At 39.6% G+C, this 118,705-nt stretch overlaps 4 protein-coding genes across 6 annotated transcripts; 2 read left to right on the top strand and 2 right to left on the bottom strand.

Annotated features, from left to right (window-relative positions):
* The first annotated feature begins 5,092 nt into the window (after window positions 1-5,092).
* Window positions 5,093-31,814, top strand: zfr (zinc finger RNA binding protein). Of its 2 annotated transcripts, XM_028456561.1 has the most exons (20): window positions 5,093-5,258; window positions 5,409-5,490; window positions 8,089-8,371; window positions 9,858-9,999; window positions 12,194-12,409; window positions 15,204-15,439; window positions 15,767-15,973; window positions 16,987-17,275; window positions 17,937-18,127; window positions 18,212-18,331; window positions 20,144-20,289; window positions 20,659-20,821; window positions 20,913-21,112; window positions 21,191-21,341; window positions 22,678-22,819; window positions 27,512-27,609; window positions 29,563-29,658; window positions 29,877-29,988; window positions 31,009-31,106; window positions 31,189-31,814. In XM_028456561.1, exons 1-20 carry the CDS (start codon window positions 5,222-5,224, stop codon window positions 31,369-31,371), a joined length of 3,192 nt encoding a protein of 1,063 aa, XP_028312362.1. In that variant the 5' UTR covers window positions 5,093-5,221; the 3' UTR covers window positions 31,372-31,814. The 2 variants fall into 2 exon arrangements, 1 of the variants encoding a protein (XP_028312362.1); XR_003674742.1 differs by lacking the exons at window positions 27,512-27,609; window positions 31,009-31,106; window positions 31,189-31,814 and having other exon boundaries at window positions 29,877-29,897.
* Window positions 31,815-32,192: 378 nt separating this feature from the next.
* Window positions 32,193-43,307, bottom strand: ppm1f (protein phosphatase, Mg2+/Mn2+ dependent, 1F). 2 transcript variants are annotated; one of them, XM_028456567.1, is made up of 8 exons: window positions 43,171-43,307; window positions 37,806-37,949; window positions 36,565-36,737; window positions 36,040-36,158; window positions 35,224-35,615; window positions 34,467-34,610; window positions 34,315-34,408; window positions 32,193-33,349 (listed from the first exon to the last, which is right to left on the bottom strand). In XM_028456567.1, the coding sequence occupies exons 3-8, from the start codon at window positions 36,723-36,725 to the stop codon at window positions 32,991-32,993; spliced, it is 1,269 nt and encodes a 422-aa protein (XP_028312368.1). In that variant the 5' UTR covers window positions 36,726-36,737; window positions 37,806-37,949; window positions 43,171-43,307; the 3' UTR covers window positions 32,193-32,990. The 2 variants fall into 2 exon arrangements, with proteins under 2 accessions (XP_028312368.1, XP_028312367.1); XM_028456566.1 differs by lacking the exon at window positions 37,806-37,949.
* Window positions 43,308-48,043: 4,736 nt separating this feature from the next.
* LOC114470097 (nuclear RNA export factor 1-like) lies at window positions 48,044-61,026 on the top strand. Its single transcript, XM_028458111.1, has 20 exons — window positions 48,044-48,275; window positions 50,019-50,214; window positions 51,466-51,625; window positions 51,708-51,776; window positions 52,105-52,185; window positions 52,720-52,789; window positions 53,184-53,272; window positions 53,390-53,497; window positions 53,595-53,704; window positions 55,548-55,584; window positions 56,882-56,950; window positions 57,101-57,156; window positions 57,269-57,376; window positions 57,520-57,578; window positions 58,051-58,166; window positions 58,249-58,291; window positions 58,377-58,455; window positions 60,579-60,761; window positions 60,843-60,903; window positions 60,979-61,026. Exons 1-20 carry the CDS (start codon window positions 48,260-48,262, stop codon window positions 61,024-61,026), a joined length of 1,758 nt encoding a protein of 585 aa, XP_028313912.1. The 5' UTR covers window positions 48,044-48,259.
* Window positions 61,027-64,011: 2,985 nt separating this feature from the next.
* On the bottom strand, window positions 64,012-97,907 carry top3b (DNA topoisomerase III beta). The gene is made up of 18 exons (XM_028456562.1): window positions 97,640-97,907; window positions 87,928-88,059; window positions 87,754-87,860; window positions 81,654-81,728; window positions 81,373-81,569; window positions 76,303-76,459; window positions 76,119-76,232; window positions 74,523-74,613; window positions 74,291-74,445; window positions 74,119-74,224; window positions 73,468-73,614; window positions 72,399-72,572; window positions 71,916-72,044; window positions 70,158-70,307; window positions 69,845-69,945; window positions 66,993-67,194; window positions 64,537-64,724; window positions 64,012-64,284 (listed from the first exon to the last, which is right to left on the bottom strand). The coding sequence occupies exons 1-18, from the start codon at window positions 97,707-97,709 to the stop codon at window positions 64,012-64,014; spliced, it is 2,568 nt and encodes an 855-aa protein (XP_028312363.1). The 5' UTR covers window positions 97,710-97,907.
* Window positions 97,908-118,705: the final 20,798 nt, after the last annotated feature.

The raw sequence follows: 118,705 nt of genomic DNA on the forward strand, positions 1-118,705 counted from the left end.
CAAAACTCAAATATCAATATTTTTTTTCAAAATGTCGATATACAATATGAACTTTGATATTTTTAACTCCATAAAGTCTCACCAGAAAGACAATTCTGGGTTAAATTTGCTGATGAAAAATACCACACAGGCACATTTAATAACAAACAGCTCCATCAAATGTGCCACTTTAGTCTTTTTCCTCTTGTCTAGTCTCTTTCCACTTGTTTAGGAGAAGCTGTTTTGAGAAGTGGTGAAAGCAGTGACTCGGAAAATGAGTATTTTAATACAAAATAAGATATAAAAAATATAAATATATTGTTATAGGTGATGTAATTTTCTGTACCACCAAAATAAAAAAACCTAAATCTCAATATATTACCCAGCTCTATTCATCACACAAATGTGTGTTGTCACAGCAGAAAAAACAAAAGAAAACACTTCACACAATGGGAATTAATTAAACATGAGTGATAAGGGTAGAATAATAAATTAAAACTGCAAGCATTGATAACGGGCCCTCACACCTGCCGTGCCCGTTGAGGCACAAGGCGATTCCTTCCTAAAGGCCACGTTCAAAGTCAAACTTCATTTCGTACGGCACAAGGTCTGGTTGCGGAGTGGGGAATCTGTCTCCCGTAAACATCTGTGTGGTGTCGGTGAAACATGATTGTTTCATAAAATGTTTATATTCTAGAACAGGGGTTTTCAAAGATTGGGTCATGCCTCCGCTGGGGGGTGCCAGAGTTCTTCAGGGGAGGTGCGGCATGCGTGAAAAACAATCGGCACCAAGAGAGTCCCCATACAAAGGTATCAATCAAATCACTATAAGGAGCAATTATCATGAGCCATGACAGCAGTGTAAGCCCAGAAGCAGTGGCAGAAGGTAGCCGTGCATGGAATGCTGGGTTGGCAGAAGGAGAACCACACAGCTCAGATCTCACTAGTGCTGGTGACGGGGGTGCCGAACACACACACACACCAGCTCGACAATGCAGCCCAGATTCTCAATACAAACCGACAATGCAGCTTAGATCCCGGTCACACCACACATCAGTGGGGAACCAACGCCGCTCTGAGTCTCACAGGCACAGATGTGGACATAAATAATACCAACTGACAATTCTGTAAGGCAGGAAAAGAAAGTGATGCAAACAGGGCAGGCCATGCTCATTTATAGCCGGCAACCCAGTAATTGATAGCGACACTGCCTCCTAATGGAAAGGAGTACACTCCTTACCTTGTCACATTTTCTCCCCGAATTTTGTGTCGTCACCCCAACAATGAAACAAGTAGAAGCTAGCACCAGGGTCTAAAGATAGCTGTCTGGAGATTAGACAAAGGCTGCGCAGAACTCCCAGACTGGCCTGCAGACGCTAGAAGATGGTGGACATTAGAGTAATGTCCAGCTGTAGCACAGGTTGTACGACGCAAACCCGGCTGACTGGTACCATGTTCCCCTCCCACTTTTGAAAGCCAACTGGAGTCTGGCTTGGTGCTCAATGAGCCAATCTTGTACTTTCCCTCCTAAACGGACCTGTACTCGCCCTGAGAGAAAGTCTACGGGAAGGCGAGGCTCTCGTCCAAACATGAGGTCTAAAGGCGACTCCCCTGTTCCCTGATGAGGAGTAGCATTGTATAAAAACAATACCTGAGGTAAACAAGCGACCCAGTCTGGTTTGCTCGAGACTGGCAAGGTACGTAGGAGGCTGTGGAGGGTTCTATTGGAGTAAGTAAGTAAACTTTATTTATAGAGTGCTTTTCACAGGTAAAAACCACAAAGTGCTGCACAAACATTTCAGTATCTTCCCGTTCAAAGGAAACATGAAAAGACAGTCATGAGAGAAAAGAATGGGAAAACTCACATTGTCAATTACCTGTTGGGTGGTACGGGATAGTGCGGGATTCAGCAACATTGTACAAGCTGCAGAGCTGGTGAAGCAGAGTATTCTCAAAGCTTCTACCCTGATTTGAATGCAGACGACTTGGAACGCCATATCTGCCAGAATATTAGAACCTCTCGTAAAAAAGGATCAGACTCTTGTAAGACAGAGATGTTAAATTCAAACGGTGTAGTTTGAAGTGATATTGTATTGTAATGTTTGTTTTATTTATTTATTTTATTTTATTTTATTGTATATGGTATCCTGATGCTGCCCCACATACTGTGAATGGAATGTACTGACCACCGTGTGTGTTGTATGTATGTGACTGCTCTGCTGCTCTGAGAATTACTGCAAATTAATTGCCCTATGGGATCAATAAAGTTTTATGAATCTAAATCTGAATCTAGATGTCAGCAGCGGTGAGCGATGGCACAGCCGACACCAAGCCTTGTGTTGCAACCACTCTCCAGTCTGGACCTGCTTTCTGTTTAAGCACTTCCGGAACTGGAGTGCCTGCAACAACACCCTCTGCCAAGTGAGAATCAGACAGATATTGCCGTGAAAGGGAATCAGCATTCCAATTACTGCGGCCAGAGTAATATTTGTTATCAAAATCGAACCCAGAGAGCTGGCAAACCCCAGGAATTAGGGCAGCTCTGAAACATGCTGGGGTCGCTTCCATTTGGACACTGCTTCAATTTTGTCAGGGTCAGTTGACACCACCTTCCCTGAAATAACATGGCCCAAGAACTTCACTTCCTTCTGAACGAAAATACATTTTTCCAGTTTTGCTCTTGGCCCTTCTTTTTGGAGGCGACCCAGAACCACTTTCAAATGCTGCAGATGTTGATACACCGATGAGGAGAAGATAACAATGTCAACTATATAGAGAAGGAGGGACTGTCCCTACTGATCTCCAAACAACCTCTGCATTAGTTGTTGGAACGTGCCTGGGACATTACATAGCCCAAAGGGCATCCTGTGGAACTCAAACAGCCCAAAAGGGGTGCAGAAAGCAATTTTGGGTTGGTCTGGTTCTGAAACTGGCACCTGATGGTTTCCACTAGCAAGATTGATTGTTGAGAACCAGCAAGCACCACAAAGTGAATCCAAACTCTCCTCTATACGAGGAAGTGGAAAGGCGTCCTTTCTTGTCACACCATCATGGACTCGCAGAAACATTATGGGTACATTTTGATGAGAACTGTTTCCTTTTCTTTCTCTCAAAGCAAGAGAATATTTGATTTTCAATGAGCTGCAACGATTGGTCTGTACAAATTTTGTTAGAAATGTATGTTTTTTTTTTTTATAAAGGGTCATCTTCTTTCTTAATGCACCAACATTGCAGTTATGGGCAAAAACTGCCTTAACATCGAGTAACTGAGTGGGCCCGAGCACGGGAGGGTACACGCTCCCCTTCACAATCACAAGCAAAGTGTCCTGGATGTTGACAGCAATGGCAAATCACAGAAGTAGTGCGTAGCGTCCAACCTTGGGGGCAGAGAGCCTGTAAGGAAGCCACTGTGTGGGTAAGTATGTCAAGCTGCTCCTGCTGGCGCTTAATGAGGTCCACCAGTTCTGTTAAGCTCGGCTCGAGAGGAGTTGCTCTCTGGGCTGGACTTGGGAAACCACGCATACTTTGCTGAAGATCATGGGCAGATGGAAGTGAGTACCTGCGCCCACAAGACCCCCCAAGAAAACCCTCTCGCTCCCATTTAATAGCCTCGTTATGCACCTCTAGCATTGAAGCATTGGGCTGACACCTGATCATCTGCTCTAGGTCCCGGCACAGAGAGCTATTGAGGACATGCTCTACAAACTGATCACGCAGCAATACTCTAAAATTTGGCATGCCAATCAGGTGCACACTGTTGGATGTCCTGCATCAAGCCAGCAAAGCTAAAGAAAACTCTTGCAATGTCTCCCCTTCCTGTTGCTGCCTGGCGAAATAAGCTTGTTGAAGGGTGACATATGAGTGAGCATGACCATAAAGCTCACCCAAGATAGTGAAGATCCAGCTGGATCCTCTCACTCCCGCCTCGGTCCAAACCTCAGCTCATCTGTGGACCCTAGGAATTACCACTAGCTGCTCTGTCACCACAGCAGGAGCATCACCAGCTGGACCAGAATATCCAGACACTGCTCCACCAGAACCTGGATGTGACACAGCACACTCTCGAGAAAGACGCTCATTGTCAACTTTCAGCTGCAGCACAAGCTTTCTGAGCTGCTGCACTTCTTCCTCCATACCAGCAGCAGGACAACCACCCCTAAGCCTCAAATAGGAAAAAATAGGGGGGGAAACCATCAGAAAATTATTACTTTAACTTCGGAGATGATACTGCTGCCTTGGCTCGAGATAAAAAAATAAAATACAATAATACAACTTCACAGCTACAACCAAACCTACAAGATAAAATTTTAACACCATGCCTCTGCCTGCTAAATGTGGACAATATACAACATTTACTGATACTAATACACATGCATACATACATTTGTAATATAAATATGTCAGTAATGACCACAGGCGTTTTACTTCATTTATTTAACAACAGAAGCGTATGTACAATTAAAACCTTGTACGCTCAATGGAGCAGTGCGCCCCCTGTGGTCAAATATGAAATTAACCATAACGTTGTATTGTACTCGATATTCTTAGATGATCTTTCTTATACAGTATTTAGAAAACTGCCACAGGCACACCGGCAGAGATGTGAAGATGTTCTAATGCTGTAACCGGTGCGGTAACGAGGCTGTGAGGAGTGTCACTACCTAATATTTTCACGGAGTGGATCCTTTCAGATCCTTTCAACGCATGCGCGAAACGCGTCTACATCCGGTCGGCCTATTTTACGGCAGTTCGCGTACTATTTAAAAGGTTGAAACCCTGCTATTTAAAAAAGAATTACAAGTTTATGTTTTGAGTGAATTCTGATTTATTGAAATTTTTGTAATTTGATTTTCAGTTTGGTTTTTGATTGCCATTGTTGTGTATTGTGTTTTTAATCGTTTTTTTTTTTTAATTAACAATTAAAAACACCACAAAACATTCACATATTTACATGCGTACAATTAAAATATTTAACAAACGTCGTATTGTCGGTTTACATTGAAATATCACGTCCCAGCAGCTCTGTCGTGAGGATTGCGAGTGAAGGGAGTGACGTAGTCTACGCGCATGCGTTGAAATTTTCTGAAAGGATCCGCTCCGTGAAAGGATTAGGTAGTGACAAGCTCAGCACTGCAGTCTGACCGCACCCTCCGCGCATGCTCAGTCTCGGCCGTAAAGTCCGTGAACGACATGTAATAGAGACAGGCTGCTGCTGAGCTCCACCGTTACTCCGATCAAACCAATGATTCCCATCTGTCCAGTGGTCTCCTTCACCTATGGTGAGTATCCGAGCAAACACCGGGCTCCTCTGCCGGTAGAAGCCCGTTTACAGAGCTCAGGACGGATGTTTGAGGGCAGAGAGTCCTCGGTAATCCTTGGTCGTCCTCGGCTAGCTCGGCTGTTAGTAACCATCCGTCCTTCCTCCGCAGTGCCCAGCCGGCTTGGTGAAGATGCCAAAATGGCTACCGGCAACTACTTCGGATTTACCCACGGAGCTGCCGCCCAGTACAGGTGAGAGAGCTGCGGGGTGCCCAGGCTCCGTCTGCCAGGGAGGGGGCCGCTCATCCCGGGCCGGACGACAGTCGAGTCCGAGGCTGGAGGCCGCAACAGGCCGCTGTACGAGCTGAAAGATCCGGGAGCTAAACACATTAAAATACGTTATACCATATATTTAAATTGAACAACCGTATGTAAACATGTAAAAAATAATAGTAGAGAAATTAAAGGGGAATAAACTATAAATTGCAAAATTGAGAGACAAAACTCAGGAAAACATGAAGCAAGTCTGATGAAAAATAGTGACGAAAATAAAATAAAACTTACGTGGGAAATAGGATAAAATTCAGCCAGCTGTTACATTCATTACTAAAATGACACTTCATCTTGTGATCATCTCTGTTAACTGAAGATAAATAAAACCTACAGTAAAAAAAAATCTAAATTTTAAAAACAATGAAAGATAAAAGAATAAAGCAACACACAACAATCACACCTTAAATCTGAAATATGATGATTTCCATTAACCTCAGTAGTTAACAATAAACTACTAAAATGTATAAACCATTAACATCATGCGGTAAAATTGCAAAATAAAGACGAAACTACACATTTGAGACAAAAAAGTAAATAGGTAACCAAAAAACTCAATAATTGATGGAAAGACCTTTGAATAAATAAAATGCATAAATCAAATTATTTAGTTAAAAAATGAAATTTGCAGAAAAAGAAGTTCATAAAAACAAAAAAAAAAAATCTCATGGAAAAATGACATAAATTGTGCAATATTACTCTACTATCAAAGAAATTATGGTTGCTAATTTTCTAAATTAAAAATAAATGAATTAAAATTGCAATTAAAGAATAAAACTTGTGGAAACTACTTAACTACTACTACCTACCTAACATTAAAAATCATCAAGTCATAAAGTGATGAAATAATTAAAAAAAGCAAACAATCATATGTAATAAATAGAAATTGCAGTTAAAAAACACACACAAAAAACCCTGAATCAAATAACAGAGAAACAAATTACTCTAAAGTAAAAAGCCTCAACATCAGGTGATTAAAATATGAAACATGAGGAGAAAATAATATAATAAATTAAATGTAATGGTTAGAATATACAGTAAAGTGTAAGAAATCGAAAATCGAGATTGCAAACCTCTACGAATGCCAGATCTCCTTTTTACAAGATATTCAGTCATGTAGATCAATGATTCTGATCATGGTGCTATGATCATTCACACTTTAATGGTGCTGTAGAACGAGCTCAAAGAGCTGAACAAAGAGAATCATTGATTTTTTATTTTTTTTTTAACTGATCCACAATCAGTATAATGATTCAGATCATCCTTAAAGTCCAATCACTCATTCCTAATCACATTTCAGAATATGTCCTGAAAATTTCATCCTCCTTGGTGGAAGTAAAAACAATAATTCCAGACCATTGTTGATTGTATAACTGCAAAAATAATTTTTGACATCCAGTTATTTAAAAAAAACAACAACCACAAACTGAATAAAAGATGGGACAAAAATGACCAAAAAGAGAAAATTAAATCTGTAAATTAAGGAGATGTGATAAATATCACAGTAAATTTAAAACATGGAATCCTTCCCGTAGTGATGAAACAGATGTTATAATCTAGATCAGAGTTTCTGAAATTGGGGTACATGTACCCTGAGTGGTACGCGATGGCAGTACAAGGGGTGTACAAGTACTTTTTTTAATCAGCAGAGGGCGCTATCCATAAGTGTTGGCGGCGGGTGGAATCTGCTAATACTTTCTTTCTGGTCGCCTTCTACTTTTAAACATGTTCATAAATGATTCCTTACCACTTTAGCACCGAAAAATTATCTGTAATATTACGTGAATATTTGTAAAAGTCACGTTTTTTTTATTAACTCTGTCTGCTAGCATAGCATCTCTTCTTCACTGCAAGATATCTGCATGCCAACCGACCACTGGGTTACCATCGCCCTCTGCTGGTCCAAACAAATATCTGACCTAAATACAGCAAAATTACTGTTTTTTTTTTTTTTAAGTCCAATTGTTAAGGCACTAAAATCATTTTCAGTTGCACTTTTAAAAACAACTATTATGCAATTTTGCATTGTTTACTATAGAACCAGAATTTAAATTAATAGGCTTTTTTTCCATTTGTATTATTCCTTTATTTATTTCATTCAAGATTTATTTTTAGTTAAATTGCATTGTTTTGAACAGTTTATCAAGGGATTCTTTTGACAATGAAAAATAAAACGAAAACAGTACAGTTTTTTTAGTTTTTTTCCCTCAAAAAATAAAGGAATTTTTTTCAGTCATCATTTGTCTACATTCCCATTTTGTAAAAGAAATCGTGAGAGAATCGTATCGTGAACCCAGTATCATGAACCGAATCGTATCAGGAGTTGAGTGAATCGTTACATCCCAATGATGCTCTATAGTTGTTTTTTAAGCTAAATGTTGCAGTCAGACAAAGGTGGTACTTGGATTCAGGCATAAGAGAAAGGGGTACTTGGGCCAAAAAAAGTTCGAGAACCACTGATCTAGATGTTGTAATATAGATATTATAATCTAAAGATGTTTGTTGTGTGTGCTCCTTCAGCCAGCAGCCTGCTGCAGGCGTAGCGTACACTCACCCTACCACCGTGGCCAGCTACACTGTCCACCAGGCTCCCGTGGCAGCGCACACTGTGGCGGCGGCCTACGCCCCAACCGCCGCTACAGTTGCCGTGGCTCGCCCAGCCCCGGTCGCTGTGGCGGCGGCGGCCACAGCGGCGGCTTACGGAGGGTACCAGCCGGCCCACGCGGCCACTGACTACGGATACGCCCAGCGCCAACCAGAAGTCCCGCCTCCACCGCCTCCAGTCACCTCGCAGAACTACCAGGTAGGGCAGATGGCAGTGAACACACTCGGTGTGTTTGCTCACCTAACTGCTTTGGATGATTTTGTGTTTGTGTTTCTGTTTATTTTGTTGTTTCTTCATTTCAGACAGTTTTTCCTGATCCTTTTCACACTTGTAAATTCCGAGGTTTAAGTGCTTGTGTATCAAATCAATGGTCTATTTCTGCTGTTGTAATTCATCTTGTTTTGTCTTTTAAACTCTTGTTGTGTTATCCTTTTACATGTTCGAAATAAAGACATCAATTAATCAATCCTAACCTGTTGCCTTCCGTCTAATCCTATGTGGCCCCAAAAGTAAGCACACAAAGTGACAAAACTGACAATAATGCAAAAATACACACAAAGTGACTCTGAAAACATTACACATAATTCTCAAAACAACAACAAAAGTATACAAAATGACTCATAACACACGAAACGGCAACACATATGCACAGAATGGCAGACAAATGTACAAATTGACTCCAAAAACTAATGAAGCAACAACAAAAATATACAAAAAGAGAGGAAAATATTAGGGATGCACCAAAATAAAAATTATTGGCTGAAAACCAAAACAGAAGTAAATTATTATGCCTAATATTAGTTCTATTGTATTTCTGGATGTGTACTAACCTCACTAAACATTGCAACATTGTAAATTAATATTAATGTTTCAAAAAATAAATAAATTAAAAATACGAAAATATTTATTTACCACTGACATTCCAACAATGCACAATGTAAAATGTTTAACTTGCCCCTTTCATACATTAAATAATAATGTGCAGGCCAATAACTGACTGGGCTGCTGGAAGAGAGTCACATTAAATATGTTCTCATGTTAAAACACAAAGTGCATTTAAGATCTCGATGAACATCAGTTTCTCTTTATTTATTATCCAAGCATGTTGTTGGAGACGCAATCAGAGTTCTGTGTGCTCTGATTGCAGATTGAAATGTGCGCTAACAGACTCTGAAACCAGATTCAAGCTTCTGATGTGCAGCCGTGCATCAGGTTGCTGTGTGGTCTGTTAACGGAGGGCTTCACATAATTACAGTGTCTAAGTGACACAGAAACATAAATCACACTAACTGCTCCATCTCAAACTCTGCTCAGACGACTCTTTAGTGGTCAGTTGTATCTAAATACAGTCGCTCTGTGAGTACACGGACTAGTTGGCCTGTTTCTCGTGGTGTTTCCTCGCATCATCACAAACATCCTGTTTCGGTCGGTTTGTTTCTGAGAAAAGTGAAAGCGAAAATTTTCGGCCGACAACCAAAAAGTGCATTTTCAGTTTTCTGCTAAATATTGACCGGAATTTTGGTGCGTCACTAGAAAATACAGAAAATTACAACAAAAACTCACAAACTCTTTGTCTCCTGTTCATGCTCTGATACGGTGTGTTAGAATGTGTTTTCTCTTTGTTCTCCACGTCAGTGTCTCTCACCCATAACTGCCGCTTGGTTCTCTTGTGTTTTGTTTGCAGGATTCGTACTCCTATGTGCGCTCTACGGCTCCTGCCGTGGCCTATGATAGTAAGCAGTACTACCAGCAGCCCACGGCCACAGCAGCCGTCGCTGCTGCAGCTCAGCCTCAGCCCAGCGTGGCCGACTCCTACTACCAGACAGGTAGGAGAGGAGAGGACGGCATGTTTTCAACCATAGACTGTGGAGGGTGTCTCAGTCAGTAAATACTAGGGCTGGGATTTTAACGCGATTGATTTATTAATTACAGAAAAATAAGGCACTAAAAACTGGATGGAAAACAGAAGCCCAGTTGTGTGCAAATTAGGGGTGGGCAATATGGAAAAAAAAAATCATGATTTTTTTTTTTTCTTTGTAAAATAACGATCACGATTTTTTTTTTTTCTTCATTCAAATCATTTAGACAATTTTAAAGTAATTTACCAATAAAAACAAACCAATTCAATTCTACTTAAAATCATCACCCTAAATGGAAAAAATGAATAAAAGATAATTTAGGACAAGGTAATTTTCAAATAATTTTAAAAATTGTATGAAAGCAATTTATCAAACTGGTTCCAAGTACAATTAACATCAAACAAATGGACTGACGTGGTCTTATAGTCAGTTTTTTTTACTTTAACTAAAGTGGTGTAGCATTAGCAACACTTGCTACATAACAAGGCAGCATTTCAGTCTAGTGATTTCTATTTTTTATTGAGGTAACACACTCCTATTAATAAAATCCTACTTTAAGCAGGGTTTGAACGCCTCATTTCACACAGTTTGGACAATCATGTCCTTTACGAGATAAAACGTTACTGTTTTGGTTACATTAGGCCTGGGTGATATGGACCAATATTCATATCTCTATATTTTTCCTCAAAATGGCAAGAGGTGATAAAAGCAATTAATATATTATCAATAGTTTTACAAGAAGTAAAAGTCAGTGGAGCCACAAAGACCCTTTTATTAATCACTAGCAACACAATAGCACTTGACTTTTTCCTTCATTACTGAAATGTTTGATTAAATTCTGTAGTGTTGCTTCTTTCAGGGCAGCTCTGAGTTGCTGAAAGTAGTTTTTCACATTTGGGATACAGTGTTAGGTGCTACACGTTCCAAGCAGGCAGTGTCTGCAATCCACACTAGACAAGATGACAGGGTTCAGAGCCAAAATCAACAAGTCCATGTGCTACAGATAGCATCCTCTGACCCTATACTATTTCAAACTAAATTCATCAGTTGCAGTTTATTTCAGCTATTTTGCACTGTTCAGTTTCAACTTCTCTGGAATTTTGCTGTAGTTTTTTATTTGAATACACAAAAACACATTTGTTTTAGAACGAAGGCAAAAAATCCAGAAAATCATAAATATAGCTTACTTATATTTAAGTTTATGCTTTGTGGACAGTGCAATCATAATATTCTTTATTCATATTGCCCATTATGTTAGTACTCAGTGATGGAAATAATAAACACTATTTTATTGTTTAAGCTCATTTATTGTTTTCATTGATTCAGCCATAAACTAAAATCCATTTAAACTGGAAAAATGTTGCCACTCGTGTCAAATATTGTTATACAATTAATCAATTACAAAGTTTCTAATTACTTTGTTCTACGGATGGTTGGGGCCCACTGCCGTGCTCCAACACATCCAGTGACAGATATCTGGAACTTTATTTTACCATGACCTCCATGGTATAAGACTGTTTTCTATTTTAAAATTGAGTCAGCAATTTTTTATGCTGATTTGTAGACAGGCACTGTCATTTAAAGAGTGAATTGTTAATTGTTGTAACTTATAAACGGTGTGAGTGTGAGAGTGTCGGTGATGTCAGTGTGTGCTGTGATAATAACTGTAGCACTCAGCGAGGCTCTGAAAGACTGAGTTTGTGTTGGAAAAATAAATGCGTCCAACAGTGACGGAGTGAAACAGACACAGGAACAGTCAACAGTAGCCGATTGTAACTGACAGACATGATGAATCCAAACCACCACACTAACGTTTAAGCACGCCACTTAAAGGCAGTTGGTAGTTTTTGTTGGTTTTCCCACAAAAATCCCACATTTAAAATAACTAAAAAAAGCTCGATCTATACTCCATTGTGACATCTATGATGTAAAATAGAGGAAAAGGAGCGCGAACGGACAAAAAACATACAATAAACGATGTAAAAATGAGCAGATTTATACTAAAAACGGACCTAAAACATTAGCATTAGTCGAGTTATTCTCCAGTGTGACACATTCTTTGAATCCCAGTGTGTTCTGATTGACCCAATAATGATTGTTCTTCTTAAGCTTTGGTAAGACTGTTAAACTGAACTTTTGTCTCTTTCTGTCCACCCTGAAGCTCCAAAAACAGGATACAGCCAGGGAGTGACGTCCTACACGCAGAGTCAGCAGACTCGCCAGGTGACCGTGATAAAGCCAGCCGCTCCGAGCCCCGCCTCCTCCACCTTCTCCATCTACCCGGTGACATCCACAGTCCAGCCTGTGGCGGCCGCCTCCGTGGTCCCGACCTACTCCCAGAGCCCCACGTACAGCACCAACGCCGTCACCTACTCCGGTGAGCCACTTAAATACACAGCTATCCTTATTAGGGATGCACACGTAAGCATGTCATAGACACTTCTAAAATGTGATGCTACAACATAAATATTTTGTTTTGATATGGAAAATAGTTTCATAAAGAAAAGAAAAATATTTAGTTGCATTTAATTTGAAACTTGTCTGTTGCAATAACAACAATCACCTCTGCTGAAATACAGAAATAAATACATTCACAATAAAATCTTAACATTTCATACCGTTACCTTCCGAAAAAACTACATTTTGTTTTTTATTTCATAGAGCACTGGTTCTCAACTCGTAGATCACGTACCTAATGTCAGTGGGACGCAGGCCTTTCATTTGGCAAGAAGAGACAATGATGTTGTGCTTTTATTTTTGAAGGATGTCCGTGTGTAAGCGTTTACACGTGTACACGTCCACAGCATTTTAGTTTACTGCCCAAACACTGGTCATTTATTTGTTTGTTTTTGAGTGACGTAATGATGTATCAGCAGCATGTTTTTATATAAATGTAAGTGTGATAAATATAAAGCAACATGTGAAAAACACACCCACAAGAAGAATATTTTTAAATGATCAATTTTCGGGTTAGAAATGCACAAAGTGTGGCGCACTTAAACCTGCCGTGCTTTGGTGCACGCTCACATGCACGTGCCTGCATAAAGCTGCTGTGACGTGAGACAATGACGGCTGTAAAAAAAAATAAATAAATAAATCTTGCGCCGTCTGGAAACACTTTCTGTCCGAAGGTTTCAGTTTCAGGTCATATTTTAACAGGGCAGAACCTCAAACAGCAGCTGAACATTTGCACACATGCTAACCACTGTTAGCTGCTCATGAAGGTGATGGGACCTTTGGCAGGATTGGACATATTTTTTCCTTTGTCATCCTTTCTAGTAGGGGTGCACCAATTGCAATTTTCTGACCAAGCACTGATTTTTTTTCTTTTTTTGTTTCTTTTTTTAAAGCCTGACCGGCCGATACCAATTTTGGCCGATCGCGATTTTTTTTCCATAACTGACATCATACAACTTGAGTGTTTTAATCTTATTTTATTGTAAATATAAATTAAAGGTTTAGAACATTGCTGTCCAAAATACTAAATTATATCAGTTCCTTTAGTCTTTCATTTATCACATTTTAAAAACTAAATAAACATGTCCAAAGGTTCCACTGCTGACCTGTGTGGGTTTTCTAAAAATAACTTGCAACAGCTGTCAGGACAAAAGCTAAAAGTCAAACCTTCTACAGAAATAATATAGTGTATCATGTGTAACATTTTCATAAGTCAGCGGGTAATGACAGAATGAACATGGCAATGGTTAGTTTTTCTCTATCTTAATACAGTCACTTATACAGTAGTGGAAGGTTTTTCTTCATATCCAAAGTTATGAACTCCATCATTTTCCTCGTGGTAGCTTTGCTCTTTTCTCTGATACGCGTTTTCACCAGACCCCTGGCTCTGTTTACCGCTAGCCATAGCTTTAGCATTAACTTGATTACTGTTGCTTCAAATGCTGCATACTGAGCGATGTGGTGGCTTCTTAAATGGTGAATGAGGTAGCGTTTTGTGTGCAGCTCCACCAAGGCTTATTTCCACATTACAGGAATTTGCAATTTGTGATCCTTTGCTCTATTTTTTTGTGTACAACTACTGACATGCTCAGCTAACTGTGCTGTTGTTATCCTGTGTAGCAGAGGCATGCACAGCACACACGCATACATGAGCTGGTGGGTGAGGCTGTTAGTCAGCTCATAGCAGAACGGGACAGTGGCTGACTTTATGACCAACTTTAAGATGTTTGCGGAGGTAGAAAAGATTGGTTTCATATGCAAGGATTGGCCAATCGCCGATCCCCCAAAATCAGGGATTTAGGCGGCGATCGATCGGTGCATCCTTACTTTCTAGATCTTCAGTCACCCGTTTTCTCTTGAAAAATAGTGTTAATGTGTGGCGTCCCAAAACACGCATGTGAGGCACCCCTGTGTCATGTCGGGGTTTACATTTTTAATAAAGATAAAGAGAGAAAAAGAAAAGTCAGATTGATTTTCCTATGTCAGTTTTCCTCGATCACAGTTAATCAGAGGCCCTAATATTTAACTTTGCTCTGCTTTAATATTTATCATCTGGAGATCAAACTTAAATATGTTTATCACATTCTGGAGACTTAAAACGCTTTCCTTGATTTTGGTGAAAGCTGCTTCTAAAGGGCAAATAAAGGGTCTTATTACCTCCGCCAAGCGCAGGGCGGAATGTTATGTTTTACCCTGCGTTTGTCTATCTGTCTGTTCGAAAGATAACTTAAAAAGTTATGAATGGATTTGGATGATGTATTTAGGAAATGTTGATAATGGGACAAGGAATAGGTGATTACATTTTGGTGATGTTCTGACTACCAAAAGAAAATACCAAAAAATAGGAAAATAGGAGCCTGCTCCTTTACGCGCAGTGGCTTGTGGGTAATGTAGTAGAGATAGGGAAGTACATTGTGTGTATGTCCTGCTCGGTACTCATGCTGTACTTGGCGAAGGTCTGCGCGTTCTGAGTGCTTTAGTTTCCACTGTGATAGCCTTTTTCTCATGTTACATAAAAGCATTAAGTTCGTTTATTTCTTTTGTATCCATTATGTTGTAGATTGTCAATTTTGATGCATCATTTGTTTTATTGTAAATCACTTTGACCTGCGTTGTGTTCAAACGTGCCACGATGATCAAACTTCACGGAAGAAGAGTCTCCTTCCATCTGTTCCTGCAGATAGATGTTCATCCTCTGTCGTCCTCTGATCCAGGAACCTCGTACTCTGGCTATGAAGCGGCCGTGTACTCTGCCGCCTCCAGCTACTACCAGCAGCAGCAGCAGCAGAAGCAGGCCGTTGCTGCTGTGGCGGCGACGGCGGCCTGGACAGGGAATACGTTCACCAAGAAGCCGCCGTTCCAGAGCAAACAGCTCCGACCCAAACAGCCGCCAAAGCCGCCGCAGATCCACTACTGCGACGTGTGCAAGATCAGCTGTGCTGGGCCTCAGGTGAGCCAGAACTCGGGGTTCGCAACTGGTGGGTCAGGACTTAGAAATGCGTCACGGATCTTTGGGCATTGCCCTGCAATGCCCTTCCCTTTGGGCATTGCTGCACCATTGATTTTGTGCTTTTATTTTGAAGAGCATTCTACCATCTGGTTTTACTTCCAGCTGCAGGTGTCAGTTCTTTCACACCAATTCACATTTTCCTCCTTCGTTTTAACTCCTGGATTTAAAATATTATTCAAAACTGATTTTATGTCTTTAATCCTGTCAGAAAATATAGTTTTGTGTTCATATTAATTTACGCTGTTTTTGTTTTATGTCTCGTGACAGACGTACAAGGAACACTTGGAGGGTCAGAAGCATAAGAAGAAGGAGGCGGCGCTGAAAGTCTCCCAGAGCAGCAGCACCAGCAGCTCCAGCAGTGGCAGCTTGTTGGCCCGGAATGCTCAGAACCAGCTTAGGTGCGAGCTCTGTGACGTTTCGTGCACCGGCGCCGACGCCTACGCTGCTCACATCCGAGGAGCCAAACACCAAAAGGTCAGAGTCTCATCGAGCAGAGAAGTCACTAATAATTTTGAACATTAATTGTTGATCAATGATGGAGGAGAAGTCGTTGCTGTGCTTCGTGGGCGTTTGTTTAAATACAAACACTGGATGGAAAACAAAAGCCCAGTTGTGTACAAATTGTGCAAGAACGAGTTTGCTGATCACCAGCGTTTTGCAGTGTCCGCTACCACCTCAATGCTAAACATGGAGCACGGACACTTGGACCGTGCTAGCTGCAACATGCTCTGAGCAGGCAGTGTCTCAATCCATACTGGACAAAATGACAGGGTTCAGAGCCAAAATGAATAAGTCTGAGTGACAAATGAACAAAGTCAGTGGATAAATGATTGTAGTGGACAGTCGACCACTCTCGGTGGTAGAGGATGTGGGCGGGGCTAGAAGCGCTGCAACAGATAGCATCGTCTGACCCAACTTAAGAACTGCTATGTAGAAAAACTATTTCAAACTAAATTCATCAGCTTCATCAGTTGCTCTGTTGATTTCATGTCACAGATAGTGTAACTATTTTGCACTGTTCAATTTCCACTTCTCTGGAGTGTTCTGGAAGTGTTGTTTTTTTATTTTAATACACAAAAACACTTTGTTTTCTAATGTTTACAGAAAATCGTGATAAGCATCAATATAGCTTGGTTCAATTTAACTTTGTGCTTTGTGAACAATGCAATCATATTCTTTATTCATATTGTACATTACGTTAGCGTTCAGTGTTTGAAATAATAATCACTATTTTGTTGTTTATGCTCATTTATTGTTGTCATTGATTCAGTCACAAACCAAAATCCATTTGAATAGGAAAACTTTGCTTCTCGAGTCAAATAGTTTTCGGTCAATAATTAAGATTAATTGATATTAATTAACGACCAAGGCTCTAATTAATTAGATATTGTTTTAGTCCTACCACTGAAAGCAACAGAAGAACATGAATGAATGATGTTTGTGTGACTGGTGTTTTTCCAGTGTAACCAATGGGATCCTCTCTGCAGGTGGTGAAGCTTCACACTAAACTGGGGAAGCCCATTCCCTCCACCGAGCCCAGTGTGGCCACTCAGACCTCCTCCTCCTCCACCACCAGCGCTCCCAGTAAGACCACAGCAGCCATGCTGAGCGCCTCTAGCAGCGCAGCTTCTCTTAGCTCTGCCTCTGGCACCTCCTACCTTAAAGCGGTTGGCATGGTTAGCACTAACAGCGGGCTGACGGCCGCGAAGAACCCGCTAAGCAACAGCTTCACGAGCGCTGGGAAGAAGGTCGCCGCCCCCAAGATCAACTTTGTAGGTTCGTACACATTATTTAACTTTTTATTCCCTGATTCACAAGATTCAGAAAACTAGAAATAAAAATGAATACAAAAACATTCAGAAGTAAATATTGATATATTTACTAAAGAATGGTTTCCTTGTTTTTGGCTTTTACTCCATGTTTATTTAAATCCTTCTGACTCTTTCTCCATTCTTAAAAAGATGCCTTGATTATGGGAGGGGCTCCTGGAGCAGTTAAGACATGCACAGTTTATACTATAAAATCTCCAATGAACTATATGCATTGCTAACTAGCTACTCAATATACCTCTGTTTTCACTATTCTCTCAATTCAACCTACTCACCACAGATTGTAGAGCCCACAGGTGCTAGTTTTTATAAAAGGGGTGGGGCTAACTGTTTGTCGGTGACGGAAGATGGTCCCAAAACATCACATGATCTTGTTCTCAGCCAATAGCAAAAATCAATTGTAATAGCAGAGTTTCAACCCATAGAGGGCAGTCACTCTGACATTTTACAACAAAATTTGCAAAATTAAAATGACAAAAATGTTGAGGGTTGGACCAGGATCAATCAACAGCACTACGTATTACCCAAATACATTTGTGTTCAGCAGAAAAAAGTGGGTTTGGGGTTTAGTTACTTTTTAACTGTTGGGGTTCTTCTCGCTAATGCAGGAGGGAACAAACTTCAGACCACGGCCAAGCCTGAAGAAAGAGCTGACGCTAAAGCCGAGTCCTCCAAAACAACGGCGCCCTCTTCAGCTTCTCAGGAAACCAAAGTTGAAGTCTCTGACTCACTGAGCGCATCGACCCTCGCCGCGCTGCAGAATGATGTCCAACCCGTTGGCCACGACTACGTTGAAGAAGTACGTCGGCTAAACTCAGCAGTGAGAGATTAAAAGCGTTTGATCTTATTTAACTTCACCAATGTGGCTGTTTGTATTCTCCAGGTTCGAAATGATGAAGGTAAAGTCATCCGTTTCCACTGCAAGCTGTGTGAGTGCAGCTTCAATGACCCCAACGCTAAAGAAATGCACCTGAAGGGTCGACGACATCGCCTGCAGTACAAAGTAAGAGACCTAAGAACTTTTTCTACACACTGCAGGAGAACGTAGAACTTTAGAAGCTTTGCTTCTCCGGAAGAATTACAATGTAGTCGATTTGGTCTGTGACAATTAAAACTACTTGAGAAGTGATGTAACAACAGCTTTACAATGCGAAAACAGTCATAAGGTAACACGCTCACGATTCCACCTGGAACACTAACCGTGATGTGATGTATTTACATTTTTTCAGTCTTTGATATGAAACTTTACAAAGTATGAAAGTGGAAATATTTAAAAAAAAAAAACAAAACCAGTCACTGTATGAAAGCACTTATAAACAACTAAAATAAGGGTAAGTAGAACTAATGACAAACAGAACTCGGGGTGTGATGAAATAGTCCAGTCACAATACGACATGAAATACGATATCGCTTACGATACAAAATACTCACTAAAAATTCCTATTAAAGAACAACAAAGCGTTGTTGATGAAAAACAATTTGTCTGTAAAAGTGTGAGGTAGTTTTTATTAACACATTTCTGTAAGATAAAAGTTTGTAAATCTTTAGTCTGAGAGCCTTTATACTTTGGACATTCCATTCATTAACTCATCTTTCAGAACTACAACAATGTTTGGGCCTTTGTGTGATTCAAATATGTCTCGTGTTTGGAGTACGTAGCATTTAATTTCCCAATCATTGTCTCAATGCTGTGGGCTTTAACTGTCCTGTAGCTTTGAGTAGCACGTGTGTAGTTATCTCTACTCTCTCAGCCTTCTTCATCCACTCTTTTACTTGAATGGACCAAGTAGAGTGTTAATGAAGGTCAGAGGATCTCTGGGAAATGTTTTGCTGTGTAGGAAACCATGTGTGGACACAGGGCTGCATGTCCACGTCAAACAAACAGAGATCACACTGAGAGTGAACACATCACTGTTTTCACTCCATGCTCTGTCTCAACCTCTGCTTAGAAGAGGCTTTAGTGCTCAGATTTGTTAAAATACGGCCGCTCCCCGATGGTTCGTTTCCAGACAAGCGTGTGCTGAATGCAGTGTTTGCTCGCACGCTGTTTCACCCGGGTTGTTTTTTCGGTGCATCGCTACAAACAACTGACATATAAGTCGACGGAGCTTCCACTATCTCCACGCTGTCTTCCATCTTGTAAATACTGCAGCATGTAAGCTGCTACGGGAAGCTAGAGTGTCAAATGTCATCGCGCCCCTTCATGTTCTTGAAACATTTTTTACTGGATTTTATTTCGTATTTTGTGTAACCTTTGAATTTTTTTTTTTTTTTTTTTTTTTTTTTTTTTTTTAAGGATTTTTTTTGGCTCTAGTGGCCTTTATATGACAGTTGCTTGACAGGAAAGGGGTCAGAGAGAGTAGGGAATGACACGCAGGAAAGGGTCCCAGGCCGGGAATCGAACCTGGACCCGCTGCGGGTGAGGAACTATAGCCTCTGTACATGGGGCGGGCGCTCAACCCGCTGAGCTAAACACCGCCCCACCTTTGAATTTTATATTGTCGTTTTTTCTTTGCATTCCTAGACAAAACTATGCTGCAACGATAAGGCATCGTCATCTGATCTTTTAAGTTCATTCCCTGGATTTGTGTGTGCAGTAACACTTTACAAGTTTGCTACATTTGGAATTTGATAATATTTGTTATATTTATTTATATTTAATGTACGTTTTCCTTTTTGTCTAGTAACAATTTACCTGAAGTTAGTCTGAACTTCACATGAATATTTTCTAGCCATTTCTAAAAACCAGATTTGCTCACTAATGATCGTTAAATAATCTGGGCTTTTACATATGTATGTTCTTTGCGCTGTGCAGAAAAAGGTAAACCCGGATCTGCAGGTGGAAGTGAAGCCCAGCATCCGAGCTCGGAAGATTCAGGAAGAGAAGATGAGGAAGCAGATGCAGAAGGAGGAGTACTGGAGGAGGAGGGAGGAGGAGGAGCGCTGGAGGATGGAGATGAGGTGGGCGATGAAGTGTTTTGATGCTTTCAAAGCAGACCTGTCATTCATTGTTCTGCTTCTTGAGTGCATGAATGTACATTTAGTCCTGACAGGGATTGTGTCGGTGGAAAACGTTATGTCTCTTATTTGTGAATCAGACTAAAAACATCATTAAGAAACCGGGATTAAAAAGTAATTTAAGCATATTATGTAATTAAAATATATTTTGAAGCTCAAAGTCTAATGTAGTCACTTCTATTCATCCTTTCTTTAAATTTTCATTAAAAACATTTTTTAAGATTAATTTAAATCCCATGTAAGCATAGTTTCAATGATGTTGCTTAAGGAAATATTTTCATTAAGATCCTTGAGCACATGTCTCTCCTGCAGGCATTATGAGGAGGACATGTATTGGAGACGTATGGAGGAGGATCACCTTTGGGACAATCGGCGCCGGATGCCTGATGGAGGTTATACTCAGGGGCCTCCGGGTCCTCCGGGCCTGCTGGGAGTCCGACCAGGAATGCCTGGTCTGCAGCCTCAGGGACCCATGGTAGGAAACACCTGCAGTATAGAACGAAATGTGATGAAATGCCAACATAGAAATGCACATCAGGAACTTATCTTAAAGTTATTGCTCACAGCCGCCGCGTCGGCCCGACTCCTCCGACGACCGCTACGTCATGACCAAACACGCCACCATCTACCCATCTGAGGATGAGCTGCAGTCCATCCAGAAGATCGTCTCCATCACAGAGCGCGCCCTCAAGCTGGTCTCTGACATCATCGACCAGGAGAAGCCCAAAGAGGAGGACAAAGAAAAGAAGGAGGCGGCCAAGGACAGGTTAGGCTCAGAGTGGCTGTGAACTTTCACTTTTCAACTTTGATGTGTGAAACTGAGATGTGCTTTGTTCCTGAGCAGATCTCTGAAGGGTGTGATGAGGGTTGGAGTGCTAGCTAAAGGTTTGCTTCTTCGAGGAGACAAAAATGTGAACCTGGTGCTGCTGTGCTCCGAGAAACCCACCAAGACCCTCCTGAGCCTCATCATGGAGCATTTGCCCAAGCAGCTGACGGTAAACAGACACACACACTGGGATAGCCGTGGAAACACAAACGCATCATTTTCTGTGCGAAGAAGAATATATTTACTTTGGAAATCTAACGACACAATGACTATATTAAAGCACACACACTAAGAGTTCATGGTTACATGTTTCTCCATGTGGATCCACTCTGACTCGCTTCATCTGACTCATAGATCAATAAATCAAAGAGGATTTGAAAAAAGGTATAAAAGGTTGAAGTTAGTGCTCGAAGTTTGCGTTGTTCTCCGGTGTAAACACACTCTTATTGACATTGTTGAAAATGTTTGGTGCATTGCATTGGGGGATGTAGAGTCCTGTTGACGGATGCATCAATGTGATTACTTACTAAACAGTAAGACATGTTTAGTTAGCTTAGCATGTAGCAACCAGTCCCATATGTTTATTATCCCCCGCTACAGAATGTGGAAGAGGGAAATGGGTTTGAGCTTCATTCGTCTGTCCGAGTTAAATGGAACAGCTTTTCTCAGAAACTGTTTAAGGTAGATTGTCGATGTGTGGCTTCAGGGTTCTTGATGGAGTTCGAAAATGAATAGCTCGCAATTATTTTTTCCGGAGTTATTGCCCCTTTTTTTTTTGGATGGGGATGTTGATGACTGTCTTCTTTAACTTAACATGTAGCAACCCGTCCCACATGTTTAGTGAGCTTAGCATGTAGCAACCAGTCCCACATGTTTAGTTAGCTTAGCATGTAGCGACCAGTCCCATATGTTTAGTTAGCTTAGCATGTAGCGACCAGTCCCATATATTTAGTAAACTTAGCATGTAGTGACCAGTCCCATATATTTAGTAAACTTGGCATGTCGTGACCAGTCCCATATGTTTAGTAAACTTAGCATGTAGCGACCAGTCCCATATGTTTAGTGAGCTTAGCATGTAGCAACCAGTCCCACATGTTTAGTTAGCTTAGCATGTAGTGACCAGTCCCATATATTTAGTGAACTTAGCATGTAGTGACCAGTCCCATATGTTTAGTAAACTTAGCATGTAGCGACCAGTCCCACATGTTTAGTTAGCTTAGTATGTAGCGACCAGTCCCATATATTTAGTAAACTTAGTATGTAGTGACCAGTCCCATATGTTTATTAAACTTAGCATGTAGACCAGTCTCATATGTTTAGTTAGCTTAGCATGTAAAAACCAGTCCCATATGTTTAACACGTAGCAGCACTGACTTAGCAGGCACAAAGGGTGACAGGGTCAAAGGTTATGGTACATCCCTACATGAGCACAGCCACTGGTGACGGTGCTCTTTTTTTGTGGTTGTGATGTGCTGATGTCCTCCCTGGGTGTGTCCTCTTCTCAGCTGGTGACTCCTGAGAAGTATGAGGTGAAGGGCTCCATCCAGGAGGCTGCCATCATCCTCACATCTGGCGCTGAGCCCAAGATGCAAGTGACCATCACACTGACGTCCCCCATCATCAGGGAGGATTCTGTCCTGGACGGAGGTGGGAAAACCACCACAGACTTTCCTCAGTGCACATCAGTGCACCTCCTCCTCCTCTCTTTTCTCTTTTCTCTGTCTTCTCTAATTGAGATCAGTTTCAGTACGTTTGTTGAATCCCAGACGAGCACCGTCCTGCTGGCACTCTCTGAAATCACATGTAACAGGAATAGACTCCTAGTTTGAACAGAAGTGCTTCTGTTGTACGAATGCGATCCTATCAGTGGTAGTTGGTGCCAGCAGTGTTGCTCTCATGCTTTTGGCTCTGTAACTCTTAAGCTTCCCCACGTACTTCAGGAGAACAGAGAACTTTGTTGTGGTTCTCAAAGTGTACAGAACAGGATCAGAGTTGTTTTGGGCGAAGACACTATAATTCGAAACCAGTCGCAAGATGGCACAATCTCTAGTTGATCCATAACAGCAGCTGTTCAGTGTCATCAAACAACACATACATGCAAAGAGCTCATTAGCACTGTTGGTGTATCACTTCAACTGGTCATCATTTCAACTGGTGACCAATGCTGTCACTCAGTGTTAACGTGAATCTGAACCACTCATTCATCACATTGAAATATCAACCCTCCCATGTCATTCCTCTACAGTTTTTTACTGCATCTGTAACAGGATAACATGATCACTAGTAGAACCGTAACACCAACTGGTGCGTTTACTCAAGTTGTGCATTTTCCTGGTAGGGACGGGGGGAAACCAGTGGTTTTGTAACCAGGGGTACGTGTACCCCTCGGGGTATTCAAACACTTTGCAAAGGAAATATTTCTAAATGTATTTCTGAACTAATGAATAGTTTATTAAAATGCACAAATGTGGCATGACTACATGTAGAGCTCCAGTCCTGCACTCATCAATGAATATTATCTCTGGTAACTGTAGAGCAATAGTAATGGGTTTAAAGAAGCTCAGGGGGTACACGAGACATATCGGGTTTGGAACCACTGGTTTAGTATACATTGTTGATATAGCACACATTAAATCCAAGCCTATATCAGATATCTGAGCAGCCACAACCACAGCTGGACCAATTTGTGCTCAGACGGTTTGTGTAACAACAAGCAGACGTGGATTAAGTTGTGTGTTCTCCTGAAGTCTGTGGAAGCCGTAACCTCTCAAAGCTCTCTTTGATCCTTGAAACAAAGCATGATCAGTGTTTGCATTGTGTCCAGTTACTCCCAGGTGAGAAGCTGCTTTGTTTCCTGTGCTCCTGGAGGGCTTTTCATTCATAGGGAGACACGCATCGACACAGACCATTTCAAACCAAATTAACCCAGAGCAGACCAGCTTCCTCCACTTCAATCTGGATCTAAAACTTAGAGCTAAAGCTGTATGGATGTGATGTTCCCACAGGAAACAAATCTTCCTTTGGTGTTCTGGTGACCAGGTCACCATGCTGAGGTCCCCTGTTTGAAAGCGCTCCCCTGAGTTGATGAACATCTTGTTTGTAGTCGCTCTGAATTGGGCTCATGAGTGAAAACGCAAAGCGAACAATGAGGACAAAGCAGACGAAGACGGACCAAAGATGACCATCAGCTGCTGAGCTTTTGAAATGGGCAAGTTTGAATGTTTCCTTAGCGCAGTGTGGAGGAAAGCCGGTGCGGACCGAGGAATCTGTGGTTGCATTTCCGCGCTGATGTTAGGAGTGCATGCAGTGACTTCCTAACCCTCCCTCTCATGATTTCTCTCCTCCTCAGCAACCATGGTTTCCTCCTAGCTTTAATCAGGGCTCTCTAGCACACGCCACACGCTCTGTGTGACACGCAGGACGGTTTCGTAGCTTCGGAAGGATTTTTGACCAAGGTTTTCTCACACCCCAAAAACTTTGCCACACCTACTGCTGCCGTGCCTGAACCCTGTGAAACACTGAGCTCTTGATCAGCTGACTTATAATAATGAAAAAATAAGCTACTGGCTTCTAAAACAGACTCCCAAGGGTTGGGCGATGTGACTTTAAAATGCACTGAAGTGCAGAGAGTGTCCAGCAAACAGACTTCTCCCACTGACCTTCCCAGTCAAAGCCAGGGTACCATCAGCTCCCACTACTCAAACTAAAATGAACCAGCTATTATTAGCTACATTTAAAGGGTACCTGTAGTGGAAATGTATATAACAAAAAATGTGTGTAATGTGTTACCAATAAACAAAATATGTGCAGCTTTTTATTAAAAAAACACATTAAAAGGAGTTTTTAGAACAATTTAATACATTGGGGCATAAATTATGGAGAGCTGCCATTTTGTTAGGATGTGACACACTTTCGTTGATTCCTGTTAGCTGTTGTAGGCAACAGTGTTCTGTTGGTCTACACACTCTGAACAATGGCAGAATGTAAAGCCAATCATTGCTATAACAACAAGAGAAAAATCCCACAAACATTCATTTTGCATCTTTAAGTCAAATAACGACACTTAAGTCAGAGTTAACCAGACGTGGGCTCCATAATATAGGTGCGGGATACACACTTGAAACGTTTCCACTCGAACCAAATTGGGGACCGCTTCAAACCAAGTGGCTATGAGAGGCAATTAACTTAGCTGCTAAGCTAATGGGCACAAGGCCAAAGTTACGTCTGAAATGACGCAGTACCGACAGAATTTCTTCACAGAAAGTCAAGCACTAGTACGTTTCTGCTTACAGGGGATACAATGGGCGGCTGTCATGGCACTAACCGCACCCCCACCACATTATTTCCTTGTGGCTAAATAATGAACTCTGTCAGGAGAACTTACCTGTTCGTTAGGGCATCAAGTGCTGATCCTCAGAGGTAGTGGCACATAATATATTCTTTCATCACAGTTGCTCGCCATATTTTTACACTTCCAACACCTAACTACTCAGCCATGGCTCGTTTCTGCTGCTAACAACAGCTCTGTCAGTTAGGTAGTTGCTGAGAAGGTGATCTTTAATTCTCTCGTAACCTGGAAACTGCACTTTATCACTGAATTAGCCAACAGAAAAACCACACTTCCCACAGTGTAAACAGACCTGTTATGCCTCTACATCCCACAATGCACTATTTCTCTAAAGCTACAGGCCGTGCCAATGAATGACAGTGCGTCATATCCTGACCAAAATGGCAGCTCTCCATAGTTTATGCCCCAACGTATAAAATTGTTATAAAAAGTCCTTTAAATGTTTTTTTCAATGAAAATGTGCATTTAATTTGTTTATTAGTAATACATTGAACACATTTTTTGTTACAAACATTTACATTACAGGTACCTTTTAAGCAAAAATAACTCTGTGTTACTTTCATCATTAGGTAAATTATACAACGCCGTCAGCAGCTCGTTCCCACTGTTAGGACAAAATGTCATTAGTGATGATGATGCACGTCTGAAAGCAGCAGTTCAACTCTGCAAAGCATGCTGGGAAAGCTGCGCCTGCTGTTGCGTTATAGTGAGACACAGATAATCAGTTTGAGCTTTTAAGTTAAATAATGGATTGGAGAGAATAGAGTCGAGCCAATAACTGAGATATCTGAGTGAAATATAACCCATTTCCCAGTCGTCCTAAGGTGAACACTCTGTGGAGGTTCTCTACTTCTCTTTTACTGAGGAAGAAACAAACCATTCGGCCGTCACATCAGGCGCCCAACCCTTTTCCTCTGGGAGTCACACTCAGGAAATCTGTCCGTCCCTCCAGGATTTTGCTGCTTTTTATTCTTGTAATTACAGCGACTAAAAATCTTTACATTTTTTTAGTTACAAATTCTAGGTCTTTGAAAAATTGTGAGTAATAGCAAATAATTTACAATAATAATAGATTTTGTAGTTCACGCCTCTGTCTTTGTAATCATTCAATTAACAATGTATCCTATTAAATACACAATCTTCTTCTATACTTAATTATATTGGCTAAAATTATGGAATTTGTGGTTGATCAGTTATTTCCAGATTTTGAAAACTAGTTCAGTAAAGCATCTTCTCATTTCCAACAAACAGAAGTGTGGATGAGCCTTTTTCACTGATTATTGTTTTTTAAAATACTTTAGCCAATATTCTCTGTAATTTGCGTGACTTTAATGGGATTATTTTGGTAGAAATTGCAGGTTTAAAAATGTAGTTTAGTTAGAAGTTAAGTTCCCATTTCTTTCTTTAAACTTTTTTTGTAGTTGATGAATCTTTTTATAGTCTTTGTTTTTCTCATAAACCATCATAAAAACATGCTTCCTGTGGACTAACTCTGAAAGAATCAGACAAATCATTGATTACATTACAAATCTAAGCGGTAAATTTACTGAGGAAAAGCCTTTTTCTTATCATTAAAGAAACGGATCAAAAATAAACAAAATGAGCATAAAATAGAGGCATGTTTACATAAATACAAATAAATGTCAGTATTTCAGTCAGTGTTATACAGGAACAATTATTTACAATAATATTTATGTTTTTTTTTTTAATCCTAAGTGTGTGACTTTCTGGAGGGACTGATCTGTTTGTGAGCCTGTGTTGGTTTATGAAGTCAGGTTCTAACATTTTATTTTTTTATTTTTTTTTTTTTTTACTCATTTTAACCTTTTTATGTATTTTTAATCTTTTTTTTTTTTTGGTTGTTTTCTTGAAGTTGATTCTGGAAACAAACGCTGGTATGTGTGGCAATGTGTTTGTTCTCTGCCAGCCTCACTGACCTGGTCAAACACCCGTTCCTCTTCACCATGTTGACGCTTGAAATCCATTTTTAGATGTAACCTCGGGTTTGGGGAAAGACCCTGCGGACGTCTTGGACAGGCAAAAGTGCCTTGACGCTCTGGCCGCTCTGCGCCACGCTAAGTGGTTCCAGGTTCGGACCATCATTTTACTTCCTCTTTGTAGCCTTATGAGATGCATTCTTCACCTGTTTACACTAAGCTCCCACTCTGTAAGCCAAACATGTCACATTTGAAGCAAGAGAAAACACATTCTATATCCAAGGATGCCACTTAGCACATTAGCTAGCCTAGGGATGTCCCGATCGGATTAGGGCCGATATTAGCAAATAAAAGGCTTGGGAATTAGTTTGTGCTGTGCAAAAACGGCCTTCAACACAACCGAGCAATGTAACACCTTCAGTTTGGTGCGTGATAAGTAAAGTATGTTTAACCTTTTAAATACACAGTAACATCCAATAATAATGCCGAATTAAAGATAGTGACTGAGGGGAAACATTTACTCCTATATGTGATGATTGGCCACAAAGTCAAAGTGATGACACAGCATAAATGGTCCCGTAGAAACGTGAACACAAGAAGACGTCAGCAGCGAGAGGAAACTTCAAGTTTTAAAGTTTGAATTAAAAAGACTCGACCCAATAAAAGCTCTTCAATCCAAACAAACGAAAGGAGGTGTTCAGCTTTAAGTGGACACAGTTTTAAATGGTGACCAGTCATGCTGCCAAGTAACTTTTCCTTTAGGAAAGTCACGACGGTTAAACCCAGTGGTTCTCAAACTGGGGGGCATGACTTTATTTTTTTCTTCTTCTTTGCATTTTATCAATAAGGAGATTTATTACTGTTTTAAAAGTATTAGTTATCAATATTTATTGGGGTTTTTTTTTTAACCTTTCTTTTTAATTTAATTAAATTATAAATATTTTGTTGCGTTAAGGGTGGGGGGGGCTGAGTTGTTTCTTTTCTTCTTTATTATTACAGCTTTATAACTGTTCAAAAGTAATCAGTTATTAATATCTATTCTTATGAGATTTGGAGAAGAATATTCCACATTTTTATTTTTTTGCCCTTTTTTTTTTTTTTTGTCGCGATGGGCGGGGCAGCCGAAAAGGTATGGGAACCACTGGGTTAACTCTTAACACGCCAATGCAGCAGCAGCAGCAGCATGTTGAGGTGCTTTTACGATCGCTCGCATTCTCTGTTTAGTTTCATTTTTAATCAGACTGAGCTTCAGTAAACTACAGATACATTAAGTCCTAATAAACTACAAGAAGCCGTTAACATTTCTACAAACATTACTATTAAACCTTTATTTTAGCAGGAGTACACAGCTGTACTAAAACAAATATATCATTAATTACAGCATTGATCATTCAGAAGACAAGTTGTTTAAAATAAATGTTCAACAGAATAATTTTATAAACGCTGGATGTGATGAGGTACGTAGGTTTCAGTAAAAACGGGATCGTCAAACGCTCCAAACCTAGTAAGATATCGGGCCCTGAAAGGTGGATGGGGACATCCCTAATATGAAGCATTTGGAAATATTTTGTGTTGATTTGTAAAGTTTAGCTGAAAGTTTCACACTGAAAACTAAAGAACAGGCATCCTTGTATTCCCATGAAATTCTCCATGTGATTCCATAAGGCTGCACGATAACAGCGCACGGCACCGCCACCCTAAAGTGCTTCATGTTTGTACTGTTGTTATCTGCACTCGTAGGACGGCGGTCGAGAGAGACGGGACGATCCCGGCGATTCCACCGCGTGCGAGCAAAAGCACGGAGGAATCGGATCGGATCTCCCACGCTCTCTCGGTCTCCGCGCTCTCCTCTCAGGTGGACTTTGTACTTCCAAGTCCCCGTTTGTGAGATTCCCGGGTTAATCTGGGGTCGGGGTTTAGAGGATGGCAAGAAAGGCTCCGGCGTTCCTTGTGCATCTTGCAAACTCCGCCCTCTTTACTAACTGTGAGGGACAGGACTGTTGGGAATGGCAGCTGACTGAGCTTCCATTGTGCACAGCAGTGTTTGTCCCTCGGCCCCGCCCCCCTCCGCTCTTTGCATAAACCTAACTGTGTTGCATTGAAAGGCTAGAGCCAATGGGCTGCAGTCCTGTGTGATCATCATCCGGATCCTCCGAGACCTGTGCCAGCGAGTCCCCACGTGGTCCTCGTTCCCCGCATGGGTGAGTGTCGGGCTGTGCAGCGGCCGTCTCTCTCAGACACTCACACACTCTCACTCTCTCTCTCTCTCTACAGCAGCAACAGAGTTCTACAATTCCGATCATAATTATGCTAGAATTGTAATTAATTATCAATTACGAGATTACAATTATAATTGACCCTTACACACACACACACACACACTGGATGGATTGACTCTTGTTCTGTGCTGGTGTTGCAGGCGATGGAGCTGTTGGTGGAAAAGGCCGTCAGCAGCGCGTCGGCGCCGCTCAGCCCCGGCGACGCCCTGAGACGAGTGTTTGAATGTATTTCCTCTGGGATTTTACTTTGTGGTGAGACGTTTGTTTTTATTCTGCTTTCGTGGAGTGCTTAAAGACACAACATCTTCAGTCTGCTCTCGTGCACGACCACTGTGCACGTGGAACCACTGCCGAGCACCGCACCCGCGCTGCACTGGAAGGCTTCTGTGAAATTATTTTAGGACCATAAAGCGATATTTGATCGATCATGAGACTGAATAATGGAGCTCTTATCACTAATCAAATTTATTAAAGCTAATATCATTATTCATGTCATGCTATTTTTCATCTAAATTTGTTCCAAGAACTCTAAAAACATAGTATTTGAGGTTTATTTCCCAAACTCACCTGTTTTCCAGAGTTTTAGCCTCTGAAAAGTCACTTTCTGAGCAACTCTAAACAAACAGGCTGATTTGCGGCCTACTTATGCATATTCATGACTGGGCGTGTCTATAGACGGGACACTGACTTCCAGAGGATGGCCCGCCCTCCTCCCAACCACTCCGTAGCTGAGCTCATGCTGCTTTATACACATGAGACAGAGCGTGGGGGCGGGGAATTCGCTGGTACATACATAGACTGTAGAAAATACATACATAGCACTGCACGCTGAAATGCTCACCTTCGCGGGCGTCTGTTTACATGTCAATCACGACAGAGAGCTTCCTGCAGGCGTGGCTTCTCTAAAAGCGTCATCAAATTGGAGCGAGGTGTTTAGGCTCGCCCTGCAGTAAGAAAGGAGCAAATCACCCTCTAACGATTGATGGAATCCGTGAAAAAACACTTTAGGCATGTGTATGAAGCTCTAATAGCACTTTTATCATGTTTAAACAACAGAAAACTCAATTTAGCTCAACTTATTAATATAAATATTACATTTACATCATAATTACTGTTTATTTCTATTAATATTAACCTTTTGATATATTTTTGAGCTCTATTCTTAGGTTTTCTGGTCAAACAACAGTAATCCCAGTCCTTTTTATTAAAATGTGCTGGTGGTGAAGCGGGCTGCTCCCAGTGTGAGTGAGTGAATGTGAGCTTCTGCTGCAGGAGGACCAGGGCTGGTGGATCCCTGTGAGAAGAAGCCTGTAGACACTCTGTCAGCGCTGGGGGAGCAGCAGAGGGAGGACATCACGTCCAGCGCTCAGGTACACACTCCCCTCCCCCCTCCCCCTCCTGTTGTTGTTGTTTACCTTCTCCCTGAGTCGTCTCCTCTTTGTTTCTGTCCAGTTCGCCCTGAGGTTGCTGGCGTTTCGGCAGATCCACAAAGTGTTGGGAATGGACGCTCTGCCACAGACCAACCCTCGCTTCAACGTCCGCAATGCCCGCAAGCGTCGCCACGACAACAGCGACGGCACTGACAGCCCGGAGGGCGAAGGCAAGAAGGACAAGAAGGATTTTGATGGTTTCTGAGGCGAGCTCGCACTCCTCCGTTACCCTGCCCGCCTCCTCCGTCGTTGTAGATTTCTTTACGTTTTTACCCACGAAGCCACGCTCCTTCCTTTGCCTGTACATTTGATTTGGAGGCGGGTCCTGTTGGATTGCTTGATGCTGATTTGGTGCTCGTTTCCAACGGCGTGCTGAAGGAGCTGAATATTTCCCGTGGTCAGTAGTGAAGTCCCGACCCGCCACGTGTTTTCATTTTGACTCGTCACAACCCTACGGAAGTATTTGTATTAACCTTAGACGCTGCTAAAGGAGGAGTGGCTTTGGGAAGGATGTTGTTTTTAATGTTCCCGCTCTCCTTTAAAGAAACGCCATCGTCTTTGCTGCGTAGTTTTTCTGTCGTGAACGCTTGCTGTGCTGCTTAACTCGTCCTGTAGTGGAATAAACCTTTCCTGATATGAAAAGCCCCACCCCTTGCTCTTTTTATTAACCCTTCACTGAGAACGTCTGTAGTGTCATGTGACCTCATAATATTGAATGCAAAACTAAACTGTTATTCTTATTCATACACTAAACCAGAGGTTCTCAACATAAATAAATGTGGTAGAACAATAGACCATCATTTTGCTCACTTTATGGATGGGCCCCAAAAATCTCTCCCCTTTATTCCCCCTTAAAAATGGTCCTGTCTCCACATGACTGTTCAATGTTCATGTCTGTGTTCAACCACCTTCAGGTACAGTGGGGGGCCCCGGTCTCTGGAACCTTTATTTTGGGGGCTGTGGGCTGAAAAGGTTGAGAACTACTGGTGTAAAGATTGGCCACACAAAGAAAACCTGGACATACACTTGATTGTTAACAAAGAAAGTTTAATACTGGTAACAGTTTAATACAGTTTTACAAACACTGGGAACATCTTTATTAGGAAAACATTACAACTGTTACAAAGCGAGAAAAACTGACTAACGTAACCAGACCACATGATCAGCACAGACCTATTCAATCAATACTAGAACATCATCTGGTTTTAGTCACCCTGCCTTTGCATTCGTTAGTCCTGGGAAAAAGATGCATAAGAAGAAGGAAATTATGCCTAACTTCAGTCTAGATCATTTTAGTTTTTGGGAGCAATCAGAATTTTAGAATTATTTAATTTTGGTAAGAGTTTTCCTGTTAGTCCAATTTTTAATTAAAGTTTTAGTCTTTAGTGAAAATAATTAATTCAATACATTGTTTTAAAAAAATTTACACATTTGGGTCTTAATTTTAGTTGAGCTGCACTTGTTTCTAGTCTGAGAAGAGAAACTGGAGTCTATTTCACTGCATATGTCCTACATATTAATCATAGATTTAGTTTTAGTCAGTCGGCTAGAAATGCACAGTAACAATGAACTGAATACTTTATTACCCACAATGCCACACTTGGAGCTACTTTTCTCCAGCTCGTCAATTTCATATGAACAGGTGTGCTTAATAAAGTGTCAGTAACTGGTTTTTGATGACATCACTGTGTTAATGAGTAACACTGATGTTAATGGAAGCTCTTTTCCACCACGGGAATATGAAAACATTCCCACTGGGAGTAGTGGACATACGGAATCAATCTGTTTTATCTGAAAGTTCTGTCTTAAGTAAATTTGAAAACCTTAGAGCTGTTGGTCGGCACTGTGTTGGGGCTGCAGTGCATTCTGGGAGTTGGAGTCCTCAGCAGGGGCTCTCAGCAGCTGCTCCGGCGGCTGCAGAAACACCACCAACACTGTGATGTTGTCGTTGGAGCCCGCCTCCTTAGCGTGACTCACCAGCCTCTGAGCCACTCCGGCTCCGCCCCCCACCGAGCTTTCGCCTGCATCGCTGAGCGCGTCTTGGACGAGCCCAGGAACTTCCTCCGGCGTAACCGCGTCAAAAAAACCGTCGCAGGCCAGCAGCAGGAAGTCCTCGTCGCCGAGCAACAGCACCGTACAACAGTCGGCATCTCCGGACACGTAAGGCTTCTGGTCGAAGTCGCCTGGAAGGGGGCGGAGTCAACAGGTGAGCGCAGGAGATATTAATGATGGTTCAGTTATTTTTGTTGATTTTTGAACTACGAAAAGTGTGTATTTGTTTCATATGTTAGGGCTGTCCTGATCCTACTTTTTCACATCCGATTGGATACTGATATTGCAGTCTTGCGTATTGATCGATATCGATATTAGCAGATATCTCACACATACTTTCATCTTTTATTTTGTGTGGAATGTTAGAAAATTCTTGATCAGTAACAGAAGGAATGACAAAAACAACCTATTTTTTTATTAACCACTAAGTTACAGCTGTTTTAACCTTACACAGAAGAATATTCTACAAATGAATAAAATCTACTTAAATAAATTGGCAGACACTGAAAAATAACCTGAAAACCTTTTTGTTTGGGGTCAATTACATTTTTCAAATTCATTTTAAATTATTATTTTCCCCCTGAAATTCAATTACACTTACGTTATGAATCACAAATTACAATTACTGAGCCTTTAATAAATAACCGCATAAAACGTAACTTTCCTCTTGTGTTAGCATCTCTTATAACTGAGGGGTATTCCATAAAGCAGGTTATGTTCAAACTCTGAGTATGTTCAGGCTCAAATGATGGAAACTCTGAGTATCCCATTCCTAAACGCGAGGTATGTTCTTCTCTGAGTACCCGGCCAACACTGTCCGTGAACTAAACCTGGTCGCTACAGGTTTTATCAAAGAAACCCTGGGTTTCTACCTGGCTCCGCCCACCTGAACACCGTTTCTGAACACTTTAATGAACCTTAACACTTTTCTCTGAAACACGTTAGTAATATCACACACCACAGACGTGCTCACATCATTAATGTTGTGTTGCTTTGCTTTTTTTTTTCTTTTTTTTTAATCAAACGGTAGTTTTCTTTATAACATTGTGGATGTAGATCATTAATTGAAAGTCACTGAGAGGTTGATCTGACTCACCGATGGCTCTCGAGACGGCGTAGGTGCCGTTGACCCTCCAGCAGCCCATGAAGGTTACGCAACCTCCAAGCTCCTCGATCCTCTGCTTCTCGTCCTGTCACATAAAGGAGCTCAGTGTTTGACTGTGAGCAGCAGGGGGCGCCAACACTCACCTCTCGCTCTGGTTTGTGCGGCTCCATGAGAGTGACGGTTCGTCCCCGTCGGACCAGCATAGCCTGGGAGTCTCCCAGCCAGGACACGGTCAGCTGCTGGCCCTGGATCAGCACGGCCACACCCGTTGAGCCGCTCCGCAGACGCTGGAGCAAAGAGTTTCACTGTTTTAGTCTCAGAACACACACATTTATTCAGGGGAAAAAGTCAAACACAGTAAAGAAATGGCTTTTTTTCTTTTTAATAAATGCTTTAATAATCTAGCTTTTTATTTAAATAAGTTTTATTATTTTGTTAATGTAGTTAATTTTTACATTTTGAATCAAGAAAGTATCTATTTAACTGGTTTTCATTTATTTTCAGTTATCTGGTTTTTAGTTTTTGTACCTATATCTTAATTTTTCGAGTTTAAATATTTGTAACTAGTTTTATTGATCTAGGTTTATTTATTAATAAATGCTTTATCTATGTAGCTTATTTTATTATGGAGTTTTATTTTTTGGAATTTTCAATCTAGATTCATTTTCTTTATTGAGTTTACATATTTTATCTAGTTTTAAATTTTTCCTTAATTTTTAATAAATATTTTCAATTATTTCTTTAAGTTTATATATTTTTCAACTATTTTTTCCCTTTTTTTAGCTTGTGTATTTTTAGTTTTTATTAGGTTTTAATTGTTGCCTTTAATAAGTTGTATTTAATGTGAGGCGTTCAGGGTCGATGTTAAAGGTGAATCTTCCCCGTGGTGCGTTCAAGTACCTCTCTCTTGGCTTTGACCCTGAACATGTCGTCAGTGCGTTTAAAGGCAGCTTTGAAGGCGGCATCTGCGTCGCTCTGCAGCGTGTCTTGTCGGCTCAGAGCCACGTGTAAGTGGGTGGCGGCGAAGGCGGCGGCGTCGACGCCTCCATGACCGTCGAACACAGCGAAGTAGGCGCGGTCGACGCCGTCCTGCAGCCCGAACAGCTCGTTAAAGTCTGTGAGCAGCACGTGTTTGTCCTCCATCTTCCTCCTGCTGTTTCTGATAGCGTGGGCGGAGCAACGGCGCTCCGCACGAGCAACGGCGGGAACATCGGCTGGAGTTTGGAGCCACGATTTAGAGACCGCGATCAGCTCGTTGATGAAGAGACGCTGGACGTTCTCCGACTGAAGCACTGACACCACAAAGAATGGGAATTAAACCGCTGAGTCAGCATCGAAGAGGAGGGCGATGATAATAATAGTAATGATGATGATGATAGGTGTGATGGTGACGATAGTGATGATGATGGTTGTGATGATGATGATGGTGGTGATGATGATGATGATAATGATGATAGTGAGGATAATGGTGATGATGATGAAGATGTTGGTGATAAAGACAATGGTGGTGATAGTGATGATGGTAATGATGATAGTGAGGATAATGGTGATGATGATGAAGATGTTGGTGATAAAGACAATGGTGGTGATAGTGATGATGGTAATGATGATAGTGAGGATAATGGTGATGATGATGAAGATGTTGGTGATAAAGACAATGGTGGTGATAGTGACGATGATGATGATGAAGGTGATAGTAATGGCTTTCAAACATACAGGGTTCTTCATCCTCCTGCTCTGCGTCCTTGGGGCAGTGGAAAGGTGAAAGGTCGTTCTTCAGCAGCCGGACCAACGCTGCCCAGCACAGTAGGGGGGCGAGGCCTGGGGGGGCCCCCCTGAACACACACACAGTGTGACATCAGTGCAGGAAACAGGATGTGGGGAGAACAATGGTCTGTCTGCAGACAGGAAGTATCTTTGACTGCTTCCTGTCAGCTGATCCTGGTTAAACAGTCTGATTAATAATAATAATGTTAATAATCACTGGAAGAGCAGCTGCTTCAGCTACACACTGCCTTTGGCTTTACATTTTTATATGTTTGATAGGAACACACACACACGCTGAGGCAGGAGCTGCAGAGCTGTGAGGAATGTGAAGAATGTGAGAACACACCCACCCACACACACACACACTAACAGATCACTAACCTGCAATGATCCCAACATTAACTAAATAATCAAATCACTACTAAAGAAATAAAAAATAAAAACATTTTAAGTTAAGGTGTGTGTGTGTGTCACCTGTCTGTGAGGAGCCTCAAACCAACATCCAGACTCTCTCCCTGCAGCTCGTCCTCAGTCACTCTGCGGCTCAAAGGCACGACAGGAAGCTGATCTTCAGCCTTCAGAGCCGCCGGGAATTCATCCCGCAACCTGTTGAGGAACCTCTGAGCCTCCTCCATCCTCACAGCAGCCTGCAAACCAGAAGTTAGTCTGAGCTGCGGTTAAAGGACTAGGAGTTAGTTGGACCCACACTTAAAGGGGTAGTATTATGAAAAAAATCACTTTATAATACTACAGTGATATAGATCCATTTAGCCTCATTAGGATGGTCAAAGTTGAAAGAGTTCTGTTTCCTCCCTCCCTAGTTATTCCACATTTTCTGATTGTTGGATTTTTCCTTCCATAATACATCATAAGGTGGAAACTCCTCCTTTAGATGATCCTGGCTCCACCTACCCTATAAGAATGTGAGCTCCTCCCTCTCAAACTACCTCACAGCGATGGCAGGTTAATATTACAGTTAATATCGTTACGTTCTGTATATAGATAATCCAGTATATACACTACCGGTCAAAAGTTTTAGTACACACCCTAAATTCACCAGTTATTTACGGCAATTCAAGTCGTGCAAGTCCAATGAATAGTTTAAAATGGTACAAAGGTAAGTACTGAACTGCCAGAGGTTAAAATAAAAAAGGATTGGTTACCCAAAACTGAAAATCAATGTTCATTTGTACAAATGTACAAAAATGTTTACCAGGAGTTCCACAGTGTGCATGGAAAAATAAATGGAATATATATATGTATTTATTTTCTTTTGGTAGCCAGAACATCACTAAAATTTAATCAGATGTTCCTTGTCCCATTATCAACATCTCCTGAAAATTTCATCAAAATCCGTTCATAACTTTTCAAGTTACACAATCGTGTACACAATCAGACAAACCTTTTTCACTGATACTAATGTAATTAAAGTAGAATTATTTTGTTACTTTTTAAAGGTATTAGCAGCAAGTTATTTAACCAACAACAACGTGTTTATTCAAACTAAAGGAATAAATTGTTTAGTTTTCCATCCACTAATGTACTTAAAGTACTTCACCTGATAACTAGTTACATTATACAGCTGCATCAGAGCCTAACTTTTATTTAGTTACTGAAGTAATCAGAGTACTTCCCCCAGCATTAACCACTGTATGTGCTGTATTAACTGGGTCAGTTCAAGCTCTACTTTGCACACAGTTGCAAACGGGTTTTACCGTTACTCGGTCGCTTCTTCCCAGTTCGGTTCCTCCCGGTGTAGTTCCGCTGGTTCGGTTCTCCGGTGCACAGAGGCCGGTGTCAGCCGCAGAGTAGTGGGGAAACACGCCCTGAGAAGCGGACAAAGGCTGGGAGGCTCCGGGCTGCGGGAGAGAAGAGATGTAAACACACGGAGCTGAACACACGCTGACGTCAGAGCCGTGTGTATTATCCACATTATTTACAAATAGACTCTCAGCTCTGCGTCCCTCCCACCGTGCGTCATTACGTCATTCACAGTGTAGGGGGTTCAGTGGGTGACTTGGGGTGTGTTCATGTGAATGGTGGCAGAGGGAAAGAAGCTGTTTTTGTGTCTGGAGGTTCTGGTCCTGATGGACCGAAACCTCCTTCCAGAAGGGAGAGATTGAAACAGTTTATGACTGGGGTGGGAGGGGTCGGCCACAATCTTTCCTGCACGCCTCAAAATCCTGGAGGCGTACAGGTCCTGGAGGGAGGGCAGATTGCAGCCGATGACCTTCTCTGCAGAGTGGATGATACGCTGCAGTCTGGCCTTGTCCTTGGCCGTAGCGTACCAGATGGTGATGGAGGAGCAGAGGATGGACTGGATGATGGAGCTGTAGAAGTTCACCGTCATCTTTGTTGGCAGACTGAACTTCTTCAGCTGCCGCAGGAAGTACATCCTCTGCTGAGCTTTTTTGATAAGGGAGCAGAGATGGTTTTTCCCAGCTTCACGTGCTGCTTCCTGTCAGACAGGAAGTCTGTGATCCACTTGCAGGTGGAGTCTGGCACGTTCAGCTGGGAAAGCTTGTCCTGAAGGAGAGCTGGGATTATTGTATTAAAAGCAGAGCTGAAGTCCCCAAACAGGATCCTGGCGTAGGAGCCTGGGGAGTCCAGGTGCTGGAGGATGAAGTGGAGAGCCAGGTTTACAGCATCGTCTATAGACCTGTTGGATCTATAGGCAAACTGCAGGGAGTCGGTGATGTCCTTGATGTGGGAGAGCATGAGGCGTTCAAAGGACTTCATGACCACAGATGTCAGAGCGACGGGTCTGTAGTCATTAAGTCCTGTGATCCTCAGCTTTTTAGGGACAGGAACGATGGTGGAGGCCTTAAAACAGGCTGGCCATCCATCCATCCATCCATTTTCTTCCGCTTTTATCTGGGGCCGGGTCGCAGAGGCAGCAGTCTCAGCAGAGATGCCCAGACCTCCCGAATGACGCACACCTCCTCAAACCGTTCTGGGGGGACCCCGAGGCGACACCAGGCCAGCTCAGAGACATAGTCCCTCCAGCGTGTCCTGGGCCTTCCATGAGGCTTCTTCCCAATAGGACATGCCTGAAACACCTCCCGAGGGAGGCAACCAGGAGGCATCCGAAACAGATGCCCGAGCTGGCTGCTTTCAACGTGAAGGAGCAGCGACTCTACTCCGAGCTCCTCCCGAGTGACTGAGCTTCTCACTCTATCTCGAAGGGTGTGCCCAGCCACCCTGCGAAGGAAACTTATTCATCAATTACAGCAATTGTAGCAATTGTCAGAGCAGCAGAGCAGTCACATACAAACAACACACACAGTGGTCAGTAAATGAATTTACCAATTTAATCACAGAGGGCACAAAAGAATTGGAAAACCGATTTGTTTTCCGTGCCGAGACGTTAAAACGATGCCCTGCAGCAACAAGACAAACTGCAAAAACAGAGGATGTTGGGGCGGAGCCAGGATACATTTGGCTTTTTTCAGCGCTTGCTCCTCCCACAAAGAATGGAGGTCCCTCATTCTGACCCCAGACATTTTGGAGCATGTTTTAACAAAGCTCTGGAGCTTATTTTTGACCTTCACTGACAAGCCTTGGAACCAACAAATAAAGGCGTTCAATAAATGAACAATAAAAGTTATTAAGAACAGTTTTGTTTACGTTGAATGAGTTGAATTTCCTCAGCAGAAATCATCTTTGCTGCCCTCGTTTTACAATCCAATCAGTGTTCAGGTCAAACTACAAGATATTTATAGCTGTCAACAATCTCAACATTCTAACCCTGGATGACACTAACATGTTTGGGACAACACATCTGAAATCAATGGCCATATATTTGGTTTTAGCAACGTTCAGATCCAGATAATGATCCTCACACCATGTGATAAATTGTGCTAGCGCAGGCTCGTGGCTCGTCTCTGATCCTGAAAACAGTGACACTAAAACTGTGTCATCAGAACTTCATCACAAAGCTGTTTTCCTCTGAAGATCTACAGCTGTCCGTGTAGAGGAGAAAACACATCCCTGAGCTGATCCAGTGTTGGAGGATGGAGGAGACATTTTTCTATTTACAAAAACATATTGCTGGACCCAATATGAATCTGTGATAACCACATTTATTAATTCATCTGAATAACATCCAGTGACGTGCTGTCAGGGTAGGCAAGGTAGGCAGTGCCTACCCAAGGGTGAACTGATATTTTGATTATTTAATTATAATTTTTACTTATTTTTTTTAATTATCATATAATTTTAAATTATTTATTTTTCATTTCCAATAGCCTACAGTACCTATAAGTTTGAAAGTGTCCACATTTTGTGCGTTTCATAGCCCAAATTACTTTTTTTTTTTTCCACTCCGCTGTAAGGCAGAGGGAGGCTACGCCCCCTCCCAAAGGCACGTTGTTCTTCTGCCTCCGTTCTCATTGCGTGATTTTATGTTTGCGCATGCGCAGTCAGGTCCCCAAGATGAAAACCATTTACGTGTAAAGGCAGTGTAGAGATCTGTCTTTGCACGTAACCGCGCTATGCTAAATGCTATACGTAAGTTCACAGTACATTAGTGAATTGATATCACGTGACCGCTGCTGCTACGTTCTCCAGCTAGTGGGCTGGAGAACACTACAGGCAAGATGACAGTACCAGAGCTGATAAAGAAAGTTTGTTTTGAGGAAAAACGACAACTTTTAAAAGATGGAGACCAACACCTGAGTTACCAGAGCTTCAGCAAAGATAAGATTAGAAAATGTTTCATACTTTCTACAGTGAATGGAACAAAAGGAAGGATTGACTTTTTGGATGCTCCTCACTGAGGCTGTTCTGAGTTGTTGTCATTTTCTCTGTGTTTCCATCACAAACAACGGATGCGCTGCCGTGTCCTGAGATATATCTTGTTGGGAGAGTATGGAGGCTATATTGAATAATTGTTTATGCTTCTTTAATGGTGTTTATTATGTTGATTTTGTTAGATGGCTAAATACTTGTTCATGTGGATCTTGTTGGGTTTTTTCTTTCTTATTAAGAATTTTATATTTTGATAAGCGCATTGAGATGACTTTGTTGGAAATTGCTTTATACAAAGAAAATTGATTTGAATTGAATTAACACTTGACAGCAGAAACATATGAAATTGTCATTGGTGGTCTCGATTTTCAACGTGCCTACCCAACCCTAGTGGTTACGGCGCGTCATTGTTTATATCGATATAGTTCATTTAGCGTTCAAAATAGCAATATATTTATGTTCATTGGCTGCAAGTCATTTCTCCTCTGCCTCTCCTGTGTCCATGTCTCTGTCAAACACAGCCACTTTGCTCCGCCTCCCTCACACTGATGAAAAGTGGCGCGATATTACCAAAGCTGTGGTTTAGCATATCGCTAAAGATATGGTCCCCACTCCCCATAATAACAGAACAGAACGGTAACAGAAAAGTAACAATAAACTCCGTCCATGCGCTCAGTATTAATCAGGAAGTAGACACGTCTGACTCAACTCTGACCTTACGTTACCATGGCTCCCTTAAAGGTACAGTCCTCAGTAGACGATCATTACAGCTCGCGTGGTTTTGTATGCGTGTTATTAGTGGTAACCGTTTATATATTATGTCTGCCACTTTGAATAATAGTATGGTACGCTATGCTAAATAAAGGAGAAACTCCAATTACATCACAGAGAAAACATCTATATATATATATATATATATATATATTTATCGAACCAGAATGACAATACTCATATATATATATATATATATATGAGTATTGTCATTCTGGTCCGATTGTATGCATCAAAGCATAATCTCAAGGTAAGGGCAAAATATCGAGATATAAATTGTATTTCGCGATATAGCTTGAAAATATCGAGATATTTAACAAAAGGTCATATCTCCCAGCCCTAGTTAGGATGCACACAGTAATCATCTAACTGTGCTTTTCATGCTGTTCTGAGAAGTAGAGAAAGCAGCAACTTCTAACAAGAGTGTTTTAATACAAAATAAGCTATTAAATATATATCAGCAAAATAGAAATCTCGATATATCTTGACTCTCAATATATTGCCCAGCCCTATCGTATCGTGACATGCAAATCATGAATCGTATCGTCAGACTCTTGGCAATGCACAACCTAATATTGACACTTTTTGACATTTTTACACCTAATGTGCTGTATTTGTCATTGTATTCCAGGTTAAAGGTCTGACCTTTATCAAAAGGATGACACAGATTGGGTTAGAATTAAAACCAGGGAGTTGATCATATCAGGATACACAATAGACGGAAGATTCTCTGGGTCGTCATTGATCCAAGAAGAGGGAGTCTACTGGTATGAATCTGGACCACCAATAAACCATAACTTTCCAAGTCCTTCCCTGTATGATTTGCATCTATAATATATTATGAGGAGCTTTTCTGTCGTTTTGGACATTTATCCATTGCAGTGTTTACCTTTGAGTGCCTCCAATATGGCCGCTCATCGGGGTTACTGCCCAGAATGTGTCAATGGTGAAACCCCTCTATAGATGGCCCTGTTCTTCAATGTTCATGTCTATGTTCAACCACCTTCAGCTAGAGTGGGGGTCCCCAATCTCTGGGACCTTTATTTTGGGGATCACAGCCTGAAAAGGTTGAGAACCACTGCAGTGTAATCTACATGTAGACTATTGGTGGTAGTCCACATCCCACAATATCACTGAGAGTGTTACAGTCATAACAGAGTGACTCTATTAGCCCTGATTAGCTGTTATCAGCTCATGTTTAATAGTGAGTGAAGTCATTTAAACAGGGAACGGTGATGAAACTGATGCCTAAGGCCCAATAATGAGGTGTTGAACTGATAACAAACCAGTGTCCTTACAGTGGGAGTCTGACTATCACTGGTAGGGCTTTTCTCTCCTACATTAGCATTAGCTTCCCACTAAGCGTTTATGGGTGTTGAATAAGTGTTCAAAGTGAGCCGCTAACGTCACTAATGACAAGCCTCACTGTGTGTCTGACAAGTAAAGGTTATGTTTCCTAGCAGCTAACAGAGACACATGCTTCCAGCAGCTGATCTGTTAGCCTTTAGCCTGTCCTTCTGTTAGCACACACATCAGCAGGTGACACACACACACACCTACCTCATGACTCCGCGCACGCGGCAGCCCGACTCTGTGAAACTCCTGAGGCCGCAGTGAGTGCGGGTCGAGCGGGGGAAGTGTCAGTGGACAGCAGCTTCATTCCTCCACACTGCAGTAGCAGTAGCTCATCCTGCTGTTTCCGGTTAGCAGCGGTGGGAGCGCCCTCTGCTGGACACTGGTGGACCTACAGTCCGTCACTACAGCGGCTTCTTCCACTGCACACAGAGCTGGACTGGGATCAAAATTCATCCCTGGCATTTCCCACTGTGGTAATCCCCCCATCACTGGGCTCTACACCTTCCCTACACCAGCTTTGCTGTCACTTTCCAACACGTTCCTAACTTCCTCCCATGACAGCTTCCTCATATTCAGAAATGTCTCTGGTCCTTTTACAATGATCTTAATCTTTTCTGTTTTTTGTTTAACCTGATCAGTGCAATTGATTATGTATGCAATGAATAGAATTAATCTATTAATGGGTTAGGATTAGGGTTAACCCTCACAGATTTATACACCAGCAGCAGAACTTTAAAGTCTATTCTGAGGCTGACTGGGAGCCAGTGTAACGATTTTAAAACTGGAGGAATGTGTTCTGACCTCTTTGTTCTGGTTAAGACCTGAGCTGCAGCGTTCTGAACCAGCTGTAGATGTTTGATGCTCTTTTGGGGGATTCCTGTCAGAAGACCATTACAATAGTCCAGTCTGCTGGAGATAAAAGCATGGACCAGTTTCTCCTGATCTTTCTGAGTCAGTAAACCTTTCACTCTGGAGATGTTCTTTAGGTGATAGAAGATGTTTTTGTGATAGATTTGATCTGATTGCTGAATGTCAGATCTGAGTCAATCAGAACACCAAGGTTTTTGACTTGGTTTTTAGCTTTTAAAGATCCAGACTCAGATACTTGCTGACAGCAGTCCTCTTTTCCTTGTTACCAAAGACAATCACCTGCATCTTGTCATGGTTTAGTTGAAGGAAGTTTTCACTCGTCCAGCAGTTTACTTTTTCTAAGCAGTCACACAACACCTCAATGGGACCATGGTCATCTGGGTTCAGTGATAGATATAGTTGTGTGTCATCTGCGTAGCTCTGATAATCAACCTTACAGTTCTGTAAAATTTCTCCTAAAGGAAGCATATAAAGGCTAAACAGAAGGGGTCCAAGAACAGAGCCCTGAGGAACCCCACAGGACATTGGTACGCCTTCCCACCATTGCCGCGTTTTCCCGACGCTACTCCGGGTCCGTCAGGACAAACACCGGTTCCTCCTGGTGGCTCTATTCTGGCCGGGGAGAACTTGGTTTTCGCTGCTGCACAGGTTCTGTTGCAGCTCGCCAATGCGTCTCCCGCGTAGGGCGGACCTATTGTCTCAAATGGGGGGCCGGGTGTTACACCCCCATCCCACTCGCCTCCAGCTCTGGGTCTGGACGCTGCAAGGCCCGGCGTAAACTTTTCCAGTTTGACGGTGGCATTGGCTACACTATTTGCAATAAGTAAGTAAGTAAGTAAGTAGTTTTATTTATAAAGCGCTTTTTGCAGATAAAATCACAAAGTGCTGTACAGAGTTGTGGTAAAAGTACAAGTGCAACACAATAGAATAATAAAACAAGAGTGCACAAATATCATAAGAACAGCAACATTAAAGGACAAATAAAAATTAAAATCCAGTTAACTAAAAGCTTTTCTGTAAAGTGTAGTCTTCAGCAGTTTTTTTAAAAGTGTCCACACAGTTGAGCTCCCTGAGAGACTGGTGCAGGTTATTCCAGAGTCTGGGAGCTACAGCCTGGAACGCCAGGTCTCCTCTGGTCTTAAATTTAGTTTTTGGGTCTTTAGGAGACCCTGACCTGAAGACCGAAGGCATCGCCCTGATGAGTAGGGGCACAACAAGTCCGAGATTTATTTAGGGGCCTGACCATGTAATGCTCGGAACGTGAGAACTAATATTTTATATTCTATGCAAAACTTAACTGGAAGCCAGTGCAGAGTAAGAATGGGGGTAATATGGGATGTTCTAGAAGCACCAGTTAAAAGTCTGGCAGCAGCGTTCTGAACGACCTGGAGTCTGTTTAGGGTCGACTTGTTAAAACAAGTAAAAACAGAATTACAGTAGTCAATACGAGATGATATAAATGCGTGCATGACCAGTTCCAGATCTGATTTTGATAAAAGATGCCTCACTTTAGAGATATTTCTCAGGTGGTAAAAACAGTTTTTAGTCATTTGACGACAATGTCCCTCCAAAAACATGGACTGATCAAAAACAACCCCAAGGTTTCTGAGGCTGGTTTTAACAGATGAGCCCAGATCACCAAGAGAGTTTTTAATTAGAGGGATGTTTTTATCAGGAGCAATGACCAGAGTTTCTGTTTTGTTTGAATTTATCTGGAGATAATTTGATGACAGCCAGTTTTTGATACAGGATATACAATCTAAGAACTCTGATAAAAAGTGAAACTCAGTGTCATTAAAGGAGCAGTACAACTGGATATCGTCAGCATAAAAATGATAAGACACATTTTTAAAACCACGGATCAACCGACCAAGAGGCATCAGATACAATAAAAACAAAACAGGCCCCAGAATAGAGCCCTGAGGGGTATTCCATAAAGCGGGTTATGTTCAAACTCTGAGTATGTTCAGGCTCAAATGAGGGAAACTCTGAGTATCCCATTCCAAAAAGCGAGGTATGTTCTTCTCTGAGTATGTTACCATGGCAACATTGTCCGTGAACTAAACCTGGTCGCTGGCAGGTTTTATCAAAGAAACCCTGGGTTTCTACCTGGCTCCGCCCACCTGAACACCGTTTCTTAACACTTTAGTAAACTTTACTACTTTTCTCTGAAACACATTAGTAACATCACACACCACATACGTGCTCACATCAATACTAATGTTGTGTTGCTTTACGTCTTTTTTTTTTTTTGTGATAACGGTAGTTTTCTTTCTAACATTGTAGATGTAGATCATTAAGTGAAAGTCACTCAGAGGTTGATCTGTATTAAAACATCTACTGACGTCTGTAGTAAAGTTCACTGAATACAAACCTGTGGATAATATAAAGGAGGAGATGATAATTTAAATAAATCAACTTTTAAGGCTTGATTGTTGTTTTATATTGTTATACAGTTAAGTCTGTAGATCACACATCTTTGAAGTTATGATGGCACAGTGAACTGTGACGCTGCTCTTGAACGCGATGGGTCAGGGTTCGCGTCCCGCTTCAGTGTTTTTTTTGACATTTTTTAGGACGTTGAGATGACTCTGGCGACAATATTACATTAAGAATCAATATAAATGATGTGATATGAAGCAGCAGCCACTGTCTTTATATCCAGTGTAACAGGAGGACTCTCTATGTAGCCATCCTATGCTGCTGACACATCTCCTCAGACACATTTTATTCATATTATTTACCGCTCGTCACGTCACTGAAGTAATAAAGTGATGAAGGGACCAAAAAGTGTGACTAATTACGGGTGATTTAAGCCACTATAGTCACTGAAGACTGAACACACCTTTAGAACAGGCTCATATTCATCAAACAACGGCTTATTTCACCCACTAGGATGAATAAATCACTCTCTTCCGTTTGGTTGTCATGGCAATTTGAGTATTCTGTGATCCATTGATGATGGCTTTTTTTTTTAATCGCGCGCGTGCACGTAAGTAACCCAAGGTTTACATACTCAGGGTTGATTGACCCACTTCATACCAGCTTTAATGTAATCCGATACCCAGAGTTTTCCATCGTGGGGTATGTTGACCCAGAGTTTATGGATAGACTCAGAGTTTGTTAACCCGCCTTTATGGAATACCCCTCTGGGCTACTCCACATGACAGGTTGGACATATTAGACATTACATCATTAATGATGCAATGCACGGGCGCCGTACCTAATAGGTGGAAACTTTTTTAAAAGTGGTGTTGTGACCATATGCTGGACCCCGTATGCTGTCCTGTCCCATCCATCCTCCAACACCTTCATTCCACACACGCTCTTCATTCTCATTGCTTTGTCTTTCTGTACTTTCGTTTTACAATCAATCAATAAATTCCCATTTCTCACAAACCTCGCCATTTCTATTTCTCCCTCTTTACTTTCTAACTCTCCGGTTACTCCAATAGGACTGCATTTCAACGTCTCCACATTGTCTGACTCTAGTTTTAACATTATCTTGTGACAGTTTAGCCATAGTCTCGCTCTCTCCACTCCAAACAACATGTGTTTTTCCCGGTCGAGACTCGCCCCTCAGCCGTGAAACGCGTCTACATCCGGTCGGTCAATTTTATGGCCGTTTGAGTACATTTAAAAGGTTGAAACATTGGTATTTAAAAATCATTCGAAATTTATGTTTTGAGTAAATTTTAAATTTTTATCTATTTTTTATTAATGTTTGGTTTTTGATTGTCAATGTTGTGTATTGTGTTTAAATCCTTTTTTTGTTTCTTTTTGTCTTTTTTTTCATTAACAATTAAAAACACCACAAAACAGTCATATTTACATATTTACATATTTACATGTGTACTACTAAAAATAAAAATAATATATATATCTTTTTTTAATCATTTTTTGATCAAATGTTTGATATAGATCATACAACATTCTTTTATTTAAACGTAAAAATATTTAAAAAAAAAAAAAAAAAAAAAAAAAAAAATATATATATATATATATATATATATATAACAAATGTATTTATTTTAATTAACAATTAAAAATACCAAAAAAAAAAAAAAACCTAATAATATCACGTTACCGCAGATCTGTCGTAAGGAAGCGATGAAGGAAGTGACGTAGTATACACGCATGCGTAGAAAGGATTGGGCACTGACCGTTGACTTCAGTATAAACAGGAAGTTGCCCAGCTCTTTCATCTTTACAGTGGCAGCTGTTACATACTAACTTAGCAGCTCCATATCGTCGTATCGCTGACATCTTTGTGTATTTTTCTCTCACATACGTTGAGACAGTGTGTTTTAGTCTTTCTGTTGTGTTTCATACATTTTGTTGGGATAAAGAAGAAGTCCCTCTTTCACGGACTGTTTGACGGAGCCGAGTTTTTGTCTTTGAAAGACAACACGGTCACAGAAACATGGCGAATTACAACGGTAAGAGACTTCTGTGGAGCTCAGTGTTAATATCAAACATCTGCTGATTCCTTTTAGAGGAAGACGACTTTAAAATGAGGAGTGAGGTCAGCAGAGCTAAGAATAGGCTCCAGAGTGGTGGTAACACAGTGTCATGGAGTCTCTGTACACAGCTGGTATATTGTCTAAATACATGTAAACCATGTGCCAAACTACACTGTACCTACAATCTATGGATCCTTTTAGGTTATGTAATATCTCAGTATTAGTTATGAAGGTGAATGACTTGGTTTGTGCACTGAGCTCTGACACAAAGCACAGGGCAAAGGTTGCTCTAGTTTGTGGGGTTTAAATAAGGTTTTATATTTGTGGGGAAATTGGTTACGATCTATAAACAAAACCCCAAAAACACTGTCAGAGTGAACAGAACCAGACCAGATGTTCACTACACCTGGTTTCCCTCCACAGGTCCTGGACCATGTCTCCTCACACACTAGGACTGTTTAGTAGAGATGTCCCAATGCAACTTTTCCCCGCTTCCGATACTATACCGATATTACAGCCTTGAGTATTGGCCGATACCGATCCGATATGACATCAGCACAAATCATACAAACTTTTATGACTTATTCTGTAGTGTGGAATGTTATAAAAGGTTTGATCTAGTGATGTCACTCAAACAGAGATCAATAGTCAACAACAGTCGGGATGATAAAAACTGACCTATTTATTATTAACTAATTGGTTACATATAATTTAACCTTCACCTATAATATCTACAGTATTCTATAACTGAATTAACATAATATATATTGTAGATTTTAGATGCAGTCCTATAAAATCTGATATTCATTATTTGGTTGATAATGGACCGATATCAATATCGAAACGGGACATCCCTACTGTTTAGGATTTATTTTTTGGATGTTTCATCTTGTAGCTGCTGCTCATGTTCTTTATATTTTCATTTGAGTTTTAAACCAGTAAAATAAAATCAAAATAACAGCACTATTTATTTGATTTTTTGATTTGGTTTAGAAACATAAGAACAAATGACCAACCATATACGGATTGAACAATGAAAAGATCATACTAAATGTATTTTACTGTGTTTGCAGTACAAACTATAGACAGTAGGTGTGGAAAGGTATATTACATGTAATTATACAACAGTAAACGTTAGCATTTTACAAAGTCATCTTGAGCTAAATTGTAGCGTGTTGCTAATGGGGTCTTCTCCAACACCTGGTAGACATTAAAAGTAGTTTCTCTGCCGTCATTGTTAAACAAGTTAAAAAGTATTTTATTTTGAAGTGTTACAAATGTCAAAAGGTTCACATTAAAATACCTGTTTATGCACATGACACATTTGTTTTATCTCTGGTTGTTAGTAAAGCCCGACATGTATCAACATTTAACGACACAGATTAATTTAATTTCACTGATTAAATTTGCTTATTCAATTCCTTTATTAAAATATTTCATTATGTAGGTATACTGTAAATGTATAATTTTAGTATTTTTATGACAATTGAATGCTGGTACAAAAATACATTTCACTGCACATTGTACAATATAAGACAAAGCATAGAGATGCACTGGGCTATAGGAAAATTATTGGCCAAAATCAAAAATGAAAAAAAAAACAAGGCCAAAAACTGAAAGAAATTATTTTGTCATTATTAGTAACATTGCATTTATGGCTATGCATGTGTACTAAACTCACTGAAATTATAGGTTAATGATGTTTATTTTCTTTTACAGAAGACAATGACAGATTTGCACCCCAACATTTTGGCAAAGGCCGAGGCCCCTACAAGGGACGGTCGTTCCGCAGAGACCGGCAGCGGGGGAACCACCGTGGTGGATGTGGAAGACCTGGAGTGTGGTCCAGGCTTTCCCTCAATAGAGATGTGACCATGAGTGACAGCTCTCAGGATGGCAGTTCTCATCAAAGATAGTAAGTGTTGACTTTCATTAAATGTTGTCTTCATAGGAATACATGATATTCCTGAAACAACATTCAATTCATGCATTGTAAATGAAAAAGTAGCAGTAATACAATAATAATTAATAGCTGTGCAGCGCTCGAGTCAATGTGAATAAGACGCAGTTTTTAAATGTTGGTTCACAGTTGCAGATGGTCCCACATGTTTTAACCCAGACATTTAATTTAATCATCACAATCCTGTTTCTTACTACAGTATTTATTTATATTGCAAGGTGTGTGTGTGTCTCTGAAATATATCTGTGGATAAGTAGGGCCCTATAAAATACATTGTTTAAATTACTTTTTTTTTTTAGAAATATTTATAATTTTTTAAAGAAAATATTAGTTTTTAACTCCTGTGAGGAAACAAATTAAAAACTAATAAAATAATAATAATAATTAAACAAAAATGTGTGTCAAAAATAAAATAAGATACAAATAAAGGTAGATATAAGTTGTAGTGACATGGATTATTCTGACTGCTCCTTTTTAATTATTTATGTTATATAAATATGTATGAGAACAGCTTTAATGTCACTATATTTCCTCTCGGGCATCAATGGTTTACTGAATCTGATCAGGTTTATTGATTAACTTTTGATCAACTTAGTTTAAATAAACCTAATTTAAATGATCCTATCTTCTGTAGCTCTGATGAGATGTTAGAATGTAACATTCTAATAATTTTGCTCCAACGGACTTTTATTTTGTAAACCGGAAGTTCCCACTGAAACTGTTCTACTTGAGGTAGCTAGCTGACTGTGAATGTTTACCTACGAGGCACAGACAGACACAACAGTTCGAACACTGAGCAGGGGAAGATGATTAAAGTTGATCACATTCTCACGGAGCATGGCTGCGCTACACAAAAAATGGGCGGAGCTTCACAGGCACAGCAAAGTTAAACGGGCACTGGAGGCTCTGTAGTTGGGAGGCAGCGATGATTTGCGTTGCTTTTTAGACGGTGTTTGTGGTGATTTAAGATGAGTTTAATGCAACCTGAACAGGAGGAGGGAGGGTGGTGCACCTAATAGGCGTTCCCCGGAAACATCTCCCCATTTAAAAAAACAGTTCTTTGCCCCACGGTGACGGCGTTTCATGTCCATTTGCGCATTTAACCATTTTCATTGGTCGATTTCGTGATTCCGTTCATTCCGTGGTCACTTGCATTTTGCTCTTGTACAGAAATCATTATCATTAATATTATTTTGTCTTGTTCAGCAATCCTTATGGGAGAGTATTTAGCAAAGGAGACGCCCGTATGGACAGAGACTGGCCACAAGGCAAAGGTGGAGGTGGCGGCAGAGGAGGAGGAGGAGGAGGAGGGAGAGGATCTTTCAGAGGAGGAATTAAAAGCCGAATCGGCTGGTTCAAAATCACGGTGTGTAAGCTCACACTCACATCTAGCTAATCTGCTTTGTGATTGGTCTAACAGCATCTTAATTTGTTTGCCTTGTCAACAGATTCCTCACGGCAAAAAGCATGACAACAACAAGTGTTCTCGCAAGGTCACAGTTTGTGATGGCTATAAGGTACGTTTGTGATGACAACTGGAAACACAAACTCACTTCTATGAGAACTTTGTGTTCAGGATCTGTTTTCAGCTTTGAGCTCATGTACACCTGCCTTTATGATAAATGTTTTTATTACTTTTTTCATGCAAATGGTTTGAAAACTGAGCTTCAGGATTTCAGTTTCTAAAAAACCAATTACAAGGGTTTCTGAATACTTCAAATTGATCAAGGATTTCTTAGAAAACTACAGTCAAAACCAGTTTGCTAAATGTTCTCACAGGCTCTACATTACTGTTTTCACTCATTAGTTTGTGATCTTTTTTTTCCTTGACTGATGTTCCTCAAGGTGGATGTACATGTCAACCGCAGTAATCCCCCCAAATTCTGCCTCTCAGAACTGAAGGTTGAAGAATTGGAACATCTGAAGGTCAGTGATAACAAATCATTCAGGAGGTCAGTGTAGACATTGTAGAGGAGTTCAAATACCTGGGAGTGGTAAGAGACAATAAACTGGACTGGGGGAGGAACACTGACTCCCTCTACAGGAAGGACCAAAGCCTTGTGAGGTCCTTCAACATCTGCAGAAAAATGCTGAGGATGTTTTATGAGTCAGTGGTGGTGAGCGTGATTCTCTACGATGTTGTTTGCTTTGTCCTGTTGTCCACAGGAATTTAAAATTGGGAATATTCTAAAATAGAAACTTTTCATGGGAATGATGTATAGGAATTTACTGGACATTTTGAGTTATTTTAAATAATAATACCATAGCCAAATGTTAATATCCATGCAAAATAGTACATACATTAGTACATCTTATTTTTTAGGACTTGCAGAAAGTAGTATGTTTGCATTAATTGGTCAAAGTTGTTGTCTGTTAATGGTTAAATAGTTAACCATGAGCATCCCTGATTTAAAATAATGTTTTTGAACTGTTTTAAAGACGTTTTTTTCTCTTTTCTAGCAATGCATGTCAAAACGTTTTGATGGTTCGCAGCAAGCTTTGGATCTGACCAGTATTCACACAGACCCAGGTAACCACACCACCTCTTTTGGCATTAGATAATTCACAATGTTGGCCACTTCCTTTGACATCTCAAAGGAAACACCTTGGATTGGTGTTGTTTTATATAGTGGAAATATTTATCAGTCACTGCTTTTTAAAACACAATCTAAATGGCTTGTGTTACTGGGTTAACAGGCTGGAAGCACCAGGTGATACTTTTATATACAGCTTACATTTTATTATTATTCATTGATTACAGTTGGTTTCATAATGTATTATTATTATTATTATTTTTACTTAAAATGTGGTTTAAATGTTTTAAATCTTCAGAATTGTGTTGTTTCATGATGCCTGTTTTTCACCGTCCTTGTGGATTCTTTCACAAGTGGACGTGAATGTTGAAACTTTTATCTGTTTAACAGACTTGGTGTCCCAGGATATCAAAATGGTTTTAAACAGGAAAACAAACATGGAGGCCATCATTAAGATCATTGAAGACAACATTCCTCAGGTAACGGTCATACGACAATCAGCAACAATCTGTGTATCTTCATATACTGTGGATACTTTAAAAGTTAGATCATCAAAGTGAAGTCCAGACCTAATGAAATCAATGTTTTCTTTGCAGTTGACAAGCTTGAACCTCAGTCACAACTGCATCCAGACACTGGATGAACTCAGCGAGCTTGTGACCAAAGTGCCTCATCTGAAGGCCCTGAACCTTTCACACAACGACGTAAGACTGGCCGCTCCAAGGCTTTCATTGTCATGTTTGTGTAGTAGTGTTGAAGGTTCATGTGTTGACGCCTACCGGCTTCCTGTTTGTTCTTCAGCTGAAAACTGAACATGAGCTGGACAAGTTGAAGGGGCTGAAACTGGTGGAGCTGTGGTTGCTCAGAAACCCTCTCTGTGACCTTTTCAAAGACCCATCTTCATACGTCAGGTCAGTTTTCTATTCTGGGTTGTTACAGATGTTTACATGTGAGCTCAGTAGATTTACTGTGACAACAAAGGATGTTATTGTCATTTTACTGTTAAAATCCTGAATATATGATTGTAGTCTGTTTACCAGATGTAGTTCTGGTAACTTTGTTTTCTTATGATTCCTAAAAATAGTTGACTGACCGCTCTGCATCCAAGAAGCTAATGTTTCCATAGTTCATTAAAACAGACGCCCAGTTATTGGTGTTCAGCCCGTGAAATACATTTGTTGTGTAAACATTTGCAGATTGAAAAAGATTTGATCCAAATTTAAAGTTTTGATGATTTATTATCGAAGGCAGTTTCTGCCAATCCAACGTCTTATATCTGAGTTTCCCACAACATGCAACCAACGTGCGTCAAACCCGCTGTTGTGTGTTTTTGTTCCTAATCAATGACTGAATTTTCCCACAGTTGATGGAGAACTTATAAACCAAGGAAGACCCAACAATGTCCAAATTGAGAAAAGTGCTTTGTGTATGGTTGTGTTAAATCACAGGGTCTAACAGTGCACTAACACATGAATGATTCACAGAAAATCAAACTGTACCATGTTTTGTGACCCCACTTTTAAAAATGTGATTCAGAACGAGCACTGGTGTAAATGTGAACTCAACCATTTAATTTAGTCCCTGAACAGCAGCTGTGTTGACTACGAGAGAGTTAACGATGACGCTGTGGAGGCGGACCACACCTCCATTAGCATTAGGAGCTAACACATATATCCTGACTGTTGCATCGCAAAACATGCTGTTGCTTATAGTCTGTATTCACAGGTGCACAGCGGAGGTGGGGCGCACACAGGCTTCTGTGTTCACCATCACCCTGAAACGGACTGAAGTCTCTGGTATGAAAGTGAAACCGCTCTAGGACTCTCCCTTTTAACATGCTGAGTAAACAAAACAAGCGCGTACACACACACACACACACACACACACAGCTTTCAGAGCCAGTAAACAAGGAAAAAAGTTGGCGCTCAGACGCTCCGTTCCAACCGAGAGACATTGTAACGGTTTACACATAGATTTTCACCTTTATGCACACGAGTGAAATACTATAAAACCGTGTCACGTAAAGCAAACAACTCTTCAGTTTAAATGAGACGATAAAAAAACACAATGGGAGCTTCTACAGAAAGTTTCATTAGGACAATGATGTCATTGATCGATAGGCATTACAGCCGATCACATGAATTGCATAAAATGCTAAATATCGGCCGATCCGATAAAGCCGATCAGATTGGTGTAAAAACACCAAAGATATAGTCATTTATACTCTTTCCTCTACATGTACTTTCAGACACACTATAGTTTAGTATAAAAACATTCTCGTAACTTGTAAATTGCTTCCTTTCCTGTGATTAACATTTCTTTTTCATGCTTAAATCTAAATGTCATCTGTAATCAAATGAAAGGACATGTGACCAGAGCAGAATTTAGCTCTCACCACCTTGGAACTTGAAACCACATTTTATTTTTCTTGTCACTCAGTCTCTCTGTGAGAAATCTTTCTTTTTACGCTTTGGTTCCCATGAAGCTCTACCCAGCTCTCCTGATCTGATTAGCTGCTACAAGCAAACTGCTAAGGTGTTTTATATATATATATATATATATATATATATATATATATATATATATATATATATATATATATGTTCTACACAGCACAGCGTAGTGTTGCAGTGAACAAAATGAATGTGCTAGTGGAGCAGCAGGTCTTACTGAGTTTTACAGTGATTAACTTATTGTATCAACTTTGAATTCTCACACTAATTCTTCTGCTTTTCTATTTTGTTTACGTACCAGTGCTGTGTGCCAGAAGTTTCCCCAGCTTCTGAAGTTGGTAGGTCTACTCACTCATTCATTCATCAGCAGTTTATGGTCACTCACTCTTCATTTCTACCACCATAGTTTTGATACTAGAGGACCTTAGTGTTTAAAGTCTTTTTGTCAATTCTCAGTTGTGTTAAAGCTGCTGTGAACAATAATGATCTATCAGATAAAAGACATGGTGTAAACCTCCATAGATCAATAACTCAAACATCAATTGCACAACAAAATAATAAAAAAGTTGAAATTGCAGCTTGAAAGTTTGTTCCACGTTTTGTACATTGCATTGTGGGATGTGGAGTCCCATAGAATAGGATAGAGGTGTACTTAATTCTGTCAAATAAACTTCCCAACATACTTCTGGTGTTTTCACAGACTGAACGTTGCAGTAAAAACAGTGGTGGAAGTTATTTACACAGAAAGTTCTATATATTCAGCTGAAATTGAATGCCTCACGTAGTGATGTGATGTCACGGTGACAAACTACAACATGAATGAGTCGAGCCACTGAAATCCTGATATGAATTAAATAAACTTTCAAACAACAATTTCAACCTTTTACATTTAGAGTGATCTATCATACAGTATATTAATCTGAGGTCTACAGTATGTCTTTATCTGATTAAAAAAATAAATAAATAAATAAGAAGATCTTATCTAGCAGCTATAAGTACAGTTTATTGTAATTGTTTACAAGATGTAAAATCATCAAATAAATAAGTAATTTTATTCCCCCCAAATATGTATTAATTTATTTTTAGGGACGATGCAATCAACATAGTTACAATAAAGGTTTACAGCTGATGCGACGCATAAAGAGCTTCTAGCTAATGCTAATTCACAGCTCATGTCCCTGGTTGGGCCTTTTTACACAATTTACATTAATAAAACATTTGTATGAAACTTTTTCAATCACACGATCACACGTACATTCACACAGACTCAGTGTTATTTACTTTGGTTTGTTTTCAGACTGAACCCTAGAAGTGAACATTTTAAACTCAGTTATGGTTTTAAGTTCTGTGATTAATGAGTTCTACAGCTTTGGGCCTGAGTACGATGTACCAGTCACTATATATTTATTGACTGGTTCATTGAGTTTGTTTTTATCCACATGGACCAACCAGATTAGTTCAGAGGTCACAGATTAGATTTGTTCTGGTTCCTTGAGTTTAGTTTGCGTTTTGGTCCAGTGGTTTTTAATGATAATGTTATGGCCAGTGTCAGTCATGTTTCATATAACACCAGATATTCACCAAATGAACTGATATTTTCCAACTTGTACTAAACTGTGTATTGTTCCTCATCAGGATGGAAATGACCTCCCCCCACACATTGGCTTTGATGTGGACACACCCACCACTCTCCCACCTTGCAAGGTTAGTCAGTGTGATGCTGAATTGTCTGTTGTGTTCAAAACGTCACTTTTTCCAAATATAGAAGCCACTATATTTTTATATTCAAGCCTTTTCTTTTCTGTAATGAACGTCTCATTTCTCCTGCTAAATGTTGACCATGTGATCACACAGGGAAGCTGCTTTGGCTCTGATGACGCTAAAGTCTACATTCAGCACTTTTTGCAACAGTGAGTTTCTAACATTTTTCTCGCTGCTGCTTCACAGCGTTTCTAACAATAAGTAGGAAATGACATCAGTGATTGGTGTTGATATGCAGAGTGTGTTTTGTTTGTTTCACAGGTACTACAGTGTGTACGACTCTGGAGACAGACAGCCACTGCTGGGTGTCTACCATGATGAGGCGTTGTTTTCACTAACAACACCGTACAACATCCAGAATCCATCAGGGTAAGGACACACACACACACACACACACACACACACACACACACACACACACACACACACACACACACACACACACACACACACACACACACACACACACGTACACGTTTGAACTGAGTGCTGCTGATTTCTTTGTTTTTCAGGAGCAGTCTGAGAGAATATTTCAAAGACAGTAGAAACCTGAAGAGGACCAAAGACTCCAGTAAGTTCTCCTGAAGTCAACGTATGACTTGTAATGATTAGGGTTGGCTACCGAAACCTGGAACGAGTATGGGACCAGTTCCCATGGAAACGCTAGTAACCAATAAGAACAAAGATTTCGGTGCCACACATTACTTGATACACATGACGTTGTTGTTGCTGATCAGATCATTGATCAATGACCTAATTTCTAACCGTAGCACATGCACAAAACACGGCCTGAAAGAAGGTGCGTGACACTATCCGCCACAGATAAATGAATGTGAAGTTTAATAATAGTTCATTTGTTTGTTGTTTTGAGTTAAATGTGTTAAATTTGACTCGAGAAATAAAATGTCATTTTGTGATTTTGAAGTTAGTTTAAAATAATGATTTTGCACCAGAAGCGTTGAAAAAGTAGCGAGTAGTAACGATACCCAACCCTAGTGATGATGGAGCCCACCTGATGTTTGTCTTGTTTTCACCTGCCCTAGCGATGCGTTTCCGTCTGCTGAAACACAGACGACTGAATGTGGTGGCGCTCCTCAACGAGCTGCCAAAAACCCAGCATGACATCAGCTCTTTCACCGTGGACGTAAACGCCTACACAGTGAGTTCACGTCTGATCTGCCACACACTGAGGTACATCATTTGTGTTGTTCACACTCAGCCAAACTGCTTTGTTTTCACAGAACACACTGCTGTCCTTCACAGTGGGCGGAGTCTTCAAAGAAGGTCAGTATCTTAGTCGTCATGGTTATAAGAAGATCCACTGCATCTGTTCTCACTAACGCTTTCCTGGGTTTTTGGGCTTTTTCAGTTGTTGTAGATGATAAATCTAAAGAATCTATAAAGGCCTTCTCCAGAGTTTTCATCACAGTTCCAGCAGTGGATTCTGGGTAAGTTACACACGTAAAACCAAAGTGCTCATTATCAGCTGTAGCTTCAGATAATGCTTGCCTCCACTAGTATGACTGGAATGAACAAACAGTAAATACTGTTTCACCACATGTGTTTTCTGTGTATTCCTATATTTACCTAATGTATATTTATTTTTCCATAAAATACATTGATAAACAATAATGTTTTACACAACAACCATTGTTATTGTAGAGATTACTAGGGATGGGCACCTTACACATTTAAACCGATACTCGGTACTCGTAAATCAGTATCGGTACTCAACGATACCACTTTTTAGTACTTTGTGTGGTAGTAAATATTAAATAATATAATACCAAAATATTCCAGTTATTACCATATTTATTTCTATTAATATTAATAATAATAATAACCACATCTTTAACAATTATATAAAAACCAACATCTGTTTGTATTGTAGCAACAATATAATCAGGGTTGGGGTCAATTATAATTGTAACTGCTTAATTGATAATTAATTACAATTAAAGCATAATTATTATTGTTATTTTTTAAAATCTGTTGCTGTCATAATTGTATTTGAGTTCAGATAATTGACTATTTAATTGTAATTGCCATGGAAATTCTTTAAAAATTGTCAATTATAATTTAAGGCTAAACTGGTGAACCATGTTACAGTTCTAAAGATGAACTAAGGCTTAGGCTGTGTCTGAATAGTCCCTCCTAGCTCCTTTCCTATCCACTTTTCCTTAACCCTGTGGAAGATGTCATGGAGTTAAGGAAAGGTGTTAGGAGAGGAGTTAGGTAAAGGTGATCACGTTTGTTTTGATGATCAGACGCACTTCCACAAGGTGATGTAATAATCCTATGGCCACGCCTCCTTTCCTCAGAAAATTTAAACGCTCTTTTATCACGGCCACCACTTAATCACTTCCAGGTGTTAAAGGACAGTGGATAGGAAAGGAGATAGGAGGGACTATTGGGACACAGCCCTTACAGAACTGTACAGAACTGTAAGGTTGATTATCAGAGCTATGCAGATGACACACAATTATATCTATCACTGAACCCAGATGACCATGGTCCCATTGAGGTGTTGTGTGACTGTTTAGAAAAAAAAAAATAAACTGCTGGATGAGTGAAAACTTCCTTCAACTAAACCATGACAAGACGGAGGTGATTGTCTTTAGTAACAAGGAAAAGAGGACTGCTGTCAGCAATTATCTTGAGTCTCGATCTTTAAAAGCTAAAGACCAAGTCAAAAACCTTGGTGTTCTGATTGACTCAGATCTTACATTCAGCAGTCAGATCAAATCTATCACAAAAACATCTTCTACCACCTAAAGAACATCTCCAGAGTGAAAGGTTTAATGGCTCAGAAAGATCAGGAGAAACTGGTCCATGCTTTTATCTCCAGCAGACTGGACTATTGTAATGGTCTTCTGACAGGAATCCCCCAAAAGAGCATCAAACAGCTACAGCTGGTTCAGAACGCTGCAGCTTGGGTCTTAACCAGAACAAAGAGGTCAGAGCACATTACTCCAGTTTTAAAGTCTTTACACTGGCTCCCAGTCAGCCTCAGAATAGACTTTAAAGTTCTGCTGCTGGTGTATAAATCTGTGAATGGGTTTGGTCCAGAATACATCAGTGACATGTTAGTCAGGTATGAACCCAGCAGGTCTCTCAGATCTATGGACACAGATCAGATAGTGGAGCCCAGAGTTCACAGTAAACATGGTGATGCTGCTTTTAGTTGTTATGCTGCAAAGAAGTGGAACAAACTGCCAGCGGAGCTGAAGTCAGCATCACATGTAAACATTTTTAAATCAAAGTTAAAGGCACTTTTTTTCTCTACTGCATATGATTGAGAGAGAGATTTTTTGTCATGTTGTTGATGTAATGATGATTTTACTGATGATTTTAATTGATTTTTACTGATTTTACTGATGATTTTAAATGTTCTTATTGATTTTAAACAATTGAATGTTTTATCATGTAAAGCACATTGAGTTGCCTTGAGTATGAAATGCGCTATATAAATAAATTTGCCTTGCCTTGCCTTGCCTATATTACTGTAATATTAACACCATAGAAAGTCTCTAACCATTGAACCCTGTGGTCCTCGTTCATACTTGAACAGTTTGTGCATCATCAACGACCAGCTCTTCATCAGAATGGCTACAACGGAGCAGATCAGCAGAGCTTTTGTGGCGCCTGCCCCGACCCCTTCCTCCAGCCCAGTGCCCACCCTCACTGCCCCACAGCAGGAGATGCTCAGCACCTTCTCCCTGAAGTCAGGCATGAACCTGGAATGGTCCCTGAAGTAGGTGTCCTCTCCTAATGTCGTTTACCAGACTAGGATGAATGTCACAGCTCACTGGTAAACACTGTCCGTGTGTTGCAGGTGTCTGCAGGACAACGAGTGGGACTTGAACCAAGCAGCACATATCTTCACTCAGTTAAAGGTGACACGACTCTAAACAATCCACGTCATGGTTTAAATGTGCTGATGTCTAAAGTAGCAACTGTTTCTGTTTCAGATGGCGGGAAAGATCCCAGACTTAGTAAAACGTTCCGTTACGTTGTAATCTTGGTTCTCTGAGTGGAGAGACTATCTCTCCACCATGAGGCCGCTCGGAAACCATTCCAATCAAAGTGATTGCATGCACACCTGGGGCTTTTAAGCCCGTGCATGGGCCACGTAGTGGTGTGTTTTAAAGAAATATCCACGTCAACTGTCCTTGTACATATGGAATATGTAACTGGGTGGAGAGATAGTCTCGATACGATAGAGAACATCTTTGTATTAAATAAAGTCAGAATGAACTTATATGAACCGTTTGATCTGATATTTGATCTGAATATTTTTGGGTAGTGAGTGTTTTAGATGGATAGATAGATGATAGATAGATAGATAGATAAACAATAAAATCCTTGGTTTTAGTTGAGTTCAGCAGGAGCTGTGACACATGCCACAATTGCAGTCATCAGAGAACTTCTGCATGTATCAGAGTTGTAACTAAAGTCAGCAGTGTAGAGGGTGAAGAGGAGGGGATAGAGCACAGTACCCTGAGGTGCTGCAGGTCAATGTTGAGGACCTACAGCCCCCCGCTCCAACGGTGAGGGTCCACAGCCATGATGGTGAGTTTCTCCTGGAGAAGGCTGGGATGGATTGTATTAAAAGCACTGGAAAAGTGGAAGAATAGCATCCTCACAATGGAGTGTCTATCTATTAGACACTCCATTATTTTATTTCTATTAGAAATAAAATAAGTATAAAAAATAGCATAAACGGTATAAGGATATCTGAGCTGGTGCATCTTGTCACTTTGTGTACTAATCCTGCCAATTATATATATATATATATTATTATTATTTTTTTTTCACCATAGAGGGTTTTCACTGACGTCACATTCTGGGCAGTAACCCGGATGCCCAGCCATTTTGGCGGCACTCGGGGGTAAACACTACATGTTGGAGGCACACGGAGGTAACCACTGCGATGGATAAACCACAGAAAAGCTCCTCATAATGTGTTATAGATACAAAGGCAGGGAAGGACTTGGTCTGCAGGAAAGGACACAATATTTGGAAAAACTACGCTTTATTGATGGTGCAGATCTATTTGAGTCGGCTCCCTTGGATCAATGACGACCCTGAGAGTCTTCTGTCTATTATGTATCCAGACATCGTTGACTACTAGGTTTTCTCGCCAAGCCCATACACAGCAGAAGACCTTAAATCTTATAGAAGGTTGGAGGCCTATAACCAGATGTTTTGTGGATGGGTGAGGGAGATGCAGTATTAAGTCATCAACAACAGATGTGTCGTGAAGGCCAAAGTATGTAATGCAATAACATCTTTAATCAACCTAACCTTAACTTTATGATATCATGAATACCCAAAGTGTAATGTTAGCCAAGAGTTTTTCATTTCAATGACCTCCAGTTTGATATGCATTAGTCCACAGACCACAGTCTACAGCACTTATCAATATCAAAGTTTAAATTCACTTACCTGACAAGAAATGGGCCCAAGGAATTTGGATGTTTTTCAGATTTTTGCCTCGTACGTCCTAGTTTAGCTTTGCACAAGCGCCTCCTTTCCTCTGATGACTTTTGACATTGTTCTCCCTGATTCGTTATAACTTTTGGAAGTCTACAAAACTCCAAATGTTTTTCGCAATAATTCACTATTTCCTCTCGATATTCAGGATTTGCTTGTGTGCGTGCGCTTTGTTTACCTACTGAATATTGCCAATATGTCACCTTCAGGGTGGATGACGCACCGTGAAAACCCTCTATTGACTTCTCCAGAATGAAACATCTGACACTGAAGCACAAGTTTCCTGTAAAAGTAAAAATCTGCTTGTTTCAAGAAAAGAAAACCAGACTTAGTCTCTAACTCCTCTCTTAGGATGAGAAAAAAAGAAAGCAGCCCCACGACACCTGTAGCACCTTATAAATCAGTCATTTAAAGAAACAGATGATTAAAAAAACAAAAACAAAAAACGATTTAAAGAATATCAAAATATTTAAATGTACAAATATAAATAAGTAAATCACTTTGTGGGACAAAAAACCTATAACATATTTAAATAAATAAAAAGGTAATGCTAAAATGTTACTTAACATTAATATGAGATAAATAAATACCACCTTTAGGCTATAGAATGGTTCTGTGTTGCTTACTGTAAAACACACTTTGGCCAGTAAGAGGTGTTGATGATCTGGCAAAAACTATTATAGATTAAATTAATTATTTTTTTTATGTATAAAAAGTGAGTTTTAAAGCAGACATGTTATGAAAAATCCACTTTTGCAGTTTTTTTGATCACAAATGAGGTAACTTGAGTGTCCACCGGCACACAAAATGGGAAATAAATCCATCCAGTCATTTTTTTGTGGTCTTTCTAAGTAAAATTGCCCTGTGTCAAATTTTCCAGATTTGTGATGTCACAAGTCAAATCGGTAAAGAATATACCCTCCTTTTGTGGTTCGGCACATTGGCGAACCTGTTATTTCGCCTGTATCGCTGATCTGACGTGTCTGTGACACATTGCAACGCAGCGGTTGGAGAAAACAAATGATTATCACCTTGAATGCACTATTCTTGTCGGTAGAAGCGCAGAGGAGGAGAAAAAAGTGACTTAGCAGCTCAACACTCCGGTGAGAGTTTGAATGACTGCTGCTGAGATGTACAGACCCTGAAGCACTGAGACGGACTCACAATAACAATAGCCGCTTAAATATCCATGTGTTTTCCTGTAATGTGCAGTTTTTCGGCTGAAAACAATAACGACAGTGTATGAATAGCAAAAATAAAATCACAGATCACCGGCCCAATTTTAGAACTGCACAAAAAGTGACTTTTCAGAGGGTGAAAACTCTGGATAACAGGCGAGTTTGGGAAAATAAACCTCAAATACTACATTTTTGGGGTTCTTAAAAAAATTGCATAATATGTCCCTTTTAAAAACGAATTACTATTTCATCTAAAAAGGATGGACTGAATGACAGAAGGTGACTCAGAAACATACACAATAAGCTTTATTAGACACACACACACACAAGCTACACAAAGTACGCTGCCAACGCCGCCATCTTGTCTTTGGGCTTTCTAGGGTTGCCGCGGCGACCCCTGCCTCGACCCCGCCCACCGCGCCTGGCCCCACCCCCTCGGCGCCTCATGGTTGCGTGTTTGAGCTCCACCAGGTCCTGGAAAAGCGGGTCACAGAAGACACAGCCTGTGTGCTGCGTCTCCCCGGCAGGAAGAGGACAGCGCGTCTTATTGAAGTCCACCAACATCAGAGCAGCGTCGCACGACTCACAGCTCTCCTGAGACACCTGAGGGACAGACAAGACAGACGCTGAGGAAAGAGACAGAAAAGACACACACTGAGCTACAAGGCAGACACTGATGAACAAGACAGACACGACAGACGCTGAGTCAAGAGACAGAAAAGACAGACACTGATGAACAAGACAGACACTAAGGGATGAGACAGACAAGGCAGATGCTGATGGACGGGACAGACGCTGAGGCTCTGTTGTTATGAAACACATGGTGGCCATCTTAACTGATGAATATCTGCTCACCTGGACCTTGTGCGCGTGCTCGAAGAAGTGTACGACAACGTTACATTTGTTGCACGCCATCTTCCACTTTGGACCGGAGGTGGTGTCCAGGACCAGGACGCCGCCCTCGCACTCCACGCACTGACCAATGCCCAGAGAGCTGAGAGAGTGCTGACAGGACGGGTGTGTGCACTCGTTACAGCCCATCCCTGACACACACACACACACACACACACACACACACACACACACACACACCCTTCATTATCTATTTATTATTTTCTCACAGCTGTTTCTTATTATTTGTATTCTTATATTATATATTTCATTTATTTACTATCAGACAATTAACTTATTTAATTAAATTATTGTTTTTTTCCCTTCCATTTTGATTAGTGAGTTGTTTATGGTAAATGGTAAATGGACTTGATTTATATAGCGCTTTATCACCACACTGAAGCAGTCTCAAAGCGCTTTACATATCAGCTCATTCACCCAATCACTCTCACATTCACACACCAGTGGGACAGGACTGCCATGCAAGGCACTAGTCAACCACTGGGAGCAACTTTGGGTTCAGTGTCTTGCCCAAGGACACTGCGACACATAGTCAGGTACTGGGATCGAACCCCCAACCTCTCGATCAGAAGACGACCCACTACCACCTGAGCCACGGTCGCCCTTTATGTAAGTATTATGTATTTATTTAGTACTTGTTTATTTATTTGATTTATTTACAATCTAAATACCAACTTTTTTTTTTTTTTAAATTTAAGCGAGGTTCAAACACCATGAGGCCGTTTTTTTGACCTGATTTTCCTCCTTCATGACCAACGCAGGCAAATACCAGATAATTTTTTGTTTTATCAGATGATTTTAAGGTCATCCTGTGCTCTGAGGTTTATTCAGAGTCAATCTGTTCTGATAATATTCTCTGAAATGGGTCGTAAATATTAAACTTCATCAATATTTATGACCCAAACTCCTTGTGTGTGTGTGTGTGTGTGTGTGTGTGTGTGTGTGTGTGTGTGTGTGTGTGTGTGTGTGTGTGCTCCCTGACTCACGACCTCAGGATTTGCGACATGGAACAGAATGTAGCCAATCAGGAAGCAGCTGACTGAGGAACACATAATGCTGCGTTCCTGGAAACTCAGAATTTCCAAATTGTAAATTCTCAGAGTTTAAACGAGTTCAGCAGCAGACTTTAGTCAGTTGGAGCTCCGCCTTCAGGTGGCGTTCAAGGTCACTTTTTCAAGTGGGAGGTCCAAAATACACAGTTCTGAGTTGCTTGGATCGCAGCATTGGATCACGTTGTCAGATCTCGTTTGATCACGCGAGGTTTCTGTCTTTGAAAAAGATCAATGAACCATATGTTTGTGTGTTGAGAATATTGGAGCACAAACACACACAGTATGTTTAAACTGTTCTATGTCTGATTTTATATCTTCAAATAATCCGTTACAGATTTAGAAAATCCTGATGTGTGTACACCTACATTCCTTATTTTTTCTCCAGATACACTTTTTACGTTTTTGGTTGAAATTGTCTTTATGTCCTGACAGAAATTAAGATCTTATGTGTTCTGAAAAAAGAGTGAAGAAAATCTGTCAACTGTAGCAGCTGTAAATCTGTAATCACTTCAACCAATGGAAAAAAACAAATCATTTTTTTATCACGTTTCCCTGTCTCTCTGCTCGTTCTCCATCCCTCGCATGCATGAGCTCACACTGAAAGCGTGTCACCGAAGACAGAGTTAAAACAGAGTTTTTGGTCACATTTTTAAACATATATAATGATAAAATGTATTGTTTACTTACTGCTGAATGAGACATGAGACAACAAAGTTTCTACACAAAACAAGCGATGAGCTGAGGTCTGCTTCAGCGCATGCATATGAAAGAGATGGAGCACAGAGGGGAGGGGCGAGGGGGGTTAAGGCGGAGCCATCCGGGAGAATACATTCAAAATCATGCTAACTTTTGAAAATCGCCTACCCTACCTTTAATCTGTTTGCTGACTGACTTGTTTATTTATTTATTAGACTATTTTATTTCCTTCATTTACTACCCATCTACTGATTTATTTATTAAATATACGTACTACCTAATAATACCGAAATGAAAACATATAACTGTTAGTTTGTCTGGATATTGTCCTCACAATTTAACGTTAGTAGCGCTCTGTGTTGGAGCCCTGCAGTGTCTCTTCCAACCCAAACACCTTTGGTCTTTGTGACGACAATCTTTGACATTCATTTAGTAAATATTCACACACTCATTTGCATTTGAATGAAACTATTTAATAGTTTGCTCAAGTTTCCCTGTTAATTTTCCAAAAATATTCTTTAGAAGTTTCTTTCAAATTTTTTTTCTTAATTCAATATTTTTTAATGAATTAATGACGTGACAATATTCCCAGGCCTTGTATATTTTCTGTATTTCGTGAACAAGCTGTGGTGGCACTGTGTGACCGCTGACCTTTCTTCATGTCCCTGAAGGGGGGGTTGCTGAAGCAGTACGGACACAGAGGGAAACTCTTCCCACGGGCTCCAGACGTCCACAGCAGCAGCTCAAAGTCGTCCAGAGGACAGCGCAGCTCCTTGTACAGCTTGATGGCTCCGTTCTGAGGAAGACTGTACGTCTCATCACAGTGAGAGCAGTGCAGGCGGCTGGGCTTGGTCTGCACAAATACAAACACATCACACACTAATATATATATATATATATATATATATATATATATATATATAATGCATTTATATAAGGGAGCAGTGCAGGCGGTTGAGCTTGGTCTGTACATACACTATACATCAATATACTTAACATGTATGTCACACGTTTATTATATCGTACCTTATATTACACATGGTCTAATTTTGTGTGGACTTCAAAACAAATCTACAAAATGACTCCAAGAACAGACAAAATGACAAAAACGCACAAAACGATAACCAAGAACAAAACAACCAAAACACAAAAATGACTCGCAGAAAAATACACGCACAAAACAACAAAAATATACAAGACAACAAAAATGAGCGGAACGACAACAAAACAAGAAAAACACACAAAAGGGTAACCAAAAACAAAACAACCAAAATACACAATAAGGACTCCAAGAAATATACAAAAAATAAGAACAAAATTGCACAAAACAGGAATAAAGACACAAGAAACATTCAAAACAAAAATGCACCAAAAGATTACAAAACGCCCAAGACAACAAAAAACAACAGAAAACCAAATAATTGCAAAAACACACAAAGACAGAAAATCCCTTAAAAAGGAAAACAACAAAAACGAGGTCAGAAAATAAGATAAAGAAATAAATGTTAATGAGGAAGGAATTAAAATTTGATCATCAAAAGTCAAAAGAAAAATAAAGAATGAAATTATAAGCTAAGTATGTACAGTAAGTAGGTAACTAGTGCCAGTGTTAGATCCTCAGTCTGACGTCAGCCTCATGACTGATTCATCAGCTTCAGTAGGAAATGGAAAGTCTGAAGGTCAGAGACTTTGTGCTCTCATTAAATCAGAACAGAAAATCATTCATTATTCTGCATGAATAACAACTTTTAAAACAAATCAGACATATGTTTTCATAAAACTTTGACGTTAAAAACAATCGTCAGTGTTTGATTCTCCATTATCCAAAAAAAATTAATTTTTTGTTTGTTTTTCTCTTTTTAACTTTATTTTAAATAATAAATCCTGGATGGCAGAAAACTTTCTCCAGGACAAAACTAAAGTTTTAGTTCTCGGTCCTGAGGCCCAGAGAGAGAAACTTTTACCTAAACTTCTAACAGCATCTTTGATTCCCTCTGAACAAGTTAAAAGCCTGGGGGATGTTTTACACTTTGAGCTCAATTTTATACCTCACATTAAAAATATAACAAAATTAGGTGTTTATCATTTGAAGAACATAGCTAGAGTCCGCCCCCTTCTCTCTCAGGCCAACATGGAGATGCTAATGCATGCTTTTATCACCAGTTACATTGACTACTATAATGTCCTGCTTTCTGATCTTCCCAAAATGAGTATTTCAAGTTGGCAATTATTACAGAATTCAGCAACACGTGTCCTGACAAAGACCAGGAGGTGGGAACACATTACATCCATTTTAAAATCACTGCATTGGCTCCCAGTGTGTTTTAGGATAGATTTCAAGGTTCTCTTACTGGTTTTTAAGTGTCTTATTGGTCTCAGACCTTCTTACCTTTAAATCAAATCAAATGAAACTTTATTTATAGAACATATTTCATGCACGAGGCAACACAATGTGCTTCACAGTCAAAAACAAGTCATTTCAACGATGACTGGAAAATTAAAAATTCCTGTGGCCCCAGTCTATGATCAGCTCCTGGTGCAGATGGATAACGTGGATGGCTGTTCATCATAGGAATGGGATCCACACAAGGTTTCTGCTGCTTAACAGAAGGTTTTCCTTGCCGCCATGATGAATTCATGTTGGGCGTGGGATACATATGTATGTGTATATACGTATATATGCATATGTGTGTATCCATAAAATGAAGAGTCTGTCCTTAAGACTGCTCTACTGTAAAGTGTCTTGAGATACCATTGGTTATGATTTGGCACTATACAAATAAAAGATTGATTGATTGATTGATTGATGGCCCTTGTTATGCTGTCCTCCCTCCAAGATCCTCTGTACCAGGCATCATGTGCCATGGTCCTCATCTTAATTCTATGTGTCTGTGTGTGGGTTTGTGTCATGTTGTTGGGGTTTCCTGTGGATTGTTTGCGTGGAGTAATTTTTTTGTATGTAAGGTTTTAATGATGTAAAGCACTTTAACTTATATTGTACATATGAAAAGCACTATAAATAAAGTTTGATTGATTTTTTTACGCTTTATTTACTGTTTAATGCACTGTCGAGGTGCCCTTGAGCAAGGCATCAAACCCCAACACTGCTCTGGTGCGCTCCCTTCATTGTGGAAGCAGCCCCACTCTGACATCTCTCCATTGATGCATGTTCACAGGTCCTGTTTGTGCATGTGTGTGATTCGGGCCTGTGTGTGTGAGAAGCATGTCCCTAAAAATAACAGTGTAACATAATTTCCCTTCAGGGATTAATAAAGTAATTAAAATTTAAAAAAAATTAAAATTAAAAATGTATTTGTTCTCCTAAAAGTGACAGCAGTTGGAAGGAAGAAGAAACGGCTTCTGCACAGTGTGTCAGAGAAAGGCCTGAAGGTTGTGGAGGAGACGATAACCGTGTTGTGATGTGTTTTAAATGTTAGATGTTTTGTTTTGATAGCGCGATAACGTTGAGTGTGTGAGTCACTAATGAAGCCCCTCGTCCTCACCTGGATGTACTTCATGAAGCGGTGACACTTCCCACAGCGAGACAAAGGCTTCCCAGAGGCGGCGATGGGAGAGAAGGAGACTTCCATCAGCTCATCCATTCCTGAAGAGCACACACACACACACACACACACGCACACGCGCGCACACACACACACACACACACACACACACACACACACACACACACACACACACACACACACACACACACACACACACACACACACACACACACACACACACACACAGACACACACGATCCAACACCAGCCGACCCTGGAACCCAACGCTGGCTGGGAACGAGTCACTCACCGGTGATGGAGTCCACGAAGAAGTGAAACTTCCTCCTGAAGATGTCGAGCGTGTGCTGCAGGACCTGCGTGAAGTTGGCCTTCCCCAACGCGATGAGGTTCAGCTGCTTCTCCACAGCGCTGCGGATGGTGGGAAGCACCAGCTCTGCATCTGCACACGCCACAACGAAGTGGTGTCAGAAACCAGGCTTCAGATAACAGGTGATCACTGACGAGCGGTCAGGTGACGTGTTTCCAATAGCACGAGGAAGACGCTCAAATGGATGCTGAGGAAGAGAATGGAAGGCTGTCCTCCGACACATGAATAAAAGATGTTAAAAAACAAATCAACGACTCGTTCTGCAGCTGCGCCTGCACATGTGACGAATGTCGGCCTGAAACGGGTTTGGCCTTAAAGAAATCACCTCCGCTCCGGTTCAGAAGAGATGAACTGAAAGGAAAATTCCTGGTGGAAAACGTAAATGAGGAAACCAAAGCTGAACATCAAAAAACCCAAAGAAATTATTATGCCAATTCTTGTATTTCTGAATTTTTGCTGCATCACTTCAAACCGCATTGTGATGCCGGTGAATCTAACTGGCATGTTTATTCTGTGTTGCCATGTTTGATGTTCCCGTGTTTTTTTGCTGCCCTGATCTAGTGGATGTGACCGTCGTGTTTGTCTCCTCACTCTTGCGTTAGTTCGTGGTTGGAGGGAGTAGGAAGATAGTTAGTTCATGTTCTGATGGTGTGGATGCTGGTGACAACACTGTGTGATTGTCCTGCTGCTCTGAAACCTTGCTATTAAAAGCGACGTCTGACAAAGCTTCTGCACTCCTTACGTCACGTCTCATCCACACTACAGTATTTTGTCGGATTCAGGCCATGCCGAGTCCAACTTTTGGGGCCTGTACTATGAAGCTGTATTTCCTCTTATTGCGCTAACTACCTGTATTTATTCATTGTGTGCTGTACTACGGCGCTGGCTAACATCTAACCGGGCTAAATCAGGTTATGAAGTGGATAAGTTCTGAGCGAGTACTAAAGTCCCGCCTCCTGACCAATCAGTTCTCTTGGAAAATGACCTGATCATTGTTAGAAGATCCTGGTTGGTGCAGATCTGACTGCTGCGTTTAGGAAAGAAAGATAATTAATGGATAAATACAATCCTTTCATTTACTGATGACATCCTGATGACAGATAGAGATTTACATCTGATGAACTGATCTACAGTCAGCTGATGAAGCCTGTGTCAAACACTCTCTGTATGTATGAACAGATCAACTCATTCATTCTTTCATTCATTCATACATATGCTATAGTGACGCTCACAGCATCAGCAGGAACAACAATGTGCTCTCATCCCAGTGTGTGTGTGATCAATAGAGGAGGACTATCTGAATGTAAACACGTCTGTGATGTAATAAAGTGAAACTGATCAGAGCGCTGTCCGTTTATCCTCCCATGGATTAATATATTAATATTGTATAATATCAAGCATTAACAGTGTCAGCACTTTACTCTCTGCTTTTTCCCCAATTGTGATGTAAGCTGCTCTACACAATCTGTGATAGTGATTGGTCTGACGCTGCAATTTCCACCCGTGTCACAATGCGCCTCGCTTAAGTGAACGTGTTTTTATCCTACTTCATAGGTCAGGGGCTCGCTGACAGAGAATGTTTGGTTAGGTGAAGCTAACAGAGAGATATCAGAGTACAGGCCTTTTAAGTCTTCTGTTGGTTCCTTAGTTTTGTTGTTTTCCACGTGTTCTGGTTCTTACCGATCTTGTAGTATCCGTGGACCAGGACGATGCCTAGGTTGGTGGGCTTGAGCTTCCGTCCGTTCTCCACTGTCACGTAGTTCCTCTGACAGACATTGTTGATGTGGACGGGAATGCTGGCGTCGGTTCCTGCACAACAATAACAGGACAACGGGCCACGCCCTGTTAGATTATTCACTTTTTTCCTTAATCTTAACCTATATCTAACTTGTCTATGGTCTACTTGTAATGTGTAATGTCTTGTGATTTATGTATTATTTGTATCGTGTCCTGTTGAATGTCTACTGTACTGACATTGCCTTAGGACAATGGATGAAAATTAGCCATAGTGCTAACTCTAGCATATTTACAATGTTGCTCTATGCTGACATGTTGATGAATATGCACTGTCCTAATTCAAATAAATAAATAAATAAAATAAAGGGTAAAGGGGCGGGGCTATGGGATGAAGAGTGCAGGTGTGTGATGGATAGAGCGATGCACCGATGCCGTGTTTCTCCATTAGCGTGATGAGCTCGGCCTCCGTCAGGTAGTCAGGCGGACTCGTCTGCTTCTCCACCAGCTTGATCTCATCCACACTGTAGGTGTCCCCGCGCTCACACGTCGGCAGCGCCTCCTCTAGAGGGATGCCCTGCCACGGCATCAGAGATGTGAAGCCTGGGAACGGACGCAGAGAACGGTATCAGGTGTCTCTCACTGAACGATCAATGCTCCACTCACGTCAACACTGTTGGTTTCACGTCTGAATCAGAGACAACGTCACAGCTCTCTGATGAAGCGCTAAATTTAATGAGAACGCCATTTGGTTGTGAACGATTAGCCAAAATTCATCTGAATTTGATATCTGATTTAATATTTAAATATATCTCATCATATTTAACAAATGTGTAAAAACCTAAAAATGTATCGATGCATTACTGTGCGTCTGTTTTTCAACTACTTTGTGTGTTTTTATGTTTCTGTTGTTATTTTGTGTCTTTTTATGTATTTTTGTTTAAGTTGGTTTTGTGTGTTTTTGAATCATTTTGTCCATTTTTTTTAATGTTGTTTTGTGTATTTTTAATGTTGTATTTTTCTGTTTTTGTTGTCTTTCTATGTTTTCATTGTGTATTATTTGTGATGTGTGTTTTTGGTTCACTTTGTGTATTTTATATGCTGTTTTTGTTGTTTGTGTGTTTTCATTGTTATATTGTGTATTATTGTGTGTTTTTGTTGTCTTTCTGTGTGTTTTCATTCTGTATTATTTGTGTTGTGTGTTATTGATTCACTTTGTGTCATTTATATGCTATCTGGTGTTCGTTCTGTGTATTTCTTAGGGTGTTTGTGTATTTTTAATGTTGTTTTTTGTTTTTGTTGTCTGTGTTTTCATTGTTCTATTGTGTATTATTTATGTTAGTGTGTTTTTGTTGTCATTTTGTGTGTTTTATATGCTATTTGGTATTCGTTTTATGTATTTTTGCCATTTTGTGTGGGTTTTTTCTTATTTTTTTTGTTTATTTTCTGTACAAACCAAATGTGTATGGTAAATAAATCCACCAGTAGGAGGAGCTACCTGCTGATATGAGCGTCTTCCCAGTGCAGGAGAAGCGCTCGGGCCCAATGATGAAGTCGATGGTGGTTTGGAGGAACTTGCAGTCCTGACTGAGCGTGGCGATGAAGTGCTGCGTGATGTACTGGTACAGACGCCAGCCATCACTGCCTGAGGAACGTGAGGAGAGAACATCAGGTTCCAACAGGATCTAATACTGTACATCAGGCTCTGGGGGCTTCTACTGGAAGCTCTAAGAAGGTTCTATGTAAGATCCTACAGAAAGTTCAAGAAAAGAACATCAGGATATGTAAAGGTTCTACAGGACGTTCCCTGGGAGGTTCCACAGGCTTTTCTATGTCTTACTAAAGATGATGTAGGAGGTTCTAGGAGGAACTTCCAACGGCACTGGTAATTCTATATGAGCTGCTACTGGATGTTCTACATAATGTTCTTCAGAAGCTAGGTGTTCAGGTTTAAGTAGTGATCATGTTATCCTGTGACTGACTATAAGGTTAGATGATTGAATGCTGAGCTGTGTGTGTTTTCATTGTGTTGTGATGAACTTGTGTTTCATGTAAACACTGAGTGACATCATTAAAGAGTCACCAGGTGAAGTAATACACCAGCAGCTCAGACCTCGTTCCTTGTGATGTGTTCATGGATCAAACTCACCCAGCTCTCCCTCTGATGCTGCACGCATGGGAGTGATGGGTGGATGGTCTCCGGCGTCTGATCCCTTCCTGGGCCGGTTTATCCCTGACGAGAGCAGAGCTTTCACCTGTGTGGAGAACCCTCAGTGAGTGACGCGTGTGAGAAGCTGCAGGGCTGCAGATGAAGACCTCACCTCCTCCCCCCACATGGGACTGTTGGCCTGCTGCTTCAGCGCCCCCTTCAGGTCAAAGTTCTCCGGGTAGTGCGTAGTCTCTGTTCGTGGGTAGCTGATGTAGCCCTGAGTGTAGAGACGCTCTGCGATCTGCATGGTGTGCTGAGGACCCATCCCTGAAACATCACGTTTACACGGTGTCAGTCTGTGTGTGTGTGTGTGTGTGTGTGTGTGTGTGTGTGTGTGTCAGTACCTAAAGCAGAGCTGGCCACTCTCAGCATCTCCACAGTGTTCAAGGCCTGAGGTCTCTGCTTGGTCTTCTCCTTCTTACTCACTGACTCCACCTGGAGAAGGAACATCACAGAACATCATGTGAGAACATTATAGAACAGTGTGAAAATATCATGTGAGAAACATCAAAGTGAGAACATCACAGCAGGGTTAGGGTCAATTATAATTGTAATCGCGTAATTGATCATTAATTACATTTATGGCGCATTTATAGTCTGATGCTGTCATAATCGTAATTGTAATTGCCATTAAAAATCTATACAAATTGTCAATAATAATTCAACGCAAAACTGGGGAACCATGTTACAGTTCTATGTACAGTTCTACACATATGTACGTAATAATTGTGATAACATGTTTATCAAGCTTTCCCACATTTTACCATATAAAAAAATATTAAAACCTATATTTTCATTGATTAGGAACCCTAACAGGGTAATCAGTATAGGAAAAAAAATCAGATGATAGATATTTGTTTTAAGTGTATTTTACAGCTGATTTAGGACCCGTTATCATAAGAGATGCTAACAGAAAGCTAACACAAGAGGAAGGTTAACTTTTATTAGGTTATTTATTTCAGGCTCAGTAATTGTGATTATTTGTAATTGAACTTTAGAGAATGTGATTATAATTGACTTACTGAGGATGAAAAAATAATTGTAATTTAATTGTAATTTAAAAAAATGCTGGAAACTGTAATCGTGATTGAACGTGGGTAATTAAAAATGCAATTGTAACTGAAAAATGTAATTGACCCACACCCTGCATCACCGTGAGAACATCATAGAACATTATGTGAGAGATTCAGGATCCCTGTAAGAACATTAGAACATCTGGTGGTGGTGTAACGGTTAATAAAGCTTCTACAATCAGAGAATCATTGGTTCTAATCCAAACTGGTTCATCACTGTGGGATGATGATTTAAGTCCCTTAACCCTAGCTACATCTCTTTGGATAAAAAAGTTAAAAAAATTAAAAAAGGAGCAAACGTTTTCTCCTGTGTTTGTCTGTTAGTTTGTTTTATTTAGACCCCCATTAGATTACCATATACTGCAAAAGCAGTAACTATTCTTCCTAGGGTCTACATCACAGACTATATATGCATGAAAGTACAACAGAAAAGAAAATATAACTACAATAAAACACAATAATGACAACATTAACTGAAATACACAATCAAAGTAAACTAATAATTGATAAAAAATAAAACTCTACCTGTATGCAAAATATTCAGGCATAAAATTATGCCATACATTACATATCAAGATTCAGCACACAATACATAGTTTAATTATATAACAATTGTTATTCTTGAGTAAATACGAACAGTCTAAATAATGGTATACATGCTTGAAATAAAAAATAGTGGCAGGGAGTTCCATGTAGAAAAAGAAGTTTGATTTTGGAGATAATCAAACTTCTTGTTGATACCGTATCCAGAAGAAGTTTTGGATGATAATGTGGATGTTTGGCTTTTACAGCACCACCTGCTGGTGCCTCCAAACCTGGCGGAAGTTTGCGCTCTCTGAGAGCTCTGGTTGGAATTGTTTCTCTCACCAGAGCCTCTCGGGACGTCTTGGCCACGTTGACGAACATTTGACCTACGTCCCTGTCAAAGACCCGAACTCTGTTCCAGTCCAGAACCAGCGGACTGTCCTTTCCCTTGAACACCTGTAGAACATGGAAAGAAACTCAGGAATGAAATCACAGATACGTCTCCCCATGTGGACTGGGAGCTCACCTTGGCCTGGATGACCCAGTAGGTCTCCGGTTTGAAGGACTGGATCTTGTCATGGCGTTCCACACAGAACCCCAGAGTGGGTGTCTGGCACGGTCCGAAGGAGATCAAGGACGAGTCCAGGTTTCCGTATTTTCCCTGAAAGTATTTGGTCTGGAAACTGAGGCAGAACCAGGACACAAAACCAGTCAAAGACCATGTTCCTGTCCTCTGTCACAGACATATAGAAAATAGATCTGTTCCTCTGTCACAGACATATAGGGCCCTATTCTCCAGTCTGGACGTGCTTTTTTCGCGCCTGCAGTTACGCGCCTTTCTCCTGCGCGTATTCTCTAGTCCAGGCTCCTGACACGCCCACCGCGCGTAAATTGATCAAAAGCGTGTAGTCTGTCAATGGAGGCGGGAGACAGATTGGGCCATGATGTCATTTTTTGGGGCTGTCTAGAAATGACAGAACATGGAGTTTTCCCAACGCCTGTAAATGCCATTGAAATCCGTGAAAATTATAAAGTGCACTTTTAATTTGAAACGCCTTCGTTGGAAAACAATGTAAGAGGTTGATTTGATCCAATTATTGCAGGGTGAGGATCGGACACATTTTTCTGTCTGACCCACAGTTAAAATCCCTCCTTTTCCCCCCGATACTACTCTGTGTGGAAAGCTTGATTTTATTAACTTCTTCCATATCTACATTCAGAAATGATCAGTGCGCATTAGTCGTCATCATCATCAGTGTTTCACTTGTTATTAACTCTATAGATAGATACAGTAGATAGACAGACATAACATCAGAGATGCACTGCAGAACAAAATTACATTACATTTAGCTCCAACAAAAACATTTGGATTAGCAGTGAGAAGACTAGAATAAAAAAGTGGATTTGTAGTGAATCAAACTGTGGCTTTACGTTGGACACAGTGTTAAAATAGTTGAATCAGTCTGACCAGTGTGAACAGAGGTCTGAGGTCGCAGCCGACACGCTCACCTTGGGTGCACACAGCTGATCAGCTCTGTGACGCAGCACCCACCATCCTCCCAGGAAAAGGAGTGGACAGCACGGATAAACTATAATTAAATGTAGCACATTTTGTCCCGTCTAGAACTGGTAAATGTGAATATATTAGAATTACTAATGGTTAAATTAGGGGGCCACATCCCGGCGGGGCGGTCTGGCTTGGCCTCTGGAGGGGGCCCTGGCTTTAAAGAACTGAAGCTCGTGGCGCGGGCGGCATCGGCATCTGGGGCGCCCGGGGGGGCTAGGTTGGGGTGCCTCGGGACCGGCGGGGGGACTCCCAGCGGCCCCCTGGTGCCTTATGCGGCTTGGGGTGTGGTCGTTCGCCCTGGGCGGGCTGCTCCTGGTGCTGCATCCATTCCGGGTCCTCCTGGCCTGGGGTCGGGTCCTTGCTGGCTCTGGGCTCACCGGCGGGGGCCCGCCGGCTGCCCGTTCGGCGTGGCTCTGGTCGTCTGCTGGGCGTGGGCTTTGGCTCCTCCGCTGGGGTCTCGGGCGGGGGGCTCTCTGGGCCCTCCCCTCGGGGGGCTGGGCGCGGGGGTGTGGGTGGTGGTGGGGGGGTGGGGGGCTGGGGGGCCTGGGGGTTGGGGGTTGGAGTCGGTGGCGTGGTGCGCTGGGTCCTTGGCTCCTTGGGGGCTTTTCGGGTGTGTATGGGGGGGGCAATGGCAGCCTCTCGGCTTGGGACCTTGGGGGCGTTCGGGGGGCTGCTTGGCCGTGGGGTGGTCGCCGGGGGCCCCTAGATCTCTCGCTCTTTCTGCTGGCCCGACTGCTTCTTCGGGCCCGGGGGCGGCTTATGGGTTTTGCAGTAGCGGCTCTTGGAATCACATTTGTCATGGACGCACTGGCCTCGGGCTGTGGGATAACACTCATACTGGGCTCAACCATAGACACGTTGTTCCCAAATACCTGTTTTATGTAACTTCCACTCACTTCCTCCTCTGCTCACAGCCACCATCATTATTCCTAAGCCGCACACTGGTCACCAGACTGGCTTGATAACACAACAATAAGCACAATATACACAACCACAATTTCACATCACATCACTTGAAACTTATTGATTATTCCCCACCCATTCGTTTTCCTATCTTGTATCCCTCCTCCCTGTTAACTCCCCCCCCCCACCCCCCTCACCCTGGTGTAACACTGCCCTCTCTCTTTTACATCCTCCCTTTAATAAAGTATTTACCCTTCCCTAGGGAGGGCTGGTGATGGTCACAATTATGCAATGAAATAAATTCATTTATTTAATTGCAATAATAAAATATGCATTGCTGTTAAAAGATTGCACTTCTTGTAGTGTTAACCTTCAACAGCATGTGCAAACAAGGTGAAAAAAAAAAAAAAAAAAAAAAAAAAAAAAAAAGAATTACTAATGGTCAATGTTTTAGCATGCTTGTGTTACTCCCCCCTCAACCCCTGTGACAGTAGGACAGTGTCAGTTTGGATAGATTCTTTCCAGGAGTCTCTTTTGCAAAATTATGAGTGAGTGTGGCTTATATTGTAACGAAGTCTAAACTCCTAGTGCAATGTAATGTTTCACCTTATAATGCTGCACTTATTTCAGATTCAGAAGCTCATAAGAGGAAAAGAACCGGAGAATCCGCGTAAGGCCAGATTTGTTTGCTCACATTTCAGGGCTGCTCCACCCACAGTGCGTAATAAGGCTGCTCCACCCACAGTGCATAACAAGGCGTGTAGCGACTTATTTGAGTACAGGGGGAGAATATCGCACAGCTGCGTGGCTTTTCTGACTTACTCGCGTGAGAAAATATGGCCCATAGAGAATAGGTCTGTTCCTCCGTCACAGACATGTAAATGATAGATCAGAATCAGAATCAGATTCAGATTCAGAATCAGAATCAGAATCAGAATCATCTTTATTCGCCAAGTGTATGTTGTACACACGAGGAATTTGACTCGGTCAACTGTGCTCTCTCCAATAGTGAAAACAAAAATTTTTCAACAATAAACAATCAGCTAGAAAAGATGATAATAAGTATAAACATAAGTATAAATATAAACAGTAGTTAGACTAGAATGTGCAAATAACAAGATGATAATAATAATAATAATAATAATAATAGTATAAAAAATAATTAAATAGATACAAAATAAAAATAAAAAAATAAGATAAAAGAAGGAAAATAATAGAAAAGAAAGATAATAATAAAATATAATAATAATAAAAGGAAAATAGTGCAGTAGAGCATTGATAAGTAGTGCAGTAGAACATTTAAATTAAAGGTATGTACATGAACATTCTCAGTGTCAGATTGATCCAAGGTTGTTATGTTTGGTTCCAGGGTTTTTTCACAGAAACAGGACTGACACTCTTTGACTGTTTAGTGTTGATCAGAGTGACAGCCTGGGGGAAGAAACTGTTTTTTATGGCGGGTTGTTTTGGCGTACAGTGATCTGTAGCGTCTGCCAGAGGGGAGGAGTTTAAACAGATTGTGTGCAGGGTGGGAGGGGTCTGCAGTGATGCTACCTGCCCGTTTCCTGACCCTGGACAGGTATAAGTCTTGGATGGAGGGCAGATCAACACCAATGATCTTTTCTGCAGTCCTGACTATCCTTTGTAGTCTGTGTCTGTCTAGTTTGGTTGAAGATCCAAACCAGACAGTGATGGAGGTGCACAGAACAGACTGAATGATGGAGGTGTAGAACATGATCAGCAGCTCCTGGGGCAGGTTGAACTTCCTCAGCTGACGCAGGAAGTACATCCTCTGCTGTGCCTTTTTCCTGGTTGAGTCTATGTGGGCGGTCCACTTCAGGTCCTGTGAGATTGTGGATCCCAAGAACCTGAAGGAGTCCACGGTAGCCAATTCCCTATTTAAAATGGTAAGGGGGGGGAGTGGGGGGGGATTTCTTCTGAAGTCCACTGTCATCTCCACGGTCTTGAACGGGTTCAGTTCCAGGTGGTTCTGACTGCACCAAAGAGCCAGCTGTTCCACCTCCCGTCTGAAGGCAGACTCGTCCCCGTCCCGGATGAGACCGATGACGGTGGTGTCATCTGCAAACTTCAGGAGTTTCACAGAGGGGTCCCCTGAGGTGCAGTCATTGGTGTAGAGGGAGAATAGCAGTGGGGAGAGAACACACCCCTGGGGGGCGCCAGTGCTGAGTGACCGGGTGCCAGATGTGATGCTTCCCAGCCTTACTTGCTGCTTCCTGTCAGTCAGGAAGTTGGTGATCCACTGACAGGTGGAGGCCGGCACTGTGAGCTGGGTGAGTTTCTGGTGAAGGATGTCCGGGATGATGGTGTTGAATGCAGAGCTGAAATCCACAAACAGGATCCTAGCGTAGGTCCCTGGGGAGTCGAGGTGGTGCAGGATGTAGTTCAGTCCAATGTTGACTGCATCCTCGACAGACCTGTTTGCCCGATAGGCAAACTGCAGGGGGTCCAGCAGGGGTCCTGTGATCTTTTTCAGGTGGCTCAGAACCAGCCTCTCAAAGGACTTCATGACTACAGACGTCAGGGCAATGGGTCGATAGTCATTAAGTCCTGTGATGGCAGGTTTCTTGGGGACTGGGATGATGCTGGAACTTTTGAAGCAGGAAGGTACTTCACACAGCTCCAGTGATGTGTTGAAGATCCGTGTGAAGATGGGTGCCAGCTGCTCAGCACAGGCTTTCAGGCAGGAAGGAGACACTCCGTCTGGTCCTGGAGCCTTTTTGATCTTTTGTTTTTTTGAAAAGCTGGCACACATCTCTTTCATTGATCTTCAGGGCAGGTGGGGGGACAGAGGGTGAGGTAGGGGGGGGAGTAGGGGGAGCAGGAAGGGCAGAGTCCAGGTGATGGGCTGATGCTAATGAGCTGGGGGGTGGGTGTGAAAACCTGCAGTAGAAGCTGTTCAGGTCTCTAGCTAGTCTTTTGTTACCAGTGGGGTGGGGGGAGGGTTTCCTGTAGTTCCTGTTTTGGTTATATCTTTGAGCACCTTTGTACTCTCTGTGTGTACCCTGTGTGTATACTGTGTGTGTACTCTTTGTGTACCCTGTGTGTATACTGTGTGTATACTGTGTGTGTACTCTTTGTGTATCCAGTGTGTATACTTTGTGTTACCGTGTAAAGGCACAGCCGATGCGTAGGTCCAGCTCCTGTCGGGCATCTACTGACAGCGCCTCGTTCCTGTTGGGTTCTCCGAGGCGGTTCATGGCGTTCCAGATGTCGGTGTCGGTGATGGAGCTGAATTTGGCTCTGAAAACGCTCTGCTCTCTGACGCCGCCTTTGTTCATCACCGGCTGAACGGCGTCCAACACCTGTGAGCTCACAATGTTGCTTTTTAGCACAGCGTGAGACTGCTTGTTCTGTTCTGAATCCTACAGGCATGTCGCAGGTTTCACCTCAAAGCAGATGTTCTCTCCTTCCTTGTCACAGTCCAGCCATAAAACCACGTAGTCACAGCCTCTGGCCTCCACCTGATAGCACACAGACACATAATTACTGACTCTCATGGTTGCCAAATGTTAAAAAGGAACAAAATAAGAAGGTTTTATCAGTTAGCAATGGTTCTTTATTAGCAACAGTTATAGTCTGATTAAACAAAAATAAGAAACAAAAATGTATATAATATAGAACTCCTATAGGTAGCCTTTATTATTACTACTAGATCATTATTATTAGGACCCTACTGTAATGCAAGTCATTTTTATTATTATGATTATTATTACTATTCTTACAAAAAAATGATCGTATTTTTGAGGGCTTCAACACTAGGGATGGGCAAATACAGTATTATCTGTATCTGTTAACCATATGAATTATCTGTATCTGTACTCAGAGTGGGCGGGATTTAACCTGGAAGTGAGTCGAGTTGTCTTGAAATGGGCGGGGCTTTAAATGTCATTTTAAGCATGCATTTGATATGTGTCGATCAGAAATTGTTACATTTATTTCTGATTAGAAAGCTATTTACAGGACAGCTTCAGCATTGAGCTTCAGATCAATGGTTTTGATCACGATAGCAAACAAACTATTTACAGAACAAGTTTTAATTTGCAACAATAAATACAACACATGCGGTTGCAATTATGAAGTAAAATTTAATGAACAAGAGTTTTCATACTCAACATAACTTACATTTTTAAAACTTACTTTTCATTTCCACACCAGGTGTGTGTGAGTAAGAGAGAGAGAGACAGAGACTGTGTGTGGCTTAATTTGTAATATTATTTATACCACTACACTGTTATTTTTTTATGAAATACAAAAAGAAACAGACAGTATGTGAAGTCAAAAATTGGCTAGAGCCAGCTGAGGGTTAAAAAAAGAAACAGAAGAGAGACACCACGTCTAAACGAACCCACATTTACCAGAACTCTACTGGTTAATAAGTAAGTTCCAGCATAAGTAAGTTCCAGCACTTTAGCAAACTACAGGCCTATATCTAATCTTCCTTTTATTTCAAAGATTCTTGAGAAAATTGTGGCGGCTCAGCTCTGTGACTTCCTTCAAAACAACAGCCTGTTCGAGGACTTCCAGTCAGGTTTTAGAGCTCAACACAGCACAGAGACTGCTTTAGTTAAAGTAACTAATGATCTACTCTGGGCTTCAGATGAAGGACGACTCTCAGTGGTGGTTTTATTAGATCTTAGTGCAGCTTTTGACACTATAGATCACTATATTCTACTAGAGAGATTAGAGGAATTACTTGGAATCACAGGAACTACCCCAAACTGGTTTAAGTCCTACCTATCTGATAGGTACCAGTTTGTACACGTGAATAATAAGTCTTCTGTGTACACTAAAGTAAGCTACGGGGTTCCTCAGGGCTCTGTGCTAGGTCCAATCCTCTTCTGTATCTATATGCTCCCCCTTGGTAATGTTATGAGAAAATATTCTGTTAACTTTCACTGCTATGCTGATGATACCCAACTGTATGTATCAATGAAGCCAGGTGAGACAAATCAGCTATCTAAACTTGAGGCCTGTCTAAAGGACATTAGGGCCTGGATGGACCAAAATTTTCTTCTTAACTCAGACAAGACTGAGGTCATTGTACTGGGCCCACGACACCTTAGAGAAACCTATGCTAGCCTAACTGCCCTAGATGGCATTACTCTGGCACGAAGCACAACTGTTAGAAACCTTGGGGTTCTATTTGATCAGGATTTATCCTTCAACTCTCACATAAAACAAACTTCAAGAACTGCCTTCTTTCATCTCCGTAAAATTGCTAAAATCAGATCTATCCTGTCTCAGAGCGATGCCGAAAAGCTAGTCCATGCTTTTGTTACCTCTCGACTGGATTACTGTAATTCTCTTTTAGCAGGCTGCCCAAGCAAGTTGCTTCAGCTGGTTCAAAATGCTGCAGCACGTGTACTGACTAAAACTAGGAGAAGAGATCACATTACTCCTGTATTAGCCTCTCTGCATTGGCTTCCCATAAAATATAGAATAGAATTCAAGATTCTTCTTCTCACTTATAAAGCCCTAAATGGACAGGCACCAGTCTATCTCAAGGAGCTTGTAGTGCCATACAATCCCCCCAGAACACTACGCTCTCAAAATGCTGGCCTACTCGTTGTTCCATTTGTCTCTAGAAGTAGTATAGGAGGAAGAGCTTTCAGTTATCAGGCCCCACTTTTCTGGAACTATCTACCAACCACGGTTCGGGGGGCAGACACCCTCTCTACCTTTAAGGTTAGGCTCAAAACATTCCTCTTTGGTAAAGCTTTTAGTTAGGAACCAGCTCATAGCTCATAATTAAGATGCAATAGGCATAGACTGCCGGGGGGGTCTGACATGCTCGGTTGGAGAGAGGTTGGAGAGGGCGTTAAGAGAGAGGTCATTTAGGTTAGAGAGGGACCGGAGAGGGTCCCATTCCTCTCTCTAACACTCCCTCTATGTCTGCTTCTTCCCTTGTGAGTTTGCTCCTGTACTCCTTCTGGCTTTTGTCTTACAGGTCCGTGGGATCCTCAGTGTGGAGTTACAGAGTCTCAACAACTCTGTCTCCACCCTTTCCTCTGCACACACCCAACACAGCATAACGTGGATGGCTGTTCATCATAGGAATGGGATCCACACAAGGTTCCTGCTGCTTAACAGAAGGTTTTCCTTGCCGCCATGATGAATTCATGTTGGGTGTGGGATACATATGTATGTGTATATACATATATATGCATATGCGTGTATCCATAAAATGAAGAGTCCGTCCTTAAGACTGCTCTACTGTAAAGTGTCTTGAGATACCATTGGTTATGATTTGGCGCTATACAAATAAAAGATTGATTGATTGATTGATTGATTGAAGTACAAACTGAAGTAAAAACAAACCTGAAGCTGAAGAAACCCTAAACGTTAACAGAAAAGACCTGCAAACCTGAGTGACTGAGCAGAGACAGAGCGTGTGTGTGTGTGTGTGTCAGTGAGCAGAGCGTGTGTGTGTGTAGGGGAGGGATGCTCTGATTAGCCAGCAGAACGCGGACACAGTCAGCGCCAATGAGGATTTTCATTCAATCCGAGCACAGATATTGATTCGAATATAACTTGCACTCGGCAAAAGTGCTTTATCCGTAACGACTATCCGGCTCAAACCTACTAATATTAGAAGGGTTGAGCCTACTAGGACTGGCGAAAAAAAGTTCATATTTTGGGGGAATTGGACGTGTGAATGGCAAAATGACTCAATAGCGCCCCCTTGAAAATTGGCCTTTAGTGGAGTTAATACAATTAGATCTATGACATTATCGCTGTGGAGGTAGAACTGATGACATCTTCATTGTGGAAGTAAGATTGATGAGCCTTTGCTGGCTTTGATCACCTTTGCTTGATTGTCGAATGTCTGCAAACTACATAATGTCTCATTAATGAATTTAACGGCCATTCATAAATATACGTCTTGCATCCATCACTGCACTGTGAAAGTACTTCACACATTCATATTTTTATTCTAATTCTAAGTTATTTAGTTCTTTATAGATTGAAATATTTTTTTAGCAGCCTGTTCACTTGGATGATGTGCTACGCTTATGGTAGTTATTAAGAGTTTGTAGAGCTACGTATATGCTAATTAATTATAGCAGTTATGATTTAACCCAACCGTCATTCATAGTCATAGCGCCACCTATTGGTAAACAGAAATCATAGGCATTATACAGTGGGGCAAAAAAGTATTTAGTCAGCCACCAATTGTGCAAGTTCTCCCACTTAAAAAGATGAGAGGCCTGTAATTTTCATCATAGGTATACCTCAACTATGAGAGACAAAATGAAAAAAAAAATCCAGGAAATCACATTGTAGGATTTTTAATAAATTTATTAGCAAATTATGGTAAAAAATATGTATTTGGTCAATAACAAAAGTTTGTCTCAATACATTTTAATGTACCCTTTGTTGGCAATGACAGAGTTCAAACGTTTTCTGTAAGTCTTCACAAGGTTTTCACACACTGTTGCTGGTATTTTGGCTCATTCCTCCATGCAAATCTCCTCTAGGGCAGTGATGTTTTGGGGCTGTCGCTGAACAACACGAACTTTCAACTCCCTCCAAAGATTTTTTATGGGTTTGAGATCTGGAGACTGGCTAGGCCACTCCAGGACCTTGAAATGCTTCTTACGAAGCCACTCCTTCGTTGCCCGGGCGGTGTGTTTGGGTTCATTGTCGTGATTGCCCTTGCTGATGGAAGGAGGTTTTCACTAAAAATCTCCCGACACATGGCCCCATTCATTCTTTCCTTTACACATTTCAGTCGTCTTGGTCTCTTTGCAGAGAAACAACCCCAAAGCATGATGTTACCACCCCCATGCTTTACAGTAGGTATGGTGTTCTTTCTCCTCCAAACACGACGAGTTGAGTTTTGACCATAAAGTTCTATTTTGGTTGCATCTGACCATATGACATTAGCTCAATCTTCTTCTGGATCATCCAAATGCTCTCTAGCAAAGTTCAGATGGGCCCGAACATGTACTGGCTTAAGCAGAGGGACACGTCTGGCACTGCAGGATTTGAGTCCCTAGCGGCGTAGTGTGTTACTGATGGTAGCCTATGTTACTTTGGTCCCAGCTCTCTGCAGGTCATTCACTAGGTCCCCCCGTGTGGTTCAGGGATTTTTGCTCACCGTTCTTGTGATAATTTTGACCCCACGGGGTGAGATCTTGCGTGGAGCCCCAGATTGAGGGAGATTATCAGTGGTCTTGTATGTCTTTCATTTTCTAATAATTGCTCCCACTGTTGATTTCTTCACACCAAGCTGCTTACCTATTGCAGATTCAGTCTTCCCAGCCTGGTGCAGATCTACAATTTTGTTTCTGGAGTCCTTTGACAGCTCTTTGGTCTTGGCCATAGTGAAGTTTGGAGCGTGACTGTTTGAGGTCGTGGACAGGTGTCTTTTATACTGATAACGAGTTCAAACAGGTGCCATTAATACAGGTAACGAGTGGAGGACAGAGGAGCCTCTTAAAGAAGTTACAGGTCTGTGAGAGCCAGAAATCTTGCTTGTTTGTAATTGACCAAATACTTATTTTACCGAGGGATTTACCAATTAATTCATTAAAAATCCTACAATGTGATTCCATTCCATTTTGAAAGGGGATCAATACACTGATTCTCTATCAATTTCCAAAATGGAAAAATGCCTCTCTCTCGTCATTGGTGAAATTTCTAAAATTTATATTTCTGACTGATCTTTATGAAATATGACTCAGTTTATGTCGGGTTGGTTCCTGAATTATTCCACTGAGTTTCATCGCAATTGGATCCAAATTACACATTTTAGCACATTTTATTTTTAAAAAGTGGCTGGGTCCATGCATTGTGACCTACTATATCATTAATAAAGTGGATATGAATTTGTTCCAAGCCTTTAAAGTGTGAATGATCATGGGAACATGATCAGGATAATTTTTTTTTTCCTTTGTCTGCACATGCTGTTGAAGGTTAACACTACAAGAAGTGCAATCTTTTAACAGCAATGCATGATCAGGATCATTGATCCACATAACTGAGAATATCTGTAAAAATTGGAGCTTGGAGGCAGTTTGACTCTGAGTGATTGAATTATTATTAATATCATTATTATTTAATGAGTTTTACATGTTCATGCTAAAGTGTTCTACATGTGCATGTAAACATTTTTTGTGAAGTGAAGCCGATGTCACAATGAAATCAGGGGGCGACATTTCTCTCGTCAGTAAATACACGGTGAGTAATACACGGTCAGTAATACACGGTTTGTATTTGTTAATTTAATCTGACTCTGGGACATGCACAAGAATTCCGTTGTACCTATTCTTTTTTGGCATGTACATATGGCAATAAACTTTATTTTATTCTATTCTACTCTATTCTATAGCTACGTAAACAACGTAGTGGTCGGTGTAACTTTACTCCTTCTCAGCTGATGTTGACCATGTGTGCACTGAAATAGTGAAACGTCGCCCCCTGTAGTGCCAAATGAAGAAGATCAAATTTGAAAAGAATTAGCTACATTCGGGGGAGGGCAACCTGCAAAAACTTGAGCATGCTGAGTTTGGGGTTGGCCTCCTTCTTCTCTGTGGGAGCTTTGCTGAAAAGCTCTGCAGGATCCACTTTGTCCCAGTTGTTGTATTTCCCTGAGACAAAGACAGACTGTCAGGGACAGGAGACTCAGGAGGACACAAACAGGAAGTGTCAGCTCACCAATGAAGTCCAGGCTCATCACGTGACCACACACTGAGGTCATCTTGAAGCGCACACTCTGGCCCTGGAAACTGCCCGCGTACTCGTGCACTGAACATGCACCGTTGAGCCCTTTACGACTGGAGCAGCTTCCTGAAGAGTTAACGTACAACAACAGTTACCTGGAGCATGGTGAACCTAGCATGTCAACAGTTCAGCAGTTTTACACAAAAAAGAGAAAAGAATCAATATTTGTAATTCGTGTAATGTGGAAATAAGTTGTGGTGGGACTGCAAACAAAACTTCATTCACAATTTAAGAAACCGCCACACCGCTGAGTATGCTGCATTTGAAGCTAGCAATCAAGCTAATGCTAAAGCTAAAGCTAGCGGGAACAGTCAGTGGTCCGCTACAACTAATGTCCAAGTGACTGCAATAAGAGAACAACTTACCTGTGCCATGTTCATTCTACCCATTACACGTTGAAAATGTCACACATACTTCACTTTATTTTATTTGTAAAATGTTTAGGAGCTTTTGTCCTGTAAGCTGTTGCAAGTTATTTTTAGATTCATATTTTTACATTTAAATATCCACTACAAGGAAACCTAAAACTCAGGACATTTTATTGGTGCTTTAAAATGTTATGTTCTTTGTCCCGTAGATTATTATTTCACCATCCACCTCAAACCATGTGATTTTCTTTATTTGTAAAACCAAAATACTGCTGTGCACTTTATTTTTAGCAAAGCCTATTGGACAAGTTTTGTTTGTTTTTAAAGTGTAAAAAATGAAAGACTAAAGGAAGTGATATAGTATATTAAAGTATTTTGGACAGCAATGCTCTAAACTTTTTATTTATATTTTAAATAACTACCTTGTGCAGTAAAAACAACAAGTTTGTATTGTTTCACGGGTGCTGTTCAATGTTTTACAATTAGGGATGTAACGATTAATCGTAGGGCAGTTAAAAATCGATTCATAGGTATCACGGTTGATATCGATTTTCTGAAAATTGAATCGCAGTACTTTTTTTAAACAGCAGAAGTGTAGACGGCGGGTGGAATCTGCTGCAACTTTCTTTCTGGCCGCCTTATACTCTTAAACATGTTCATAAATGATTCCTTACCCCTTTAGCACCGAAAGAATATCTGTAATATTACGTGAATATTTGTAAAAGTCCCATTTTTCAATTAGCTCTGTCTGCTAGCATAACATCTCTTCTTCACTGCACTGATTACCTGCATGCCAACCGACCACTGGGTTACCGGCGCCCTCTGCTGGTCCACACAAATATCTGACGTAAATACAATGCAGACTGGTTTTTTTTTTTTAAAACTCCAATTGTTAAGGCACAAAATACATTTTCAGTTGCACTTTTAAAAAGAAAAAGAACTATTATGCAGTTTTGCATTGTTTACTATAGAACCAGAATTTAAATTAATAGGCTTCTTCTTCATTTGTATTATTCCTTTATTTATTTCATTCAAGATTTATTTTTAGTTAAATTGCGTTGTTCTAAATAGTTTATCAAAGGATTCTTTTGACAATGAAAAATAAAAATAAAATACAGTACAGTATTTTCTAGTTTTTCCCCCCAAAAAATTAAGGAATATTTTTCAATCATTATTTGTCTACAGTCCCATTTTGTAAAATAAATCATATCGGGAGTTGAGTGAATCGTTACATCCCTATTTACAATAAAATAAGATTGGAACATTCAAGGTGTATGATGTCAGAAAATCAGGATCGGCAGATCAGGCTTTTTAAAGATCGGTGATCAGCCAAAAGAATTGCAATCAGTGCAGCCTTACAATATATTTAATTGTTTCTCTTTGACAATTTTAACACACAGTATTCTCACTTGTATTCCCTCTCTAAATGCAGTTTGCTTTTTCAACCACCAGGCTGCTAAACAGCACCCAGCAACGCTCAGCCCCACACACTCCTACAGGTGGCTCATCCTGTCCCCGTGTGTCATCATTATATTGTTATAATGTTGAAGGTCGGATAGTTTTTTTTTATGTGCTCTCAATGCGATGAGCTGATGAATCTTTAATGAGCTTGAAAAGTTTTGATGAAAAGACGACGATGGTGAAAAGACGAGCGACGGACGCAGAGCCGAGGTCAGGCCTTCATTAGCCTGTGACGTCTGCGCTCTAATGGACGTCCTCCATGAAGGCTGAATGCTAATGACAACAGCCAGAGATAAATAAGGCCCCCGGGCCACAGGAGCCACAGCAACATCTGACACCATGCACCGACTACAGGTAGGACAACATCGCAACAAAAAACTGGAGGGACTCTGATTACGGAAAATGGACCAAAATCTCGGAAAAAAATATTTGAAATTTCAATATTTTTTTTAATCGGGCCCCAAAGTGACACATTTCTGTGTCATTTTGGGGACACGTATGTTTTGGGACAACATCATGCATTTATACAAGTCGTGTGCATTGCTATGAATCTAATGATATGATACGATTCACAATTTGCATGTCATGATACAATATATTCCGATACTAAACAATACGATATACATTGCGATATATCGCAATGTATATGTATAATTACCAATTTTAGCTTTACAAATACAAAATGGTATGAAATACAAGTTATTTAATTTTTTTTAACTTGCGAGAACAAGTAAATAAATATCAAAAACAAGTGTTTCTAAGCTATTCTTTACCAGAAAACGGGCGACTGAATGTCTAGTAACTTAAGGGCAGTAAACGAAACAATATGTCGAATTTGTTTGTGATATGGTGTTATGAGTAGCACTACAGTATAGTACTACAAAGATGAGATGCGCCAGCTAAAATATTTTGACTAAATTTATATTTGAGGCAGTGGAAATATAGAAGCTCGAGATTGTGTGTGGTGTTTTTAATTTGAAAAATAATAATTTAAAAAATTGCTAAAATATTATTTTTTATTTAATTAACTAATTATTTAATTTTTACACTGCATTTCCTTTAACTACATTTATATTTGAGAAAGTGAAAGTATAGAATACAGTTGTTTGAAATTGTGGGATGGAGTTTAAATTTAAAAAAAAAAAAAAAAAAAAAAATCTAAAAAATATAATTTTTATTTTCATTTAATTATTTTATTAACTATTCAATTATCTAATTTGTATACTGTGTTTTCTTTATCTAGATTTATATTTGAGGAAATGAAAGTATAGATTGCAGTTGTTTGAGATTGTGTGATGGTGTTTTAATTTAAAAAAGAATAATGATCTAAAAAATTACGAAAATATAAATTTATTCAGATTCTTTTAAAAGAATTTGCTAGACATTTCAGGTGACCCCATATAGGGTCACGGCCCCAAGGATGAAAAACCTTGGACTAAACCTTCAAAATATTACGTTTCTATGGGAGTCTTCTTTCTGTAAATCTGGAGGCTGAGGGTCTAACAGTGTACTTCATTTGTCTTCTTTTGGAACAACATGTTAAGGTTTCATTTATTCGACAACTATTTCCAGGAAATGTACTTTGATCTCCTGACACGTTTCGACTGTCAACTGTGAGACTTCTTCAGAGGTGTCTGCTTTGATGTGTCCTTTTGAGTGTCCTTTTGAGTTCTTTCTGGGTGTGGCCACCCTGACAGAGTTGTCGGGTTGGCCAACTCATAAGGACACACTCCTTTGAAGAACACTGACAGTTGACAGTTGAAACATGTCGGGGGATCAAAGTAACTCTCCAGAAAAAAATTGTCTGAATAAATTAAATCTTAACATTATGGCAAAAATCCTCCCAGCTTCAGACTTACAAATATACATTTAATAACGGCAGTTTGTCTTTCTTTGGTGGGTGGAGCATCTATGAAGCCAGAGGTTTAGGTGTGTGAGCCTGTGCCAGGGGTGGGGCCAATTATAGTTGGAAGTGCATTATTGATAATTATTTACATGTATGTCAAAATTATTATTGTAAATGAAAAAAATATACTGCTGTTGAAATTGTAATTGAGTTCAGATAATTGACTTTGTAATTGTAATTATTAGGTAAATTATATAAAAACAGCACACAATTTAAACCTGTGGAACCATGTTACAGTTCTGACTTACACATACATAGTTAACACTTATGAAAATATATTTCAGATAGACTATTCCCACTACCTGCCACTTCACTTTTGGATAATTTTACCATTAAAAAAAAAAATAAATAAATCTAGGCGTAAGCTGACGGGCTAAGACGCCCACACCAAAAATATTAATATACCAATATTTTCATTGATTAGGAAGCCTAACAAGGTAACCAAGAGATGAGAAACAGATTAGATAATATTTTACAGCTGATTTAAGACATGGTTTAAAACTGTTATCATAAGAGATGCTAACAGAAAGCTAACACAATAGAAAAGTTACAATTAATAAGGGTTATTTATTAAAGGCTCAGTAATTGTGATTAATTGTAATTTAACTTTAGTAATTGAGAACGTAATTGTAATTTACGTTCAGGGAAAAAATAATAATTGTCATTTTAATTGTATTTGGAGAAAACGCCATTCACTGTAATCATAATTGAGTTGTAATTAAACATGGATAATTGAAGATGTGAAAGTAATTGAAAAATTTAATTGACCTCAACGCTTATTATCACCAGTTGCGATAAATTATAATATAACTATTCACAATTGTAATTGTAATTGTAATTGTAATTAGAAAAAATGCCGGTCACCGTAATCAGAATGGTACGTAGATGATTGAAGACATAATTGTAATTGAAAAATGTAATTGAGCCCTGTGCTGTGCTTCCAGCTGCTGCGCTGCCTCCTGCTGACTCTGCTGGCCCTGCAGAACGGCCTGACTCTGCCTTTGAGCAACCAGTGCGTGGACGAGTCCTTCTGCAGCTACAACCTGCAGGACTACCACAGCCAGCTGGTCAACCTGCCCAGCCACATCAACGAGCGCAGCATCGCCACCTGGAGCTACGTGTGAGTGTGGGAGCGTCACTGCAACCATCATCATCATCACTACCATGGTCAACTCATTATCTGTCGTCTGTGCAGCGGCCGTTTCACATTCCGTCCTCTTTGTCGTCCTGCAGGGAGAACATCGACCTGAACCGCGTGCCTCAAGTGATCCACGAGGCCAGCTGCCACAGCGGTCACTCATGCCACGGCCTGGATGTGGCTCTGGGGCTGGAGGCCATCCCAGTGTCCCTGAGGGTCCCCGTCCTCAGGAAGAACCCCGCCTGCTTCCCCACCGCCAGCTACTCGCTGGATTTTGAGATCATCACCGTGGCCTGTCTGTGCGCCGTCCCCAGACGCGCCTGAGCTGGTTCCACTGGTTAGCGTTAATCGCTGCTTTAGCCGTTAGCACACTCTGCCTGTACAAACTATCACTGTTAATAAAGACCATGTACATTAAAAGCAGTACTCTGTCATGTTTATCAAAGTACACCACAGATGTGTAAAGAATAGATCTGTTCCTCCATGAAGGCACATTAACGTGCAGCTGTGTAACTGGAAAAATTAGAAAAGTCTCCTCCACATCTATCAGAGCTGTCTCTGACACGCTGTGCAGCGGCCGTTTCATATTCCTTCCACACATGTCGTGTATGTTTCAGGGGAGGGAGAAGGAAACTGGAAGATGAGTCTTTGTGTTCCACATATTAGGGACAGAAAATGCTCTCTCTTCCTCTGAGACTGGGAAGGAACTCCATCCAGAGACCAGCTGTAGCACATAGAGCAGGGTCAAAGGGTAAATGGGAGTAACTTTGTCACCAGGTCCACTAGTGCTGCATTCAATTGCACTCGGAACCCGGATAGATCAGACAGAAAGAATCAGCAAAGTGTGATAAAACAGCCCTTGAACTTCAGTTCCGACTCAGGAATTCGGGCAGGATCCAAGCAGCCCGGGTCGATTGGAATGACGTCTTAAAAACATGGCGATGCACAACGTGAGATGAAAACAGTCACTTTCTGCTCAACTTTTACTTTTATGTGTCATGTGGTATTTGTGTTACTAAAAGTAATTTTGTAGTAACTTTTCCATTCCCACTCTAGCTACTAGGTAAGTAGTGATGTCCGTATAATTCAATGCATTCTTTCTACAGTCTATGGTTCAATGACACATACAGGATCCCCCACGATGATGTGTTCATACTTATAAGTATATAACGTTTCTCTCTCTCTTTCTCAGCAGGTAATTTTGCTTCTCGATAAATATAAAAACTCCCAGGGTGTCAACTTCTCCCAGTCCCATACCCCTTAAGACATTTAACCTGAAGCCATGTACACCCTAGCATTATTGGGGTCAATTAAATGTTTTTAATTACAATTACATCTTCAATTACATCTCAATTACATTTTGTCCAATTACAAATACAATTATTCATTTCCCACAGAAAGTAAATTACAATTGTGTTCTGAATTACTAAAGTTCAATTACAATTAATCACAATTTCTGAGCCTTTAATATATAACGACATAAAACGTATTGTTCCTCGTGTGTTAGCTTTCTGTTAGCATCTCTTATGAAAACAGGTCAGTTTTGACCCATGTCTTAAATCAGCTGTAAAATACACTAAAAACTATTATCTATCATCTAATTAGTTTTTTTTATCTCTTGGTTACCTTGTTAGGTTTCTAATCAATGGAAGTATTGGTATTATGACGTATGAATGTAGTGTGTGAGTGAGTGTTGGTGGTGGTTGGAGGGGCCGAGGGCGCACTATGGCAGCCTCGCTTCCGTCAGTCTGCCCCAGGGCAGCTGTGGCTACAATAGTAGCTTACCACCACTAAGTGTGGAGTGAAAGAATAATGCCTTCATTTTGTAAAGCGCTTCGAGTGTCAATGATAAAGTGCTATTTATCATTGACACTCGAATTCATTATTATTATTACTATTATTATTATTATTATTAATAATAATAATAATAATAATAATAATAATAATAATATTAAACTTTTTTAATTTATTATATTTAATTTATTTTTATTTTTTAATAGTACAATCCTCAAGAGAACTGACAGATAAACTTGAAATGAAACATATTTTAATAATGGTTTACTATGTCTATGTCTAAACCATAAAACTATAATACGGTTCCCCAGTTTTACCTTTAATTACATTGTGAATTTTTATTGAATTTTAATGGCAATTACAATTACAAAGTCAATTATCTGAACTCAATTACAATTCAAATACGATTACAAAAGCAACATATTTTTCAATTACGATTTCAATTATAATTATGTCATAATTGTAATGAATTACCAATTACAATTGATTAATGAGAGGGTGAGGTTGAGAGGATGCACAGAACTCTGCAATGTTTGGCTGAATTTGAGAATCGTTCTTCACACAAGTCTTGTTCTGTATTTGGTTTTTCATGTCTGTCAAAACTGATAATCCACTTTCACACAAGTACCAGATTGTGGTGGCAAAGGGCCTCGTGGTCTTCACAGCACGTTTGGCTAGTGCAAAGCAATGTAGCTCTCGTCATATATGAGCTTTTTTGATCAGATTGTTTCTCTGTCACCACTAAAGTAATTAAAGTAGTCCTACGTGGACCAATGTGTAATTTGTGGTAATGCATGGAGGCTCCTGACTGCTGCTGGTCTATTTATATTCTAGTTTCCAATGTTGTCACACTGTTTTTCATTTTTATCTAAGTACCCCCTACAGTTTGTGTACTCCTAGGTAGGGCTGGGCAATATATTGAGATTCAAGATATATCAAGTTTCCTATTTTGGCGATATATAGAAAGTTACAATATCGCCAATTGATATATTTTCATTTTATCGCAAATTTTGTATTAAAATACTCATTTTAGGAGTCGCTGCTTTCACTACTTCTCAGAACAACATGTAAAGCTCAGTTAGATGGATTAATGAGTGCATTCTAACCCAGACCTTCCCCTAAACAAGCTACACTACTTAACTCACTCACACGTGCTGTCCTTTACAGCAGAAAAAGCCTAAAGTGGCAAATACTGTGCAGCTGCTTGTTAATAAATGTGTCTGTCCCATTCTGTACTTGTTTCCTCCTTTTGTGTATTTTGTTATCCTATGTATTTTTGTTGCCCTTTTGTGTATTTTTCCAGTAATCTTGGATGTCTTTTTGTGTATTTTTTGGTATTTATGTTGTTCTTGGATATTTGTTGTACCATTGTGTATTTTTTTCTCTCCTTCTGTGTCTTTTGTTGTCCTTTTGTTTATTTTTGTTCTTTTATATATTTCTGTTGTTCCATTGTGATTTTTCCCCCTCTCTTTTTGTGTACTTTTGTGTATTTTTGTTGTTCTTTTGTGTATTTCTCCATTTGTTTGTACGTTTTTGCAGGTTTTTGGTGTATTTTTGTTTTTTTCAATGTATTTTTGTCGTCCCATTGGGTATTTTTTTAATCCTTCCGTGCATTTTGTTGTCCTAATAAGTATTTTGTTGTTGGTCTATTGTGTATTTTTCTGTTAATTTGTGTTTTTGTAATAAATGTGTGTATTTTCTGCTGTCAGTTTGTGTATTTACTTTCGGGGCCGCTAGTTGCCCATGTTTGTGATACACAAGTTATTTATTTTGTCATTTTTACCATTCTTAAAGCACCATGGTGTTATTTTAGCCTGTGTGGCATTTTGCATCGGCAAATTTAACCTAGAATTACTGTATCTTTCTAAGACTTTATTTGAATTAAAATTATTGAGATTTATAACATATATCGCCATTTTGAGAAAAAAACATTGAGATATGAATTTTGGTCCACATTGCCCAGCCCTAACCCTGGGGGTACCCATATCCCACTTTAGGGAACCTAGCAACATTTTTTAGATTGAAAGATTATTGAATGTTCTATAAACCTTGAGGTCTTTGTTTAAGTTTTAATTTCTGAGATGTGTCTCATTGTTTCAGTGATGGAGAGATTTTAACAAGGTTTATATGAGCTTTTTCAACGACAGGTTGTTATAAAGCATAATAAAGGTGATGGACTTGGGTCACCAATGCTGATATTTTTTTTTTTTTAATTATTTGTTATAAAGAGAGAAAATTATGTTTAAACAGTATTAACAATAACAACTTATTTATCTAGTATATTGTATTTTGCCATTACAAGGTAGATTCAAGAAAACGTCGAGTACCTTGAATAAATAATGAAAAGTTGTTGTAAATATCAAAATCATATTTGTATTATTTTTGAAAATATCTCTATCATATTGGTATATAATTGTATTATTATTAGTATTATCAATCCTACTTTTTTTCTACTACTGTAATGTGTGTGTATCTGATTCCTATTTTTAAACAGTCTTTAACTTAATTATACACTTATTTATTCTTTCTTTCGTCTTTGTTAACGTTTTATTCTGTATTTGTGACTTTTTTTTTTTCTATGGCTGTAACAAAATCATTTTCCTCCTGGGATTAATAAAGGAATTCTGATTCTGAAAAGAACAATATGCATGAAGAACATTTAATTTCCACTCCAAATTCAAATTAAAAACAATGTTATGTTGTGTAGAGGTATAGAACTAGTAATCTAGCTTATATCTAGTCATGCTGGGTTGTAATATTTAGGGGTTCCTGCAAGTTTTGATGTCATAACACGTGAACACTTGGTTTGACTCTTTTTTTTAATGGAGTTTGGTCCAACGTCCGCTGAGACCGACAGGATTTCGGCACCGTTTTGTGAGATTTCAGCAGATTTACAAATGAATCGCTCAACCAGACATTTCAATGTAAAACTATGACATACGTGTTAAATTTAATACTCGGGCTTGAGTTCGTACTCACCTTTAGAGAGTATTTTAGCGATAGACTGAGCCAAAGACGGCTTTTCAGCCACCATCAGGACGGTCCTCATTGTGGCTCTAAAATGCCTCAAAAATTCTGTTGTTTTCGCTCCACGCGATGTAAAAAAAAAATAAGACTTGAATTAATGAAGCGATAATTTCAAAACTAGTGTGAAAAATCGGTTTGTTCGCAAGGGAATATGGTTTTCAACAGAATTTTGACAGAAATTGGTTGAAGGAAATCGAACCGCTATCACGGTTTGTAAACAGCGTTTACATCCGGGTCAGTGTTGCCAGATACGGAAGGTGTTTTCACGCTCAATTGCTAAGAAACCGCAAATAAATCTGTCTTCATTGGTATTGGTAATGATTATACACATTTGTTCATTCGTTAATACGTTTCCATCTTCATAATTCGTCCAAAAAGCCTTAAAACACTAAGAAAAAATAATGTTATTTCAAATACTGAAGGTTGCCCGCTCTGTATTTCCATAAAACATCCACACAATACATGCATGTGTGTGTTTCATGATTTATAACTTATATTATTTGACTATTTTCAATCAATCTTGATTTATTAGTTGACTGTCGGTGCGTTGAATCTATTTTGCAAGTTCAGCTGTTATTGACATAATAAAGTTTACAATTAAATGTGCAAAAATAGCTTCTTATGACTTAAAAGGATTATAGTATAGCTCTAGTGCTGATTTGAAAATGAACTATGTGTCTTTATTGTGAAAGTTTTACAATAATTGAGGTATTTATATCTGTCGATATAAAGTACAATAAAGTTGTAGAGAATATACTTATTGTTATTGTAATAGATCTCTATAGATAATATACTTATTGTAGAGCTGCATGAATAAACCACCATATTTTAATGGGAAAAAATGAAAGTGAATTTGCAGATCGGAGACAATGAATGATTTCTGTCTCAGGAATTTTATTTATTTATTTTTTCGTCGACAATCCTGATGCAAGTATCCCACTGAACGTTTGTATTGAGAGTACATGATTGTTTAGGTCAGGGGTTCTCAACTGGTCTTACCCTGGGACCCACATTTTGCCATGATCATTAAATCGCGACCCACTTTTTTTTTTTTGTAGTTTTTCAAAAATAGCTGTTTGAAAACACACATGTAATTTAAAAAACAAAACAAACATAAATCTACTGTATATATTTTCCTGTGCAACATACCTTTCACAGCATGTCTGTCATAATAAAATATGAGAGATATTAAGTAATTATTTATTTTTTGACCAGCTGTCCACGACCCACCCAGTTCAGGTTCGCGACCCACTTTTGGGTCCCAAACCACCAGTTGAGAATAGTTGGTTTAGGTCACACATGGCCAACTGGGGGCCCCCTCTACACAACATGGCAACAAAACACACAAAACAAAAGGAAAACGCAAAAAACAAGAAATAATTCCGAAAGCACAAAATGATACAAACGCCATCAAGAATCTATAAAAAGACAAAATAAACAGATCAGAAATAATCACGTTTTTGACCCCATTGTAGTCTTGGTGCTGCAGTTCACCTTCTGTCCAACAGGCGGAGACAAATAACTACAGATCATACAATTACACATTTTGTTGAAATGTTGTCACGGTGGGGGGTCTAAAAATGTGTCATTCTTCTAAGGGGAATAAAATACAATAAAAATGAATAATAATCTGTAAGCACACAATAAAACATCTTATTCAGGATTATTACTTGATTTATTTAATTAATTAGCCTGCCATTTTCACTGAGAAACAATGTCTTTTATTTTGAAAAAAAGAAAGAAACAAATGTACTGAACATTTGTTGACTAACCATATAGCAGTAACACAACATATCCATCATTATAACTTTAATGAGGAGGGTAAGGTTGAGAGGATGCACAGAACTCTGCAATGTTTGGCTGAATTTAAGAGTCTGAGTCTTAAATCACAAAGTCTAGTTACATATTTTCTGTTTTCATGTTTATTAAAAGCAGAAAATCCACTTTCACACAAGTACTGGTAGCAAAGAGCACTTTCTGAAATATAGCCCTCACCATATTTATGCTTAAAAAAAAAAAAAAGAAGAAAAAAAAGTTTCTGTCACCACTAGAGGGCAGTCTAACAGAAGCCAATTTGTCATTTGTGGCAATGCATGGAGGCTCCTGACTGCTGCTCTATTTATATTCTAGTTTACAATGTTCTCAAGCTGTTTTTAAATTTTATTCGAGTACCCACTATGACAACTTGTGCACCACTGGGGGTACCCGTACCTCCCTTTGAGAACCTAGGATCTAAACTAATGTTTAGAGCAGAAATTTTCCAATTTCTCCAATTCATTATTATTTTAACAACAATTTTATTGCCTGTAACGGATATTAATGTTGAATCTTTTGGATGTAATCAATAATAATAAAAAATACACAATAATAATGATATAAAGATCAAAATAATATAGGATTCATGTTGTGTCTTAATGGAAACATTTAGACGATAAAGTTTCACTTTTTGAAACCAGCTTCATAAAAACCAGTTTACTTATGATAAACAGGTTATTTACTGTTAAGGCAAATGTGTGACAAGCTTACTGTTAAATTTTGTTTGTTTTTTTTAAAAAAAAAAAAAAAAGGGGGAGGGGACATTTCTTTTAAATGACACTTAATATGTTTCTTTGTGGATAATTTATTGTTTTCTGTTTAGGATATTTAGGACAATCCTGCACTGTCCTGGCATTTATGATATTAATTAAACATTGATTTTTTTTTCTGGCATAATGTAAATGTACTAAACAATTTATCTTGTTTTATTTCATTACATTTCCATCTAATACAGTATTGTATTGTTTCACTTGGCCACATTCTCACATGCTTTTTCTCCATAAATACACTTTGTCGAGTTTAGAATATTTCCATTTCCAATCTCCAACTGGAGTCCATGCATCATCATCATCTTTGTTGTTGTCGTCGTCACATGCACACACACACACGCACATTTCCATCACTTTTATTAATTTGTCTGTCTGTGATTGCACAGAGTTAAAGCAGGATAATGTTTATTACAAGCTCTCGTTATAACTATAATGAGGAGAGTTTGGATGAAAAACAACAACATTAGGGTGAATAATACTGTAACATCAGGATAAATAATGACATTGGGATGAATAAGGGTGATAAGAGTGGGTGCAGCAGCCCCGGCTGCTCGATGCCCTTTCATCATTGCACTGCTTGGTGCGGCGCTCAGTAGTGCAACATGGAAAGAGTGTCGAGCAGAGGAAGGTCTGTGATGTTTACAAAAAGCACACAATACATATACTTTACAATTCAACACACTTTAAACACATTTCTAACACAAAAGGAAAAACAAAGTCAAACATTAGCTGCTACAAGAAGTTTCAGTCGAACACATTTACACAGTTAATAAACTTTAGGAACATATTTCCTGTTTAAAACAATCAAAAACCTTTAACTAATCAATTTGCAATTATCATCAACTTTCCAAAAATGAAAAGATGTAACTTTTTCATTCATTTTTACAAGATTATGTGATATATATACAGTATATATATATATATATATATATATATATATATAAATAACTGCACAGTAATTACAGCTATTAAAATAATGTAACTTGGTGGAACATGATTATGATGAGCATTACTTTTCATTTGTTTCTCTGACTAAAAGCACCTTTAGCCACATGCTAACATGAGTGAAGATAGAATCCAGAGGATGGAGGCCATCCCTCAGAGCAGAGACCCTATAAGCAATATTGCACTACTGTGTGAAGTCGGGCTGAAGCAGAGGCAACATTGATAGGGTTTCATCACTGAGGACACGTCAGTGTGTGTGTGTCTGAGAAACACACACACACACACACACACACACTTCATCTAACAGGGACTCTGTGCTTTTAAACACCAGGAGGAACAAGGAGATCCTTCCACTTCCTGGATCATCTGTCAGAGGAAAAGAGCAACAGTGACTTTAGAACAAAACACATTTTCACTCGTTTCATTTTTCAGTTACACACAAAGAAAACATCCTCACGTTACCTTCAACATGACACACAAGACCAAACACAATAGGACACCAAAACACACGCGAAATGACTCGAAAAATACAGAAAAAAAAAAAATATATATAGAATATGTATTTTAAAAAAACGCCGCACACAAAATGACTAGGAAAATACAAAAAATATTAAAGAACTAAATAAAAATAACATCAAAATCCCCAAAATACATCAAATGACTCAAAAAAGGACAACAAAAATACACAAAAACAAAAATGACATGACACATGACTCAGAAAAACACATAATTACAATAAAAACAAACAAAATGACACGAAATCACAGAAAAAAGAAAAAAAAAAATCACCAAAAAGTCACAGCGAAGACCCAAAGAAACACAAAAAGTCGACTAAACTATACAAATTGGCAAAAGAAAAGCAAATAAACACAAAACCACATTTATTTCTAGATATACAGTATATATATATATATATATATATATATAAATATAATAAATATGAAACAGCTGCTGCACAGACTGTCAGAGCATTGCTGTTCTCCATGTTTAATGTGATTTTCTTTGGTTCTTTAGTTTATCTAATATTTATCGCCTCAAACTTTTTTTTTTTTAAAAAGCGTCAAGCAAAGCTTTATCCTTCCAGCACAGGTTAGCTCAGTCATTTCAATGTGATTTACATCAAATAAATGAAAGTTAAGTAATGAGAACCCATACATTTAGCGGATCAATCCCTGTAAATTATTGTTGTAGAAATGTAATTATTACTATAGTATTAATATAATTCCACACTAGTTTATTGATACTTTTATAAGTTTTGTTTCTTGAAATTATTTGGTGTTAATGATCTTTTCTGTATATTTATTAGCATATAATATTACAACTAAATGAATGATTTACAGGAATTGAGTTTAAAACATTTTTCAAAATGACGTTACAGTATGCAGCACATCTGGATAAAACCTGGTGAGATTTTGCAGCGTTATTTCACAATATGGTGAAATGAGTGTGTAATGTTATCCTCAAAGGTGACGGATTATTCCGTTACAGAAAGATAATTTGGGGATTTCTGTCTATTTTCAGACACAATATATGTATTTTTTTTAAATTGTATTAATCTCCTTAAAATCTGTTTATTATTATTTATTAATCTTTTTAAAAATGTAAAACCTCATCTTTATAAATATGAAGTATAAATATAACATTAATATTTGTATCATTTTCAGTGGAATTTTTGTTTCATTAATATTAAATTAATATTCTCATTGATTGTCAATTCACAAAGTAATTGAGAAATAACTATTAACACTTACCATTTTTTATTATTAATAATAAATTAATTCTGAATCAATTATAAATTATTTAATGTAAATTAATCATATACATGTTTAATTAAAACTAATGTCACAACTTTCATTGTTAATTTCTGCCCTCAGTGTAAATGTGTTATTACATACATCAGTTATTATTTGTTTGATTATTATAGTTATTATATATATATATATATATAATTTAGTTATATATTTACTTTTATCATTATTTTTACATATATTTATATCAAATTTACCCAACTCAGAATTGGTCTTGATCAAAATTATTCAGTGGAACTGTGTTATGTCACATTTATATTTGTTTTCCTTAAAATTATATAAAAAATAAAAATACGTGTATTATCATTTAACACTGTTTTCAAGTAAATGGGTAGATGCATACATTTTAATTAGAATTATTACTAATACATATTGTAAAAACTAGTAATTTTCATAAATAATATATTCTCAATTAAAGTAATAATCCTAATATGATAAACATGTTTACTATTATTTTTACAAGTTATTTTTTAACCAAATTAATATTTTAAACTGTTTACATGCAATTTTTCAAACTCAAATAATAATTTAATGTAAATTACAACTAAAATATTACCGATAGCTTATATTATTTCCCGTTATTTTGATGGAAATCCCTTCCAGTTGTTCATTTTCTTTTCCTTAAAATCACAATATTATTTATTATTAATGATAAATTATAAAAGTGTCATCATGACTTTTAAAACAAAGTACAATGTTTATTTACATTTAATTTCATTAGATTTTCCTGCATAATTCTGTTATTTTATTTAATAATAGGTTGCTTTTCAATTCTACTATTTTTGTAATTAGAATTTTATTTTGGCGGTCTTCACAAACTAAAAAAAGTACAGAACAAACACACAATTGTCCAATTCTTCAACCTATAGCAAAGCTTATATATACAGTACCTACCCCATCACAACAAAACAAGGTTCTCTACATATCACACACAAAATATATTACTTATATCACTATATACATTCAATATATATTCTGCACAAGTTTTATATATACAGTTATACAGTCACATCAAACATAAATACATAAGTACATATGAATGTATATGATATGTACATATTATACAATAATTCACACCATTTACATTCAAGCAATTATTGTTTTATTCACATCTCCTTAAAAATCAAATATCAATATTTAATAACATTACATCAAACATATCATTTAATAAAATTACCTTAAAAATATCAACACGGTGTAGTGTCTCCTTTCCCTCTTTCCGCCCTAACCAACTCCTCTAGACCCACCCCCTTCCTCAGAGCACAGAGCCCCGCCCCCTTCCTCAGAGCACAGAGCCCCGCCCCCTTCCTCAGAGCACTAAAGCTTTGATCATCTCTAATCTCCTCCAGCATCTCCAACAGAAGCTATGATAGGAAGAGTTTGTTCAACTCCTTCTGCAACACAACACAACACGACTCACTCACACGTGCTGTCCCTCAGAGACTCACACTAAAGTGGCTCACATGCTGATATTGTGACGCTTCTTTCTGTAAAACTTCACCTTTGGTTCATATCAGGATCAAATAAAATGAGATTCAATTAAACATTTCTTCAAATTTAAATCAATACAGCTACAAGTGTGTGTGTGTGTGTGTGTGTGTGTGTGTGTGTGTGTGTGTGTGTGTGTGTGTGTGTGTGTGTGTGTGTGTGTGTGTGTGTGTGTGTGTGTGTACGCTCCTGTTTGTCTGATGTAGAGTAGGTCAAAGGTCAGATGCTATGACAATATTATTGCACTGCTTTATTGGATGGTACAGTAGTGCAACATCGTCAAAGCAGCTGGCCTCCGCGCACACGCACACACACGCACGCACGCACACACACACACAGAGCAGCAGGAAGCGTGAAAAGTTTGTTTTTGTGTTGCTCCGTCACGTTTAAATGAGATTTATTCGTATGTATGTGTGCGTGTGTGTGGTCATACGATGCCCTTTTAATATTGCACTGCTCATCTGATTTCACAGTAGTACAACAGAAAAGGGGCTCCGGACGAGCACGGCCGAGGAAGGAAATCCTGTGTGTGTGTGTGTGTGTTGTTCACTGTAAAAAACAAACGGTTTCATCTACTCAGGTTACACTTCCTCTGCTGTCAGTGGGTGTGTGCATATACATTTACCTGCTGATCATTCACAAGCCCATAAGCTAATCTACATTATCTATAGTAACAAACAAAAAAAGCACTTTTATAACTCACTAACACTATGTGCACAACAGTGTCCTTCAAAGCGTCTCCTCTTCCATGTGACGTCTCCTCCACGTCTGTTTTCTATTCCTTACCGTCTCTGAGTGTGTGTTTTAAAGGATGTGTTAGTATTTCGTTGTAGCTTTGTGTGTGTGTGTTTTAAAATCCTTTTGTGTCTTCTCGCTGTCACTTTGTAACCTTCCAGTGTTGTTTTAAGAGTTTGCAGTTTGTATTTTTCTATCATTATGAGCACTGTTTTGTATATATATTTTTCTTTTTTTAATCCCTTTTGGGTCATTCCATGTCATTTTCACAAATCACACGTCTTATAAATGATTATGTGGCACAGAGCCAAGCTACAATGGCCTCATGTAAAGGATTTCCAATAACTGAGTGGAGAAATAACCCAAAGTTGAGATACAAAATGAAAAAGTCACAAAGAAAAATGGTTTTATATCCCAAGAAAGAGTAATATTTGTAGTATAAATTAAAACATTCCCACATGCAGTTATTTCTTCAGAATTCAAGAGCGTGTCACCCAAGAACCAATACATATATGCGACTAATCGTTAGTGATGTGAACAGTCTATGTACTGTACATAGCTCCAAGCTGATCAAATTATAAGGAGCTGGGGCATAAGTAAACATGTTCCAGCCAATTTGTCCAATTTTGAGGGGCTGGTATGCCCACCAGAAAGGATGTATAGCAGATCTTTTTGTTTATTCTGAGAGAGTAGGTGGTGCTGTATTAAAACACCAAATTTCACTTTCCTATATGATATAGTTCCTGAGATATTAGAATCTGAAAATGGAAGAAAAATAAGAATGCACAAAGACACCCCCCTCACTAAATTGGCCATATCTCAAAAAGTATTGATCCAATCAAATGAGAAATGTACAGCAGAGGAAGGCAACTTTTATCACAACGGGGCCACAAAAATGTGTTTATTTGATCAGAGGGTCACGTGATCAACATTCATGTCAGCATTTAGAATAATGAACGATCTGAACATTAACACAGGAAAGAGTTTTTATAGTCATTTTGTGTTTTTCTGTCATTCTGTGTATGTTTGTTTTTGTCTTGTTCGTTGTGAGGCATTTTGTGTAGTTTTCCTGTAAAATTACATGTTTTTTGGAGTCACATTGTGTATTTGTGCTGCCATTTTGTGCTTTTGGAGTAATTTTTCAGTATTTCTGTTGTCGTTTTGCTTGTTTAATAGTACCTTGGGTTTGCGGAGTAATTTTTCGTGCTTGTCTTGTCTTTTTGTGCACTTTTGTTGTCATTTTCTGTAATTTTGTATATTTTTCTGAGTAATTTTGTGTATTAATGTCATCGTTTTGTTCATTTTTGTAGTAGTTTGTGTTTTTGGAATATTTTCTGTGTTTTCTTCTTGTCTTTGACTGTATTTTCCTGCAATATTGCAGTTCTTTGTATTTTCTTAATGTATTCTTACTCTTGTTTTTTGTATTTTTTTTGTCATTTTGTATATTTACATTGGGGGTTGCATAAAATTAGGCCGAGGGCCGCATGTGGCCCCCTGGCTGCTAGTTGCCCATGTCTGATGTACAGTGTGCGTATTGAATAATTAAGGAACAATTGGGGATGTTCTGAACATTTGTTGAAATGACCCTTTTGTCTGTGCAGAGGCCGTTTCATATTCCCTTCAAACACGTTGTGTATCTTTCCAGGTGAGGAGGAGGAAACTGTTCCATGTGTTGCAGACAGAGCTGATAAATACTATGAGTATAAAGTGATGATATTTCCCGTTATCAGCGGGAACATCATGCTAATTATTTTACTATGTGACAGATATCTAGCTTGGTGCATATTCAGCCCGACGTCCACAGGGAGGGACGCGAACCTCAGCATGGGAACAGAAAATCAGTGAGTGACTGCAGGAAACCAGAGCGCAGGAAAGAGGAGAAAAAAAAAATAGGGCAAAGAGCAAATTCACATTCCTGAGGCCAGAGGGGCAACCCGACACCCAGAGAGAGAGAGAGAGAGATTTTGTTTTCAACATTTTTTAAAACTAGTATTATTTGTTATATTAGTGCAGAAGTTTACGCACACCCACCAAAAAATATCACATTAACAGCAAAGCAATAAATTAAAAAAAATAAACTACACACAAGAAAAAAATCACACAAAAAAATCTTAATACTCTCATCAAAAGACACACACACACACACACACACACACACACACACACACACACACACACACACACACACACACACACACACTCTTAGAAAATCCCGAATCACATTTTGTTCTAAAAGCCAGGCAGCCATGCACGCGCTGAGGGGTGTGATCCGCGTGCGCACACGCACACACACACACACACACACACACACACACACACACACACACACACACACACACACACACACACACACACACACAGCTCTGAGCAGCTGTCAATCACCCCTACCTCTGCGTGCACGCGCGCAGGCTTTGCTCGACACGCGCGGAGGAGGCTTACCGACGCCGGGCCTGAGGAACGGACGGTCGGTACCTGAGGAGGAGGCGCTCCGGTCCACTGGAGCAGCGCGAGCGGCGGGACTTCAACCACTTGGTCCGGAGCAGAGAGACACGAGCAAACAAGAGAACGTCCCGCTCGGTGCAGGCCGGGATCAGCACGTGCGTCCGGTGCAGCGGCGGAGGCGCGCGCGACCCGTGTGTCCCCGATGTTAAAAGCGGTTTCCGGTCCGTTGGCGGCCTCGCGGCCTCGGACTCCATCTTTGACATACAGCGCGAGCTCAGACCGACTCTCATTAGCATGCCGGCCTCCCATTGGTCCTTTCGCACTCGTTTCATATTTATCCAAGCGACCCCCGGATTGGCTGAGTCCTGGTGACGTCATGGCATGGTTTAATTTTAACAATGAAAACAAATTTAGATTTTCATTCATAAATCCTCTCTCTCTCTCTCTTTCTCTCTCTCTCCGTGTGTGTGTGTGTGTGTGTGTGTGTGTGTGTGTGTGTGTGTGTGTGTGTGTGTGTGTGTGTGTGTGTGTGTGTCATGTCACTTTATTGGTTTTTGTTTAATGCTGAGTAAGGTAAGTGCTGAGTGACCTCGAAGCCTTTTTGTTGCACTTGATAAAATGTTTAAATTGTAATTCATATTGTTTTATTTTAAATGTAATATGGTTCCTTATTTGTAAATATGAGAACGTGGAGCAGCAGCTCTACTCAGAGCTCCTCCTCGGCTGTTTAAACTTCTTGATTTTCAAAGCAACACAAAAAAATACAAGATATTTACAGAAAAACTGTTTTATTTGACTCCAATGCATGTAAATAAGGACTGTTACAGAGTTATTAACTCATTTAGCATAATAATAATAATGATTATAATGATGATGATGATGATGATAATAAGGATAATATCAATAATAATAATTTCATAATAGTTCTAAGAGAGTGAAGTGGCTCCTGTCATTGAGTATTGAGTAGATTAAAGTGGTTGGGTTCATTCTGACACTCTGATGAAACAGAAACGTTTTTATGTTAGGATAATGTCAATAATTAATTTTATTTATACAGACCCAAAGACAATCTTAACATACATGTTTCTATCATATCTTTGCCTTATTGATCATCTTTTCTATCATAGATCATTGTGTTGTAGGTTTTTGAGTCATAAATCTTTGTGTCATCGATATTTGTCATAGATCTTTCTGTTATAGATCTGTGAGTTTTCAATATTTGTGTTGAAGATATTTATATCATAGATATTTGTGTCATTGATCTTTGTGTTATAGATTGTTGGGCTATAGATCTTTGAATTATAGATCTTTCAGTCATAGATCCTTGTGTCATTGATCTGTGTCATAGATCTATTCATTGACAGCATGTAGTGTGACTGTAATATGCAGCGCTGTATTATAGATATTTGTGTTATAGATCTATACATTGACAGTATGTAGTGTGACTGTAATGTGCAGTGCTGTATTTTATATCTTTGTGTTATAGATCTATACATTGACAGTTTGTAGTGTGACTGTAATGTGCAGTGCTGTATTTTATATCTTTGTGTTATAGATCTATACATTGACAGTATGTAGTGTGACTGTAATGTGCAGTGCTGTATTATAGATCTTTGTGTTATAGATCTATACATTGACAGCATGTAGTGTGACTGTAAGGTGCAGTGCTGTATTATAGATATTTGTGTTATAGATCTATACATTGACAGTACTGTATGTAGTGTGACTGTAATGTGCAGCACTGTATTATAGGTCTTTGTGTTATAGATCTATACATCGACAGCATAGTATGACTGTAATGTGCAGCACTGTATTATAGGTCTTTGTGTTATAGATCTATACATCGACAGCATAGTATGACTGTAATGTGCAGCACTGTATTATAGATCTATGTGCTACAGATCTATACATTGACAGTATGTAGTGTGACTGTAATGTGCAGCACTATATTATAGATCTATGTGTTATAGATGTTTGTGTTATAGATGTTTGTGTTATAGATCTATACGTTGACAGTATGTAGTGTGACTGTAATGTGCAGCGCTGTATTATAGATGTTTGTTATAGATCTATGTGTTACAGATCTATACATTGACAGTATGTAGTGTGACTGTAATGTGCAGCACTATATTATAGATCTATGTGTTATAGATGTTTGTGTTATAGATCTATACGTTGACAGTATGTAGTGTGACTGTAATGTGCAGCGCTGTATTAAAGATGTTTGTTATAGATCTATGTGTTATAGATCTATACGTTGACAGTATGTAGTGTGACTGTAATGTGCAGCGCTGTATTATAGATGTTTGTTATAGATCTATGTGTTACAGATCTATACATTGACAGTATGTAGTGTGACTGTAATGTGCAGCACTATATTATAGATCTATGTGTTATAGATGTTTGTTGTTATAGATCTATACGTTGACAGTATGTAGTGTGACTGTAATGTGCAGCGCTGTATTAAAGATGTTTGTTATAGATCTATGTGTTATAGATCTATACGTTGACAGTATGTAGTGTGACTGTAATGTGCAGCGCTGTATTATAGATGTTTGTTATAGATCTATGTGTTACAGATCTCTACATTGACAGTATGTAGTGTGACTGTAATGTGCAGCACTATATTATAGATCTATGTGTTATAGATCTATGTGTTATAGATGTTTGTGTTATAGATTTTTGTGTTATAGATGTTTGTGTTATAGATGTTTGTGTTATAGATCTATACGTTGACAGTATGTAGTGTGACTGTAATGTGCAGCGCTGTATTATAGATGTTTGTTATAGATCTATGTGTTATAGATCTATACGTTGACAGTAGTGACTATAATGTGCAGCCCTGCTCGGCTCTGCAATGACGCGCTGCGGATGCTATGTGAGGAATGCGCGGGCACGCCTTGCCCTGGCCCCTCATGTGCGTGAACATGTATGTGCGCGCGCGTGCAGGGGTGGTGGGCTTTTAACCGGATGTGCCATGCCCATATATGGCACGAGGCAGCGGACGTGTGTGGGTTCAAACATCAGCGCCGCTTCTTTTATCTATTTATATTTAAAAAAAAAAAAAAAAAAAAATAGAATCCGGTTGTAAAATAATTATTTTGTTTGATTCAAACCACAAGTTAGTTATGTTACAATTGTTTTGTTTTATTCTCCGTGTTTTGTGCATTGCATTGTTCACTTCTTCAGTTAAAGAAATTTAATAAAAACCTAAATGAATTTAACTTATTGTTTATTTATTTATTTATTTAGTAGAGCGAGTTTGACGAATAAAAACCATAAAGAGAATAAAAAAGGAAAAGGGACCAACAAAATGAAATTTGAAGAACCATAGGTCTTCAACGTTGAAATAAAATGCTACATTAATGTTTAAAATCTAACAATAGTTTAATTAAAAGTAAAAGCTGGTCCGTGTGTTTTTATTTCACTTTTGGTTTAATTAGATCAGAACAATTAATCGTGTTTTATGATTGTTTGTGTGTTAACTCGTTTATCCAAAGGAGGGTGTTTTGGATTAATTCTTATTTATATGTTAATGTATTTAATGAAAGTAGGTTTCCGGCCTGCACGGCGCGGTAATGCGCGGGGGGCGGAGTCTATTAGAGCGTGAGTTACGTAACATGTATATGAAAAAATAACTAGAAATATACTAAATATAAACATGTATTACTAACGGATTAAGTATTTTAAACAGAAAGATTTATAATTTTTATAGAGTTATTGTTTGGCAATTAAACTCCAAAATGTGTATCAATCAATACATTAATTAATCAATGTATAAAATGCAATGTAGTATTATTCTTTTTTATTTCTATATTTCTTAATTTTAAAGAACGTTTCTGTTGGTTTTATAACTGGTAACTAAAGTCTCTTATTTGATTTCATTCATTTATTTTACTTAATGCAACTTAACCTCTCCTTACTTTTATTTTTATTAATACATTATTTATATTGTTTTATTGTTTCAGCTGTTACTAGTTTAGATGTTTTCAAACACAACTTTTTCCCGTTTTTAAAATAAATGTCTTCAGCCTAAATAATCAATCAATGAAAAGACAAATAATCAACTTATTAATTAGAAATAACAATTAAAAGCTGCAGCTTCAGTGATGATTTAACATCAATACAAACTTGTTATATAGTTGTATATTTGTTCATATTGTATTCTTTTTTAATTTGGCGTTTGCTTTTATTCTATCTTTATATTAACAGCCTTTGGTTGATGCTTTCATACTTCCTGTGCTGCCTCAGAAAACTGGCTCCATTATAGCTGCTGCACAGTAATGGTGGGGGCCAGACAACTTTAGGCAACTCAGAGTAAATAGTAAATTAATTTGTTTTAAATACAACTTTTATGACCAAGTAGTTCCAAAGTGCTTTACAATAGGTGCTGCAATTCAAGGAGCAAGTCGACCAATTGGAGACACTTAAGAGTTCAGTGCCTTGCCCAAGGACACTTGGACAGGTATAGCCTTCCTTGGGATTGAACCCATGGCCTTTGGATCAAAAGACGACACCTTACCACCTGATGTAGAAAAAAAAACCTGTGCGCAAGACAGCAGCTGTTAGTTTAAAGTCAGACTTTAAACAACTGTCAAAAATTCACTTAATAAGACTAAAAAATAAATAAAAACAAGAACCGCACGTTGCGTCTAGACATCATGGAGATGTTGGTAATTTCTTTTTTATCAATGATTTATTGGCTCCATCAGTGAAAAACCAATGTTTAAAAATGACATTTTTGAGAGAGAAATTCAAAATAATGTAAAAAATTCAGTTTTTGAGATAAAATGTGACATTTTCTAATCATTATCTACAATGACTCCATAGTGTTGTCTTTTTTCTTCTTCTTTTTATTTTTGGAGTAAAAGTAAATGTTTACAACATCTTTTATGATCAAACATTTTGAGGCTCAATTTCTAATGGAGTTAATAATGTGTGATGATGTGTGTCAGTCTGGACATTAATTGTAGACAGTTTGGGGTTAGTTTAGCCAAAATTGTGGGAGGAGAAATAGATTTAATAAGTTTCACAGTTGTTGAAAAAATAGAGTTGGTGTAATGGGTTGAACTTTAGTGCAGTGGTTCCCAAACTGTTAACACCCCATACCCTTTCAGACATTTAACATTTAAACGTACTACTGCACACTGAAAAAACACAACAATGTAATGTCATATACAATGTAGCCCTCAGTGACGTGCCATGACCACTGGTTGGGTAGGCAAGTTGCAAATCGAGACCACCAATGACAATTTCATATGTTTCTGCTGGCAAGTGTTAATTCAATTCAAATCAATTTTATTTGTATAAAGCAATTTCCAACAAAGTCATCTCAATGCGCTTATCAAAATATAAAATTCATAATAAGAAAGAAAAAACCCAACAAGATCCACATGAACAAGCATTTTGCATCTAACAAAATCAACATCGTAAAACACCATTAAAGAAACATAAACAATTATTTAATATAACCTCCATACTCTCCCAACAAGATATATCTCATGACACGGCAGCGCATTCGTTGTTTGTGTTGGAAACACGGAGAAAATGACAACAACAACAACTCGGAACAGCCTCAGTGAGGAGCATCCACAAAGCCAATCCTTCCTTTTGTACCATTCACTGTGGAAAGTATGAAACATTTTCTGACCTTTCCTTTGCTGAAGGTCTGGTAACTCAGGTGTTGGTCTCCCATCTTTTAAAAGCTGTCGTTTTTCCTCAAATAAAAGTTTCTCTATCTTCTCTGGCGCTGTCATCCCGCCCACTCGCTAGAGAACGTAGCAGCAGCGGTCACATGGAATCAATTCACTAATGCACTGTGAACATACGTATAACATTTAGCATAGCGCGGTTACGGTTAAATGGTTGTCATCTTGGGGACCTGACTGCGCATGCGCAAACACGTAAAAACATGCAATGGAAACGGAGGCAGAGGAGCAACGTGCCTTTGGGAGGGGGCATGGCCTCCATCTGCCTTACAGCGGAGTGAGACTGTGCAGCTGTTCCAGGAATTAGCGCTGTTTAGTAATTTGGGCTTTGAAACGCACAAAATGCTGACACTTTCAAACTTATAGGTACTGTAGGCTATTGGAAATGGAAAAATAAATAATTTATAATAATATTATAATTAAAACAAATAATCAAAATATCAATTCACCCTTGGGTAGGCACTGCCTACCTTGCCTACCCTGACGGCACGTCACTGGTAGCCCTATAGTGAAACTTGTCGCTGAATTTTATTTGTCCTGTTGATGAATAATATATGATTTAGAAAAAATTATAATCTGTAAAAAAAAAAATCTATTTCATCACACTAAAACTGCGAAATACAACTCACTACAACTTTAATGAGGCTCTGAGTCTTAAATCATTCTCCACGCAAAGTCTTGTTCTATAATTTGTTTTCATGTTTGTCGAAGCTGAAAATCCACTTTTACACAAGTATGCGAAAGGCATCAAAGTCTTGATAGCACGTTTGGCTAGTGCAAAGCTATGTAGCTGTCATCCTATTTTCACTATTTTTATGAGATTGTTCCTCTGTCACCACAAGAGGGCAGTCGGTAATGCATGGAGGCTCCTGACTGCTGCTCCATTTATATTCTAGTTTCCAATGTTGTCACGATGTTTTTAATTTTTGTTCACGTAACCCCTGTGAAAATGTGCGTACTCCTGGGATTACAGGTGTCACGGTCTGAGTTTACCTCATACTGAGATTGATTATGAGAATGCGCACTACCGGAAAATGAATTTTTGCTAGTTCTGCTGTGAGTTTTTCTATTTCCGCCGTGCTGAGATTGAAAATTGAACTTCAAAGCTAATGTTCAAAGCTGATGTAATTTGACGAGTGCTGAATGGCTCCTTTTCTGGAGGAAAAATGTACAACTTCTCAATACATGAGACAGGAGAGGTTCCAACGCCACAAAGAAAGGATAGACAGGTTAATGTTCTTCATGGTGAAGGGTCATTTATTTTCCAAAAAAACATGATTATAATATACATTGCAATAAATAACAATTAACCTAATGTAACTACAATAATAAGCTTGTATTCATACAACTTTAGGTGATTGTTCTAGCGTGGAAAGTAGGATTTCATCCTCAAAAGAAGAAACTCTATCTATACACAAACAACACAAATCACTGTCCAAGTAATTTTTTTCTTCATCTTCTCTTCGTGTGATGTTGTTTGACACACTGAGCTGTGTGTCAGTTTCTCTAACTCAGAGCTTTTTATTTCCAGTTTTTCCCAGTTTGGGAAATGCTCAGCTGCTCATCTTGATACTGGTCGACCTTTAACCTCTGCGGTCAGCAGACGCAGAGCAGCCAGATGTCATGGTGGGGGAGAGCGTGTGTGTGTGTGTGTGTGTGTGCAAGCAGTGATAAAGGTTAGGACTCGTATGGTGCTTTTATTTTGAAAGAACGAGGATTGAATAATTTATTTTATTGTAACTCTGAATGTTCTATATTATGTTTTTGCCGACATTGTCCAACACTAAATTTGTGATCACACTGATTTATACATACCCCCCCCCCTCACGTGATTTACATCTACATGGAAATGCTTATTTAATTCACTGTTCCACAAATAAACGTCTGAGTACTTCTTGTTCTTATTTAACATGTTGTCTTAACCAACAGCACATATCAGTTTTTCCATATCGGTGGAAAAAATGACACCAATGTAGACCAATAATAGATTGTATGGCTAATTTTGTCCAATAATATCGCTAATCTCTAAATGTAACTGTAAACTCAGGGAAACATATTTATTAACACACAAACACATACAGCATTTTTAATCTCTTTATCAGCCAATAACAGATCAAATGTGATTTAAAAATGTTTTTGCCCAATGAGACAGCCCCACCCCCTTTACTCTTTGACCCTGCTCAGGCAGCATCGCTGCGTTGCTAAGCTAAACTAAACAGTTGTCATCTTTACAGGTCCTGGGTTTGATTGCTGTGATGAAAAGTATAAAGACCTTGCTCTGTGGAGTTTTCATGTTCTCCTGTTACTCTGGCTTCAAACATGTGCTTGCTTGACTGAAGCTGGAGAGTTGATAAACGTTTAGTCTTCAGTGTTTAATGATGTACAGACCAGTTCCAAAAAATTAGAATATCATGGAAAAGTTGCTTGATTTCCATAATTCCATTGAAAAAGTTAAACTTTGATAGATTATAGATTAGGCACCGGCAGACCCTCGCGACCCTGAAATACAGGAACAAACGGGTCTGAAAATGGATGGATGGATAGATTATAGATTAAGGGCTCACAATTTAAATGATTTCAAGTTTTTATTTGTTTATTTTTACATAACTTGGTCTTCCAGCTCATAAAACCCACGAAAACAGGATTTAAAAAATATTATGAAAAATACTGTGAAGAAATCACCATTTACTTTTCAGTTTTTGCAGAAAAAAGAGGAGAAGAAGGACTGGACTGGTGGTCCTCATTTCTGATGAAAGTAAAGTGTGTCTTTCATTCGGGAATCAAGGTCCAATGGTTTGGTGGAAGAAGGGTGAGGAACAGAACCCAAGCTGCTTGAGGTCCAGTGTGAAATATCCACAGTCATGATTTGGGGTGCAATGTTCTGTTCTAGTAGTATGACACTAGATTTAATTAAAATGTTACACATTAATAAGTAAAAATTAGTGGTGGGACTCGATTAAAAATATTAATGTAATAGAGACTTTGTAAATAATAAATCTAAATTATTCACATAACAATATTTGACAAGAGAAGCAACATTTTTCCAATTTAAATGGATTTTGGTTTATTGAATGAAACAATAAATGAGCTTAAACAACAACAACATTGTGTTTATTATTTCCATCACTGAGTGCTAACATAATGTGCAATATTAATAAAGATTATTATGATTGCATTGTTCACAAAGCACAAATTTAAATTTAACCAAGCTATATTCATGCTTTTCAGGATTTCTTGTAAACTTTCAAAACAAAAGTATTTTTGTGTATTAAAATAAAAAGCAGCACTTGGTACAGAACATTCCATAGAAGTGGAAACTGAACAGTGCAAAAATGTTAGAATATCTGTTGCATGAAAAAAACAGCAACTGATGAAGCTGATGATATTTGGTTTGAAATAGTCTTTCTACGTAGCAGTTCATAAGTTGGGTCAGACTTTACTATCCGTAGCACCACTTCTAGCCCCGCCCACATCCTCTACCACAGAGTGGTCGACGACAATCATTTATCCACTGACTTTGTTCATTTGTCACTCATGTCATCTTGTCCAGTGTGGAATGAAAACACTGTGTGCTCGGACTGAGACCATTGTCCGTGCTAGCTGCTACATATTTAGCATTGAGGTGGTAGCGGAGGCTGGAAAAGCTTCGATGATCGGCAAATTCTTTCTTACACAGTTTGCACAAAACTGGGCTTTTGTTTTCCATCCGGTGTTTTTATTAAAACTAAAATGAACGCCCACAAAGCACAGCAACGACTTCTCCTCTGTTTCTCCTGTTTCTTGTGTTGTGGTCTGTGCATCAGTGTTATGGGTATACCGGGAAGTCGTGAAATGAGAAGTTTGGAGTGCAAAAAATGTGTTATTTTTCTGTAATTAATTAATCACAATTAACGCGTTAAAGTCCCAGAACTACCCAGGAAACAATAAAGGTTGTTTTTTTCCCATCATTTTGTGTGTTTTTCTTTATATTTGCTGTAAAAGCTTCAGAAATGACTTTCGTCTTTACAGACTATGGGTTGTGTGTTGTAAAAGATACACAAAGGTGCACCACTGACGCAGAGTGTAACTTTGTGTGTTAGTTTGTTGCAGGTCGGACGTGGAAAAGCTGCTCCACATCCTGAATATGTGGAAGAATAGCCTGATTTTCACACAGCAGGAGGCTCGGGGTCAACATGTCACTCCAAATGATTCCTAAGGCATTCCCCTTTAGTCCCATTATCTGCTCCCATCGTGCTGCTGTTAGCGTGGCAGCGGCGTGACAGCGGATATCATGCTTTAATAAGATCAGATGTGCAGTGCAGCCTCGGCCTGATTAAGACCTCTCTGCCATTTTTGCAGCTTTAATGAATGAGAGAGTCGCCTCATTGTCACCGTATTAAAAACACAAAGGCAGTCTGTACACACACACACACTGAGAAACAACTAGGAGTGAATGTGACAAGATTTGACTCATTCATTGCTCAGAAACGGCTTCATGAAAGGAAACTGCAATCAAACGCAAATAAATAAAAGAAGTAAAAGCATGAAAGAGAATAAAATGAAACCATGACAGCACAATAATGTGCAGCTGTTTACCTGAAAAATAAAAACATCTCCCCCACATTTATCGTGGCTATTTCTGACAGTCTGTGCAGCGGCCATGTTTTGACGTGAGGCAGAAGGAAAACTTAAAGATGATTCTTCTTGTTTCACATATTCCCCTGAGACTAAAGGAACTCTACACCAGAGACAAGACGCACATGTTTGGCAGTGCAGGTCAAAGGGTAAAAAGGTGATGGTCCACTTTTCTCTTTTATGGGTTCAAAAATAAGTAAATAAACGAAGACAATTTTTTCCACCAAAAAAGCCACGAATGCAAACACAATGTGGCAACACTGGGAAGTGGTCATAACGTTATGGCTGATAAGTGTATGATTGTGCAAAGGTGGAGCATTTTCTTACATTGCATACTGCTGAGTGTGTGTGTGTGTGTGTGTGTATACACGTATGTTGAATAGAAATCAATGTATCAGCGTCATCCCCTGCCTGCTCTGCTGCACCTTCATTTAACCCCTCCTCACTCTGCCTCTGTGTGTGTGTGTGTGTGTGTGATCAATACACACGCACGCACATCCTGCAGCTCTGCACATGAGCGCCATTCCACACAGATCCAGCATCAGAGAAGGAAAATGGGGATGGACCGTCTCCATGGCAACGGCGCCCTCCTCACATGTTCTATAGGAGGAAGGATGGAGGATGGAGGAGGGTTGGATTCAGGCGGGTGTGCGCTCAGTCTGAGGAGCTTCCTTTATATCTGCAGTGAGGACA

Source organism: Gouania willdenowi, chromosome 9 (genome assembly GCF_900634775.1).
Source record: "Gouania willdenowi chromosome 9, fGouWil2.1, whole genome shotgun sequence".
NCBI classification, from domain to species: domain Eukaryota; kingdom Metazoa; phylum Chordata; class Actinopteri; order Blenniiformes; family Gobiesocidae; genus Gouania; species Gouania willdenowi.

What these genes read in the sequence shown, in the direction of transcription:
- zfr (XM_028456561.1), top strand. Translation starts at nt 5,222, where the DNA reads ATGATTCCCATCTGTCCAGTGGTCTCCTTCACCTATG. An exon ending in GACATCGCCTGCAGTACAAA is followed by an intron (nt 18,332 to 20,143) that starts GTAAGAGACCTA and finishes TGCGCTGTGCAG; the next exon opens with AAAAAGGTAAACCCGGATCT. An exon ending in GCCACGCTAAGTGGTTCCAG is followed by an intron (nt 27,610 to 29,562) that starts GTTCGGACCATC and finishes TTGCATTGAAAG; the next exon opens with GCTAGAGCCAATGGGCTGCA.
- ppm1f (XM_028456566.1), bottom strand. Translation starts at nt 36,725, where the DNA reads ATGGAGGAGGCTCAGAGGTTCCTCAACAGGTTGCGGGATGAATTCCCG. An exon ending in GGGTCAAAGCCAAGAGAGAG is followed by an intron (nt 34,611 to 35,223) that starts GTACTTGAACGC and finishes TCTTTGCTCCAG; the next exon opens with CGTCTGCGGAGCGGCTCAAC. An exon ending in CGCACAAACCAGAGCGAGAG is followed by an intron (nt 34,409 to 34,466) that starts GTGAGTGTTGGC and finishes TTTATGTGACAG; the next exon opens with GACGAGAAGCAGAGGATCGA.
- LOC114470097 (XM_028458111.1), top strand. An exon ending in TGAACCTTTCACACAACGAC is followed by an intron (nt 53,498 to 53,594) that starts GTAAGACTGGCC and finishes TTTGTTCTTCAG; the next exon opens with CTGAAAACTGAACATGAGCT. An exon ending in TTCCCCAGCTTCTGAAGTTG is followed by an intron (nt 55,585 to 56,881) that starts GTAGGTCTACTC and finishes GTTCCTCATCAG; the next exon opens with GATGGAAATGACCTCCCCCC.
- top3b (XM_028456562.1), bottom strand. Translation starts at nt 97,709, where the DNA reads ATGAGGACCGTCCTGATGGTGGCTGAAAAGCCGTCTTTGGCTCAGTCT. An exon ending in AGTGGCCAGCTCTGCTTTAG is followed by an intron (nt 74,446 to 74,522) that starts GTACTGACACAC and finishes GTGATGTTTCAG; the next exon opens with GGATGGGTCCTCAGCACACC. An exon ending in AGCACGCGCACAAGGTCCAG is followed by an intron (nt 64,285 to 64,536) that starts GTGAGCAGATAT and finishes TCTGTCCCTCAG; the next exon opens with GTGTCTCAGGAGAGCTGTGA.